At 36.0% G+C, this 144179-nt stretch overlaps 5 protein-coding genes across 5 annotated transcripts; all 5 read right to left on the bottom strand.

Moving 5' to 3' along the window:
* Positions 1-5324: 5324 nt before the first annotated feature.
* Positions 5325-6167, bottom strand: LOC117565292 (uncharacterized). Its single transcript, XM_034244325.2, has 3 exons — positions 6057-6167; positions 5802-5995; positions 5325-5731 (listed from the first exon to the last, which is right to left on the bottom strand). Exons 2-3 carry the CDS (start codon positions 5992-5994, stop codon positions 5433-5435), a joined length of 492 nt encoding a protein of 163 aa, XP_034100216.1. The 5' UTR covers position 5995; positions 6057-6167; the 3' UTR covers positions 5325-5432.
* A 48172-nt stretch (positions 6168-54339) lies between these two features.
* Positions 54340-56152, bottom strand: LOC117565288 (golgin subfamily A member 6-like protein 22). The gene is made up of 2 exons (XM_034244316.2): positions 55730-56152; positions 54340-55671 (listed from the first exon to the last, which is right to left on the bottom strand). Exons 1-2 carry the CDS (start codon positions 56043-56045, stop codon positions 54530-54532), a joined length of 1458 nt encoding a protein of 485 aa, XP_034100207.1. The 5' UTR covers positions 56046-56152; the 3' UTR covers positions 54340-54529.
* Positions 56153-64335: 8183 nt separating this feature from the next.
* LOC127565217 (ABC transporter B family member 3-like) lies at positions 64336-129821 on the bottom strand. Its single transcript, XM_052002745.1, has 3 exons — positions 129713-129821; positions 78440-78597; positions 64336-64436 (listed from the first exon to the last, which is right to left on the bottom strand). Exons 1-3 carry the CDS (start codon positions 129724-129726, stop codon positions 64336-64338), a joined length of 273 nt encoding a protein of 90 aa, XP_051858705.1. The 5' UTR covers positions 129727-129821.
* Positions 121855-125811, bottom strand: LOC117565005 (villin-like protein quail). The gene has a single exon (XM_034243950.2). It carries the CDS (start codon positions 124795-124797, stop codon positions 122146-122148), a length of 2652 nt encoding a protein of 883 aa, XP_034099841.2. The 5' UTR covers positions 124798-125811; the 3' UTR covers positions 121855-122145.
* A 13115-nt stretch (positions 129822-142936) lies between the features above and the next one.
* LOC117565294 (RING-box protein 1-like) lies at positions 142937-143891 on the bottom strand. The gene is made up of 3 exons (XM_034244328.2): positions 143784-143891; positions 143473-143717; positions 142937-143410 (listed from the first exon to the last, which is right to left on the bottom strand). Exons 2-3 carry the CDS (start codon positions 143663-143665, stop codon positions 143193-143195), a joined length of 411 nt encoding a protein of 136 aa, XP_034100219.2. The 5' UTR covers positions 143666-143717; positions 143784-143891; the 3' UTR covers positions 142937-143192.
* Positions 143892-144179: the final 288 nt, after the last annotated feature.

The following is a 144179-nucleotide window of genomic DNA, read 5'->3' as shown; positions in this document are numbered from 1 at the left end:
ACTTTTTCAGATGAGATATCTGCAAAAGCCAACTCTCTAACTCTTGATGCAAATTGGACTCTGCTGTGATGAGCTGTGATGCTTCCATGTCGGATGCGTGTCTGTCCTTTTGTCGTTTCGTTGCTTCGTTGTCGGGGCAGTTGTACTTCTTCTTCTTCTGCTTCTGCATCCCCCTTTCTATGTGGCAGTTGCATGTTTAATTGCAACTAAAAACAGACAAAAAAACAACAGCAACAACAACTACAGAAAAGGGCTCTAAAACAAAACACAAGCAAACACAAAAAATTGCGCTTCCAAGTTCTGTGAACTGTGTCAAAACATAAGGGACACAACGCATCAGCGGAGTGAGTAAAGCCAACGAGCTGCAGAGGAGGTTGACAAACTAATACCCTGTAAAATTTGTTCTAAATTGAGTTTAAAATGAGATGCAAATTCATCAAGTAAAATAGTCACATTTGTTTTCAAACAATTTTCGTTCAATATTCGTTATTTAACAAAGCGTCATATAGTTTGTTAAATATTAAATGCATTTCATATAATATATTGTATGTTACCAATATTGAATATCCACTTTATTAGGGTGAACAACTAATGAATGACATATAATATCTACTCTCTTAATAAAAAAGCACAATATTAATGAACTATTGATACTCATTTATTTCAAGTATTCTCTAATTTCAATGCATCAATTCAACTGTTAACTGACACTCTACTAAATTGCACAAACTCCACTTATTAAATCACTATTAATTGACAAACTCTCAATATTAAATTCTTTTAATAAATGCAATGAAAAACACACAAGAATTCAGCAGCATTTAATTAAATAATAGTAGCTGTATTTACATGATTGCCTGACTTTTGTGTTGTCATTCTTTTGTTATAGAGCTGTAAGCTTGAAGTTGAAAAAGTGTGCAAATGGAAAAAATTGCAATATACCAAACCAAATACATGAAAAATATATTTTTTTGAATATTTTATATAAGATTGATAAAAAATATAATATAACTGAAAATAATATATGTTTGCTAATTTGACTTGCTTTTACTATGTTAACATTGCGTATACGCAACGTTCAATTAAATATATTTGACTAAACTTGACTTAAAATTTGACTTTTGTTTGTTAATCACACTTTTCATACTACTTTCCACTTTAATATAAACTTTTCTTTGTTAATCATACCTTTCCTACACTATTTTCTATTTTAAAGATATTCTTCTTTGTTACTTATTCCTTTCCTATTCTACTTTCCACTTCTTCCTTTTCTATACACCTTTCTGAACTTTTAAAGGGTATGCCGAAACAGTGCGCATCGTTTGTTGCTTAGTTTGCTCGCTGCTGACTGTTTGTTTGCTCGTCTGTTTGCCGCTCGTCGCTCGTCATTTTCGCCAACGCTCAACGCTTCCTGCAATTTGGGCGCAGGCAACGCTTCCTCTTAAGCGCAGTAACAGCAACAGCAGCGGCAACAGCGACGCCGCAGGTGTTGCCGCAACGTCGAAGAGTCGACGTTGACTACTATCTGGCTGCCAACAGCGACAGCGATGGCGATGGCGATGTTGCTTTTCCCTTTTTGACACACCATTTTGCATGTTGCATGAGCGGAGAGTGAAGAGAGCGAAGAGAGAGAGGGAGAGTGTTGTGTAGTACTATGTTTATGTGTGTAGCGCATATGTCACTTGTCTAAATAGCAGCGACGTTCACCTGTACAACAAGCCAAAGGGTAGTGGCAAAGAGAGGGGAAGGGGAAGGGGAATGGGAAGGGGAATGGGGCTTAACAGCAGTCGAGGCCACTGGCAACGTCTGGCCATGCATGCAAATGCAACATTTGCAACTGTTTGTGCGGCCATGTTGTTGTCTTCCTACACATTCGCTGCTATTTTTTTGTTTCACCTTCTTTTTTTTTTGGTGCTCTTCCTATACAACAAGGTGGCAACACTGACACCAACAGCGACAACAACAACAACGACAACAACAACGACAGTAATTTGGGCAGCTTGTCGCCGTGTTTGTTTTGGAGGCGTCAAATGCAAAGCAAAGGACTTCGTCAGCCTTTCGAGAGTTTGGCTATCAAATGCAGCCAACTGAAATCAGCAAACAGTCACTCAGTTCAGTTCAGCTCAGTTGAGTTTAGTTTGTTTGCTGTTAGTGTTGAATTTAAAGCTGAAACTCCTTATAAGCCTCTCTCGAGTTGAGTTATGATTATATTTCATTTGTGGTAATTTTGGGAAAAGCTTTTAAGCCCAAAATCGAAATATATTTCCTGATTACGTACACCGAACATTTTGAGGACATTTTGAACAAAGTTTTGCATATCGATGTGCAAGTTTAATTCATTCATACTCGTATATATGAAAACAAACTGATATCAAAGTATTTTGGGCAACCCTTTCTCATTTCACATTTTACATTCAACATTTCCCATTCCCCCATTCGGATTCGATATGCTGTTAGTCTTTTGCTTGCCCACTCACATGAAATTCAAACAAATGGCAAAGTTAAATTTGAAAATAATAGAAAAACTTTTTTGCAGTCGCTCTCAGGCAAACAGCAACAACACGAACACACGAACAACAATAACAATAATGCAACTAAAATGAAACTATTTCGACTGAAATAAATCTGTTAGAATGTGCAAAACTCCGCCAGCGCATTGCGGCGGGCATTTTAAGGGTAGCTTCCAACACTTTTGTAACTGTAGATGGCGCCAGCCAGCACTGAAGGGTGGCACATCGAAGCAAAAGGGTGCAAGGGTAGAAGAAATCAGTTTTATTGCCAAACGTGTTTGTTGCTCAATTTAACTAAAAGTGCTGGCTGCCAGCGTTGTCTGTCGACGAAAAAATATTGAACAGCCAAAGGAAGTAACGAATGAGAGACGTTGAGATACCCTTGAAATAATATAAAAGATTTAAGAAATATTCGAATTAACCAAAACATTTCTTTAACATGTGTTGAATTTTGCTACAATTTTATTTTTTTTTTTAAATGAAAGTAAATTTATTTGTTTTCAAAGTTTATCAAGCACTTTTAATACTAAAAGTACGAAGTACCCAATGAGAGACACTGAGATACCCTCGAAAAAGTATTAGAAATATTTCTAAATATTTTAAAGATTATTTCAATATTTATAAAAAATGTTTGTGTGCATTTAAAGCTCTTAGAAAATTGAAAATATATTTCGAATTTCATGGAATTTTATGGCAATCAACTAACGTTTATCAAGCACTTTTAATAGCCATGTCACTCGTTAAACGATTGCGAGAACTAACCAAAAGTTGTTGGTTATTCGAACTGACCACTCGGTTTGGTTTAGTTGTCATTTGTCACATGAACTATCAATAAATGCGCCATTCATATTCCCCTTTATTTATAAACTATTGCATTAGTCATTTTTTTTTTTTTTTTTTTGGGTGATTTTTCAAATCGATGCATAAATAATAAATAGTATCATTGTCGCTTAGCTGGCGGCATTTTGTGTGTGTTGATTTCTATTTATATTTATACACATTTATATTCATGTATGATGATATTTCTATTTTGTCGGTTTTTGGTGTGTGGTTTGCAAAAATATTTGGATAATCAAGAACTTGCACACTTTTTGGTTGTGTTCAATTTTTGTTCAATGAATATGCATGCACGTTGACAACAAACAAAATGTCAACAATCAGCGAAAGATCGCCAACTTTTGTTGGCCTAGAAAACAAAGCGCAACAAAAGAGAAACAGAAGTAGAAACAGCAACAGAAGGGAAATTCTCCATGGCCAATTGCCTGGCAGGTGACGTGCCACTTGACAATTGCTACGTTTTCGATTTGCCGAAAAGTAGCAAGTGGCAAGTGGCAAGAGGCATCCACAAGGTGCCGCCACACCCATTTACAAGTTCCAAGCACTGTGTTGCAGACCGTGTGACGTCGTCGGTTCAACGCCCCCGCAGCGAGCGGCAAAGGCAACGACATTTACGTGACTTGTTTCATAAACAAACATCAGGGCAAAACTGCACGAAATTGCCAACCGTAGGTGCTAGATAACCAGGCACAAACAGACAGACAACCACAGTGCGAGGCAGCAGGCAGCAGGCAGCAGTAAGAGGACACACACGAGCAACCAGCAACAATCGACACAGGTGGCTCATTGGACTTTGTGTGTGTGTTGGTGTTGGTGTTTGTGACATTGCTGGCAATTTGCACTTTTGCATACAACTTGGTAATTGTTTCCGCCAAAATTCTGCAGCTGTGCTCAAGCTTGGCACACACATCGTATATATGCTTCATTTCGATGCGATGGCTGCTGCTGCTGCTGTTGCTGCAATTATGGCCGCGGTGCCATTTTAATCATTCAAAAGTCAGCCGACCATCAGCTGCGTCCATTTTGCTGCCGGAGACTGTCAGCATTTTGGCCTGGCAATCAGCGCCTTTTGCAATGCCATTTAAGCAACTTGTACAACAATTCCACCTACATTGCTTTCAGCTCTAAATGAGACATGAAAAGCACATGAAACTTTTCTCATTATGCCCCCAACACACACACACACACACACACGCACACACACATTGGAAGCTTAAGCCACTTATGGGCAGCCCAAAAACAAAAGCGCCCAAGCAGCAGCAGCAACCAAGAAATTGTCGTTGCAGCAACTTGCAGCAGACAGGTGAGAGAGAGAGAGAGAGAGAGAGAGAGCGGAAGGAGAGGGGGAGCAAGGAAGCAATTTTCGCACAAGGCACAACTTTCAATGCATATTCAACATCATTAGAAAGTCAGCACAAAGTAGCTGGCGGCGACTGCTGCTGCAACGCGTAGCGCTGAAAAGTAGGCTATAATTTATGTCAAACTATTGTGTAGCCCTGTGTCTTTTGCTCTTCTTAAACAGTCAGCGAGACAGCGCTTAAATAAGCAGAGTGAATACACACGAGAATATAGTATAAATAGAGGATATATGTAGGTAAATCATTTTTACAGCAGCGAAATAAGCGTTAACAAATAAAAAATTGACAATGAATATGTTGAGAAAATCCTTTTAAACATGGGCGAGTATTGTGTAATAGGAAAAAAACCTTGAATAAATAAATTGAAAACACAAAAATCATTTTTGAAATATAATCCAAAAAGAAACGGATTAACTACACAAAGATATAGAATCAAAATAGTATACTAATAATGTTATTTTTACATCAACGAAATATAGCTTCATTAAGCAGAGGAAAAATACTTTAAAAGTCGTTTAAGAATCGTCTGCAGAAAACCCATTCAATTTACTATAATAGAATACCTTTTTTCATCATAATTTAATAACTAAAAACTTCGTGCTAAATTAGTAGGTGCAAATACCATATTTACATCAACGCGACAAATCTTTAATAAGTTCACAATTGGCAAAAGCGAAAAGTCATAAAATACCTTTAAAAATATCATATATAGAAATTTCAGTTGACCCTACATCAGCGCACAGTTGTCACAGCAACGTCCGTTCACTGTTGTTGTTGCTGTCGATGTTGTCTCCAAATCGCTGGCTGCCTTCGACGATCTCTTGTCCATTGGCGACTGTTGCCCCCCGTCACCCACAAACTCTATGCGAGTCGGCGATTCAATGCCGCTGGCATTCAGTGCTTCAACTACTGCCTCTGCGTCCATCTCAGCTCGCAGACAATTCTCACGCCAGATGCTGTCGTAACGTGGTCCATATGTGTCCACTGTGTCGCTGGCGGCATTGCTCCAGCGTGGATAATCCGATACTGACAACATTGAGATTTTTAAAATACCCCAAGCAACTACTTGTACTCTCGCTCTCTCAATTAGACTTACATTCGTTCACTATTTTGATGGCCAGCAAACCGGCTCCGGCGCTTAAGCCGGGCACAAAGTCCGGTGCATCGGGATTGAGACGACTTCCACTTGGCAGAGTGGAGACTTCAGACTGACGCTCTAAATTGTCCAGCTCGAGGCTGGAATCATCTGTGGCCTCGGTGGCTGTGGCCACATCAATTCCCTTGAGCATGCTAGAGAATATGACAAATTTATAAACACCAAAAACTAATCGCAATCGCTCACACAACTTGCCTACTATCGTTATCGCTCGATTCCAGAGAATAAAATTCAATGTTTTGCTTGGCAGTTTTCCAAACTTATTTTGTTTGCCTGTTTTATTTGAGGCATTTATTCTATTTTGACAGTTTTCGGTTTGATACTATTTCCATTTCTCATTTTTCATATTAACGATAGATTGTTGCGATAGTAATCAATTAATATTTCGAAGAATTGATCAGAGATAAAGCTATATTTTTCTTAAGCTCTATAAATTTAAGAGTGACCGTTTTTATTAAACTATATAGATCTAAATTTTTCACGAAAATTAAAAAAAAAATTATTTCAAGTATAGCTCTGTTCTTAGATAAAAGGAATAATTGATCTGCAATAAAACTTTTATATTTCGGAAGTTCCACAAATTTTAGTGTGACCATTTCTGGCAAACTTTGTGTGCCTAAATTTGACACGGAAATTAGAAAAAAACAATTTCAAGTATAGCTCTGTTCTCAGATAAAAGGAATAATTGATCTGTGATGAAGCTTTTATATTTCGGAAGTTCCACAAATTTTGGTTGTGTGCCTAAATTTGACACAGAAATTGTAAAAACCAAAAATTTGCACTCACATTTCATATTTTCGATAGATTTTTCAGATAGAAATCGTACTTGTTTCCATTTTCCGATTAATTTCGTTGGATTCTTTACATTTTGTGGCACTGTGAATTGTGAAACTTCAGCAAATTATATTTTTGAAAATTGTGTGCATTGTGTGTGCTGCACTAAATAATATTCTTTTGTGCATAAACTCGTACATATTTTTACAGTTTTGTGGGGGAAAAAAATAGAAATAAGAAGAATGCACAATGCACAGCAAGTTTTAATGCTTTTGTGCCATTTTGAGCTGCTTTTCGTTGTTGCTGGCAGCTGCCACGCCTACCGCCCAATGCCCAACGCCCCGCCAGCTGTGGCACTAATGTAAACAGCAACTATGGTGTATATATTGCATGTAAAACCATTGCCCAAAACACAGCATGAAAATGCCGTGCGTCAGGACTTGCCAAATATTTTGCCAAACCAAATAAATCCATTTCAATACCCTCCCCAGTGCAAGCGAGATAGCAACAAGAGAGAGAGTGAGAGGGCAATAAGTAAAAAATGAAAGCAGTTCGAAATCGATATGAAACGCTGCGAATCTGAATCCGAGTCGACACAGTTTCGAGTATTAGTGGATTAGAGAGAAAAAAAAAACACAGTGAGGCGAGCTCACAAAAATGTTCCTCCCTCTTTTCCTCCTCTCTCGCTCTATATTGCGAAAAACCGCATAAACAACAACGTAAATAAATCAATGTAAACAATCGAAACAGTTGTCGGTAAATTGAAATTTGAAATGCAACGCTGCAGTTCCTTCTACAACTTGCAGTTGCTCTTTCTGAAAAGCAGCAGAAATAAAAGACAGCTCACATATGAAATTTGGCATCAACAAATGAGAACAAGAGAGAAGAGAACACACACAATAAGCGTTAATTGACAAATACTTTGTCTTAGTTGTCGAGTTGGCCAAGCTTTGCATTAGTTTGCACTGACAGCTGCCAATTATGCCAAGTCACAAAAGCCTTGCCATAAAAACTGAAGATGTGTGCAGTATTCACATTTGTTGGCCACGCTTTGCTCTACATGAGAGGAATGTCAGCACAGTGTGCAAGAGCCAGAGAATAATGTTAAAATATTAATTTACGAAAAATATATGAATATTAAAAAATATATAGAACAGTTGAACTAGAAACAAGACATAAAAGTAAATAAATTATAAACTACTAAAGAAGGAAACAATAAAACTCTAACAGATAGAAAGAAAAACTCTGAAATAAAACTCAAAAGAATTTTATAAAGAACAAAAACCATAAAAAGGGTAAAGGTTTAAGCTATTTATTAAATAACTGAGATTAATATTATATTAATTTGGAAACAATACACACTTAAAATAGAAAGGAAACCTCTGAAATTAAAATCAAAGAATTTCAGAAAGAAAAATATATTAAAACCATAAAAAAAGGTAAAGGTTTAAGCTATTTATTAAATAACTGATATTAATATTAATTAATAAAGAAAAATATATTAAAACCATAAAAAAGGTAAATGTTAAGCTATTTATTAAATAACTGATATTAATATTATATTAATTCTGTTCACGAATAAAAAGAAAGAAACGATCTTTATCACAGTTGTTTTACTTATTCTAGAATTTGAATAATTTAATTTCATTTCATTTCATCTTTTCTTTGATGCTTCAATTATTTTAATGACAAAACTCTTTAAAAAAAACTACATAATATAATTCGCAATGCTGTGTAGGGCAAGATATTTAAAATTAAATACATCTTCGACTTTAATAGCTTCAAAGTATATTTTAAGCATCAACAGAAGAGTTGCAAAAACTTTTCTTTAATAGTGTACAAATAAAATTAATACATAATCTTATATAAATAATATAATATAATAATAATTTGTAATTTGTAATATTGTCATTCTTAATAAACTTTAAATTCCAATTTCTTAAATAATTTATTTTTTAGTTGAAAGAATAAATAAATAAAATGCCATCTAAAATAACTATCATCTACGTCAATCTATGCCATAGTAAAGAATGCGCTTCAACCCCGTTGTTATCAAATTTGTCCTCTACATTTTGAGAGATTCCTTCGCAGCGAAAGGCGTGAGACAAAAGAAGTGTGCGGGGGGTGCGACACCATCGAGTGACACGTGTCATGTGGCATAGCAGCCATAGTCGACTGATATACTCGACTGAGACTGACTCCCAGAGTCACAGTCACAGTCACAGTCAGAGTCAGAGTCAGAGTCGCAGTTGGAGCTGCAGTCAGAAGAAGAAGAGAGCTTGGGAGTAGGAAAGAAATGCGGACGCATGTTTTGCTGCGAATGCTGTGAATGAAGCAGCGTAAAATGAACTGCGGCAAGTGGAACAAAACAAAGCTTTGGACAATGGACAACTCAAATTCACGTTGCTGCCAGAGCCGAGTTTCAAGGACAACAACAACTGGAGCAGGAGAAGGAGCAGGACAATGGCATGTTAACGTTCTATGTTGTTGTGCTGTCCGTTTCACACCGCACTGATTTTATGTACTGTGAAATCTTCAAGGCAAAAACTTGCGCAATAAAATAAAGTAATTAAAAACCGCAATTTCAAGTCCACCCCAAAATCTCCTCCAAAGGCAATTGGCTAATCTGTAGCGTTTTTATTGAGGAAATACAAGTAGGTAAATGTGAATGTAAATCTAAATGTAAATGTGGCATGTTCAAAGTGTGGGTGATGTCTGATCCTTAGCAGGTGCCGCTTCAGTTGCTCAGCAAAAAAAAAAAAACAAAAAACAAAAAAAATGAACGACCAACGAACGAAAACAAACACAACATTTTATGATGGAATTACAAATTTTAATGTTTTGCTTGTTTGTAATTAAATTTGCTTTTGGTCTTTGTGTTGTTGTTGTTTGCTGTTGTTGTTGTTGTGTTGTGTTTATAGTTACTTTGGTTGTTGTTTTATGTGTGACTTTTATGGGCGTGACACGTGAGCTATTTTTATGACATTGAAACGGAAGCAGTTGTTTGTTGTTGTTGGCCTTTAAACTTTTTAATCACGCAAATGCGCCTGGCGGCTGCTAGTGAAATTTTAATTAAAATAAATTGCCATCAAATTGGCCTCATTGTTGCTAACCCAAACTATTCGACGTGTGTCCTTCTCACACTGCGCGCTGCTTTAAAATGCGCCAGCAAATTGAATGTAATTGCCACTGATTGCGACTTCAATAGACAAGCCATCGATGAAAATAATAGACAATCGATAGCCAGTTGCAGTTGCAGTTGCACTTAAGTTTTGCCCAAGTCAAGTCAAAGCAAGTCAAGTCGGTTAGCCATGATTTGCTATAAGTTTTTTATCCGCCAACGTTATCCACTGAATCAACATTTACATTGGCGCAGAGAAAACTTGCTGCTGGACAACAAACTCAACAATGCCCAGCACACGGAACCCCCAACGAAAAACTGTCAGAAGTGACTGTAAACTTTTTTGCAACAATAAGTTAAACTCGTCGCCGCCTTTTTTAGTTGTCTTCCTCTCTTTCTCTCTGTGTTGATAAAACCACAAAACTCTGTGGCAGCTTGCGAATTGAGATATCCCGAAAAATCCCAAATTCTACAAAATGCTTACACACTTACACATTCATTCGCGTTTGCCATGTGTTTTGCAGAGGGCATCCACCGTTGAGCCGCTCGCTACAAGTCAATTTGTTGCGTATACGCCGCATGGTCGCTCTGGGATTCCCTCTGCGTACTCTGCTCTGGACGCCCAGCGGCCATATTAAAGCCAAAGCATTCGCAATTGCGTTTCAGCAGTCGCAGGTTGCTGTCAGTTTTGCACTAGGTTTTGCCCATTGCATTGCTGCAATGCTCGAGAGTGCAACTGCAATTTCCGGCCAAATCGAACGCAAAGCAGTTAGTTACTCGCATGTTTTGGCCTGGTCAGCGAGGAGCGAGGAGCAGGCTTGCTAATGGTTCGGACATTTAAAATATTTACTACAACTTTGGCAGCATTGTATCATCGTCAGTCGTTTGCCAGCAATGACACTGACAGTTTATTGACTGGCAAAATTACAAAAGTGCATTTAATGCGCTTTAAGAGATAGAATTGAATTGCGAGTAATATTTTGAGTAATATTGTGATTCAGCTTAGAATTAAGCACATAGAGAATGGTTGAAAGGATAATTTCGAATTTAGTTCATATAAAGGCTACTGAATTAAAAAATTAATAAATTTACTTTAAGCTTTGGATGACAATTCATGGTATTCAACAGACTTTATATACTATACTTTCATTTAATTAAATAAAATACTAAATTATGCATACTAAGTTTAGCACATTTGAGTGTTAAATTTATATAGAAAACTCACGCTAAGAGGCTTTCAAATTTATATTCAAGTTTTGAGATACATTCAATGCTGCATCAAACTGGTTTAGTTCCCAGAATCTGGACTTAAGTATACTGTAATATACTGTAATCTGTATTTAAATATACTAAAAACTACTAAAATATAATGTGATCAGTACTTAAATACACTGATAAATACTAATATATACTTAAAGCGATATTTAAATATGCTGATAACTTTTATAATATACTATTTATATATTTGTAGACTATTTAAATATACTGATAACTTTTATAATATACTATTTATATATTTGTAGACTATTTAAATATACTGATAACTTTTATAATACACTTAAGGCGATATTTTATTACAGTAAATAGTTGGCAACTTTAAGCGTTTTAAGTGCTTTCTAAACTACACTCGAAAAGAAAACTTTAATCAAAGCTACCGCAAATACTGTAATAATAAATAAATTTTATATTATACTATAAAGAATTGTAGTATACTGTAATCTATATTTAAGTATACTTCAAAATATTATATTAAACTTTAATCGGCATTTAAATATACTATGAACATTTATATTACCCGTAATCTGTCTTTAAATATACTACAAACTATTATATTATATTTTATATTGCAAACATTTCAATATGCTCTAATATCAGTTAGCAACTAAAAGCCTTTTTAACGCTTTCTAAAAAACACTTGAAAATAAAACTTTTATCCAATGAAATTTTGCATACGAAACAAATCGCTGCGTTAAATAGATAACTCAATAAATGTAGCATCAGCATTCTAACTGCATGCAGATAACTAAAACTAAATCAAATCTGGCCTAATCCCATCAGGCAGCGTGTATAAAACTGGCATTTAATGCCTCTGCTAACTCGACATCAATGACAAATTCGCTGGGACTGTCTCGATTCTCATTCGCGTCGCATTCGAGTTTGACGTGTCCCTTTGCTCGGTGACACATGTCAATTATTGGATATGCATTTTTTATGATGTTTAACATATTCACTCTGGTTCAACTTTTTTGACCTTCGTTTCGGTAATTTGTCACCGAGAGTAATTTTGTCCTTGGCAGCGTTAATAAATCATTTAAAATGAATTCATGTCGTTTCCGTTGTGTTTGCTCAGCAGCAAAAAGGAGCAAAAACAATAAGCAAAATGTAAATCAACAGAATGAAAAAGGCATTCAAATTGTCAGGCGCGACGGGCAATGGCAAGGAAAATCGGCCAGATTATTAAATCCCTACATGATAATCGACAGCAGCAACAGAAAGAAAGAAAGAGAAACGAGAAGTGAGAACCGAGAACAATAACAATGGCATCCTTCAGACTTCAGCCATGGCGACGACAGCATTGTCAGCAATGTCAGCCTCAGTTTCGCGCTCATCGCAGACCTTTCAATGGAATGGCCAAGAATGCAGAGAGCGCGATGCAAGGACACGGCAGTCAGTCAATAATGCCAAAGTGCCAACCAATGAAACTTGCCATCATCGATGCGTGGAACGTGGACGAACGATATGAGAATAAGTGTGTGTATTTTCCGAGCAATTATAATTTCTCCTTTTCTTTATTTCCTCTGGCCTTTAAATTAAAGGCAATTAACCTTATGCAAATTATGCCAGTCCTCCTCCATTCATTCATTCAGCCAGTCAGTCAGGTGGCAATTCCAAATTGCAATTGCAATTGCAACTGTTGCAAATGTCCATCAATTGCTTGAATGAAAGGCTGCGGCTCAAGAGTCCATCCGCCCTCCTTTTGATGCAACATACTGTTAATATTCTAATTGCTCTATGTGCGGACTTGTTGTCAGCATTGTCAGGGTAGTTATTTAATACAATTTGCTGGTTATTAGCATCAGTCTTTGCCAATAACATTATGCAATTGTCGCTGGCATTCCACAGAGACTGAGAATATCCACAGAGAGAGCAGCAGCAGTCGATTTAATTAAATCTATTATTTGCCAACCGTTGAACTGAACACAAAAATGTGAAAAAATTATAGATTTTTTTAATATAATAATTGCTTTTGAAACTCAGAGACCTAGTTTAAACATTGACAACTAAAAATATTAAAAAAAATAATTATAAAGCGATATTAATTTCATCATAAATTGTTCAATTTGTATTATTCTTTTATTCTTTATTCTATAGTATTATCCACAAGCTAACTGAACTGATATTTATTAATTTTTTAGCTTCTCAATTTCAAATATATTAAGAATTCATCTGAGAATTACGCAATTCTATAGCAACTACATTTTTTTCACTTTGAAACATTCTTAACTAAAAATTTTGAAATCTAATAAAAGTGGTATTCATATACTTAAAAGTTTCTCATCTTTTCTTTAAAGTTTAGCTGATTGCTTAATTCGTTGACCTCAGTTTTCATTCTTAAAAATATTCAAATACAAATGTTGAAAAGTAATATAAGTTATATTTTATTTTTTTATTTCAAATATTGTCAGAATTGTAAAGCTGTAATATTAGTTTCTTTTTCTTCTCTATTTTCATCTATCGGAATTCTAAAGCCAACTTCTCGAAACTCATCAAATGTATTCATTGCGAATTCTCTATCATTATTAACTTCAAATAATTTTTAGCAAATAATACAAATTTATATTTTATTTTATAATCTACAATTCAAACTTGTAAAGGTGTAAGTCTCAAATATTAAAAGACTTCTTAAGCTACCTCAGCTGAGTTTAATTTACGAAATTCTGAGACCACTGAAAATTCCTTTTTGCTGCATTCTTAATTCGCATCTGGCATAAAGTTGATGCAAGACATAATGAAGCTATTGGCAGGCAGCAGCTTGGTTAGTTTTCATTGCACTTTCACTCCTTCATTTCAGGAGAAAAGAGAGAAAATGTATTCAAAACTTTATTTCAATACGAGTGGCGAGCATAAAAGAATGCTTACTTAAAGGACTATGCTAATAACATTGCCTTGCCGCAAATTTGTATCTCTTTCGGCTCAAGTTTTCGTTTCTCTCTTTCTCTTTCTGTCTCTGTCTCTGAAATGAAAGTTGTGGCAAGTCCGTTTCATTGTAGCTTCTGGCTTGTGAAGAAGTTTTCTTTTTGCGATTGGAAAGCTCTATGCACGAAAGGGAAAATTTCAATGTGTTGAGTCAAGCGCCGCAATTTAATTTGCCTTGTCTATTAGCTGTTTTAGCTGCTTTTGCTGTTTGTGTTGCTGCTTCAGACAGATTTCAACCAAAAAGATGTTTTGGTCAAAAGTACGCAATAAGTTCTGAGGTTTTCACAATTTGCCGCAAGTTTGTTGGCCTGGCCACATTATTTTATGCTCCAAAAACTAAATACATTTCGTTTTGCTTTTAACACACAATAACAAAAATATGTGTTGTTGTGAACAACAAACACATATTTTCTTTAGTCTGTGATCTTTTTGGCAGATTGCTTTTGATTTTTGGCCACAAAACCGCATTATTTTGGTTTGTGCAAAACATGTTTTTGCCTGACTACCATCAGATGAACGATGCACATATGTCTTGTCCATTTGCTAGGCATACAAAATTCAATTCATTACACGTCTGAATGCATTCAACAACTGCCCTGAATACCGAACGAACAACAAAATTACAGGCTGAACAAAATTTTAGCCTACATTATTAACAATTGTTAATTGACGGATGTGCACATGAACAAAATTGCTCATTTCCGACTTTGTTTTTTGTCCTTCCTTCGACGCATATGAAATATGAAATATGCATAATTAAAATCTCACTAGATTAAGCTTGAAATGTCAATGGACACTCGACGCTCAATTACACCAGACTTGATTTGATTTGCTTTGCGAGATCTTTCTTCAAATACTCAACAATTGAAGCTGATGGCGGTAAGTGCAATTAACACTTGTTAGAGCATTAAGACGTCGACTTTGGGGCAATGCTTTGGGCATCTTTATCAGTCTGGCTTAAGGATATAACGTAGACGAGGCTGACTGGCGGTTTGCTTAATTAAAATGTCGGCAGAACAATTCAGTAGCTTGTCAAATGCACTGCAAACTGCAAGCTGCAGCTGCTGCTGCCTTTGCAACGCTCTCAAACCACATATCGATGGTTGGACTAAAATTTGTGATTGTATTTGAGTCAATCAAAGTTGCAAACACACACACGCACACACACAGACACACACTTCGATGTCTTTGTATCTGACGCTGTAATTAGCTCATTTATGTTGATTTGCTTTGACAACGCACCTTAAAACATAAATTGCTTCAATTAATTCGGCTTATTCATTAGTTTGCAAACGATGCAGTGAGAGCCGCATAAACCATAAAACCAAACCAAACCTATTCATAAATTTTGTGGCAAAATGTTATCGACCATATTCCAAATGTTGCGGTTTCTCTACAGATTTTCACAGAGAGTGTCTGTGTGTGTGTGTGTGAGTGGAAAATGGCATTTGATCATTATTAAAGACAGGTTTTCGCATCAAGTTACTTTCAATTTAAATTACAACTTTTAATCTGGAAGGTTTTTCCATATTTTTATACCCGTTACCCGTAGGGTAGAAGGGTATTATACCTTTGTGCCAGTCCGTCTGTCTGTTCGTCCGTTTGTATAAACAGCTAGATCTCAGAGACTATAAGAGATAGAGATGTATTTTTTTTTCGTTAGCACTTGTTATATTTGTAGGCAAATCAAATTTGTTTCAGATTTTTGCCAGGTCTACTGCCGCATCTGCATATCGATTAATATCTCATCACAAACGTAACTTTGTAGCGATTTTGGGACCATACAATAAATAATACAAAATGTTACATTACAAAATGTACATTAAAATTTCGTTGCGATCAGATAAAAATTGTAGAAGTTATGTAAGAAATACTTTTGAATGTATAAAAACGCTTACTTACTAAGGTTCTTAGTTGCTTTTGCTGACAATCTGGTATATTTTACGAGCTATGGTATATTTTGAATGTAGTACTATATCAACATACTAAATCTGGTATATTTTGCAGAGGTAGTAAATCAATATACCAAATATACCCATGGTATATTTTTAGTATTTTTGCGGTATTAATAATTTGGTATAATTTCAATTTAATACCGTACTATTATATTTAAGGTTCTTAGTTTCTTTTGCTGACAATCTAGTATTTTTTGCGCTCTTTGGTATATTTTAAATGTAGTACTATATCAATATACTAAATCTGGTATATTTCGCAGTCTATGGTATATTTTGCAGTGGTAGTAAATCAATATTCAAAATATACCTTTGGTATATTTTTAGTTTTTTTTGCGGTATATTAATTTGGAATAATTTCAATTTAATACCGTACTATTATATTTAAGGTACTTAGTTGCTTTTGCTGCAATCTGGTATATTTTGCGCTCTATAGTATATTTTGAATGTAGTACTATATCAATATACTAAATCTGGTATATTTCGCAGACCAATGTATATTTTGCAGTGTTAGTAAATCAATATACCAATGGTATATTTTTAGTATTTTTTGCGGTATAATTTTTACGGTATATACATATTTTGGTATAATTTGAATTTAATACCGTACTATTTTGCATTCATTCACAATGTTTAGCGGATATCTCACAGTCAAGCACCCTCAACTGTAGCTTTCTTACATGTTTTATCATATTTTTTGCAATTATTTCAATTAGATTACAACAGTTGAATTCAGAATCTCTCGAGTAGTATTCCTATCAAAATGCAATTTGTGTGTAGCTAAGAAAACCACAGCAAACTCTCTCTGTGTGTGCAGATGGAGTTAGAAATGAAGACTGGAAGCGTGCACAGTGCATTTAATAATCTCATAATTGCAACTATGAAACTTAAGCTGCGCAAATTGAGTCTTGAGTCTTGGATGGGATTGTTTGAAGCAGCTGCACATTCATGTAGTTTAGTTTTCTCTCTCTCGCTCTCTATGAGTTTTTGTGCAATAAATAGAAAATACTTAAATTGCAATTGCCAAAAGCTGTGCTACGTATGGGAGCCATGTGTGAGGCAGTGAGAGTCGCTACATCGTCGTCATTCGCTGGTTTTTGCCTGCTTAAAACAATTAGAAATGCAACATTGTTTTAATCTCTTGCGCATTTAACGCAAATTGCTTGGCATTAAGGCGTTGCGCTGCCAAACCGCACTTAGACAATACCAAAAATGCCAACGACTCTTACCACAAAACTCTCTCCCTCTCTCACTATCTCTCTCGCTCTCTCCCTTTCGCTGTTAGCAAGTCGCGAGCGCCTCAATTGCGAGTGCAATAATTCGAATTTAAGCATTTTCACACAGCTGCACAGCTTGACGTTGCTGCTTGTGGCTGCCTCTGCTCATAAATTCTTAATGTCCAACTGTCTGTCTATCTCTCTTTCAGAAATCCTCTTGGCTTATACATATGTATATATATATAATACTATATATCTTTGTACGCGACTTACCCGAAACTCACTCAATGTGTCTGTCGTGATGTGTTTTTGGTGTTTGTGGCTTCATCATTTTCGGCTGCTTGGCAAATGCAATATTGACGTCATGCATTTTGTGGCGCAAACTTTTCTGCAAAAGAAGCAAACGAAAAGTTCGGTTAAGCGGCGAAGAGACGAACACAAAAAAGCTTACAAAAGATAGTCGATCTATTAAGTTTGTTTCATTTAAAACTTTAACGATAACAGCTTAAATTAGTTAATTTGCCAAAGTGCCAAAAAAAAAATGAAAAGAAAAGAAAACGCGAAAAGCGCAATTCAAATGCAGATAGCTTTGCATGTTGTTTTCTTTACTTATTTTAGGTGTATGGAAGTTTTTTATGTGCCACACATGAAACTGGCAGCGTAAAAAAAAAAATAAGATGAGAGGAAACCAACAAAGGGGCGTTGGAGGTGGGCGTGGTCGCGACGTGCAGCATTGAGAAATAAAAACACACAAATATTTAAATGTATAATGAGCAGCTGAAAGCTTTTTAATGGCTTTTCAATTAGACGAGGTCAACGAGGCAGCTGCCCAACAGCGTGGGAGGACCGCGGGGGGGGAGGCAAGTGCGGTGAAGTGCAAGTGTGTGTGTGTGTGTGTGCCGCGAGTAAATTAGTTAGTTGGCCAGGTAGCAGCAGCGGCTGTGTAGCATGTTGGCTAATTATGCACAAAGTCGAGATTTATATTATAATGAACACGCGCACTTGTACACATCTTTGTGACCCCTGACCCCCTGACCCCAACCCTCGGGGCACAACTTAAGCTATCAGCTGTGTGAGTGTGTGTCTGTGTATGTGTGTGGCACAGCTGGCGACCTGCTGTTGCTGTTCTAACTGCAAATTGAGAGCCCTTCCAAGCTGCTGCCAACACTGCACTTAGTCAAAAAGTATGCTACACTTTTTATACATTCTTTTTGCTCTGCTTACTTGCTTTGAGCAGCTGTCATTAAATTATGCTCTTATTATTTATAACTTAACTTTATAAAAAATGCATAAAATGCAAGCAAGTGGTGTTGTTAAATATTTATAACCCTTTGCAAATTATCTATTGGTCAGATATTTTCTATGGTGTTCCATAAATTAAAACTACTGAATACAAAAGTTGAGCAGCTCTGCCCCTTTTGTTACTAACACAAAATGTTAAGAATTATAAAAACATACGTTAATCTCTAATTTGAGAAACCTTAAAATTTTTACCTTATTGTTGTAGTCACTAAAAATGCTCTTCAAGCACTTTCTCTTTTGAAGTTTGTGTCATTGAAATATTAAATACAAGATTGACTTTTGTTTTTGGCATTTTGCTGTTAAATTTGTGGCAACTCGTTAACATTCAGGTGTCAGAGCGGTGCGATTTATTTGGCTAAATCAAATTTGACAAAAATTTAATTAAATAATACACTTACAGCAATTTTAATAAGCCATATAAATAAATTAAAACAAATAGCACAACTGCTGGCATGCAAATGGCAAACTATGTCTGACACTTGGCATTCTCTTTGCCTGGCTTCCTCTTCCTTTTCCTGTCTCTCTCCTTCTCTTTCTAGTGGTGTATGCTTGTGTGTATGTGTGTATGCGTGTGACAAATTTAATTTTGTCAAAACCACAAATTGACAAATATTTTAATTTGCATAACAAACACAAACACAACACACACACACACACACACAGAGACTTACAAACTCTGACACGCACACACACACACGTACTTATCGTGTATTTTAATTGATTTGCGCTGAATTTATTGATTTCATTTTGTCAACAGTTGTTGCCACACAGCGCACCACAAAGTGCCACATAGAGAGTAGAGAGTAGAAAGAGAGTGTGAGAGAATTATCCAAGTTGAGAACGCAACTCAAACTCATTTTGCGGGACACTTTATGAACATTCGCAGCACTCTCGACCCTCGACAATATTTGCATTCATTTTAGCTAATTTGCATGTGAGAATCATAAATTACGAAAATAGTTCGCGAACACACAGTTCACAGTTCACAGTTTTGGGGTCTATTTTTTAAATTTATATTTTTGTTAATTGCACTAATTACTTCCCTGCTTATTTATTGACTATCAGCATTATTTGCGTTGGGTAAAAAAAATATTGGTCTATTGCTGTGGTTTAGTGCCCAATGAATAATATGCATTTAAATAGTTTTGAATCAATTAAATTGCGCGATAATTGCTGTATATGGTAATTATTTAATTGATAATCAAGCCAAAGTCTAATACAAATTTAAATGAAACAAGTAAGAGTGTGTTCGACTGTGAGTTACCTGCTATCCATTTTGAATAAACGCAAAACAATGCGGTATTATTCCTAAAATATACTATTATAATATACCGACAAAATACTGAAAATATTCCAAAGGTTGTATTTGGTATATTAAGTATACACAAAACATACCGAATTAATATACCGCAAAAATACTAAAAATATACCGACAAAAAAACAAAAAATATTCTAAAGGTTGTATTTGGTATATTGAGTATACGCAAAACATACCGAATTAATATGCCGCAAACACACTAAAATTATACCGACAAAATACTAAAAATATTCTAAAGGTTGTATTTGGTACATTGAGTATACGCAAAACATACCGCATTAACATACTATCCGCAAACATACTAAAAATATACCAAATGTTGCATTCGGCATATTCATTGGCAAAAATATTAAAAATATATATCGTATATTAATTTTATGTAAAATTATTATTTGTAAAATAAATATAATTAATATACCGCAAAATACTTAACATTTACTATATTTGGTATATTGATATAGTAATAATTTAAAATTTACCATAGAGAGCAAAATATACCAGCCACAGCAACTAAAATCGCGTTTTTGGGCATAGAAAACTATTTCTTAAATAACTTTTACTATTTATAAATTCATATATGTACATATTTGATGGTATCCCAATTTTCAGAAATCATAAAGACTTAAGTTATTATTATTATATTTACCAAAAATCTCACCTATATACATAATATACATATGTATACTACCCTTCTACCTTATTGGTAGCGGGTATAATTATTTTGTTTAAAGTTAAGCTTAAACTTAATGAACTGAGAACTGAATATGTTAGCTTAACTTTAAGCAATTAGACTGACCCATTCACAGAAGCACAAAAGACACTTGAGGATAAAAACTGCTTTTGTTTTCATCAATTCTGCTTTGCTGTCGGAGTCGCAGTCGAAGTCTGTCTCTTTGGCCCTTTGACTGTCTGCTGTGGGGCTTCTTAGTTGACTGCTGCTGTTGTTGTTGATTTTATATATTCAAATTAGTTCGTTTTGCACGAGTGCCACTCGAATAAAAGCTGCCACTACTCTACTCTGCTGCGATATTTTTCAACTACGGCTGACTGACCAACCAAGGCAACTGACTGACTGACTGACTGACTGAATGACTGCGAGACTGACTGACTCACTGACTGTCCTGTGAGTGGGCTCATTCAGCAGAGCTATCAAGTTGCCTGTGAAGTGCTTATCCTCAAATCAGTGACACTTGAATGTGCAGCACAAGTGACTGACCAAGTGGGTGACGGTGAGCTCAACTCTCGACTCTGGGATTCGACTCGACTCGAGGCACAACAGTTGTGTGACAAAAGTGCGAAGCTCGCCTTCATTTATTTACTTTGCCGTTGCCATTTGCCGTTTGCTATTTGCCAACTGGTCAACAGACCAAATGCCGGCATCTGAAGTGTTGTTTGCGGCCCTGATTGAGTAGCTAAATAAAGTTGGCTCCCCCTTTTGTGCCGCTTGCCTTTTGCCTCCAACGATTTATGGCAGAACGTGTAAGGTCTGACGATGACGATGATGATGATGATGCCCAGCTAATAGACTTAAGCGTATCAGTTTTATGGTATAGATGCTCAGCTCAAGTTTCTATTCGGTTAAAGTGCAACAAATCGCAGTTAATTATTAAAGTGCCCTGTGATTGATTTGTCCGCAGTATCAACAGCGAGTTAGCGTCCAAAATGCCTGTCGCATCATTTTTAAGCCGCTTACGAATGCATTCGAGTGTCGCACAGCGGTTGTCCGAAAAATCTGTGTCCCGCTGACCGAGGGGAGAATGCAGAGGGGAACTGCGACGGCGACTGTGACTGGAAGCCAAGCGCAACTTATTTATAGTTGAACGGACGGACGGACAAGCGAGGCGCGTCGCAATTTATCGTCATTAGCAGCGTGCCCGCAGCGAAAATTTCACTTGAAATTTTCACGAGGCTCAAATGAAATGCCTGCGGTCATTCGGTGCGGTCCTGTTGCCTTTGTTAATGATGCCCGGCTCTGACTGCGAGCTGCGATTGCGACGACAACAGCGACGATTCTAGACGACAACGACGACGACAACGGTAATGATGATTACTGACGGTTTTAAATCATGCGCTAATTATTGCAATTGTTGCCCCCGGGCCGCATACACACAATCCACAATCGTCGCTCTCTCCACAAATACCAGCTCGTTGATGACGCTTGAATAATTGATGATGGGCAAAAGCGACGAGGCTCGGTAATCAAATTCTGCAAAAGAGTTGACTCGCTTTTTGAGCAATTTCGCGTTTGCCCGCAAAACAAACTCCATTCTCTCTCTTCACTTTTCATTGTGCTCTTTGTCACGGAAAAGTATTAAAAAAAAAAAACCAGAATGAAAGAAAGCAAATTTTTGGTGGAGCAACAACAATTGTGGCAAAGGGAATGCGAATGCCTCACGGCAATCAACCTAATTTATTATTATGCTTCTGCTGCTAGCTTCCCTTCCTCTCTTTCTCTCTCTCTCTCTCTCTCTCTCTCTCTCTCTCTCTCTATCACGCCCTGCCAATGCCAACACATAATTCCAAAATTGCAATTGCAGCCCACCTGTGCTCTCAACTGAGAGCGAGCACCTGTGTTGTGTGTGTGTGTGTGTGTGTGCCTGCCACAAACTGTTGCGGTTAGGCATTCTATTGGACTCGATTGGGTTTGCCAGTTGCCACTTGAAGCCCTTAAGCAACGCCCCTAGTCGATCGTAATAACAATTAGCAATATTTTCATGTGTGTGGCATGCGGTGGCGTATGCGTGATATTTGCATATTTATTATTATTGCGTAATTATTGCAAGTAATGCAGCAGTAATGCACTTTAGAATGCCAGCTAGCATAAACATTATTCTGTATTTTGGTATTTACTTATTTTATGAAATATGTCTCTAAATTTATAAAATATAAAACGACATCCAAATTTAAAGAGAGATTTTTTTCTACATACATAAATTTCAATTATTTGACTCACTTATCTTTACTTAAGCGTAATAATTGAAAAGATGGATCTAATTTTAGTTTACGCATTGCTATTGCTTAATATCAAAGACATTATGTTATTTTCATTGGCTCACAAGAGTGATTTGTCTGACTGAAATTTATGGTTTCAAATCAAAATAGCTTAATAATAAGTTCCACATTTAATTATTTCATTGTCTTGTATTTGTTTATGACTTCTAATTTCATAAACTAAAAGCAAATCATCAAATAGTTTACGAAATTATTATGCTTTATATTTGGCCTTATCGAAATGTTATTTTTACTTCTTTAAATTAAGCTATCCATTTTTGGAGAATTTAATATTTGTTTGACATAATACCAATTGAATAATAAATTCCAAATACTTGTACATTTAATGACATATTCTAGACTTGAGCACACCTTTAAATTTATTATTTTTATTTATTTATCAAGTTTGCCAAGTTGAAGCAGAGAAATGAAAAATATTACGGAAATGTTTATGAAATTATTTTCTGCTGAAATGTTGTATTAGTGTTCTGGCCCTGCGAGATACATTACGACGGGGGCCAACAGAGCTCAACCTTTGCTTTGGCCCAGAGCTGCCTCGGGTCGTCAGGTAGCTCGACGCTTAATGCCCACACATTGACACAAATGTGTGCTCAAACACACACATACATAGAGATGCGGGGCTGCAGGTTAAGCCAGGGCAGGGCACATTTACAGTTGAGAGGGAGAGAGGGAATAAAGGCAGACAAACAACTCATTTCGCTCAGTGAACTCAACAATAAGCATAAAAACACATTCATCACTGATTCACTACGTGAGCTGGTTGGCCAATTATTAGAGCAAAAAAGGTGCATGCACAGCACACAGCGACTGATGACAATGATGATGACGATGATGAACATAATGATGATGATGATGACGGTGGAGTGTGAGAATGTTGGGTAGCTTGATGAATATGATGAGTGTCGCTGATTGAATATCAACGCCAACACACAAAGGCCAACACTAGCAAAACTCACACTTACAAGCACACACTATCACACACACACACACTATCATACACACATACACACACATAGACAGCCGCAGTTAACACTTTCGAGTCTCGTTTCCGCCTCTTTGGCTGCATGTAATACAATATTTGCCATGTGTCAGCTCAGCTCTCGAGTGTGTGTTGGTCTGTGTACGTGTCCGTCTTTCTCCCACTCTCCGTTACCCTCTCCCTCCCCCTCCCCCTCTCCTTTACCCTACATAGAGTGTAGCATATTTTGTGCGCTAGTCAACTGTCAGATTTTGCGTTGTGCCAGCATAAAATGTTAAAATAATGCCACAGTCATAGACAGGCCGTCTTTATTTGGGCAGCGCCCGCATCAACAGCAGCAGCAACAACAGCTATGCCTTGGGGCATGCCACATGCTCATCACTTGCCGCAACCCTCGGCAAATCCCATGTCCCTAGTCACAACTCTCAGCTCTCAGCTCTCTCTCGCCCAAGGTCCCAAGTTCCCTGACTACCAGCAACATTATCAGCCATTTGTCGCATACAATCTGCTTGCTTTCTTTTTCCGCCCGCTTTTCTCCATTTCCATTTCCATTTTCTTTTCATTTTCTTTTGCTGCCGCTGCTGCTGCTGTTGCTGCTGCTGTTGCTACTTCCGGTGACAGCGTAATATTGTAATATGCTTATGTCTCTGTCTGTTTTGCCTGTCTGCAGATACGGCTATCAAAATGGGAAGTGGGAAGAATGAGAGTTGAACTGATACATTCGCCTGCTTTCCGACTCGATATATCTATGGATAGTTCCATGAGGGAAAGCTGAGGTGTGGGGAGGGGAGGGGCTTTGGCATGTGCGCAAATTTGCTTTGTCAGCAGTTGAAAGTTTTCAGCATGTTATTTATTATTGCGTTGGGTTTTGTGTGTGTGTGTGTTTTACGCTTTTTGCATAGAAATCAATCAAATGCGGTGTCGTCTGTCCCCCATTCTTACACTATTCTCCCTCTCCTTCTTCTCCCTTTGATCAAATTAAAAGGCAGCCAAGAGTATCTTTATCCGCACATGTGTAGTACAATACAACAGAACAGAACACACTCCCTCGCTAGCTCCCAAGTGCGTAGACACATTGGCATTGCAATTTGAAGACAGTAGTTGCAGCAGTTGAAATGCATTTCATGTTGCCTGCCTGTTTCATGTGGCAGCCAACAGCAGCAACAACAACAACGACAACGAACGACAACAAGCACTTCATATCGTATGTATCTCCATTTCCATCACCATCTCGAGTGCCATCGCTCCCCTCCACTCCCCTCTCCTCTCTCCTCTCATGACCATTTCCATGCTACCATTCCACTCCATGCACACCCAGTTACGTGCTAAGAATTTTAATTAACAGATAAATCAATAAGAAATATGGACGACGGCTGTCAGTGTAAGTTCCTCCCCATGTCTCTCTTCCTCCATCTATCTATCTATCTCTTTGGGTGTGTGAGTGTATAAAGAAGTATTGCTCGCCCAACTAAATAAACTTCTGAGGCCCAAGCTGAAGCCGAAGCCGAAGCTGAGGCTGAGTCGTCGCCTGACTGGTAGTTAAAGAAAAGTGCAAGTGCTAAAAAAAAACCTTCAGTCCACTGAAAATGGCCAACAGCCAAGGCTGCAGAGAAATGCAGAGAAATTAGAGAAAAATGGCAGTTAAAATTGCAACTGCAACAACAACAACAACAAGTAAGAAAGCTACTGTCGAGTGTGCTCGACTTTGAGATACTCACCAACCATTTTGAATAAAGACAAAATAGTATTTTATTATTCTTAAAATATACCAAATAAATATACCGTAGAAATACTGGCATATACCAAAGAGTATATTTGTACTATAGTACTACATTTAAAATACACCATATCACAAAATATGCCGGATTGATATAGTAGACAATTAAAAATATACCATAGAGTACAAAATATACCAGTGTGTTGCAGTAGTACGCTCAAATATACCATTGACTAAAAAAATATACCAGATTGTCAGCCAAAGCTATTAAGACCTGCTGATCAAGAATATATTCATATACTTTATGAAGTCGGAGATTCCTGCTTCTGCCTGTTAAATACATTTCCTGCCGGCACAAAGTTCTAACACCCTTCTGTTCTATGGATAGCGGGTATAAAAAGACTAGCATATAGAAGCTGCATTCTGTTGTAATTGTTGCCAGCGGCTTCTCAGCCTTGGCCATGCCATTGGGCCCCGACTTGATGTCCCGGCAGACATGGCGAATGAGCTACAATTCAGCCAGCTGCTTTCAAGTAGCAATAAAGTTTAGAATGGATTAAACGACGGATAGCCTAACTCAATAGTCATGAAAGTGCATTGCAAAAATTATATCTTTGGCTTCAATACTTTACCAAACTCGTAAGTTTTCAAATAGTTTTTTTAATTTTAATTTGCAGAAGATAATTTTAAAAAATATATAAAATACAAATGTCTTCTTCTAATATGAAATCTATTAGTATAATATTGTTATTATTATTATTATTATTATTATTATTATTATTATTATTATTATTATTATTATTATTATTATTATTAACCCAATATTTGTAAAGCAAAGCACAATTGCAAAAAAAAAACAAAAGCACGCATTACATGGAAAATGCATTTGCATTTTGATATTTATTTTAATATTAATCTGAACTTTATTGACTCGCAATATCAAAAGAAAACCAAAGCTTTCTTTGTTTATTACACTTAACATTTATTATAATATATCAAAGCAATCTTGAATAATTCACAAGTAAGAAAGTAAAGAATAATAATATTTTAGAAAATAAATAAAAATACCAAATTAATATACCGAAAATATCCGTATATACCGAATTCTATAAGTGGTAGTTTAACTTACTATTACTTTATTAGCTTATTACTTATTCAAGCGTTCTAAAAAAATATACCAAATCAATATGAAGAAAAATACTGTAATATACCAAGTTCTATCATTGGTATATTAATACACTATCTTGAATAATTCACAAGTAAGAAAGTAGAGAAATAATAAAAAAATTTTAGAAAATAAATAAAAATACCAAAAATATGAAACAAAGTTTTCTTTACTCTTTGGTATAATAAAATAAAAGTAGAGAACTTAGTTCTCAGGAATTAATAAATTAAATATTCAACTGCAAGCATTAAAACAGTTGCCATTACCCTAAAGACTCGACTGTGCTTTGCCATAGTTGCAAGTTGCATTGGTGAGCCAAGCAGCAGCAGCATCGCATTTTGGCCAGTGAACGTAGCCAGCTTAATGGCAAATGCGGCAATAAATAGAATTACAGTCAAGTGCTTGATAACTGGCTAAATGCGCCGACTTTCCACTTTGCCGGACTCCCATTCGTATACGTATTTTTTTCCATTTCCTAGAGAGAGAGCGAGAGAGACGATGCCAATTTATTATTTTAAAGCGGCAAATGGAAATGGTAAAAAATAAATAGGAGAAGGAAAAGAAACGATCTATTAATGGCGCGCTGGAATCGTCGAGCGGCTGTTTGAATGATGAAACGTGCCACAGTTTCCGTCACACAATCTAATGTGGCACACACACACAGAAGTATTTGTTATATATGTGTTTGCCGGGAGCAACAATTTCTTCTTGATTCGCATCGACGAGGTGGGACACGAAAAGTTTAATTTGAATATAATAGAAAAACTTTGCACTGAAAATAGCCAAAAGCCAAATGGCAATAACAATGTGGTCGAGGATGGCCAAAAAGCAACAGCCAAAATATGCAGCGTTCGTTCAACCAAAAATAGTTTTGCAAAATAAAATACACACGCACACACACACACGCAGAGAGGGAGAGAGAGAGAGACAGAGATAGCAACGTGTATACGTGGGGATATATAAAATGTTTTATGGCATTTGTGATTGTTGTGTCATTAAGTTGAAATTGTGTAGGTGGTCAGACACATCACACACACACACACACACGCATACACTTGTATATTTATTTGTATGTGGGGGAAGGGGAGGAGGGAATGGGCGTGGCGCTTGCTGCCAATTTCATTTCTATTTCGAAGCGCACGAAAAGTTGTAATCGAAAAACTGACTGCAGCTCCTCTTTTTTATTATTATTATTTGGCTTTGCTTTTGTTTCGCACTTATTTTTTTGTTTTCTACTTTTTTTTTATAATTATTTTGTCGCAATTTTATTTATGTGTCGCGGCCCGTGCTGCAAACTTTGCTCATATATTTATTTGCGTTCAATAATTTGTGTACAAATTTTGTTGGCCAACGACGCGTCCCTTTACGGCCATGAAAAAGCCAGCCACAACACAGCACGCATTGCCAATGCACACACACACACAGTACACACACACACACACCAATACACGCGAATAAGCTCAGAGGGCGCCAAAGCCAGGACAATGGCACAGGACCACAAGTTTCACCTGCTTGGCTTTTGGGCCAAGCTGCGCGTTCATTCATATTTCCCCCAGGACAATTGCGTGTGTGCGAGTGTGTGTGTGTGTGTGACTGTGTGTGTGTGTGTGCTCTGGAGTTACAAGTTTTGCAGAACGCTTTGTTGTCGCTTTGCCCTTGCTAAATGGGGTGTTACTGCACTTCAAGCATGTCTGCAAACGTCACGATTATTTATCATGTTTTTCACACTTTAATATAACAATATTAAATTTGCAAGAAGTGCTAAAGAAAATATTTGAGACTTGGAGAAAGTTATTCGAAATATTTTTCATAATTTAATAATTTGGCACTTTACTATTTGTAAAAGTATTATAACATTAAGTAAGCATGAAATAAATTCCAAGTACACTTAGATATTTTTAGAAATATAGAACATTAAATTGGAGTGAAATAAATTTTAATATAGCAAAAAATATTATAGATATACTTAACATAATTGATTCTCCAATTAATAATAATAGCATGCTTTCATATAATTATTTTAAGATATCTTAAATATAAAATGAGCTTACAACAAATTGCAAATAAAGTATTTATTTTAGTAGCTTTTAAAAATGTATTTAGCATGAATTCAATTCAAAAAGATTGTTAGAAATCTTGAGGTATAAACATTGTAATTAAATTCAATTCAATTCTTATTAAAGAGGAGAGTACTATAAAAAAATAGAATCTACATTTTGCAAAATTTTCAAATTCAAATTTGATAGCAATATAAATTATCTAACACATTAAGTTGCATGTAAACATAAAATGATAATACTACTTTGAAAGTGAATTTTCAATTTAAACTTCTCGGGCTTAACATGTTGGGCTAGCTCTTTTTTTTCACTTGTCAGGAATGTTAATGACAAAATATATCTATTCGTCAACAAGCAATTGTAATTATTTGTAATAAATTTTAATTTATATTATTTGTACTTAATTTCATTAGGGTCGTTCATTTACTTTCCTTAAACATTTTATAAATTTACTTTGGCTATAATCACTCAATATTTCGCTACCAAATTGAATTCTAATTCCTATTATTATTATTATTAACCCTATTATTATTTTTCTACTCTTTGCAGTGTATTTGGTCATTCGCTTTTTTCCTACGTACGCTGTGAATTAAATCTGCTTGTATTTTCGGTGCCTTCGTTCTTTGTCAGTTTTCTCGCGTTTTTTGGCTTTCGTGGCTTATTAAATATTCAAAAGCAACTTCAGTTACCTGCCAACAACAACAACAACGACAACAACGAAAACAGGAGCCACAACTACACTCTCAACGAAAGCCACAACCGCAATGCAACAAGCAAAAAATTAGTTTAAGCTGAGATTTCAATAGGCAGCACTCGCTCAGCTCAGTTCAGCTGGGGCGGCAGTTGCTGTCGATTTGTTGGCCAATTGACGTCGGTGAGACTTCCTTCAATTTCATCTTGGCTTAGGGCAAAAGGACACCATGCTCTTACTTTTATTTTCTTTTCGAATTTCTTTTCAATTTTCGCCTAGCGCGAGGCGAGAAAGATTCCTTCTCTTTTTCTTTTTTTTTTTTTGTTATGTATGTTGTTTACGTGGCGTATGCGCGTTATATTTGCATACATTTGCGGTTGCTTTTGTTGAAATTGCGCATACGCCGCGTTTTGTTTTCAACTTTGCTGACACAGTTGCGTCTCTCTCTATCTCACTCTCTCTGCCGACCGAATCAATTTGCCCTGCATATTTGCATAATAAGCAGAGGCCCAGTTGCCGATTGTCGCTTTCCCAGCTTTGCCTCGCTTGCCAGTTGCCAGTTTGTTTGTCACTCAGAGCCTGTCACTTGATCAATATGTGCATAGCGTGCTCATAAAATGTCGCCCCCATCGCATTGTGTTCTTGTGCTGCGCTGTATTACTTTGTTTTCTTCAGCCAAATTTGTGTCACACAAATGTTGCGGCAAATCGCCGGGTGGCTCAATTTGTTTTCGGGTTTGGGTCAAGAGGCTGCTGCTTAAAGTGCTACCAAATTGCAAACAACAGAAACAGCTGAACAAAAAAAAAAAAAAAAAACACTGAGCCACGTCTTCGAACTTTCAACCTTTCAATTTCAACCCTTCACGCATAAACACAAGCTGACAGCAGCAACAGCAAGTGCGATAAATGTAGTGGAATAATGACTTTATTATATATATTACATGAGCACTCCGTATGTGAAGTGCTTGAATTGCTTTTCGATATTCGATATAAACGATAAGCAAATTTTTGTGTAAACAAATAGAGAGTTTAAAATTAAACGTAAAGTGTTGTTTATTTTAAGCTTTGCTTGATGGAGTATTTTTAAAGTAATAGTATATCGATATACCGAAAACTGCCTTCGACGTATTTTAGTATTTTTTCGGTATATTAATTTGGTATATTTTAAGAATAATGCCGCACTTTTTTGTTTGTATTAAAATTAGGGTCGGGTGTCTCATCTTTGGTACATTTTAGTATTTTTTCGGTATTTTAATTCGGTATATTTTGCTTTGCTTTTATTTCAAGTTTATTTTGTTATGTGGTAATGTATTTTAAAAGTAATATTAGTATAATATATCATCTTTGATATATTTTAGTATTACTTTGGTATATAAATTTGGTATGTTTTAAGAATAATACCGTACTCTTTTGTTTTTATTAAAAATGGATAGCAAACATTTTGCATTTGGTATATTTTAGTATTTTGTTGGTATATTAATTTGGTATATTTTAAGATTAATTTCGAACTAATATTCTTGAATTAATAATGTGTAACGTGTATTTCACTCCCCCTATATTTGAGTATTTTTTCGGCATATTAATGTGGTGTAAAAATGATTCCGCACTGTTCTGTTTTTATCTCAGAATTCAGCTCACTCGACTGTAGCTTTTTTGCTTGTTTAATTTTAAACAAAAGAGCAAAAATTGAAGAATGAAATTTCTATTTTTAGCTGAACATTTCTTTAAATCAATGCCGTATTCGTGCTTTGATTTAATTTGCCTTTTTTTCGGGCACAACTCGAATCGATTGAGCATGAAATCTAAAGGACCTTCAATTATTATGAGCACAAGTTTTTGAACGATGACGCTGCGAAAACTTACGGCTCAACAGTTTTCTGTTCCACAAGCACTTAAGCTTAAGTGATTTTTATTGGTCACTTAACGCACCAGCCAAAAAAAAAAAAAACAGAAAAAAATCCTAAACACTTCTTAACACAACAACCAAAATCGATAAACAAATTGCCAAATTAGCACATCGCCCTGCCCGAAAGAAAAGCAAAAAAAAAAGTAAAGCAGATAAAAGAGAAAAACAGATCTGTTTTTGGTTTCTTGGTTTTGGCGCGGCTGCGGGCCAAGGCAATTCATCTATTCAAACAAAGCCATCCATTCACGAAGCGTGTCATTCATAGGTCTGCTCAATCGTGCGAGGTTCCGTGGCCATTCATCTAATGCCAACAGAGTCGATGGCGATGTCGATGTCTGCGCCTCTCTCCCTGCGACTGAGACGCACAAGAAAGATAAATGGCTCACAGATTATGATCAATTTGTAGCAGCGTCCGCTGCTGCGGCCTTGATTGCCACGCCCACACAACTGGCAGGCGACGTCTGCTTATGACAAACTAAACGCACACAAAAAAAGGTCGCTTACTATTTTAGTGATAAATTATGGCAGCTTAGTTGCAGTGTGTGTGTGTGTGTGTGTGTGTGTGCTGATTAGCATATGTCCACAAAGAAATGGTTGAATAAGTTGTAAAATTCCATTCAGTTAATTACATAAGAATGCTCAACATTTTGTGTAAGTTAAAGTGTAGACAAACCTCTTGCAGAGAGCGCAAAGGGAGCAAATATTTATTTGCGCTTTTATTGCAGACCAAAGCTTAGCGCTCACATGGCGTATGCGTGATGTGGCATGCTGCTGTTGCACACAGCGCACGCAATGCGGGCGCGTGCGTGCGTTTAACTGCTGCAACGTACGATAAGGGAATCAGTGGTAAAAGTTGCTGCTGCTGTTTGTTGCCATTGCTGCTGCTGTTGCTGTTGCTGCTGCTGTTGTTTATGCGTGTTAATTCCCTTTGATAAAATAATGCCATGGATAACCTTTAAATGGTTTTGCCCGCATTTCGCTAACCATAAAGCAAGGCAGCTCGTTCTCTCTCTCTCTCGGTGTTGGCCCCATTTCCATGCCAACTTTTTGGGAGTTACGTTAGGCTTACACACAATTAAGCCTTATTTATTCTTGGCCTACTGCCGTCGTCTGCTGTTGCTGTTGTTCTCCCTTATTTCCCTCACTTTTCTCCATTTTGGTATCGATTGCCATGTGTATAAATAAATATTATTGAGTACGAAGAGAGATCAAAAAAATCCATCAACCGCTTAAAATCAAAGACCATGTTAAGCAATATCAAAATCTCTCGTTCCTCCTTCCTCCCTCACTAATTGCTGGCGCTTTGTACGGACGCACACACACTAAGCTAAGCGTTGTCCAGCGCTCGGAATGTCTTCGACGCGTTCAGAAAGCATTTAGCAAACATGACAAAGTGTTAATACCAAGGCTAAAGCCGTTGCCATCGTCGTTGCCATTGCGTCAGACGCTCGCAGCTAGTGGCCTCGGGCTGGCGGCAGGTGGCATGTGGCATGTGGCATGCGGCAGTTGGCAGGAGCTACCTGCTGCCTGTTTGGCAGCCCAGCTCAACTTGCTTAACGAGCTTGCGATTGCGATTGCGTGCAAACGCGCTGCAAAGAAATTAAAAGAGGCAAAACTAACGCATACATACGTTGAAGCTTAAACCAAAAGCTGAACTCTGTGTGAATTGTGAGCTGTTCGCTGTTCTCTGTTCGCTGTGTTGTGTTGTGCTGCGAGCTAAGCTCAGCTATGCGTGCACAGTAGTCAAAACAATGCTGCCCCCACGCTGGGTGTCAAATAGCTGCCATACGTTACGTATACTTGATGTGCTGTCTCCCCCCCAAAACAATTGTTGTCTTTAAAAACTATGCGGGGATCATAACTAAATGGAAAGCAATCGCTAGTGTATTTTAGCATCTTTAAAAGTGATGAAACTATATTTTATAGTTCATATTTTATTATGTTAAATCTCTTTTCTGTGTACTTTTTGCATAAATTGCAAAAACAATAATTTGTCGTATATAGAGAAATGAATTGTAATACTTTGAAAGGGCATATCATAAAGAATATGCATTAATAGTCAGCCGCAATAAAGTAAAAAAACTGCGCATTACGCCTCAAGACCGACTAATAGTATCTTCGTACTCACTCTTTTATTAAATATTAATAAAATATTCAAATTTAAATATTCAAAATATTTTGTATGTCATAGTTTATCGATATACCAAATATAGTATTTAGTATATTTCAGTATCTTACCCATTTTCCATAATTGCAAAACAGTGTTGTATACCAAATAAACCAAGTTTTTATGCTAAAACTTTTCAAAATATACCAAGATAATATACTGAAACTTGGTATATTTTTAAAATAATACTGCACTGTTTTTTTTTAAATAGGACAATTTGATATAGGTAAACTTGGCATATTATATGAATAATACTGCACTGTGTTTTTTTTAAATATACCAAGTTAATATACTGAAACTTGGTATATTTTTTAAAAAAATGCTGCATTGTTTTTTTTTTTTAATAGGACAATTTGATATAGGTAAACTTGGCATATTTTATGAATAATACGGCACTGAGTTTTATTTTCAATATACCAAGTTAATATACTGAAACTTGGTATAATTTAAGATTAATACCGCACTGTTTTGGTTTTATTGAAAATGCAGCTTTTTACTTGTGTAGCTTTTTTACTTGTGTTTACAGATTTTGCTATATTTTATTGAACTATAAAACAACTCAGTATTACATTTGGGCAACATTTAATAATATACTGAAATACAAAAAGTAATTCTATAGTAACTCGCTTTGCCAAGTTCACTTAAGTCTGTTTTTCCTCGGAAAAGTAGTTAAAGATGTGGAAACTACGTCAGAACTTATACAGCACGTGTAGCTGTTGCTGTAGCCACAAACAGCTAACCGCTAATGTCGTAAACGCCAGCCAGATTGCACAATTATGACGCATACACACACACATACACATTCATAGACACGGTCAGCGAGAAAGGCTTTAAGCACTTAACGAGATGAAAGCGGCATCAAGTATGCAACACAAATAGAACTGACTGAGTTGCGACTGTTTGTGTGAGTGGCAAAGCGGGGTCAGTAAACGAGCCGAAAAAGAGTGAGAGAGAGGGAGAAGGGAGAGTGGGGGAACAGGTCATGCTCGGGGTCGGAGTTGGCGAAACATCAAATATTAATAATTTTGTGCACAAAACTAGACCAAAACCAAAAATGGCTGGCCAGGTGTCGTGCTCGGCTTACACAATAAGGCAAACGCATTCGGCTGCGTGCTTGGGACTCAGGTAAGAGGAGAAGAAGGCGGAGAGAGTGAGAGACAGAGGGGCAGGGAAGGGGAGACAATGCCAGCGACTTTTGGCATCCTTTGGGAAATTAGTTTAAAAGGGCAACAGGCAACAGGAGGCGCAAAGAAATTAACTGCGTAACTTACTTGTAAACAGATTATTTATGATGCCAAGCCAGTCAGCGAAAGGGCTGTCGAAATATATACGTTCATCTAACTAGCTCACTTACACAAGCCCTTTCCCCTCTCTATCTCCCTCTCTTCTTTGACCAATTTCAAAACAATTTTATTACACTTGCCGAAAATAAATTGCACTAAAAATTAACAACTTCACAAACAATTCCACTTAAAATGTTTATTGCGCTCATTAATTTTTTGGTCTTGGACTTTTTGACTGTTGAATGCGAATGCGAATGCGCAGCCAATTGTTTTGTTTTTGCCAATTTTGCGCTTTCTCCTAGTTTTACAAAAGCTGGCAGAAATTTGCTAGAGTGCGGCTTAAATTGCATTAAAGTTTCAAGTGCTTTAATTTTCTCTCTCTCTCGATCTCTCGCCTGTTAACGTTCAATAAAAGTGCACAACAAAATATAAAAATATAATTTATGCCTTGTATATGGTTTATTGAGTGCGATTTATACGATAACAGACGCCGGCAGACCAAAGACCCACAGCTGGAGCCAATTGTCTGGCTCAGTCACATAATAACAACAGCAACGAAAACACACAATTTATTGTGAATGCATAAAAATATTAATATTAATATTAATGTCACTGGACGCTCATATAAATAAAGAGGACTTAAAGTTTTAATGAAGCGCATAAATAAAATGTGCAAATAAAGTTAATTTCATTTGTCAGTCAATGAGCAAAAAACAAAAGAGGAAAATCACAAAAATAAAAACATGCCACAAGAGAGTGTTGAATTACAATCGAAGGCCGAAGCGAGAACAGCTTAAAGGCGATCAGAGTGCAGCAGCAAAAAAGTACAGAGAGAGAGAGACAGAGAGAGAAAAAAACAAGGATAAAACGTGCGTTCAACCAGTTGGAAAGGAGTGACACCTGCTGAGTCCTGAAGACAACAAGCTGAAAGCTGAAGGAAAACCGAATGAAAGCAGCTTTAAAGAAGTTGCAAAAATCAAAACCATTTAAAGCGATTTACAAATTATGCACTCGAAATTCAATTCAATTGGTTAATTTCCGTACTTTTCTTTCCTTTTTTCACAACTTTTCGACTGAAATGCCATAATCAAAATTCATGGCAAATAAGTTTTGTTTTGGCCCTGACGCAGATCAAAATAAATATGCGAAAATCATTTTATTTGCTATAAAAACTCGGCAAATTGTTTAATTGGTTTTGGGGAACTTTTATTTTATTTCATTTCATTTTATTTATTTCCCAATTTTTTTCGTTTTTTTTTTGTATTTATTTGCATTTTGGCTTTGGGGAAAGCTTTTAAAATATCATTTGGAAAAGCGCCTTCAACTGCAAAACTTTTCCATTAAAATGCTTAATACAACAAAAGCAACAGGAGCTCGGAAAAGTGGAAAGGAGGGGAGTGAAGGGAGGCTGCTGCAGGCGTAGCCAGTGCCAAAGTTGCAGCCACGCCCACTTCTAAAACAAGGCGCACGTCGGCCACTACAAGAACAACAACAAGAAGAACAAGAGCTCTGCCACGGACGCCGCCAAATGCACTTCAAACTCATTTCATTTGGAAAATAAAACCTGAACCGAGTATAAAAGACACTAAGGCAAAGCAACAGCAACAACAACAACAATTTGAACTGGAACTGAAACTAACATTAGCAACAATAACAACATTGCTGACGACAAAACTTAGCGTGTGTTTTTTTTGTTGTGTTTTTTTTTGTTGGCCGTCAAGTGCGCGTGACTTTTGGAGACTCCAACAAATTTCGGTTGAATAATTTAATTGTTACAAAAGAGACGCGAACCCAAAAACCTTGACAGCAGCAAAAGCAAAAGCAGCGAGCGAACGCAATGGCATAAAACCAGAGCAAAACTTTTCCCAGCTTCCTCTTTTCCCCATCTCCCTTCCCTCTCTCTCTCGCTCTCTTTCGTTCGGTGTGCTTTTTTTTTGTTTTTCGAAAATGAGCGCAAATAAAATATGCAAAAAGGCGTAGCGAACTTTATGATGTTTGACTTTGTACAACGCAAAAATCTCCTTTTGCCCCCTGCCTTCTCCCCTCTCCCTTCTCGCTGCCTGCCTTGCCCAGAAAAAGGCAAAACTTTTATTTTAAGTTCAAGTTAACTTTCTGGTTAGCCCGCCGCCAGGCAAAAGGGCCTTCGCAAAGTGTGTAGGCAGCGCCGCTTAAGAGCGAAAGAGACAGAGCACGTTGCAAGGCAATGGGAGCTAAACTCCACACCCTATAGGCGCTCATCCTGCACCCCTCATGCACCTCCCTCCTTGCGCAATCAAAACAAGCAGCGATACTCAAAGTGGGAAGTGTTAGACTTGAAGGTACTCAGTATTCAATGATTACCAATTAAAATGTAGATCATGAAAATAGGAATGAAGTAGTGTAATATATTTTCAGCTAAACTAAATTGTTGTTAGTAATCACTGAGAGGATTATAATGATGATCTAACCTTTTAAATAAATAAGTACATAAGAAGAAATTTTTTTTTTTTTCACTGTTCGAGGGTTGCTATTTAAGTTTCTGGTCTAGGTCACTTCTAGCCATATTAGGACCAATTGGCTATTTCCTAAAAAAAGTTTGGACTTTTATCGATTAAAGCTCCATACAACTTTTTCATGTTCGATCACGTTTGATATCGATAAAGAATTAATCAAAAACTTACCTCGTAAAACAATTTAAAATATTCTACACATATTGCAAGCTGATTTTAGTTATTCAAAAACTTAGAGATGAACTTTAATAGTAATACCTAATGATCAACATTTCTGTTAATGCATAAATAAAATATTTTAGAACGGTTTCCATTCTGTTTTGTATATCACTATTTTATAAACTAGATATTAAAAGCATTTTACTCCAACAGTAGTAAGAAAGAGCAACAAACTAATCTGAGTTGCTCTCCAAATTCTAAATAAATCTTACAGTTTAAAATTATTTTTCTTTGGTAGTGTAGATTGAAAGTTAACTACTTAATTAAAAATCTATTTTAATGTATAATTAAATTTCATTGCAGGTACAAATTGTTGAGTTATATAAGTTTATAATATAATTTTGAACACTATTATTGAGTTAGCAGAGCTCTGTAAGTATGATAAGCTAACATATTGTGTTAATAATTGCATTCTATTCTGTAATCTTGAATAAATATCAACCAATTTTTATTTAAACTTGGTTTTAAAGTCTTAATGAATCACTTACAACACAAATTAAATTACAAAGTACGAAGAGCAATTTAGGCCGTCAAACTGTTTTAGTTTAAAATCTTTGCTAATTTTCAATTTAATACCTTTGTTAATAAAATTTTGTATGATGCTTGAGTTAACTTCTAGAAGGAGTTTAGCGAATTTTCTTCGTTCAACTGAAACATTTCTGTATAGTTCTTTTACAACTTATTATGCCTTTTATTCAGTCACTTCTTTTTTACAGGGTATGCCAAAGTATTGCAAATTTAGCACGCGTTGCCGTTGTGTTACCTTTTTTTTGAGAATGGCAGAATTGCCAGCAAAAGGCACAAAATAATTTATTCTCAAATCAAAGTTAGCAGCGCGTTGCGTATATTAGCAATCTGCACTCATTTCAATACACACGAAGATATTACAATGCGTATGTGTGTGTGTGTGTGTGTGTGTGTGTGTGTGTGTGTGTGTGTGTGTGTGTGAGAGTGTGGTGTGTGTGTGCCTAGTCGAAAATTTAATTTCCCTGCTCTCTGTTTTATTTATGATCCAGATATGCTTATTCGTACCTTTCTGCAAGTTTTCACAATTCGACTTGGAGTCATATTTCATATTTCACATATTTTTTTTTTTGCTTTTTGCTCTTTACGTTGAGCTCCAGCTCCAGCACAAAACTTGGCCCAGTTCCTGGTGAAGTCACCCCCTCGCAGCTCCCCCTCTCTCTATCTAAAGTTGTTTGGCAGTAAGCCTGCCTGCCTGCTGGTTTTGCTACCTGAGCTCTCTGCTTTTAACATATGACTTCCGTAATGTTTGCGTGCACAATGAATAACTTACTTCAATGTTATCCTTTTGTTGCCAGCGTGATGTATGCAACTGTGCGTACACCTACCCCTCTCTTCACCTCTTTCCCCCTTTTCCCAGTTGGCCCCAGCTGCGCTTTAAGTAATAATTTTGCATGCAGGCAGCGACAGCTGCTTAAAAATGTAAGTTAGATGAAGTCGTATAGAAGTGGATATGCCTAAGCCTCAGTTTTGAGAGAAACGCATTGAATTACCATAAAGGAAATCAAGATCTTTGATGCTCAAATTCCCTTAAAAGAAAACTTTTTATACCCGCTACCCATAGGGTAGAAGGGTATTATAACTTTGTGCCGGCAGGAAATATATGTAACAGGTAGAAGGAGGCATCTCCGACTCTACAAAGTATATATATTCTTATATATACGAGCCATGTCCGTCTGTCCATCTGTGTGTCTGTCTGTCTGTCCGTCTGTCCGTATGAACACCTAGATCTCAGAGACTATAAGAGATAGAGCTATAATTTTTTTTCGACAGCATTTTTTATGTTTGCATTTTTAGTATTTTGTAGTATATTTAGTATATTTGGTATATTTTGAGAATAATACCGCAAAATATATTGATTTTATTCAACATGGGTAGCGGGTATCTCACAGTCGAGTACACTGTAGCTTTCTTACTTGTTTTTTCGGTTTGATTGAATACGAATGTTTGCTGCTCTTGAACTCGTTAGACAATGTTTATTATAGAAGTTCAATGTCTCTAATCAGCAAGTTGAGGATAAATTACATTTATCAAAGACAAACACGCAATGGGAAACAGCAACGAACAACGCGTTAAACAAATTACGCTTCTTTTTACAACTAATCAAAAGTAATCACTTTGCAATTTTCGCCAAAGACAAACAAAAAGTGCGCCATGAAATTGCCTGACGACACAACACAAAAGAACAAAGCGAAAGAGCTATTTGTGGCCTTGGATGGGGTTCTTCGCCTTCGTCCTGTAGGGATGCCATCAACATCTGCCATTTGCTGCTGCTGGCATTCGGCATAACAATGACAACAACAAGACAAACATTTTGTCGCCTATCGCACACCCAAACACACTCACACACATGACAAGTTCGACAAACAAATCATGATAAATGAACCAACAACAAACAAGCAAAAGCGAAAAAAGAAAAAAAACTTATTCCACGAGCTTTTTAATTTGACAAAAGAGCGCACAGGAAATTAGCAAGAAAAACACAAGACGAGACTTGCGACTTGCGACTCGATGGCTGATTGAAAGGGTTTCTAAAAATTTCACTCTCTCTCTCTCTCTCTCTCTCTCTCTCTAAACTCGCTCGTCTCGTCTCTATGCAAATTTCTTTGGCTGCGGGTCGATAACAAGAGAGTGGCAAAGACACTTGAACTGAGGCGTTTCCTTTGCCTTAAATCGACACAATAATTACACGAACTAATGCAATGCTAATTACTAATTGCCACTGTCAATTGTTTGGCCCCCGAACCTCGTTTTATACACAAACTATATTAGATACAGGATATTTTACATACACGACAATTGCAACACATTTGCAGCTTGCATAAATTTCCTCCGTTCCCTTTTGTCTGTCTCTCTCTCTCTCTCTCTCTCTCTCTCTCTTTCACAAAATGTTTTGCAAATTAACGATCTTTCAGAGGTCATAAATAATTTGTGCTATTTACGTGCAGAAATAAACTTATTGAAATTAATTTATGCAATGCCAAACAGCAAATGGCAAATGCGAAAATGCAACAGCATCGCATTGAATCATAATGCACATTTCATACGAGTCGCTATCGATATCACGACCACTCAATTGCCATTTTCGTTTTCGCATTTTAAGCCTGCTAATTGTGTGAGGTTGAAGCTCAAAAATCATGTTAAATATTGAATAAATAAAGCACTCTCAACTACGCTTTCGATATGGCAATTTGTTTGATATATTTAACCAAACTTAGAACACAATAAAATTGTACAATAATTATAGCTAAGCTTCTATTTTTGATATCAATATTCAACAAATATATTGAGGAATTTTCAATTGATTTGTAATGTTTATAAATACAAAATAACATTCCAACATTCCAATAAATAAATGAGATTGTTGCCACAATAAAATTGTGAATGGGAATGAAGTTAGTATTTTTAATGTGTTATGTTATAATAAAGTTTTTTTTCTGAAATATATGTTTATTTATTATTTAGTATATTTAGTGCATTATGGCTTTATATTTATTTTTGATATTTTATTTATATTTTGCATTTCATTTCATTACTGAAAGTTATATTTATTTATTATAAATAACATAAATTTAGTATAATATTTATTTATTATTAATAATATAAATTTAGTATAAATACAAAATAACATTTCCAACATTCCAACAAATAAGATGAGATTGTTGCCACAATAAAATTGTGCAATAAAATCCAGCAAATATGGTTAAGGGGAATGAATTTAGTATTTTTAATGTGTTATGATATAGTAAAGTTTTTTTCTGAAATATATATTTATTTATTATTTAGTATATTCAGTGCGTTATGGTTTTATATTTATTTTTGGTATTTTATTTTTATTTTGCATTTAATTTTATTGCTGAAAGTTATATTTACTTATTATTAATAACATAAATTTATTATAAATACAGAATAACATTGCCAACATTTGTGCAATAAATATTTAACCGAATATTTGCCACAATAAAATTTAACAATAAATTCTGGCAAATAAGTTTCTTTTAATCTGAGATAGAACCAAATTTAGTATTTATAGTGGGTTATGGGTGGGTTAATGTGTATATTTGGTATTTTTATTATTCTTTTCTAATTTATTTTAGTTCTAAAATATGTATTTAGTTGTTAAATGTTATAAATGTTGTTATTTTTAGCAAATATTCAACTGATTTGTGATGTTCATAAAAGTTATAGACTACCACTGTTTATATGTATTTTAAGTATTTTTATGTATATTAAGTATATAATTATATTATTCATTTTAAATTCAGTTATTTTTAAAGTATTTTTAACTCATTCTTAAAGTTTTTATATGTAACATAAATATATATATAAAATATAAATATTATTTATAAATAAAACACGCGAATTCTAATTTAAAGTTTATTGATGATTATATTTAGTATTTAATATAAATTTATTTATTCCTAAGAAACGTATCAAAAATATCTCAAAAATTTGTGAATTTTTATTTAAATGTTTAAGCACATTAGATGTGAATGCCTGCAAGAAGTGCTGCTCATAAATATTTCTATTAATATTTGCTGGCTCAATTACTTTTATCCGCCTTAAATAAACCAAATCATTGGAATCATAATTTGTTGCTCACATTTTGAAATGTCTGTCGTTAGCAGCACTTCAGTTCAGCCTCCAAACACACACACAAGGATATCAAAAGAAGATGAAGGACACTGAGAAGGAGAAGGAGACTGAGATGAAGCAGAAGCTCGAACCCAACTCAAGTCAAATCAAATTGTGTCAGTCGCTGAGCCAAGTCGAGTCGGTCACTTGTGCTTTTGGGTGGGCTGCATAAATGATTGAAATGTATTCAATTGTTTGATTGACTGACTGAATGAGTCAGTAAGTTGGCCAACGTGTCCGTCTGTCTGTCTGTCCGTCCGTCTGTCCATCACAACAATGCATGATTAATGGAAGCTGCGAACTGCGACTCGACTGGAGGTTGTCTGTCAGTGCGGGAATTAAAAAATTATTTGCGCCTAATTTTCCAGTTGCAAATGTAAAAGCGAGACGGCTCTCTAATCGTTATCGTTATCGAGGCGAATTATGCGTCAATTACTTGAGGGGATTTGGCTGCTGCCCATTTAGCATTTGTCAGCCATCAATCAAACAATTTATGTTAATTGATTTGACGGCGATTTATGGTGATTTTTCAATCATAGTTGACGTTAGCATAGACATATGTATTTACGACTAGTTTATGCAGGCTCATAATGACGATGATGATGACGATAATGATGATGATAATGGGCATGTTGTAGATAGTTTGCTGTCCGCAGTGACACACTTTCAGTTAGCCATGTGGCCATGTCTGTCAGTCACTCTGTCGTCTAGTTTATAGCCGAGTTTAGCGCAGCAATTGACCCAGTTAACCAGACACACACACACACTTGCACACACACACAGAGCATTGATAATGTGCATTTGAAGGATAGGTGCTGCAGCTTATCCGCAAGCTGGCAAACTTTAAATTTACCAAACGTAACGAAAACTTGGCACATTGGCACTTACGACGGACACCCGACAACCCATATTTGCTTAGCTTGATTACAGCCCAAATGTGATTTAAGGCACGTTAAACACACTCACACACACAAGCGCAAACACAGAGTGGGACAAATCAAAGCATTGCCCGTAACAGCAACAACAACAACAACAAAGGGCACAAGAATAACAACTAAAGCAACCATTACAGCCCCAGAGACACGACTCTGTACACTCTGTGGTCAGCTGCCTAGTTCATACTTGCTCCCACTTCGACACACACACACACACTCATACACACATGTACACCTTTTGCTATCACTACTACTATTGCACTTCTAAGGCACATGTATAGCCGGAGACCTGTAGCCATAAAATATGCAAGTGCACGACACACAAGCTTGTTTGCAGTCGGCTAATGCATCAGGCTGCGTTTCCACTGAACAGCATCAGCATCTGTTTTCCCTGCAGCTGCAGCAGCAGCAGCTGAAGAGTATGCTCAACTCCAAGCATGCTGTATAGAAAAGCTTAGAGATCAGTAGAAAAATTTAGAATTATAAACTGAAAACTTCTTGTAACTATACACTGATTCATTTTCTAGACTGAGTTTTCTCATTTCTGTTTTTTAAATGCTCGACTTTAAATATTCTGTATAGATAAATTTAGAATTAAGCAGTATAATTTAGAATTATAAACTGAAAACTTCTACTGACTATTCACTGCTTAAATTTCCAGACAAAGTTCTTAACTATCAATCGCCACAGAGTTTCTCCATTTCTTTTTTTTTTAATCCACAATGGATTCAAATTTTTTGATTAGCAAATTATTCTCCAATAATAAAAGATAATTTTCAAGTTATTCAATGATTAATTTTATAAAAAAAAGTAGGTATGCTGTATAGAGAAGCTTAGAAGTCAGTACAAAAATGTAGAATTATAAACTGAAAACTTCTTCTGACTATTCACTGCTTAAATTTCCAGATAAAGTTCTATTTTTTAAATGCAAAATAAATTCAAATTTTAGTTAGGTTAGGTTAATACAATGATTAATTTTACAAAAAAAGCTCTTAACTGTAAAATCAATCGATACAGAGCAAAATAGATTTAGATGATTAATTTTACAAAAAAAAGCTCTTAACTGCAAAATCAATCGATACAGAGCAAAATAGATTTAAATTCTAGATATTTGACTTCACTAGTCTATTAGCAACGTATTCCCTAATAAAGTAAGATCATTTTCAAGTTATTCAATGATTAATTTTACAAAAAAAAGCTTTTAACTGTAAATTATCAAAGAGAATCCTCATTTTAAACGAAAGAATCTCCATAAACTCCAAATACTTTAGTCCAATAAACAAGCCTCCATTTACTATAAATATATATTTAATAAATCATCATGATGCTGTTATACATTACATCAGACGTTGGCCATTTTCAGCTATATATTCACAGATAACAAAAACTGACGCTAATCAAAGAGTTTCTATATTTTAAATGTTAGATGTTCAACAGCCACCTAATACTTCATTCCAATAAACTAGCCTCTATTTACTATAAATATATATTTAATAAATCATCGACTGTCTGCCAGGTATACATAAAATAATAATATAGCAATTTGTCATTAATTATTTGACTATTCAAATATTAGAACACTCTCAATTATTATCTAATGACATTTAATGTATCCACAAATAGACACTTCAGATTCTCGGTTAAAGAGATTAATGAATTGATATTCAACTTAATCATTTTGCATATTGTTTAGGAATAATTGTGAGTAGAAACATAATACATAATTGTGCAGACATTTCAACACTTTGCTTGTCTATTAGTAAAGTAATCTCCAGTGACATTTAAAATATGCAAAATTCACTCTTTCGATTGTTTGGTAAATCAATTAATTAATGAATTATTATTTTGGAAATTTCCTCTTATTAAATTCAATTGAATTATAAAGGTAATTTATGGTGGCACATAAATCTCAATTCGGTTTGGGAAAGAAATGAATTTACATTCTCTTTAATCATCTTGCAGACTATTTAGTATTAAATGCGAGCGTAAACCTCTGAAAGTTCATATTTTTTAAGTTTATATTTGATAATTATTTATTGGATTTTAAGTGTACAATATACCTGCAATATCCGTCGGAATATTTTTAGTATTTTTGCGGTATATTGATTAACTATATTTTAAGAGTATGGTATTTTGACAATGTAAAAGTATATCGATATACCAAATATAGCATTCGGTATATTTGAGTAAATTTATGGTATATAGATTTGGTATATTTAAAAATTAATAATGAACTATTTCGAGCACACTCGAATATATTTTCAGATATTTTACTTGCTAATTTTAAAGTTAGAATTTATAAATGTATCTAATTGGGTTTAAAGAAACTCGAACTAAATTTATTGTTATTAATTATTTATAAAACAATCTAGTACGTATACTGAGTATTGCTTTTAACAAATTTAAAGTCGCATTTCTATTCAAAAGTCCTCAACTTAGTAACTCTACAGGGTATACAACAACTTGTTCTACAGCTCGGCAGCTGCGAGCACTATTTCAGTGGAAACAGAGCATTTATCGATGCATCGAGTGATGCTGTCAATGTTGTTTGTGCTGCTGTAGTTGTTGTTGCTGTTGTTGTTGTGTTGATGACATCGTAGCTGCCACCGCAGCCAAAACAAACCAATGACACCCTCACACTGAGCCTCACACAGAGAGAGGGGAGAGGCAGCCCGTAGATTCTTGGGCACACATGTTGGTATTGGTGTTGGTAACGGTTTGAGCCGACAAATGCCGGACCTGGCCAATGGCATTTGCATTCGAATTTGGCCAAAAGCGAGTGTTGAGGTTTGGCATTGCCAGCGGCTGCCTCTCAGCCTTCTGACTGTCTGTCTGATTTGTCCTGCAGTTAACTTGTTACAGCTGCCGAATGACCAAAGTCAGAGCTTGTTGGCTTGACATTGTTGCTTATTTTCTGTGGTCTCGTTTCCTAATTAAGTGGAATTTTTTTTATTGTACTCTTACTGTGAGCTGGGCTTTCACTTTGTTTGTTAGACAGTCAGTTAACTGCAGTTCAACTGCTCTCTAAATAGGCCCATAAAAATGGACAAATCTTTTGATTTGTGTGCGTTGCGTTGCCAAATTGCTTAATCCTCCCACACACACACACACACATTTACACCCATACGCATATGCCACTTGACCCAATTTTTAATCACTTTCCATGTGCACACATGTTCACACACAACTTGGAATGCCTTTCTCTCTCTGTGTGTCGCATAAATTTGTTCCTTAAAACTTACAGGTAAAAGTTTGAGCTGCACGTTCTAAGCTATTCCACAGAGCCGCAAACAAGCTTAAAACCTCCCAAAACGTTAGAACACAGAAAACTGAATCGGGCTATGGAAATTGCACTGCGACACAAATGTAAGCAAATGTTGTAATTGTGAGATTCGAGATGGACAAAAACTCAACAAGATCGTGTCGCATGTTTCAGAAGTTATTGAGCGGGAAAGTGAATTCAATTTTGACAGTTGCTAGTTGAAAAAACTAATTAATAATAACTAACTAATATTTCAATAATTACAACATTGAAGAATCAATTAAATAGCATAACAGAAATGCTTCTCAAATTTAGAACATAATTTTAAAGAAAATTAAGCTCATTGCTCTATGACAACATTTTCCCCTATACCGTAATAAATTGAGACGAATAATTTTAAAATATATTCCACCAAATATTATTATAGCATACACTGTAAAATTTTTCAAATTTGAAGTCACATGACTAAACCAGAATCATACATTCATTCAGCTTCTAATTTTGCAAGTCTGCCCTCAAAAGTAGGCAATGAAAATGTTCAATTCGTTGCCTGACAAAAACTTCAACTTATTTTAGAACTACCCTCAAAAATAGGCAATGAAAATGTTCGTTAGCTTTGCTGCACTGAAAACCTCAGCTATCTTCTTCTTTTTATTTCTCAATTTCTTAAACGTTGTCACGTTGTCATCTCTAGCTTGCTGCAACTGCATGCGCTTAGGTAATTTCGTGCTTCACTATTTCGCAAAAATTCCTGAATATGCAGCGACCCAAAGAGGGCAACACGTGCTGTTGCTTTGCTGTTCTTCTTGTTGTTTTGTTTGCTGTGTGCTGTGCTGTGCTGTGTTGTGTCCTGCGTCCTGTTGTGGGCGCAAAAAGTTTAACAATAATAAGCAAATGCCCAAAAGCCAAAAACTTTCAGCCGCATGGCTACAATTGGCACTAAAACCAAGCTCGCACCCTGCCCAGCAGTCAGACTCCCGTTCATCCTCCTTCACTCTCTCCCACTCTCGGTAGTGTTGTTGGCGTTGCAAATACGATTAAATATGGCAAAAGTTGTGCGTACACACGTCGCCCATTTTATTTAGATTGCGCAACAAAGCCAAACGACAACAACAAAAGCAAGAGCAACAGCAGAAAGTATAACAAAAACATTAAGGTCGCTGAGAGGCCTCGCATTTTGTATACTCGCTCTAACAAGGCTAACACATGTTTCTGTGGCCAAAGCACAGCACAATTCTGTTAACAATTTTATTATTAAAATGCTGTCAGTGTGAGCGAGTGTGTGTGTGTGTGTTTGTTTTTGCTATCTCTCTATGTGTTGCAGAGCAATTTCCAGTTGGCCACAAAATGCATTAGTGGCTTACACTGTACGCTCTTCATTCCATCTCCCCTCGCATACGATAAATGGTGCTTTTAAAACTGTTGCCATAGATAAAGCTTAGAAAATGGTGAATACATGTTAGAATACTAATTATAATCCATCCATAGAATGGTCAGCCGCACTCGAAACAACAGAGCCAGAGCCATTGTTAATCGATGCGGCATTAAATAAAGTGCATGGATAATGTGGGCTTCAAATTGCATTTTAATTTTTTGAAATGACGTACGCTGAAAAAGAATGGTTGCTAGCTTAAAGATTAATGCTTAAATGCAACTTAAAATTAATTGAGAAGAAACACGAAACACTCTTTGTGTATGTGAGTGCATTCAATTCACTGTGAGTTTCGACTTCGGCAGCACTTGACATGTAATTATCGCTTATTAAGCTGCCGCTCTTCAAAAAAGAGAAGCAAAAAGGGATGCTGTGTGTGTAAATGCTACTTAAATATATTTAAATGTGGCTCTCCATTAAGCTTGACATGCAGCTATGCAGATATTGAGTCTATCTGCAAGTATTTATAATTATGCGACTGAAAATTGAGCCGACAGACAATAATGCAACAACAAAAAGTCCAAAATGAGCCGCACATAACAATGAATTTTAATTGCCAGCAGCAACAGCAGCAGCAACAGCAACAGCGGCAGCTACCGGCAATTGGTGTCGAAATTTATGCGTGAAAATTATATTCAATAATAATGCATTACAATTCAAGCAGTAAAGCAGCAACATTTTGTCATTAACTTGGCAACTCGATTGTCCGCAAAATAAAGTATTGTCTCACATAAATAACGCGCATTGTGAGACTCCATTTGATAAATTGCATTCACTGCATTAATGTTAATCGCAACGGGTTTAAAGTTCCCACTCGCTATCTTTATTTTTTTCGTTACTGATTCAAAGCGCCCACAGCAAGCGCCTGCATTAGACATGTGGTACACGTAAACACTTAGCTGACGCAAAATGCAGGTGTGCACCTCTCTCTCTCCTGGCCAAAAATACAGTTAGTAGTTGCTGATTTAGTTAATTTTGCAACGCGACACATTTGCCGTCTAATTTGAGTCAAAAATCATTTCGTGTCCATCACTTTTGGCTGCTTGCCAAACGGGTCATGAAGTGGCTCAGTGTCCAGCTGCCAGTTGCTGCTGTTTTCGGTTTCTATGCCCGCTACCCAGAGTATAAAAGGGTATACTAAGTTAGCCGTCTGTGAAATGTATGCAATAGGCAGAAGAAGGCATCTGTGAACCTATAAAGTATATATGTTATTGACCATGTCCATCTGTCCGTATGTCTGTTTGTCCGTCCGTATGAACACATATATTTCAGAGATTATAAGAGATACAATGGCTGACAATCTGGTATATTGTGCTCTCTTTGGTATATTTTAAATGTGGTGCATTATTAATAGACAAATGTATATGGATTTGGCATATTTTAACAATGGGTGTAACTCATAGTCGATATCAATATACATACCAAATATAGCGTATGATATATTTTTAGTATGTTTTCAGTATATGCATTTGGTATATACCGCACTGTTTTGCTTGGTTTCACAATGGGTAGTAATTATCAATATACCAATTATAGCCTTCGGTATTTTTTTGTTATGTTTGTGGTATATGAATTTAGTATATTTCAAAATTAATAGCACTCTAGCGGCATCTCACAGTCGATAACAATATACCAATTATTGCAAATGGTATATTTTAAGTATTTTTGCGGTATATTAATTTGATATATTATAAAATTAAAACCGCAATCATTTGCTTACAAAATGGGTACCGGGTATCGCGTAGTCGAGCACACTCGACTGTAGCTTTCTTAGTTGTTTTTTTCTGCTGCTGCTGCTGACGAAAGGGCTCATCATAATGTGCGCTAATGTGCATAATGTAAGCGACACGCACACCTGCACATCAACTCACACATAGACAGAGAGACAGGCAACAACATGCTACAGGCATTGGCAGTGGCCAGTGGCAAGCGTGGCACAAACGCGGAGACAGCAAACACGAAACAGGCAATTTAACAGGCCATCAACGTTGATGGTGCCGACAATGATGTTGTTGATGGCGGCAGCCAGTCAGCTTTCCTGCCTGCCTAACAATAACAACCAGGCCAATAACTAGAGCAGCCGCAACACGTTCAACAGCTGCCACTGTTACAACACAGTCGGCTAACAAGGCGTATACATAACATTTACAATATTAACCAAAAAATATTATTGCACTCATTACAATTTATACGCGAAAGCGCAACTATCAAGGTTACGCCAACGGGTCGTATGCGTGATGAATTGCTTTTGCATTTCGGGCATTCGCCGCTGTTGGTAATCGCTGTCAAACGGAAACGATAATGAAGCCCTATTCACCGCGTAGAGAGTGCACCTTGTGCCACAGGCAAAAGGCAAAGGCAAAGGCCAAGAGTCACGTCCACGTGCTGAATTCAAGTGCCAAGTGGCAACTTGTAATGCGCACGTAAAGGCCACGTTAAAAGGAATGCCTAATGTAAAACTTTGAAGCGAAGAGAGTGCTGAGAGCGAATTATCTTTTGGGCAATGCATTCATTCATTCATTATTGATAGCGCATACGACACGTTGCCACACAAACACATACACACACAATTATTAAGTGGCCTTAATTAGTGCGACAAAAGTGTTTGCCAATTGAGCTTCACTTTTGTGTTGAAAACTTTGTGGTCTTTAATCTTACACAGCTTACAGCAGCAGCACATTGTGTCATTTGAACCAGTCGAGCACCTGCTCTCTCTGCTTGCACTGCTTAAGCCGCTTTGTTTTGACCATTTGGCTGCTGTTCCCGCTGCTGCTGCTGCTGTGCCCTGTTCTTTGAGGCCAGCACTGCCACAAAGTGGCCCACATAGTTTTGCTTAACTCCATTTTTAAATTTCAATACCTCTTAAAAAGTTAGTTGAAGCAAGGTATATATTTTATAAATGTGTTCGACAGGGAAATTGAAAAGTATGAAATGATAAAAATGGTTACTTACATTGAAAGTCGATGACAACAAACTTGACAGCAGAAATATCTGAAAAAGAAAAACATATATGCTTTAGAAATATGTTCGACAGGGAAATTTAAAAGAATTAAATGATACAAATTTTTAAAGAAAAAATCATGAAGATGTCTAATATTGAATATAGAAGACATGACATTTTACAGCTCAAACTATTTAAAGAAATATCTGTAAAAGAAAAAGGCAATAGTTGAAATTACATTTGTGAATTTAAGAAATTCTAAAATTGTATTATCTTTATTATATATAAAAAGTTTGAAAATAAATTTGTCATTTTTGTAAACTAAAATGTTTAGAAATTTATATTGTTATCATTGATTACATTCGAAACAACAACAGAACTGTTGCTAACTACGAAAAAAAAATTCGCAGTTTTCTAAAGGGTATTTTTGAATGGTCATTTTTTAAAATTTTTTAAACTTGCTTTGGAAATATGACAAAAATGTTTGCAGTCTTTTATCCCAACAAAAAAAGCAATTCCCTTTTTGATAGCTTTTGACTAGTGAAATTTGGTGTAAGCTTGTTGGAGTTGACTGCAAGAATTCGAAAAGCATTTAAAAAGCAACTTAAACAGACAAAAGACAATCAAAAATGTGGGTCGAATGTGCGACAAATAAAATGAATAATTTAATATAAAGAAAAAAAGTAATAAAGGAAATGTTTAATTAGAAGGTATCGTAAAGTGAAGTAAAACTCTGCTCAAGCATCTCTCAAGCTGTTTTGCTTTGGCAGCCGCCTCAAACTCTTTCCTTACAGCGACGCGTCGACGGTGGCGGCTGCTTGTGGCACACACAAAAGCCAGGAAATTGAATAAAATTGCCATGTTATGATTATAGAAAGGAAGCGTGCAAGAGTCAGCAAAGGAGCAACGCTGGCAAATGGCAAAGGGATGCGAATTGCAACGTGCAACGATGGCAGCGCGAATAAAAAGTTTCCCGTTTGTGGCTGTAAAAGTAAAGCACTCTTATTCGGGAGAGAGAGAGAGAGAGAGAGAGAGAGAGAGAGAGAGAGAGAGGGGGAAGAGGGACCTTAACTAACTGTGCGGCTTAACAACCAACTGATAATGAGCCAGTTGACAGTTGCACTTTGGCCTTTATGGCAAAAACCATAATTTGCAGCGCCCAAAAGTCAGAGCAGACATTTTTGTCAATACGAGTATGCACAGCACAGCACAGCGCAGGCAATTATTATTATTATTATTGCTATTTTCTTTTTTTTTTTTCGTTTTCATTATTATTATTATTGCTATTGTTGTTGCTGTTGCTGTTGCTGTGCGTGTTAATAACGCGGGGAAATCAACGCAGCACAGCACGACGTAATATTAAATTTGTGTTTTAATTTTATTAAACAAGTGCACATCAATAACTCCACGCGACTCCAGAGCGACTTCAATTTCTGGCAAAGCGAGCAGCAAAAAAATATATGACTGCATCCCCAGAGAGTCCCTTGTGGCTGAGCGTTAAAATATTGACATCTGCTGCAGTTGCTCCCCCTTTCATCATCTCCTTCTCTCTCTACTCCTTTTTGGACGCCATGTCCAGCATCGTATCACATAACCAGCGACAGAGAGAGAGAGAGAAAGCATTTTTGTTGGCGACTTCGTCGCGCAAATAAAGCGTAAAATTCTGTTTTATTTTTCGCGCATTGTTTGTTGTGTGTCTTTTAAAAATGGAAAACACAAACAATCAAATGCATTTCACTGTGCGTAGTGTGTGTTCGCCACTCTTTCTGTGTGTGTGTTGTGGCTGCGTATATGCGAAAATGACCTTTAGCTTTCAGTGTCGACTGTGCAAAGTCACCACTGAAATACCCTGCGGAAAAATCAGCTAAGAGCTGTGTATAATTTAGTGTAAGTTAGTCCACTTTTTAAAATTATATGGGCAAAAGTAAAATTAGTGCCACTTTTATATTATTATAATAAAGAAGAAATTACTCTGTCATAAAAAATAATAAGAGCTTTAGACATTAGCGAAAATAATGTACAATTCCTATTATTATAATAAATAGCAAATTGTACTACTATAAAAAAATAATATGAACTTTAGACATTAGAGAAAACAAGTAAATTTTATAATATTATAATTAATAGAAAATTGCACTGATATTTAAATAATCATAAGAACTTTAACAAAAATTCTTAAAAAATATATTCATAGTAGATTAAACTTTATATTAAATTAATGTAAATTGTATAATAGTAGAGTTTAAGAGAAGTATTTTTTAAATCATTTGGCACTCCTGATATTTGGTTCAAATAATTATAATATTTGACATTTACTTATTACAAATTTTTATTCGATGGTCAGACTATAACTTTTATTCTGAAATTTCAAAAATCAAATTAAAAAAATTTTTTTTTCAATTTTAGTTATTTTTTTAAAATACCAATTATACTATTTCAGTATTCAGATGTATTAAATTTATATTTTGATGCAAAATTTCAAAAGCCAAGTCTAAACAAAATTTTTTTTTAATTTTGTTGTTGTTTTTTTTTTTTACTAATTATACTTATTCAATAGAGTATCTTATATTTAGACTATAACGCAGAATTTATGATATTTTTTTCCTCCCAAATTTCATTTAACTCAAAATCAAAAGAATATAGAGTATTTCGTGGCCAATCATGCAGCAGACACTTTTGACTTTGGTTTGTTTTTCAGCCTCAAGCTGTTGCGTTAATTGTATATTTAAATTTATGCTGTTAATTGTTGGCAACGCGTCAGGATGCATTGGCTGGCTCCTTTTAAGTTATGGCTTCAACATTGCGTCATCACTTCACGCTTCCTTCCCGCCATTCCCGCCGCAATGCATTTCAACCAGCTGGCGAGGCGACTGAGTGGCTCAGTGGCATCAAACTGCTCGACATTCATTTAATGAAACCTCATATAAAAATATAAAATACACACGAAAAAAATGGGAAACCAGAAAAAGCAAGGCAGCAGTCGGCAAAGTGCAAAAGATCCTGTTGGTTGGGACAAGTGAGTGGCATTGAGATGCCATCTTGATCCTTAGAGACTGTCGACTACAGATTGCACTTCCTTCCATCGCAGAGAGTCTGCGGCTGTGGCTTAATTAATTTCACTCCTGTTTCGATTTTAATTACATTTCTAACTCATTTCCCCAGGCTATCGAATGATTTACTACCTGTTCATTTTAAGTTGCGATATTAAACAAACAGTTGAGAAATAATATAATTTTTTAGTGACTGTTAAGTTATTATTCATTTTGTTCACATACCTCACAAATAAAGTATTTGGCTGAACAAAATTGAATAAAAATTCGACATTATTTGTAATTTTTATATGCTACACATTTTAATGAATTCTAAATGAATAAATATTATTTTCTCAGTAACCATTTAAAAAGAAATTACTAATTACTTTTTACCTTATCCAAAAAAATATACCAACAAAACAATTCTTAAACAAAGAAAGCAAGAAAAGAAAAACAGTGTGGTTTCATTCTTTAAATATACCAAATAATATACTATACATAAACTAAAATATACCGTAGCTCATATTTGGTATATCGAGGTACTACATTCGAAATATACCATAGAGAGCAGATTAATATTGTTTGATTTTATAATAATATGAAATGTTATAAATTCGAGTTTTACAAAGAAACTCTAAGCTGCTTTTTATTTTGCTGCAATTTGAATTTATTAATGAATAATATTAACGCAATTTCACAAAAGTTCGCAATGCAATAACAAACTAATCAAGAAATGCAATTGTTTGAACATCGAATAAGAGAAATGAGTAACAAACTACAACAAAACATTTTGAATGAAGGAATATACAATACACAACAATCAGGATTTCCAGACTCTGTAGCTAATCACAAAGGAATCCCAGCTGACGAATGTTGATGCGTATAAAGGGTATCTCGAGTTGCTCTGGCTGTGGCTCCAACTCCAGCAGTCGCTTGATATCATAACGCTTCACGCTGGACTTTGCAGCAATATACTCGATTTTGTCAGCCAAATCAGGAGCCAATGTTACGCCTGGAATTGAGGGCGTGGGCAACAGCCCGCAATTGGCAAAAGCACGCGAAATGTTGCGAGCGTGAGTGAGATTCCCGCGTCGCTTCTCGCCGCTGGCCACTTTGGGTGCTGGTGGCCAATAACGTGGAACAAACAATCCCTGATCTTTGCTGGCCTTTGGCGGCGTTTCTTTGATCTCTTTGCTGGGCTGCATTATGTTGCCCAAGGTCGAAGGCGCCATAGCACGTTGCATGGGAATATTCTCATCGCTTTTGCCCAAAGGTTTGCGCATCGTGTAGTTCTCCTTGTTGGCGCTGGCGGCTTGAGCCTTGCAGCGTTCATCCCACTGCTTAACAGTTGGTATATAACGACGAACTGGCTCCGATTTGTTCTCTGTCGATATCTCTAGCTGTTGTCCTGCCTTCAGCTCTATCGTTTGTCCCATCTGTAGTGTAGACTTAAGCTCTATTTTTGGTCCAGTCTTTAGTTCTACTGTCAGCTCTGGCTTTGCCTCTTCCGCTGGCTGCTTCACTGCTCTTTGAAGCGCCACATAGCGACCCGCAGTGCCACGCTGTTGTTGCGTCTTCGGCGGCTTTTCGACTGGCTTCTGATCAAGCTGCTGCTGCTGCAATTGTCGATCCAACTTCTGTTCCAGCTCTTGACGCATTTCGTTAAGTATACGCTCAATTTGTTCCTTTTTTATGGCACGCAATTTATCCACACGCACTCGCTCCTCGGCTGTAAAGTTGACAGCTTCGCGTGTGAGATGCACCAAGACCTCGGGCTTTTTCTCTTCCATCTGCTGCTGTTCACGCTGTCGTCGCTGTTCCACCAGCTTCAAGGCTTCCAAGGCCACTTTGCGCTCCTGCTCGCGACGCTTGACATCCGCTGGCGTCTCTTTAACTTCGATCTTCTCTCTCGGTGGTTTTTTGCCCACAATTTCGGCATTCAACGCGAGTGTTTCCTTTTCTATAGCTGGCAACGTTTGCTGAGCTGCAGACAGTTTGGCAAGTATAGCGTAAAGTTTGCAATTCCTTCATCCAATACTTACCTGGACGCTCGGCACGCGGCTGCTTGGGAAATCCCTTCCAGGGCAGCAGCAGCTTTGGCTGTATCGATTTGCGTTCAACTGGATGCAAATCGTTGTCTTCTTTCGTGCGTGGCACAAACTCCGAAGCATTCACATTGAGTAGACGACGATTTGTGGTGGCAGCTGTTGTTGTTTCTGTAGTTCTTGATGTTGTTGTTTGTAGAGCAGTCTCCTCGCTGTCGCTCTCGCTCTCACTATCACTCAATAGACACAGCAACTTGGGCATCGGTTTGCCCGTCTTTGCATACGCGGCACGACACTGGATTAAATGCTGCATGATTGTCCCAAGAAGTAAGCTCGTTGATACGTTTAATGAGTACGGGGTGAGAATTGAAAGCTACAGTTTGTCGACTGCTTCGATAATAAGCGAGCACAATAATAATAAATTTTCTCAGCAGCAGCAAACACACATGAACGTTTCCTTGTGGCCTGCTAAGCTGCTCGATATTTAAATTGGGCGGTGGGGGAGGTTGGGAGCAAATAGTTTAGCCAAGTTTTAAATTGCTAGCCAGATTGTTTGCACAATAAACGTGAAGTAGAAAGGCGAGGCAAACAACAAGTCGGTCAAGTGCAGTCAACTCGAAGACGACAACGGTAAGGACATTCAATAAAACGTTTGCTATTATTATGGGAACACACTCAGGCACACACACACACACACACACACACACAGAAGAAGAAGGAAAGCAAATGCAAGGCAATGCAATGAAATGAAATGAAAGAAACGCACAGAAATATGCAATTTCACCTCAATCACAGCTGTAAAAACAAACAAACAATGCAGGTAAATGCTGAGCTGCTTTACCTCACTCTCTTTGCCCCCTCCTTCTTCACCTTGCCACATGCTGTTTGCTCAGTGCAAACGCTGTGTGCGTTCCCCATATCAGTTTACTTGCTCCTGCTAGAGCCAGAGAAAAGTAATGCAATAAGTAAAATGTAATTACTGCAGCTTCTTGCAGCAGCTTGTTGGTTTGGCATTCGCAATATTAATCCTAACGCATAATATATGCATTTATATGTATTTGCCTGGTAACTAGATCGCATTAAACAAGTAAGAAAGCTACCGCTGAGTATGCTCGACTGTGAGATGCCCACTAAACATTTTTTTGTATAAAAGTAAAACAGTGCAGTATTATTCTTCAATAATACTGAAAGAACACAAAAATATACCGAAGGCATATCAATATACTACTACACTCAAAATATACCATAGAGCGGTCCTGTTAAAATATACATAATCAATATGCGGAGAAAATACTAAAATATACCGAAATATATCAATAGACTATTATATTTCACATATATAATAAAGTTTTATTCTTAAAACAGTCCTAATAAATATACCGCACTCTATAATTGGTAAATTAATATATTACATTCAAAATATACCATAAAGTAAAACTCTTAAACTACATACATATATCTAAGTAATATGCCGTAAAATAATCTAAAATATATCGAATGCTGTATTTGGTATATTCAATAAATATACTATTACATTTACAAATAAAACATAAAGGTATATTTGGTATATCAATAACATATACCATAAAGTATTATTCTTAAAAATAATCCTAATAAATACAGCGTAAAAATACTCAAAATATACCGCAATTTATAATTGGTAAATTTATATACTTTTACATTCAAAATATATCATAAAGTAAAACTCTTAAAATATATCTAATCAATATACCAAAAAAGAATCTAAAATAAATCGATAGCTGTATTTGGTATATTAATATACTGTTACTTTCAAAAATAACCTAATTCATATACCAACAAATACTTAAATATACCGAAGGAATTATTTGGTATATTTAATAAATAAACTATTACATTAAAAATAGAACATAAATTAAAACTCTTAAAATATATCTAATCCATATACCGAAAAGGAATCTAAAATATATCGAATGATGTATTTGGTATATCAACATTCTACTACTTTCAAAAATATACCAAATTAATATACCAACAAATATTTAAATATACCGAAGGATATATATTTGGTATATTCAATAAATATACTTTTACATTCAAATTATATCATAAAGGTATATTTGGTATATCAACATACTATTACATTCACTCAAAATATATTCCTCAATAACTTCTACAATAATTATCTCATCACAATCCAATAAAGCATCATAAAGACTTTAGTTCTTCACTAGGAGTAGCGGGTATAAAAACTATGCTTTAAATAATCATTTCGCTTTGCGGCTTATGTTTTTGCAACACAATAATCGGCGCATAAATGTGGCATCGGCTTAACGGTTCAGTTCTTTATATGCCATGTTATTGGAGCATCAAATTGAGGCTAACTGTCACACAACTTGTGCATTTTATAACTCATTAAATTGACTTTAAGCCAGTTTTTTTATATCTACTACCATTTTTTCGCGTTCGTATTAATCCGCTTGTTCAACTTTCATTACATTTGCGCTTATCTGCATAATTGAAATGAATGCTTAACGGTATTTGTAATTTAAAATACGAAATTAACAGAAGCTCAAAAGCGATTGAATATCACGACTGAATAATACCATATAAAAGAATATATTTAAAAGTAAATTAAATTAAATAATGTATTACTAGAACTTCCACAGTCTCATATTCAAGCCACACTAAACTGCCCTTTTTACAGGGTATTGCGACGTGAGCAAATGTGCAATGACACATGAAAAACACATCATTAATTCACAAATAACCAAATTAAACAATTAATTGCCAAAGACAAGTACTGTGACAAAAAAACGTAAATAGTAATAATGAAAAAAAAGTGTAATACAAAATTAAATATAATATATACATGTGGCGGAACAAACTTAATCATTGACAAGGGCAACAAATTTAATTTCGCATTTGAATGCACAATTTAAATGCATTCATTCATTCATTGGACTATTCAAACACTCGCATTGGCCTCATAAGTAATTAAAAATTAAATAACTATCACTCTTGAGCGTGCACAAAAGATACATGCACCCGCTGGCTAAATAAATAAATACAAAAAACAAAAAAAAAGAATACTCTATATATATATTACGTATACGCAACGAAGGCGAAAGTGGTTGGAGAACAAATGGAATAAAAAGCAAAAGCGTCGACAAATGAAATTCATTAACATGCTTCTAATTACACCAGACAATGGCAATGACAGTGAGTGGGCGCCAACGTTTTCTAGGGGGCGTGGCTGTTTTGTGTGTGCTGTGTGTGCATTTTGCATACAAATTGCCAAATTAATGAGCAAAACAGCAGAAGCAACAGCAGCCGCAGTAAATAAAAGCAAATAAATTTATAAATACAAACAAATACGACGAGTTCTTTCGTCCCTTAAAATGCGTGCCAAATTTTGAATCTCTCTCTGTCTCTCTCCCCCTTTCTCTGTCTCTCACTCGTGGCCGAAAATTTTTTGAACCGAATTCATAACTTTGCTGTGAGGGCTAATTGGAGGCTAAGCAAATATTTGCACTTCAATACTCAGTGCTAAATGGTTCGTAATGAGTACAATTTTTGAGCCCTCAGCTCGCTTACAGCGTATCATTTTAATAAAGAACATAATAACAATTTAATGAAGTTTCTTTTAATAAGAATTGCAAGCATAAAAAAAAGTCTAATAAAATTTGATTGACGATCAATGACAAGCGCAAATTTTATATTAAAATGGACGATTAAGAAAACCTCTGCAGTCAATGGTTTAGAAATAAGCTAGTGTTATTATCAACTCTTTCTTACATTTATTAAGCAAATAATATTTCCTTATGTATTAATGATAATAACTCACTAACTTATACAAACATTCTATAAAAATGAAAATCAAATCAACTCTATAGCTTAAGTCTTCTAAAAGATATATTGCGATTAGAAATATTATTGCGAAATGTAAGAAAAATCTTTTTTAAATGGAAAACTTAATTTCAGAATTGAAAATTTAAAACAAGAATTTATAAAAATTTGAAATATATTTAATAATGGAATACAAAACATTGAATATCGAATTTCAAAATAAGAATTTAAATATTTAATATTGGAATATTGAAATCGTTATTTAATTCTTAATGCAGCTTGAATCACGATATTTGCCTTTCATATACTAATATTTTTTCGTTTAGCAGTTTTTGTCAACCAGCTCTCGAAATAAACCACTTTTTGCTTGCTGTGTTTGCCTGCAACATTTTGCAGCTGAAATAAATTAAATTAGAGCGTTAATTGAATTGCGCAAATTGCACAAAATTTAAGCAATTTCTGCAGTTCTTTTAAGCGCATGCTTGTGCATTTGGAGTTGCCACTGCAACATGCTTCAGTTAATAAGCCTGTCTCCCCTGTCCAAAAATTGTTTGGTTGAAGGCGAGCTGCATTTTACGAGCTTAGCTTTTTGGCTTTGGCCAAACGATTTTGGGCACACCGCATCGCATGGAAGCAAGGTTAATCCCAGCACTCTCGGGGCGGCGCCATCGTCGGACACTCGACGGATCGTCAGGCATTCAGACATTCAGGCAGGCAGTTGCCCAGTCACCCAAATGCCACTTGCAAGTGCAAGGAAAGGGAAGGGGAAGGGAAGGAAAGCGTTTTTGAGGTATCTCTGATGGTCGAGTGTGGCGTATACGTAACCTGGGCAGGCAGCCGCAAACAGAAATCGAGACACATGGCCAACACACTAGAGTACACTCTAACATGTGTTGGCAGTTGCTGCTGTTGTTGTTGTTCTTGCTGTTGTTGTTCCTCTTGTTGTTGTTAATGGCGCTGGCAAACAAAGCCAGCAAACAGACCAAAAATCTAGTTCACTTAAAATTTCTCATTTCCTTCCGCCTGGACTTCAACCAGAAGCCCCTAGAACACACACATACACACATAAAATTGTAACAGGAAGCACACACACACACATACAGAGAAAGAGCCACAGCAAAGGAGCTGGCCAAAAAGTTGGCGGTGTGGCGGGTGTGTGTAAAACTTTATGTATGTGGCAAAAAAGCTTAAGTTAACAACTTATGCCCGTTGTAGAGAGAGAGAGAGAGAGAGGCTGAGGAGCAGGCTGATTGTCGCCAAACGCATTTAGGAAGGAAATTAGTACGTAAATGTCATAATTTGCAAAAGGACTTTGTGCACAGGATTATTAAGTCATTATACACACCCACACACACACATACATACACTAAGATGCACACTAACACATTGTGCGGTGGTCGTAAATGCAAATGGAAAGCGCACCTCAGAGTGCCTCTCACACATTTATTGGCCAGAGTCCTGAAACTGTAGCCGAAGCTAATCAAAATGCAAATTTCAATTTGCCAACTGCTGAACCAAAAGACAAAGAGCAAAAAACAACACGGAAAGAGAGAGAGAGAGAAAGAGAGAGATGGGAGAGAAAATGAGGTGAAATCGCAAAATTCAGTCAACTAAAAATCTTTGACTTTTTACCTGGAAAAAAAGAAACGAAGAAAATAATCATGAAAACGCAGTCAGCGTTGGACCCCAGGGCCACATTGAATGTCCCCGAACCAGGACACACTCAACACACACACACACATTTGCAGAGAGAGACAGTTTGTGTGGGGAGTGAAGGAAAGGGAGGAGGGGGACAGAGGTGAGCTGCCTCGCGGTAATCCTTTTCAATGTTAACTTCCGCTCCTGCCCACGTTGCCTCTAGCAAATTACTTGTATCCTTTTTCATGACTCGCTTGATTTCTTCTTTTTTTTTGGTTTTTTTTTGGTTGCTTTTCTTGACTTCTTTTCTTTGCTCTGTTACTGTTGCTTTGTTGTGTGTGTGTGGGTTGCCCACAACTTTTGATAACGTCAACAGCATTGAACACAGCCGCAAACCAACAAAAGCAACATCAACAGCAACGTTTGGCATATTTCTTTGCTTTGAATTTTTATTTGTTCTACATATTTTTATACATTTTGTTTTGTCTGAGTCTCTCTGAGTGGGCTCTGTGTGTGTGTGGCAAATCCCCAAGTTCCCTTTATGCCGCAGCGACGAGTTTGTCAATTTGTGGCAAATGCAGTAAACATCATCTAATTGACGTTGAAACTACTTTCCTCCTCTTTTCTCTTCTCTCTGTGCTTGACACATGTCCAATGAGTCTTTCTTTCTGATTCTGATTCTGACTCTTGTCTTGTTTTCTTATTTCTGCGCCCCACGGCTATTTTAATCTCTCTCTCCCTCTCTCTCTCTCTTTCGCTTACAGTTCGCTTGTCATTGCTGACAGCTGCCTGATTGGTCCAATGGGAAAGGGAAACTCGGCTGGCCACATTCAACATTCAACTGACTCTCAGCCAAATCGAAATCCCCTGACATGTCAGGCTTGGTTTATGTGCTTTGCATAATGCTTTTAATTGAGTGATGGATGTAATCAAATTGATATTGATACGACGACCATGTGCCATAAAACTCCAGTCAACTCACCAGTTAACAATTCCCATATATTTTTCTCTCCTTTGCCTTTTAATAGTTTGAGTTACGCTAAAAAAAATTACTTGGCTTTGGTTACTTTTACTGCAGCGTTGAAGCTGTCAACACATCCAACAAGTCTATCAGTCAAGTATCAAACGTCTTTGACACTTCCGCAAGGAAATACATACACATAAGCACACTCATACACACTAACACACTCTCATACACACAACAAGCGCGACAGCAACGCAGCGCACACTCAAGTGTAACTAAACCAAGGCTGTATTAACTTGAAGTTTTAGCGAACAACGAATTGCAAATACTCTGCAAATGCATGAATTATATCTAATGAATGAGCTTTAGAATTAAGTTAATGTTAATATAAATAAATACAATTTTATAGGCATAATTAGACATATTAAAAGAGCTTGAAAAATACCTGTTGAATAAGCCGAAAGCCTCAGCTTTAGAATTAAGTTAGTGCTATTATAAATATATACAATGTTATAGACAGAATGTTATTCATAATTAGACTTATTAAAAGAGCTTGAAGATTACCTGATGAATAAGCCGATGGCCTCACCTTAGCAAATTATTAGGAAATTTGTGGACAACATTTTATTCATTACTTAACCAATTGCAAGTGCTTGGAAAATGAGGGAAATATAACCGATAAACGATAGAAATTTAAACCGAATTTTGTGCATCGCATTCAATGATTATTCATATTCAAACTATACAAGTTTTCAGTAAGAATATTCAATAATTTAAAAGTATCTTTTATATTCTGATTACTTCAGCTATGCAATTCTTTATTGCAATGAATAATAATAATATTATTTAAATATGTAAAACATTTTATTATATAATACACTGCCATTATTTGTACTACAATTTTATTAGAGACTTGACTTTATATAATCAAGTTGAATTGCAGTGACTAAAAAACTTGAGAGCAATACTTTAATCATTGCTAATATGTATCTAATTATTTAATTGCAGAGCAACTAATTATATGAAATGCACAGTTAATATTCTAATGCATACAAAACTTCAGAGAGAAATATTCTTTTACTTAAACTGAAAGCTAGCAAACCTCCCTATCCATTTAATACAAAGATAAAACACAGCAAAGTAAATGTAGTTGAAAGTTTTAAAGCTCGCTTAGTTAGTCAAAGGTAGAAAAGAGAAACTTGTAAAACAAGCTTTGCACACTTTGCGCTAATAAGTAATTAAACAAAAATGTAATATCGCGATCAATTTGATGTTTGCTTTAAGATGTTTAATTAACAACTTTTTCGGGGCATAAATCTTGGCGGCACATAATCAGTTCTTAAGAGTATGCCATGGTTAACCAGCTTTTTATTATTATACATTGCATTTTTCATTTCGATGTCGTTTTAGTAAGTTTTTTTTTAACCTAGCTATTAGCGCTGTTGTTGCTTGATTTGTTGTTGTTTTAGTTGCTGTTGTTGTTGTTGCTTGTGCTTTTCGCGCTTTAGTTGGTTGCGGTTCAACGCGCACTTTGCCTCCGTCGCGTTTCTCGCGCGCATTTTCATCATCAACAATTTTTGGGTAGGAGAAAACTTTGGCCAAAAACTTTAGCACATGCGAAAAAGGGTTTCGCATGCGTGCAGCTGCAGCTAACTTCAGGTGTAGATATGTGTGTGTGTGTGCACGAGTTTAGCTTAAGTTTTAGCATATAGCAAGGCAAGCCAAGGCGCTGGTTGAAACTTCCACAAAAGACCAGCAGTCAGACAGGAGGCGTTCAACGCTCGGTTGCTGCTGCGTGCCACGCACACCTTGAGGAGTTTTGTGCGGCTGCCACAAGTAGACATTGGTTAAAAACTTTTCAACTACCCGCAACACACACACACACACAGCGATACACCGACACACACGCATACGTAGTTTGAAAAATTATTATAACGCGCCACGTTGGCAACCTTTTCATATGCCAAAAACTTAGACAACGATGCCAGCAGGAGGGAGGAAAGTCGGTCTGAAAGTCTTGTATAGATATAAAATTATGCGCGTTTATTCGTAAATTAAGTGCTGGCTGTTGCTTTCTGTGCAAAACTTGGCCAACAAGCAAACACCCCAGCAAAACCCACCAACCAAGGCAACCAACCAAGGAACTCTCAACTTGCCCTGCGGTTCCTTCCACTCAAAGGGATTTGCTTTTTCTCGTTCGAGTGCATCTTTCTTCTTCTTCTGCTTCTTCTTCTTTTACTTTCTCACTCCGAACAAGTTTTATGCGTGTGATGTCTTTAAGAGAGGGAGAGAGAAGTTCGTTATTCGAAATACATTTCAATCGCCGCATTATAAATGTATAAGGCCTAAGTGCTGTCTGCCTATCAATAGCCACAAAATTTATCAAGCGTCATTTATAAATAAAACTTTGTTACACTGCAAAATTCTGTAGGAATGTGTGTGTGTGTGTGATGGAAATAAACTTAAAGTCCATTCAACTCTGACTGGGACACGTGAGCATGCTATGGTAATAAAGCAATGATAAGAGCTAAATTGCATGACCAAATGCTTGGCATGCAAGTAAATGTAACAGCAGGAAAAGAGAGAGAGACTGAGTGAGTGAAAGGGAGACAGGTGGAAAAGAAAGCGAGATAGGCAATGTTATTCAATACATAAGCCAAAAGACCTTCACATGTGAGCTTAGCTCCAGAGCTAATAGCTTTAAGTTAACTTTAGCCAACTGAAGCTGAAGCAAAGTTAAAAGTTAGTGCGGTTAAGCATGTAAAATACCCTGGACTTCAATTTCAAAGCAGCAAGTGTAAGTGGCTCAGCTAAAGTGATGCTTACGATTTGAGTAACCAAAATGCTGATCAAAATGTTTTTAGAAGGATTTCAGTTTGAAAAGCCAATTTTATTGTAACGAAATTGGTGAAGGAAATGCAAGAGATTTTTATAGGATGATGAATATTTAAAGTTGTTTAGATATTTGAATTTTAAATGACATAATAAATCAAAGTTAAATTTCCTTTAAAATGTAATTAAAATGCGAAAAAGAATATTTATAATGCATGAAGTATATCTAAAAAAAATAAGTATTTATTTTAGTGAGTAACTTACAATTTTTTTGGGAAACCCAATTTTATTGTAACTAAATTTGTGAAGCAATTATAGGACGAGGAATATTTGAAGTTTTTAGGATATTTGAATTTTAAATAGTGAAATAAATAAAAAGGTAAGTTTTCTTTAAAGTATGATTGAAATACGAAAAAGAATATTTATATTTATTTTATATGTATTTTATTTTAGTTAGTAATTTGCAATTTTTACAATAAAAAGCCAATTTTATTATAACGAAATTTGTAAAGGAAATGTAAAAGATTTTTATAGGATGATGAATATTTAAAGTTGTTTAGATATTTGAATTTTAAGTTGCATAATAAATAAAAGTTAACTTTGTTTTTTAATATAATTGAAATGCGAAAAAGATTATTTATATTGCATGAAGTATAGGTAAAAAAAATATATTTTAGTTAATAACTTAACATTTTTATTTGGAAATTATGAATTTGTATTATTTTTTTTTATTTTATTCAAATTTTAGTAAATTTTATGTACAATTTGTGAGTGAAATTATTTTGTTGTCTTCTTTTTCAATTATTAATTTGAATTATTTTAGTTTGTTTATACACAACACATTTTAGTTTTGAATATTTTATTACTACAACCTTTGATTTTGGTATTAGTAATAAAACTCATTAATTTATTTTTAGTACTTGGTAAGAAAACTCATTAATTTACTTATTAAAATTTAATATTTTTTAGCAAAATATGTGCTTGTGGTACTTTTTATTTCTCTTCATTACAGAAAATTTAGTACATATTGTTTATATATATATATTTTAATTAAATAGTACTACAAAATAGTTCAATCAAATTTAGAGGTTTTCAAGTTAAATCGGTTTCTCCAGACTGAATAACCGTATAAATAAGATTTAGATCATTGTTACTTGTTATTATGAGCAAATTATTATTTATATTACAATTTTTTACTTCACTTATTTAAATGCTTGCTTTATTTCGTCGCCATGAATAATAATATTGTCGCTGTTGTCGATTTATTAGCTTTACTTTATCAACACGTTAATTTCGCTGACACGCTCTTATGATCTATATGCAGCCAATCGAGCAAGCAACAACCCAATGGAGATGCCAAGCAAGGACAACGTAGACAACGTTTTTACCTGTGTTGATGTGGCGACATACATAGATGTTGCCACACATCAAGTCATTGCCACCGACTCTAGCTGCTGCAGCATTATTGGCAGCCAACAGCAACAGCAGCATCAGAAATCGAGTTTGTAGATGATGGAGGAGGGGGAGGAGTAGAAAGAGACGGCATATAACGAACACAACGCTTTGAAGCGCGCTAAAAATTTCAGATTTTCAGGACATAACATTTTACGGTTTCACGGTTCATTGCCGCATGCAGGAAAGTGAAAGATACATCGACACACAGCAACAGCCACACATCACACACACAGTTGCAGCACTGTATGTATGTGTTGTTGGCATATGAAAGCGATACTCTCGTTTGCTCGTTTCAGTTTTTCTTTTTTTTTAAAATCGTTTGAAGCGCCGAGGAGATGGAGTAGAAGAGTCGGGTTAACTTTTAGGTTTTCATTGGTTTTGTTACTGCTGAGCTTCAACAAAATATTTTAAGCAGTTTAGAGAGTGCCAGGCGTGTGTGAGTATGTGAAAGTATCTTCCATATCAGTTACGCGCGTAAAAAAAATGTAAAAGTCTAGAGCATTTGCCATGCGTGTTTGTGTGTGTGTGTGTGTGTGTCTGTGTGATATTGATGCAACTTTTACCACAGTCGCTGCTGCTGCTTGGCAGCCAAGTTAAACCTTTTGATTCACGCTGTAAGCATATCCGATTCTCGCAATTTTAATTCGTTTAAAATGTATGAGCACAACAAATTGTGCCAAGGACACCCTCTCGAAAGCAGCTTTAATCCGTATTTTGAAAAGTGTTTGTACTAAATGACAGGCTGATTGACAAAACTATCGCTTCCCAACTTGAAATGTAAGAGCTAGAGGGCTGCACGTTTATTTTGACACAACAGTTTGAATATACGATGTAAGTATCTAGCTATCTATTTATGTATCTATATGTATATATCTGTATCTGTATCTGATCTAAATATACAACACTGTTTGTTCTGATTGTCTGGCTGAACTATCAACTCTTACCTCAAATGGTAAGCGCCGGGAGGCTGCAACTTTTAAACAAGATAATTGAAACAAGACAAGTAGACAACGGTTCCTCCTGACTGACTGACTGAACTTTTAACGCGCAGTCCAAAGCGTAAGACCAAGAAGGCTGCAATTTCTACACAACATAATTTGACTATTTAATGTGCATTAAGGATAGGTTTTTCAAGAAGTACCTATATACAGGTACAGAGAAGTTTTTTCTGAATGACTGCCTGAAATTTTAAGGCACAGTCTAAGCGGTAAGATCTAGAAGGCTGAACGTTTTTTTTTTAACACAACAGTTTGAATATACAATGTAAGTATCTATCTATGTTATATGTTAAATGTATCTATATATTCATATATATATCTGTATCTGTATCTTTATTTAAATATACAGCAACTATCAACTCTCACCTCAAATGGTAAGAGCCAGGAGGCTGCAACTTTTAAACAAAATAGTTAAAACAAGACAAGTATACAACGGTTTCTACTGACTGACTGACTGAACTTTTAAAGCACTATCCAAAGTATAGAAATGTGTTTCCTGAATGACTGCCTGAAATTTTAAAGCACAGTCTAAGCGGTAAGAGCTAGAAGGCTGAATTTTTTGTATACACAACAATTTAAATGCGTTATAAAAAATATTTATATTAAAATTCGGGTTTTTAAGACTATCTATCAACTCGTACCCAAAATAGTAAGAGCTATAATATAGCTAAAGCAATTTTATAGTGCAATTAGACAGGGTTTTTCAAAAGTTATTATTTTAGACTGACTGACAGACTCAAATATGAATGCACAGTCTAAAGCGTAAGACCTAGAAGATTGCAATTTGACCAATTTAATGATGCTGGATTTTTCAAAATTTCATAATTTTGACTGCTTTAAATCATATATTAAAGTTGGAATACAATTTCTTTGCTTTTTAAATAAAGCAGTTTCATTGTACACAATTAAACAGAAAGGAAATGGTTTGTTTGTTGAACAATAAATAAATAAATTGCCTAAATTTTGGTTGTATTGCTATTTTCGATAACGCTTTAAACAGAAAAGCGAAACATTGTTGCTGTGTCATTGTGAAGGCAACCCTGCCGCTCAGAGTGGGCGACTGTGAAGTGCACTTATGTGTGGAGTCGAAGTCGCAGCCGAAAAAATAAAGAACCAAAGAGGAGAGAGTTGAGCAGAGAAAGAGAGAGAGGGAGAGGGAGAGCGAGTGAAGGAGGCCACTTGACAGCCACAAAGCGCCTGGCTTGTCACCCGGCTCTTGGTCAAAGCGTTGCACGCCAAGTGCTCTCCAAGCAGTTAAGCAGCGTTGCCGATGCCATAAATGTTGCAAGTTGGCGACGCAACGCGTCGCGACATTGCTGCACTTGCTTGCCGCAAAGTGTTTAAGCATGGGAAGCAAGTGGCAAACGTTTGCCATTTTCATCTCGTTCTTTTTTAGGTTGTGTATGTGTGTGTGTGTGGAATGCATCTTCGAGCTGAGTGAGTAACGATGGCAAAGAAGCAAAGACGATGACGATGAGAAAAGGGATGAGGGGAATGCATACAGACAATTTCACAGCAATTTAAGTTTTGCTTTTGTTTAAGCAACACTTCAATTAGAGCGTCTTAAAAACTATGTCAACTGCCGCCGCCAGGATGTGCATCTCAATTTGTCGACGATGTTTCTCGGCACTTTCGCAAGGTGATTAAACTCATTTGCCGCACCAAAAGTGTTGTCGCCCTCTCTCTCTCATTCTCCCTTCCATTCACTCGCTCCATTGTTTGTTCTTTCTCTCTTTTCTCTCTGTTGAACTATTCATGTAGCCCCATGTAAAAATGCTTCTTGTTCCGTATCTTTTGCCTGTGTGCGCGCAGTTGTAATAAATTTGGCAGCAAAATAGTTTACAGCAACGCATTCAGCACGTAGCAAATTGTTGCCATGTGCTCTTCACATCACTTTGTCAGTGTGTGTATGTATTGGGTTTGTGTATGTGTGTGTTCGCTCGCCACACATGAACAGGTGCGCTTTATGGTTGACTTCAACTTTTGCCATCGCCATCGTTGTTGTTGCTGTTGCTTTTGCTGTTGCCTCGACCGCTGTTCTCATGAAATTGGTTTTTGCTACACACACACACACACAACACACACATACACACCCGACAGCAACAAGGACAACAATTTCTTATGATTTATTATTTTTCAATGTGCTTTGCTGGATAGCTTAAGCCTTTGCTCTACTTAGCTGCCACCGCAATTTTGTCACATTTATTAACTGATGGATTGGGTGTAACCTTAACAAAACTTTCGACTTTGGGGCCAACACAATTTTGCTCGACTGACCTTTTCACTTATTTCGCTTTGACCATGTGTGTGTTTGCTATGTACTCTATACTTTTGCTGCTTGCAAGAGAATTCCATCAGATTTGTTGATTTGTGCTGCATACTTTTGAGCGCAGTCGCTTTAAGGGATAAAAATTATTTGTTAAAAAGTGTTGCCTGCTTTTGAGCATGGGTTTTTGCTCATTGCCTGTTCAACTATTAATTTTGAAGCAAATAAATTCATTTTAATAATAGTAAATTAAGTTTTATTTATCATCTTTCCTTTATCTATCTTTTACTCACTTTCAACACTCATTCATTTAATGAATACAATATCTTCACCTTGCTCTTTCACTATTGTTTTATAGAAAAGTATTATTTTTGAAGCAAATAAAATTATTTTATGTCATGTTTTAATAATAGTAAATTAATTTTTATTTATCATCTTTACTTTATCTATCTTTTACTCACATTCAACACTCATTCATTCATTGAATAGAGTAGCTTCACCTTGCTCTATCTTTTTTTTTAGAATTTGTTTGCATGTCTTAACAAACTATGAGTTGCTCATTGCCTGATTAACTACTAATTGTAAAACAAATAAATTCATTTTAATCATAGTAAATGCTGCTTTATTTATCAGCAATGTTTGAGGTATCTTTTACTCACATTCAACACTCATTCATTCATTCAAAAAAGTATCTTTAGCTTACTCTTTGCCTCTCGCTTTCATAGAGCTTAAATAAACTTATTAAACTATGGGTTGCTTAAACAAATCAAATTGTTTTAATAATAGTACATTAATGTTCATTTATCAGTTAACTTTTCTTTATATTTTACCCACATTCAACAATCATTCATTCATTCATTCAATAGAGCATCTTTAGCTTGCTTATTTTAATTCTGTCGCTTTCATAGAATAATATTCACTTGCGAGTTTAAATAAACTTATTAAACTATGAGTTGCTTAAACAAATAAATGTAGTTTAATAAAAGTACATTCTGTTTTATTTAACAGTTAAGTTGCCTTTATCTTTTACTAGTATTCAACACTCATTCATTCATTCAATAGAGCATCTTTAGTTCGCTTACTTTTAGCCTATCGCTTTCATAGAGTTGTATTCACTTGTCAGTTTAAATAAACATATACAACTATGAGTTGCTTAAACAAATAAATGTAGTTTAAGAACATTAAATTCTGTTTTATTTAACAGTTAAGTGCCTTTTATCTTCAATTCAATAGAACATCTTTAGTTCGCTTACTTTTAGCCTGTAGCTTTTATATAAAAATATTTGCTTGCGTGTTTAAATAAACTTATTAAACTATGAGTTGCTTAAACAAATAAATGTAAAAGTAAATTCTGTTTTATTTAACAGTAAAGTTCCCTTTATCTTTTACTCACATTCAACACTCATTCATTCATTCATTCAATAGAGCATCTTTAGTTCGCTTAGTTTTAGACTATCGCTTTCATATAGAAAAGTATTTGTTTGTGTATCTTTCGCTCGCTCGCTCGCTGAATTCGACTACTTTTGCTGTTGTTCAGGTAGTTGGTCAGCGACGCCGCCCATTAAACATTTAATGTGCCAGCCAATAAGAAAGTTTTGCGCTTAGCCTCGGCTTATGGCACAGCAGTTGGGCGCTTTTGCTTTGCTTCGCTTCGCTTTGTTGCTCTCTCTATGTGTGTGTTGGCATGTGTGTTATATCGTACAGACATATATATATATATATATATATATATAATTAATTACTGTTTGAAAACTTTGACACATTTAATTATTATTTTATTAGTTTGGCTATTAACTGGCGGCAGAGCGAAGGCGAGAGCTTCACTTCTAATGCCTCGATGCTGTCGACTATAAATATTTAAGAGTGGAAAACTACACACGGTGATGTGGTCAATAGTCAACGTTGCTTTAGAGAGTGCAATTTCTAATTGCTTGAAGTTACTTTTGCTTTGGTTTGGTTTGGCAAATCTGGCTTAGTGCTGAACGTCGTATTAGTCTTTGGCTTTATCGAATGCATTTAATTGTTGCCACAAAGTTCCAACAACACACACACACACTTTCTTGCATTTGCTTACTTTGCTGCTCTGCGCTGGCTTTGGGGGATTTTCATTTCATTTTCTTTCATAAAAGTTCTTGTGTACTTTTCACAAATCGAAATCGACTCTTTCTCGACTCTCTTGTAAATCCTTTTTGGCTGCCCAGCACATCGAATCAAAAGCGCTTTTGCAGTTTCGCCAACTATTTAAAACTTTTGCAGCAATCAACTTCGAACGTGGGTTAAAGTATTGAGTATTGAAAAAACTAATTAAGAAATATTTAGAGACTTGAAATGTTTATTTATTTATATTAATAAATACATATTTGTATCAATTACTTCTTTAAATATTTAATGCCTAAAATGTGAGACAAAAACTTTGCTTTGTTGCGTTTTCAATTTTGCTTGCCACATGCAACGGCAGCAGCTGTGGCATCGACTGTGGCAGCAACTGTGGCAACTGTGGCTTATGCAAGCGCATTAACAAACAGGCGTCGCCGGGGATCTGCATTTTTAACAGCATATTTTAATGGCTGATTTTTAACGTCAGCTCAACTGCGCACTTATTGACAGCTGCGACAGCAGGCATGTGACACGCCCACCGCCCCTCTGACCTGGCCACCGCTTTGATGCATATGTCATGCGATACACGCAACGATACAAAATTTATTTGCAACGCTCCTCTGTCAAAACCTTCTCTCTCTCCCTCCCTTTCTCACCCTCTCTCTCTCGCCCTTTCTGCTTGGCATACATCGGAGCAGACATAAAAAATGTTTAATTTAATTTTTCGCGTTGCGAAAAAAATTCTGTGCTGTGCCCCTTGACTTGTATTTGTTCTCTTTTTTTTTGTGATGTGCGCTCGCTTGGCAACTGCTGTGCAAACATAAAATGCTTAAACAATTTTTATAGGTAAATATTGACAAGGATAGGGATTGACTGGGGAAAAAGTGAGAGAGAGAGTGAGGGAAGTTAAACTGATGCTGTGCTAATCGACGCACGTCAACTTTGACGGTATTTTAACACACGCGAAAATATTGTGGAATTGATAAAGTCGCCGCTCACTCAGCTTGACAATTGACTGTCGCTGACTCTATATACGAGTATATCCATATATGACACTTACACACAAAGAAAAAACGTGATAAAAACAAGAATTAAGTGTAGAAATCTTGAATCGAAACTAGAAGATATCAAAGTTGAATGAAAAACGTTTATTCTTAAATCAAAATTAAAGTTCTACAAAAATTCTATATTACCCATTTTGAAATTCAAATTATATTCAAATATGAAATCAAAATCAAACAATCTTAAATTTAGACAGTCGCTCACATGCTTTCCACAGAGAAATAATGAAAAGTAGATTGCAAATCTTGAAACAAAAGAAATTTTCGATTAACCAAAAAAACTTGCATCAAGAATTTTATGCCAAAATGTAAATTTTTCGTTTTAAAACATCTTATTTTAAGATTGAAATCTTGATTAAAGAATGTTTTATTCTAGATTCAAAAGAACATTGTAAATCTTTATTTAAGAACTTTTCGGTCTTTAAAAATAGAAATAATTTTCTTCTTGTTTCTTAAAATGTTGGAATTCCGTTCAATTTTCAATTTTGCGATTTTTCCATTCTTGTAACAAGATAATAATTTTTAATTTCAAAATTACGCAAAACTAGAATTTGTATCTTGTTAAACCTTTTTGATTAAAGATTCTATTCTTGATATATCTATATCTGACAATTAGAGTTATTCATAGTGCATTAACTAGATAGCTAAGCAGGCTTTTGTTATTGTAATTGAATCAAAATTGTAGCATCTTGTCTGCCAAATTTGCATTTTATGCATCGTAATTAAGTGACAAAGAACTGAAACTGTGCCGCACAACTGTATTCAATTGCAGCACGTTCGATGACTGCTATGTGTGTGTGTGCGAGGGTGTGTGTGTGTGAGTATTAGAGCCACTAAACAAACAAATATGCTCGCAATGGGCTTTAATTTATACAATAAACACACACTTATTGGGGCGTCTAATGGGCGCTGTGAGACAGACACCACATTATTGACTCGTACCCCACATAAACACACTCACACACACACACACACCCGCACACATACAACACACCCACACTCTGATAGCAGCACGTGACCCGTTGGCATTGAGTGCTTTTGTTTGCGCTGCGGCCAAATCAATTAAAAATTACGCATACGCACTGTAAATATTTGGCACGCGCAGCGCCATTTGCACAACGTACGCAAAATATTTGCTAATTTTTGAAGCATTTCGATAATTAAAGCGATGAGGCGCACACACACACACATCGAAGCGAATCGATACATCGCATCGGCTGCAGCATATAAATCAACACACACATGGAAAAACAATGGAAATTGACGCATAAATTTTCGTTGTTGAAATCAAAGATTGATTTAATGTTAATTAAAGGGAAATTGTTTGCTCTCAAGCATGTGCATGTGTGTGCATACACACAAAATACTTCTTTTCACTCTCGCACTCCTTTTTTACCCATTTCTCGACTCCTTTTTTCCATCTGTGACAAGTGAAATGAATCTCTCTGCTCAATGGCACAAAAGTTTCCCTAGCCTGCAAAGTAAACACACACAAAGCACACTCAACTTTGGCTGGCAAGTAGCAAAACTTTGACTGTGATGCAACGCAACAGCAACAACAACAACTTTAGGTGTTGGTATGTGTTGGTGTGTGTGTGAAAGTGCGTTTGTTTGTGGGGAACGTCACAACTTTTGCATGTCTGTTTGTCTGACTGCGAGTCACTCTGTGTTATACGCTGTGTCTCCCTCTCTTTCTCTCTCTCTCTCTCTTGGAATATCTCTACACCCGTCTGTCTGCCACTATCTAGTACTCCATCTGTCTGTCTCGGCGGCAGCGTGTATGCTTGCTGCTGTTGCTGCTGCTGCTGTTGGTGCCGCAAAAGTTTAGGGCAAATATGCAAGACTCTCGCAAAGCTCGTGGCATGCGGCAAACATCAACAACATTCTTTTTACTCTGTTTTTGGCTACTCACGAAATACCAATAGGGAATTCAAGCACATCAAAACTCAACGAATGAACAATACACTGCTAGAGAACGATATTCCAAAACAAATGCAAATAAATTTGCATAAAAATGAAGTAATTAAAAGTAAGATTAAGCAACAAACATACTGATTCCTTGGCATTGCAAAAACTAATGAAAATTCAAAATCAAATTTTAAATAGTCCTAAAGAAAAATAAAACCATGAGTTAGTGGGAAATATTTCAAAAGTTTTAGCAGAAGAAGAAAACTTAAATAATATATAAAGAATAAAATAATATATAAGATTTGCTTCTAAATATGAAAAGTACAGTATAAGAGATCTATATACTATATCCTATACTATCTATAATTAGTGTAAAAATGAACTAAATAAAAGGTTAGATTAAAAAATGTACAAACTGATTTTTTTGCAAAAACTGTTGAAAATTGAAAACCAATTTTATATGTTCTTGGAATTGCTTAAAGAATTATTAACGACAAAATTAGTATGACATATTTCAGACATTTTACCTCTATCCAACTAAAAAATATGTAAAGAAGTTTATTAAAATCTTAAGTTACTAAACTGGTGCTAAAATAAAGAAAAAGTTCATAAAGATGTCTAAAACTATGAATAGAAAATTCCAATTCGTGAATTTTCGAAAATAATTTTTTAAGTAATAGTTGCTAAAGTTGCTAGTTAAAGCACAGAATTATGTGCGCCTAAGTAAACATTATATTTTAGAAAAGTATTTATACATCGAAAAGTTCAAGATTTCTTTTCAAAATGTTTACAAAATTAAAAACCAAACTTCAAATAGTACAAAATACAATCTAAATATAAAGCATAGTTCAGTTTTAAACAACTAACTTATTTTAATATATATTTTCATTTATTCATAAAGTGCACAATAATTCAAAAGTATTTAAAAATTAATACAGAATTTAAAACCTCCCTCTGGCCATAAACTAAAATTGTGCTAAATAAAAACTTTGAAACTTTTGAAATAAATATTTTGTTAAACGCATTAACTAAATACTCTTTATGTTTGAAGTAAGTATTTTATTAAACACACCAACCGAATACTCTTGATGTTCGTGTTGGCTGCGATGATGAATGCCAAGCTGTTTGGCATCTCGGGAGATCCACAACTCGATTAGATTAGCTAAGTAGCACAATTTGGCAGTTCTCTTATGGCTGCATAGAGCATATTGTGCAACCGAAAATGAACTTGTGCATTTATCTTGACGCAGACGCAGCCAAGTTTGGCTGATTGCAGCCATGAAGAAAGCGAAAGAGATGCGCAACGCAACGAGCGTCGAGTGTCGAGTGTCGTGCAATATTTTTTGTGACATTTATATCTGAGCTGAGCTGAGCTTCCTGTGCGACGCCTTCTCTGTTCTCACTCGCTGCAGACATTTAAAAATTTATGCAATAAAGTTAGCTGCCAGAGAGCCAAAAACTCTTGAGCAGATGGCTGAGCTCGGTAAGTGCACACATAAGTTTTTGCGCCCAGGCTTTTTGAAGGTCAAGGCAGTCGAAAGCGCCTTGAGTTTTAATTCTATGAAAGAGAGAGAGGGGATATAAAGAGGGAGAGAGGAAGCTGCTGCTTCTGCCCACTAGCAAATAAATCAGCAACACTTGACAGACGCACTGAAGTTACTAATTTAATTTACATTTTTAATTTATTTTTTATTTTTTTGTGTTGTGCACCCGTCAAGTGAATAAGTAATGAATTTACAACTTCTCAAGAATTTCAAATTAAAAACAATAACACACAAGAGCAAGTCTATGTCCAAGTCCAAGTTTAGTTGTGGACCCAGGAGTAAAAGCAAGCGCAGCCTGTGCAAATTAGAGAGAAAACGAACAGCGAACAAAACATGAAACAGGTGCGTTTGCATATTCATCTCGCTCGCCAGTTTCTTTCAACGCAAATGACTAATTAAAAACTGTAGTGGGCGTGGCAGTTAGTCAGCAACAGCAACAGCAATAGCAACGATAATATTACATAACGAATCAGCTTCATTTCCCATTTGCCCCTCGAGGCGCTTTAAAAACTTGACTTTTTAAAGTTGCGCTGAAAAGTATGCTACACTTTTTTGCCCTCCCATTTTTGCTGTGCTGCTGTTTGCGTGTCGCAATCATTGCGCGCTCCCTGGTTACTGTCATTTGCACCTCTTACATCTGCAAAAATGTCGGCCACAGTCTCATGCATATGCAAATTGCATTTGCACTGCAACACAGTTCTTCCTCCTCTCTCTCACTCTTCAGGTGAGATCAAGGCAGAAACACGAATGCCACTGATGCTTGACCATTGCAAGGGCAAGGCGTTGCTTGCACTTCTCTCCCTCTCCCTCTCCCTCTCGCTCCCTCTCTCTCTTTCTCGTTCTCTGTGTGCGTGGCAAAAGTCACGCCGAATGACAAATCACAACCTGTGTGTGAGATTGTTTGTGGGGGAGACTCATAACACAGATTAACGTATGGGAATAAGAACAAGCAAGCGACGTGTTTGTCATTTCGTCTTCGGGGACTCAGCATCTCAACTACACGTGTCTCTTGTTATTGTTTCTTTTTGTTTGACATCTGACATTTTATGCCGTATTGCTGGCTAAATGAATTAGTGCCAAAAACAAAAGTGACTCGCAACTAAATCGAATTAAGAAGAGACTTAACTTTAAAGCATAAATTATGATGAATCTTAAGAGTCTCAGTCAATGTTAAGTGTCAATAATTACGTATACGCTACGTTGCCTGCATCGCTTATATTATACAACAATTAGGTTGATCGATTAGTGCGATCGGATAACAATTGCAGAAGTTCTCTAGGAAACACTTTTGTATGTTTTGGTATATTTTGACTTTTCTGGTATATTAGAATGTAGTCCTTCATCGATACACCAAATGTGGCTTTCGGTATATTTTAGTTATTTCTAATAGTGTGTTTCTTGTTATTGTTTCTTTTTATTTGACATCTGACATTTTATGCCGTATTGCTGGCTAAATGAATTAGTGCCAAAAAAAAAGTGGCTCAAGGCAACTCGCAACTAAATCGAATTAAGAGGAGACTTAAGCGCAGCGCAATTTTAAAGCATAAATTATGATGAATCTTAGGAGTCTCAGTCAATGTTAAGTGTCAATAATTACGTATACGCTACGTTGCCTGCATCGCTTACATTCTACAACAATTAGTTTGAAGCGGCCGCGAGTCAAACGCGGGTCGTTCACTTGACCTTCTCGAGTATAATTAAAGAGGTTTTTTTTTTCTTGCCATTTGCCAGCCTAAAAAAACACACCCCTTTTGTTCCGTCTTGTTCAACAATTTTTATAATACATATATATTTTTATTTTTCTTTTTTTTTTCTAGACTGCAATTCCATAGAAGCGAAGGAGGAGAAGAAGAAGAAGCAGCAGAAAGCGAAGCGTAAAAATTAACTTTGTTAAAAAGTACGCACTTTTGTGAGATTTTTCTGCTCAAATGTCCATTGAGCAAAAAAAGCAGCGGCAAAAGCGAAAAAGTTACACACAAAAAAAAACATGGAAAAAAATAACAAAAACAAAAACGACGAAGCGAAAGAAAAAAAAAATTTGTAACGCAAAATGAAAATTAAACGATGCTTAAAATTACTTTTTCGTCAAACTCTTTACGCGCTTGCCAGCACTCACCGTGATATTGTGGCATGCCCTTCATGTTGTTCTTGTGGTTCTTGTTGTTGTTCTTGCTCCGCCGTTGGGTCAGTGAAAAATTTGTTTGAGCTGCTGCCACTGGGTTTGTTTTTTTTATGCTGCTGCCATTGTTGTCATCGTTGTTTTCGTTTCGCCTTCTGGAATAGATAAAAACATTGCTTTAAACTTGAATAAATTGAAGTGGCAAAGCAAAACAGAAATGTGAATTAGCTAAACTCGTTGCTTAGCTCAGAAGTAATTTCTATAGAACATTTATTTATTTTACCATTTGAAGTGATTTAAAATATAAGTAATTTAATAAGATTGAACATTTGTCTATTATAATTATTGTATGAATAAGATTAAGATTCGAAGCTGGTAAAACAAAATAAAGTTATTATTTTTAATCCATAATATCAAGGTAATCTCGTTAAGCTTATAATAAATCACAAATATTATATATGCAGGTCAATCACTTTCCAACTTTTTAAACACCTAGATCGCAGTGACTATAAGAAAGATATAGTTTTTGTGTGTTTTACTTTCGCCACTGCAAATTGAATAACAGGCATAATTTTGAAGCTAGAGTTCCGAATTTTGTTACAGACAATAAAAACTATGGTATATTTTATTCCTGGTTGCGATCGGATAACAATTGCAGAAGTTCTCTAGAAAACCCTTTTGTATATTTTGGTATATTTTGAATTTTTTGGTATATTAGAATGTAGTACTTTATCGATATACCAAATGTGTCTTTCGGTATATTTTAGTATTTTACAATATATTATGTGGTATATTTTAATATAGTACACACAAATATACCAAATACAACATTTAGTATATTTTCAGTATTATTTCGGTATATTTTAAGATAAATACCGCATTATTCTGCATTTATTCAAAATGGGTGACGGATATCTCAAAGTCGAGCACACTCGACTGTATCTTTTGTATTTGTTAAGCTTATAATAAATTTAGCACACGTAAAGTTGCATTATTAAATCTTAAATTTATTTCCCACTTTTTTATGCTGTCTATAAAAAGTCAAAGCTGCCTTCGAATTGCACTAGAAAATTATATTATTTGCTTTGAATATTTAAAGCTTTATTCTCCTTTATTTAATTGCAATTTTTAATTAAATGAAAGTAGGAGTTGGAGGCAGGAAGAGAAGAGAATATACAATTGAGGTGGTGTAGCTACAATTGGGGCTGGGGGACATTAAAATGTTAATGAAGCTACATTAACATATGACGCTCATAAAAAGGTATTAGCTGACACACACATACACACACACACGCAGTTCGCTTGCATTTAGTTGAACGCGTGGTTAAGCCAAACACACACACACAGGAAGACAGGTAGGACTCAACAGGACTTATTTGGTATGGTACCTGCTGACCACATAGCTTTGTTGCCGCTTTTGCCTTTTGTCGCATAATCCCCCCATGGACACAGAGTGTGTTGGGGAAGGGGGAGGGGAGAGGGAGATACTCGTGAGGGGGACAAACACACATGCTGACAGACTTACTTATGTCTGAGGCCAAATGCCATAAGGTTTAAATAAAAGTTGGTTGCTGCTACCACAGGATATCAACTTTCGCCGCACACACACACACACTAAAGCGAGGGCTAGGTGCCTACAAGTTGTGCAGATCAGAGTGGATCACATTGGAACAAAGTTTGTGTGTGGAATTAAGCTAGTTTCAAAATAATTTATCACATCAAATTAGTTACGAGAATGTTGGTTGCATAGTTAAAAAATTTGCGAGAGAGAAGAGTTATTTTTTAAGCATGTTTGAGACTGTAATAAAATTTGCTTTGATTCCAAAAGGTCATGCTGAAAGAGTAATTTAATAAGCTATGTGAAAATTAAATTGAAAATAGCATGAATTATTTTATAATATCTACACTTCTATAAAAAATAAAAAGGAAAGAAAAAAAACTTAAATGAAACGTATGTATATATTTTTTTAACACTTTAATCTTTGAAAAAGTAACTTAATATTCTATAAAGCTTCTGACAAAAAATAAAATTTCTATAAAGCGTGAATTATATTACACACTAAAGTCTAATTGAATCAATTGAATATTAGCAGTATTCATCGAAGAGTGAAAAAGAAAAGAACAAAAAAACATCAATAAAATTTATGTAGATACTTTTTTTTAGCATTTTGAAGGAGTAACTTTATATGTTATACACATTTGTATTATTTATGTGCTTTATCATATTAGATGTAATACTTAATTTAAGTATAATATAAAAAAAAATACTTGTCAATGTGCTTTGTATGATATTTTCTATGAAAGCTAAAACCTTTGAAATTGTAGCTAAAAACTAATCTTCAACAAAAATGCGATGCACTTAATAAGCATCACTTTTTCTGTAGTCAAGCTTTAAGCAATTTCAATGTAACTTTATCCACATTAAAAACATAAACTTTAACAAAATATAAGCTGTATTGAAATGCTGTTTAAAATTCATATGTTGTGGAATATTTATCAAGCACACCTCGGACTCGTATTTAACTATTGAATTAGTTAGCATTTCTCGTTTCCATATTAATTCAGTTGCTTTGTGGCTTCTTGCTGGGCTCCAAGTTAATTTGGTGTTTTCGCTAAGCCAAATAGGAGCAGACCACCACGCATGTTGGATGTAGATGGATGGATGACCTGCCTGCCACATACTTTCATATAAGGCAAAGCCCGGCAAGTGAGCGAGCACTAAAAACTGGCTTTAGTTCTGCCTGGCTGGCTGCATGTATATTTATGCGAGAACGCACATAAATTGAGAGAGAAAGGAAGAGAGAGACAGAGAAAGGGAGAGAGAGAGGGGGAAAGAGAGCCCAACTCGGCTGGAAGCGTTTACATTTTTATGCATAGAAAATGCGCTGAGCCAAGCGCCGCTAATAAGTTGGCTCGAACGTAACAAAAGGCGCCTGCCTTGGCCCCAACCTCACTCCCTCCCCCTTCGTCCCCCTCTCCACTCACTTAGTACACATTTCACGCATTTTGATATGCAAACAAATGCACTGAATAAACCAGGCAGCGAGCCAGCTGCAAGCCACAAAAGGTGCCCAACAAAAAGCAGTACGAAGAAAATGAAAATTCCAAAATTTGCACGTTAAAACAAAGGAACAATTTAACAAAAAAGCAAATGGCTAACAGCAAACAGCAAAGAGAGAGAGAGAGAGCGAGGGGAAGGAAGGCAAAGGTAAATGCAAACAGGTGCAGGCAACAACAACGAAATGCAGCTCTGAATATGTGAATCAAAATGCATATGCATATGTATATGTATGTAGTTGGAGAGGGAGTACAAGGGGGTAAAAATAAAGGTACATACATCTCCATATACATAATTCAGTCGGCTTGTTTATTAAAAGCACAAACAAAGGCTAAAACAAGCCAGCGAGTTGGCGGCCCAGGAAAAGCACAAGCCGGGGAAAAGACGTGAACAAAGACGTGAAAGCAGCTGCAACTTTTTAGTGCAAATTTCATAATTTATACTCGCAAATGTGCAGAGCGTATAAGGAATGCATGCATACCTGATGGATATAAGCAGAACGTGACATGAAGACACCCGAATCGTGCAAACAAATAAAGAATAGTATCCGCCAAAAAGCAGATATAAATACCTAAAACTGAGTGTCTTGGAAAATGCTTTGGATTGTAAGAGGAACTGGTAAACTTTAGCTAACATTTATAAAATTTATATGAAATCGTACTTGGATAACGTAAATTACTTTAAGAGAGCAGAGTCTTTAGCTTCATTGAACATTTATAATAATAAATAGACCGCATAAATACTGAAGTATACCAAAGGCTATGTTTTTGGTATATGGTAAATAGTCTTTATCATTCTTGAATATTTGGTTGCAATCAGTTATCAAAGAAATTGTTTTATATGACGCTTATCGACATGGGATTTTAGTTGCTTTGTCTGACAATCTTGTATATTTTGAATGTGTCAAAATAATAAAAGTAGTCGTTGGTATATTTTTAGTACTTTTGTGGTATATTAATTTGGAATATTTTTCACTCTATGGAATATTTTGAATGTAGTACTTTATCAGTTTAGCAAATATAGTCTTTGGTATATTTTTAGTATTTTTGTAGTATACAAATATAGTATATTTTAAATATTTGAATATTGGAATATTTTGAATGTAGTACTCTATAAATTTATCAAATATAGCCGTTGGTATATTTTTAGTATTTTTGCAGTATAAAAATATGGTATATTTTAAAGCTAATACCGCACATGAGCACTGTAGCTTTCTTACATGATTTTATATGATATCGTAGTTTTATAAATTCGTTTGAAACTAACTTTGAATGTTATTCAAAGCAAATTTGTTTAAGCAGACTTAAACTTTTTTAACCATTCATAATTTGCATCTAAATACAACTAAAATCCAAAGTGGCCTTTGTTTATGTTTTCCAAATTTAAATAATTTTCACAAATTTAGTAAAATTAGACTAGCATTAAAGTGTAAATCATATTCAGTGCAGCTCAAGGCAATGCAGCCTAAAGCTCACAAGTTAAAAGCTGATGAATGTTCAGCTCTCTTATTTAAAATATCTGAAATCTTTACTGATAATAAAACAAACTCCGCTTATGTTTTCATAAAAAATGTAGGTATATTTTCAAAGAACTAAAAAAGAAATGAAAGACTTGAGCCTTAGGGTAATTGTTTCGTTTGTGCTGAGCAACTTGCTCAAAAGAAGTTGACAAAGTTTATGGATTATGCGACAGGAAGTGCGCCATAAACGGAAACTGGCAACAGGAATTGAAATGCAGCATAATAAATTTATTGACATTTGAAAAGAATTTTAATCTTTTAGTGCATGTTGCAGCAGACAAAAAAGAAAATAGAGATAGACAATGAGTTAGAGAGAGAGAGAGAGGGAAAGCTTACACAAGTGATAACAAAGTAAATGCTCAGCTAAGCTGAGCTTATGTAAGACACGTGCAGCTGCTTGTGGCACAAACTACATACATATATGTATGAATGTATATATAGTTTTATATTGTGAGTGTGTCATGCTGTTATGCAATCGTTGAAACGCCTTAGAAAATCAATTTGTGGCACAAGACTGCAAATCTGAAGACAACACGAACACGCAGACCTCAAAAAGAAAGTAAAAGCAAAACAATAACAAACAATTTCGTACAATAAATCCATAAACAAGAGTAAAATCAATTTGATGTGTGTCAGTGGAGCGACAACAATCTGAACAAGTAGGACAGCTACAGTTGAGTGTGCTGGACTGTGAGATACCCGGTACTCAGTGCGAATAAAAGCAACACAGGGCGGTATTAATTTGAAAATATACTAAATTAATATACCACAAATAATACTACAGATATACCAAGGACTATTTTTAGTATGTTGATACATTCAAAATATACTAGTGAGTGTAAAATATACCGCAAAAATACAAAAAAACAAACCATGACTACATTAATTACATTGATACATTTAAAATATTATATACCATAGAGTACAATATATATCAAATTAGTATACCACGAACATACTATAAATATGCTAAATGCTATATTTGTTATATTGATATATTCAAAGTATAACAGAATGCAAAATATACCAAATTAATATACCTCAAAAATTTGAAAAATATACCGAAGGCTATATTGGGTATTTCGATATAGTCAAAATATACCATAGATTGCATAAAAAATACCAGATTATCAGACAAAGTCTCTCTACTGACAGACAGACAGACATCTCAGCAGCTGTTAACGCTGATCAAGAATATATAGACTTCATATAGGGTCGGATATGCTTCCTTATGTCCATTATATACGTTTCCTTCCCTTCTACCCTATGGATGGCGGGCATAACAACAACTTCAACTCGATACTCTAACTCGAACTCAGTGCGAGTGATTCGAGTGATTTGCCATCCATTTTTGGCTGCTGTTTGTGCACCTGTTGGTTGCTCTGTTCTCTGTTGTCAGGCTGCTCACGTGCCACAGCTGGTGGCTGGTGGCTGTGTCTGTGCCACTGCCAATGGCAATCTCATTAGCCCAGCTGAGTGTCGTCGAATTCATTAGAAAAACAAAAAATGACAGCAGGCATTCAAATAAAAAAGGAACAACAAACAGCCAAGCCAAGCCAAGACGTGCGACATGCGACCTATGACCCCAGCTTTTGCTGCCAACAAATTAAAAGCCATAAAAGGCATCAAATTATGTGAGGCACTTGGGTGTTGCGCTTAAATGGTTCCTCCACCTTCCTCCTCCTCCTCCCACCTACCACAAAAACAGATATATGTGGCACATGCAGCCAAGCCAAGGCAGCGAGTCAGTCAGTCAGCGAAGCAGGCTCTGCCTATTTGTTAACCCCAGCGCGCCGGCAAACAAAGTTTTTCAATTTCTGTCGCATAATAAGCGGCACAAAGTCGTCGCCCCCGCCCCCCTCCTTCTGCTCGTCCTGTGCCACCTTTCGTGGCGCCGCGGGAAAATGAAATTATGAATGTGCGTTGGCACAACCGCACCCCAGACACCATCAGGACAGCAGCGTTCCACTCGCTGTTCACCTGGCACCGCTTGGTGTTTTTCCGTTTTCTTTCTTTCTTGCGTTTTTTTTCCTTTTTTTTTGTACTCTTGGTGTGTGCTCATTTTTCTGTCAAGGTGTCATAAATGACGCGGCAGCAACGCTGAGCAGGAGACGCCTCCCACACATGCGTGTAAGTAAAATAAATGAGGCTCGGCACAATGGCAACGACTGTCAGGCCAACAAAAGCCAAATGAATGACACAAGCCACAGCCACAGAGCAACAGCTCCAAAAAAAAAAAAACCAAAAAACAACCAAAAACAAAAAAACACATGCAAAAACAACAAACAAATTAAAATGAGAACTATGAAATACGCTCAAATACCCTGTAGATTAGCTAACACTAAAAAGGAATCGCTTTGAATATAAGAATGTTTAAAAAAGAAAAGAAATTTATACATAGATTGGCATATAGCATTTGAAAATAAATAACTACAAAAACATCCAGAAAATAATTGAAACATGACTTTAAGAAATTGTAAAAATAATGTTTTATACTTTTCCAGAATCAGTATAAAATACTTCTTAATTTAAAGTGTAATAATTATGAATGTTATTTTCATTAAGAGCAAAACGCAAAGAATAGTTGAAAACTTACCTCTTTAAATATTGCTAAATTAAAAATAATTGTTTCTTTCATAACTTTCGATAACGTAATTAGGAAAATGTATTATCTATGTATAATATATAATAATATATATGGATTATCAATCAATGAAAATAGTTCAAATATTTCTTAAAGTAAATTAACTTTTTTAAGGAATATCATGGTTGTAATTTGTTAAAATATTTATAAAAGTAATTTTCGAACTTTTCTCCGTAATTAGAAAAACGTATTTGTAAAGTTTTTTTTATCAACAAACTCTTGTTGAAAAGTCGTAAATAAAATTTGTTACATAAAAATAAATACTCCAACTAATTTATGTCTTCCGTGCACTCTACGAAAAAAGTTCGATTTATGCGTCAACATTTCATAGGGTATCAAAAAGCAAAAAGGTCACACACTCATTTTGTTTATGACATTATTTGCATATACACAAAAGCAGGGCCAACATTATTCATGTGGCCAACAACAACAACAAGAACAACAACAGAAAGTAGCGAGAGAGTAAATTTAATTAAAGAGATTTACTCAGCAAATTCAAGTGTCTACAAAACACAGAGAGTTGAACGCGTGACTTGATCAACCATTTTACCATTTACCATTTACCATTCAACATTTGTGTTTTTGTTGTTGTGTGTTAAAAGTATGCACAACCCAATCACGTTTCACAAAATTGTATTGTATCTGCTTGAGGTGTGCTTTCACAGGCTGTGTTCTCAAATTATCGTAGCGATTAAGTTGATGGCCAGTCGTATACGCAATTTAAAGTCTTCAGAGCACGTGCTCATCACTGGTCTAGAAGGAAGGGGAGGAGGAGGAAAGTCTTTGTCTTTGTCTTTGCCTTGACTATTTTAACTGACAATTTCAACTAATTTGCTCAACGCTGACGCCCAATAAATCTCTGTGCGCAAATCAACTGTGCCAAGTGCCACACCCACAATCAAGCAGAGTCCAAACTCTGGCCACAGGAGCCATCTTCATTCAGACACACACACACACAGACAACTACAAACTACAATGGCGTCGCTCTCGTTCGGTACTGCAAAGAAATGTAATTTGATGTAATTGAAACCATTTTCGTGTTAATTAAACTCTTCTCTTCTCCCCTTCTGTTGTCTCTTTCGTTCGTCCTTCTTCTTTTTTTTTTGCACTGTGTTCTTTGTATTTCAGCTCTCTCTCTGAATGCTTCTTACAGCATTTACTCTTCTTCCACGTTGCTGTTGCGGGCTTAAAGCATTTTACACTTGCCATTAACGTTCCGTGCGCCCAAAGTGACAGCCGCAATGAAAACAAAGACGCGGGGCCAAGCACAAGTCATCGCCCACAGGCAAAACGGTGTGAGACGCAAAGTGCGAGGGGAGGGGAAAATGAGGTTTGAGTTGGGTCCGAGAACTTACTTCATCGCCATTGCAGTCATTAAATTGGATTTCTTTGCACTCTCTCCTTCGCTTTGCCTCTGATGAAGGGTTCTTTGAAGGAGCAGCACAACGATGAAGACCACGCACTTGAACGCACTGTGATTCCCGGCTACTAAATGAGTATTTTGAATAACAAGCTTGGGTCCTAACTTGACTTTATGTGTGTGTGTGTCTCTGCTAATTGAAGTTGCAGAGCAAATAAGACTTGCAATTGGAACCAGTTTAATGCTCAAATAATATTTATGTTCATTTTCATTTGCCATATGCAATATTAATTTCCATTAATTGTTAATTTCATTTATTATGAGCAGTTGTGTTTTTTTCTAGGCTTAAAAAATTAATGATGTGCGTTTTAAATGTGAATACGTTTGAAGCTAAAAATATACATTTTAATTAATGGCATTCACTAAGAAATACTTACAATTGAAACAAGTTCATACCAAATATGTTATACATTATTACATACATGTATCTCCGATGGGGTGAATCTGGTATATTCTCTTGTATATTTTGAGAGTAGTACTATACCAAATATACCAAATGAAACTTTTAGTAGGATTTATTTGGTATATCGCTATAGTATTTTTATATAGAAGTAGTTTATCGAAATACCAAATATAACATTCAGTATATTTTAGTATTTTTGGTATAATTTGGTATATTCATAGAATGTGTTTTTATTACCATATATACCAAAAGTATACATATACCAAATTAATATATCATATATATAAAATATACCAGACATACATATATACACCATATAAACCAAAAAACATAAAAATACAGCAATGGCCATATTTGGTATATCGTCATAGTATTTCTTTATAGTAGTAGTTTATCGAAATACCAACCATAACATTCAGTATATTTCAGTATTTTTGGTATATTAATTTGGTATATTCATAGAATGTTACTATATATACCAAAAGTATGCACATACCAAATAAATATAATATAAAATATACCAGACAAGCAAACAAATAATCACCAAATATACCAAACAACATAAAAATATACTAATTTGGTATATCGATTCTAGAGTTAGTAACTATAACTTTCGGTATATTTTGTCGATATATTAATTCGGTATATTTTTAGAAGTTTTAGTTTAATTGAAAATGGGTAGCGAGTATCTTACAGTCGAGCACAGTCAACTGTAACTTTCTTATTTGTACTATATTGATTTTTAGTTTCCCTATTCCATATTAATATCCATTAATTGTTAATTTCATTTATTAGCTCCCGCTATATTTTTTCAATGTTTACAAAATTAACAAACTACGCTTTAAATGCGAATATTTTAAATCACAGAATATACATATTAATTGATGGCATAAATTCAAGCAAAATATGCTCTAAGCTTTCTTATCCGTGCAATTCCCTAAAGCGGCAATACACTTTGAGAGGATTTTTATTGTGTTTGAGCTCGGTCGACGGTCGTCGGTCTCTGGTCGCGGGTCGTTGCCATTATTGACACATTAATCAAACAATGGACAAGTACTTTCAATTTATTTTACCGCGACACACACAGTTCCATTCAATTTTTAAGCGTCGCATTTATAAAACAGACAAAACGCAGACAGAGCGAGAGAAAGAGAAAGAGAAAGAGAGGGAGAACAAAAGATGACCACTTCAGGAATGCAGTAGCGAAAAAAATAAAGCAAACAAGAGACAGAAAAAGTGAGGTAGGTAGAGATAGAGAGAGAGAGAGAGTGGGAAACAAATAGATAGACAGACAGTGACTGCAGTTTGACCCAGGACTCGGCTGTTTGGGCCAAGTTTTTGTGCGCTGTGTGTCGCTCATTAGCTTTCATTATAAATATTGACTGGCTGACTGGACAAAAGTGTTTGACTGACAGCCAGGAAGCGAGACACTGAGAGAGGGAGAGAGAGTGGAAGAGTGAGAGATAGACAGACAGGTGAGCCGGGTGCATATGACAAATTAGGTTGATTGCTTTGGGAGCATCGCGTTGGCAATTGAAATCGAGCAGCGAGGAACGAATAACGAACAACGAGACACTGACATGAGATAGAGGCGGGCGGACAGCGGACAACGGACTCTTGTCAGCAGAGTCGACGGTGACGGCTTTCAATTAAGCGGCTCTTAATGTACTTTTCATTTAATTTGATTCATCTATGTTGATAACAACAGCTTGCCAGGTCATTTGCATTCCAGCTGCACACAGAACACAACATAGCACAACTCGAAAGAAAGAAAAGTCAAGCAGAGCATAAAATTACGATTGCTTTGCATATTTTTAGCGCTTTCGCATAACTTGAAATGCTGACGGCGAAAATAGCAACAACAACAACAACAAGAACAACAACAACAAAAGGCAGCCACATACTTTCAGCTTAATAGTCATAAATTTTGCTTTATGCCCAGTTCCAGTTTCAGTTTCAGTTCCAGTTCCACAATCTCCATTTCTCTCTTGCCCTTTTTTTTGTGTTTGTTGCCGTCTCTTTTTTAAGCCCGACCTCATTTCCCAGAAATTGTTTCGCTCGACTTTAGCTCTTTGCATTGCTTTAGCTTTGTGTGTTTGTGTGTATATATATTTATTATTCGTCGTGTTTTATTTTTATTCGCACTGAAATTTAACGCCACATATTTTGCATTTGCACATTCATCACATCGTATTGCATTTCAATTTGCATTTGGCTTTGGCTTTGACGCCCAGCGCCACAAAACATGCATAAAACATTTATTGAGCCCAGCCCACAGACCCCAAAATGTATGCTATACTTTTTCTCTTCGTCCATTCTAATCATCTATTAAACCACAATTATTTACTCTGTGTGTAAATTGTTGTTTTCTCTCTCACTCTCTCTTTCTCTGTGTGCGATGGCTTTAAATCATTGAACCATGTCCTGGGGGCGTTTATAATTGTTATCGCTTTGCCACGCCTTCGATTTTCAGGGGTTCAACAACAAGTTAAGCGCTTTGTGCGCCAAATTCAATATATAATATATTCAATTATCAATTTAAATGTGTGCTAATTTGATTTATCTTCAAGTTAATAAACAATTACTCCACTTGATTTAATTCATTGCGTATTTTAGTGGTTCAATTAATTTTATTTCTAAAAACTCCGTATGAAAAATGTTTGTTTAATTAACTGCTTTGGATTCTAATAAAATGCTGTGATAGAATTAGCTAAGCTTCGTCGTTTGAATGTGTAAAATATTTGGCGTTGCTTTGAATCGCAATGAGAGCGACACATTCATATAATTCACACCCCAGCGGGAACTGACCCAACGCTTTTTTTCGCTCCCGTGAGGAATTTCTTGGCTCTTTGTCTCCACGCATTCTCGAGGGCATTTAAATTTTTGAACAACCCATAAATTATGCGCTTTATCAGCGATAAAAAGTAAATACAGTTGTTGCTACAAACGCCTACTAGGCGTGGCCCATTAACCTCCCTCCGACCTCCTCCCCCCTCATCAGCAGTCCAACACATTCCCCAGCTGTCCCACGGCTCACCAAAAAAAAAAAAAAAAAAGACGTGTAAATGAATAATTCAAAGTGTCCTGCAACATTGTCCTGTGCTCTGAGTGTGTTTATGTGTGTGTGTGTGTGTGTGTGTTTGGGTAATGCGTAAAGCACGCAAAAGATTACACATACCAATGCAGGCACGCATGTTTCTCTTTGACTCTCTCTCTCTCTCTCTGTGTTTGAGACTGTAGTTAACGCTTTATCTGAGGGGTGCCAAACCAACGACAACGCCTGGCAAATATTTAACATTGGCATATTTTTCACACACACTCTCAAACACACACGTACAGTGAGTGGCTGCTCTGTCTGCCACGCCCCTTGACCATTTTCCACCTGGCTTATGCATGTTTTATCTTGCCCACGTGGAATTTGCGTGCGTTTAAACGTTTTCGATAAGGTTTCGCTTTTAACCCGCAGACGCTTCCCCTTCCTCCTACCACCTGCCACCCATCCACAACCTATGTATGTGTGTGTGTGTGTGGCATATTTGTGTGTGCGTGCTAAGACCTTTGGCTGATAAAAAGCATACCTCTGCCTGAACAATGCACAAGAGCGTTAACTTCCATTGCCAGCTTCGAGAATTTAAACCAAAATTTTGCGCAAAAGTGTTGCCCAAAGTGCCGAAGCCCATAAAATGCTTAAAGCAATTGGAAAAATTGCCCCAAACTCTCCAGTTTCCCCTCCCAGCAATATATTGACTGAGTGCGGTTGTCTGGCCTCCGTCTCCTGCTTTTCCTATACATTTCTTCTTCTGCTCGTTCGTTTCGTGTTATTAAACACGGATTAAGTGGCAGACTCCGCGTGGCTTGCATGCGCATAAATTATAATGCAACGCTTACTGCCAGCCACGCCCCCGAATCCTTGTGCATATATATTTTCGGTTCGCCTTTGCCGTCGCCCATTTTTCATCCTTGTTTGGCACACAATTTTATGCTTAATATGTCGGCAGTCACATGTGTGTTTGTGTGTGCCCCGAAACGATATCAGACTAACTCCAGAAGCAGGACTCGACCTGCAGCTGGACTTCGACCTCTACCTGCACCTGCACCTGTAACTGTAACCAAAGCAGCGGCTCCTTTAACTCTATCCGTATCCATGTCCACACACAAACGGCTATCGCAGCACATGCAATATTTAAATTGCACCTGCCCCGCTTTCCCATCCATTGACAACAGCCAACGGGCAACAGCAACGGGCAACAGCAACGGGCAACAGCAACGGGCAACAGCAACGGCCATGGCATTGATCAGAGGACAGAGCCAGGACAGCATGTAAGGAGTGCATAAATTCAGGAAAGATTCACAAAAACAAAAAAAGAGACTGCACGTCAAGTAAAACAAAGCACAACGAACGTCAGCTGCATTTTGGTAACTGTCACAACAATCGATAACAACAACTAAGGCTGCTTAGGGGTTAACTTCAGCTGCACTTTTGAATACAAAGTATATAGAGCAGAACAAAGCAGAAGATTTGCTCTTTAATGTGAGGATTACATGCTTTGATGTTCAACATACTTTAAAATTCTATTTAAAGGAAAGATAATTCGTTAAATATTTTAGAGTTTTACGGTCTGCTTTAGAGATTCCCATTTCAATGACATTAAATAAAAATAAATACTAAAATAACATACTAAAAAAATCCTAATATTATATTAAGTAAAAATAAATACTAAAATAACATACTGAAAAATACTAATATTATTAATATCTAAAAGAGAACAGCTTTTCAGAGATTTCGATTTCCATGAAATTTTATAAAAATAAATACCAAATTAATATACTAAAAAATACTACAATATACAAATACTATAACTACAAGAGAACAGCTTTCTGCTTTTCAGAAAATTTAATAAAAATAAATACTAAAATACCATACTACAAAATACTGATATTATTAATATCTAAAAGAGAACAGCTTTATACTTCAAAGATTTTGATGTTAATGAAATTTAATCGAAAAAAATACTAAAATAAAATGCTAAAACTATCAGAGATTTCCATTTCCACGAAATTGCCAAAACTGAATACTAAAATAATATACTAAGTAAAATACTAATAACTTTCTGATTCAGATATTTCGATTTCCATTAAATATACCAACAAATATAAATACTGAGAAAATACTACAATAATAAATACTGAAATATACTAAATAAATATCATTAATATCTACAAAAGTACAGATTTCTGCTTTACAGATTTCCATTTTCATAAAATTTAATTTAAGAAATACTAAAATAAAATACTAAGAAAGAAAATAAATATATACTACAATATACTTAATAAATACAGAAAATGTCAGAGAGCTTCTATATTTAATTATCATTAATAATAAAATTGATTCAATGTTTATATAAATTTAAGAAATATCTATTCAGTATACACTACATTTTAGTAGAACTTTAGTAGAACAATAAAAACATTTAACTACATCAAACTAATATTAAAATACATATTTTAATGTTGACTTTCTTAAAGCTCAAAAACAAATTCCTTCGCTTTAAAATCTTTTAGATAACTGACCCAGTTTCACTGATCTCTCATTTCTAAGAAATCCAACTAAAGCAAATATTTGAATAAAATGCACTTTCCCAATTGCATCACAAATAATTTTTATGTGAATCAAATTGCTGTCTAGAGAGACCAAACACTTGACTTCAAACTATGTCTTTCTCGAAGTTAGCCAGGATTGTTGTGGTAAAATGTTTCCCTTTGGTCAAATTACAGAATACTTCGGAAATGTAATGGTATAAAGCTAATTTTGTAATGAATAAATAAATATTTGCAGATATGTAGATTTGGCAAAAAACAATTTTGTCTTTTTGCAATTTGGGCCCGAGAAGTCCTTTTCGATATGCGGCACTTTAACATTTGCAGCACTCAAACACATTTCAAGAGAGACAGCTTTCACTCACACACAGTTTACACATGTCGCCAGGCTCTAAACACACACACAGACATAGAGAGAGAGCACTGGGAGGCTAAAAACAATAGATTATTGGCATTGCTGTTGCATAAATTTGAGCATTTTGTTGGCCAGCAGAGCAGCTTCGACTCTCATTGTTAGCAGTTGCATGCCACAAACGCTGAAACAACATGCACTTAAAAAACCCGTCTACCCTCGGTCCCCGTCGATGTTCCCCCCTTCGTTTTCGAGCACTCGTTGCCAACAACAATCTAATGGCTCTTTGTATTTGGTAGTTGTCGACGCTAAGCAAATAAACAAAATGCTTGTTGATATTTTGTGGCAGCCAATGAAGCAAACAGCTGTCCGCCTCAGTCCGTCCTGTCTGGACTGTTTGTCAGGATTGTCTGTCCGTCTGTCTGTTTCTCTGCTTGCTTGTCCTGTTCGTCCTGTTGGCCTGCAGCAAAATCGACAAAATCAACAAGACCAGAACTCACAATGAAGGACGTTCCTTTCCCTCTACTCTCTCTCACTCTCTCTTTATCTATCCATCTCTCTCGCTTTGGCAAAACAAAGCAGCTTTCAACTGCGGCATAATTGCAAACAAAAACGGCAAATACTCTTATGCAGCCAGTGGCCAATGTGAATGCGAATCCGTATCCGAATGCAAAAGTTTCTACTCGCTTTCCATATGCCCCAATTGATCCTCTGGAACGCTATCGCATTTCACTTATAGCTGTCACGACTTTCTCCCCGTGCTAAGCGCATCAAACTTTAAACGCGTTCAACTGTCTCGCGTTCTTTCTGATTCTCTGTCTTGCTCACTCTCATTCTATCTCTCTTCCTCTCTGCTGTCTCCGTCCAGCGCGCCAGCGAAGTTGCTAAGTTAGTTTCAGCTAAAAACTCTGTCATGCATCGACTTTAAAAACTTGATACCCAATAACGCACCATGGGCAGCAACTTGATAATGAAAATCATTTTCAAATAGTATCAGATTGGATAAAAGATTTCAATTTCGTATTTTGTATAGATCAGTCACTTTGTAACTAAGAAAAATCACTCAAAATTTTGTAAAGTTATGTGAATTATTATTTCATTTATTTATATTTAGACACCATTCGAAAATTATTCTATTTCAATTTAAAAAATAATATATTTATAAATTATAAATTGTATTCGGTTTAAATAAAAGTTTGGTAAAAAAAATCATTTTCAAATAATCTTAGATTGGATTAAAGTAAATCTTATAAATATTGAACTAATTTCAATATATTTGAAATACCATAATGTTAAGTTATATTAACATTCGATTCATTTATATACTATGTAAAAATGATTTTATTTCATATTAAAAATAAAATATTTAGATTTGTTTAATTTATTGGTATTCTTTAAAGGTTTTGGATTTATATTTTGAAAGATTAAGATTTTGCCAATATATTTCCTTTAAATAGGAATTGGAAACTGTTCCAATTTAAAAAATTTCCTCTTTAATAGATCAATCCTCAATCCATTTCATACTTAAAGCGAATATATTGGCAAAGAAATTCGCAGAAATTTTAGAAAAATAAATGACAATAAAAACAATTTGAATATTAAAATTGCTTACCATTTCTATAAATTTCATTCTTTATTTTACAACCATTGCAAAATTAAATATATTTTAAAATTGAATTTCAATTTGGAAAAATTTAAAATATTTTATATTATGGCGAACATTTAGTTGATTTGGAGAGCTTGTTATTTATTTTCAGACTGTTGAAAAAGAATTTATATAAAAAAAAAATGAAAATTTATGATCTTATCAGGCTATTCCAAGCCACTTTTATTTGGAAAAATTATCTTTTCATCATTTTATACCATTTAAATTTAAATTATTTCCTACTCCGTAAAAGTGCTATTCGTATTCTTTTTTATACAACTTTTATATTCTTATCAGACTATTCCCAAGGCATATATTGTATAATAATTATTTTGCTATTCAAAAAATGTTTTTTTTTTTTTACTGATTTTTATTCATTTTTTATTCAATCTGTAGCGTTTTCAATCGTGAACTTGTAATAAAGCAAGTTCCATTTTACAATATGGTTTTATGTGCATAGTTTTTGCCGCAAGTTGGCGTGCCGCAAATTGAAACATTTGTTGCCACTGTGTTCGGTGAGTGAGTCAGTTGTGTTCGCTGCTGTTGCTGCTGCTGTGTTTGTAAGTGACACATTTCAGCCGCTTGTTAGTGGCTGTTCCGTGCTCTAAAGCAAATCCAGCTACGCAGCCCCAGCTTACCGCTCACTCCTTCATAAATCCAGTGGGTGAAGGAGTGGAGGGGGAGAGGGGATACCGAGGGGGAGCTGTCACATGCTGCGCTATTCGGTTTTCGATACTTTGAGCGATTTTTTGCAGACTCGTCTGTGTTTTCTGCGCAACAAAGCAACGTTTACGGCATAATGCATGGCAGTCGAAGAGAAGAGAAGAGGGGGGAGAGGTGGAGGTAGTGTGTGTATAGAGGGCAGAGGGCATGGCGACCGCAGAAAGGTATACACACACACACAGGCCATATAAATAAACAAGCTAGTGTAGCTGAGCGCCATGTTCCGAGTTGCCAGTTGCCGGTTTTGTTTGGTAGCTGATAGCTGGCTGGTTGGTTGGTTGCTTGTCCTGGGCCAGGAATCAGCCCTCACGCACTTTGTCGTAGAGTAAAACGAGAACCAAACTGTCGAAACTGTCAGAATGTCAAATAAGCGACAGAGCTGGGAGTCAGATCGAGCAACAGCAACAACAACAAAGTTGGCTAGGCCACCCTAGGCATATTTATTGGAAATCTGAAACAGCTCGAATGTCCCTGTATATCCCCAGTATCCGTATCTATATAAGCATGTCCATGTGTGTCTGTGTGTGTGTGTGTGCGTGTGTCGCATGTCCAGCACAAAGAATTTGTTACATGAAATTGTTAACGGGCTACAGCAGAAGCTTCGCCTGCGTTTGATGCCTTCCTGATATATGGCCAACCTTTGACATCCTTTAAACGAGCAACATGATGCTCTAGATTATGCTTTCACGACTTGCCTTCTTTCTACTTTCTTTTCTCTCGCTCAAGCGATACGTCAATGTGACAGTTTGATAATTTATTTTGTTCAAATTTGTTGCTCTACTCTGCATCGTCGTCGTCGTCGTCTGCGATGTGGCGTCGCTTAAATAAGTTATCAACGGAATATCGCAAATGGCAAATGGCAGCACGTAAATGAATGAAATTATTTTGCAACAAATTAAGGCAAATTTATGCGTCAAGACAAAATGGAATAGCTATGTGTGTGTGTGTGTGTTATACAGGAAACACAATCCGCAGACAAACAGAAGCGAAACAAAATGAAATGAAACGAGGAGCAAACCGACAAGCAAACAAAGTGAATCCCGAACCGAAATCTGAGCAAAAGCTTTGGCAACCAGATCGGAACTCAACTCTGCGAGTCACAAAGGGAGTTGGCTCCAGCTCCTCCCCCTCCCCTCCGCCTCACCCACCCTCTCCACCTCTTCGTGGGCGCATTTGTTTTCCCTTTCTTCATTTTGTTTTTGGTTTACCATTTTTTTGAATCAAATGTCAATAGAGAGTACATTTCATTCAGTTGCTGCTACTGCCTTCGTCTGTCTCATCCTTTGCAACCAAACACTCATCCTCTATCCCCTTTCCATTGCCTGTGCCCCCCTTTTGCCGCCCATCGCCTTGTCACGCCCCGCATTGTTGCTGTCACAGTGTTTGTTTGCGGATTTGACGCTTTTTTCCGCTTTTCCAACGCATTTTGTTGTCGCTTGGATTTTTTCTTTTTTGTACTCCTCTTTTTCATTTATTTCATCTCTTTTTAAAGGGGGCATAGCACATTTGTGCAGCTGAATGTTACACAGAAATGCCAGATTTCCAGATAAGGCATTAGATGACCCCATGTTTGACCAGCAAACAGAAAAAATTAATTCCCCAAGGAGATCAAGATTGCTAACGTTGTACTAATAATATTGACTTCGCTACAAATTTATTGCTACAGGTTTTTGTAAACGTAGCAGAGTTGATTTTGATGAAACCTTGCGCTTTAATCCTTTTTTTTATCAGATGAACTTAGCTTCAAATTCTTCGTAATGTAAGTAAAACTTTTCTTATAATAAAAATTGTTTGTATTTATCATTAACAAGTTTCTAAAGTATTCAATGTCTAAAAGAAATATATTTTACAAAGATATATTCATTACTTAATAATTGTTTCAATAAAAATTACTGGTTGATTACTTTCATCTACGTTAATCTCATTAAGCAGAAGTTATTTGTGCCATAAACAAATTTTGTTAAGTATTCAATGTTCAAGCTACAATATGAATTAAGATTATTTGTATTAAAGCCTTCAACTTTATTCTTTTTATTTAATGAGAATTTCTTGTTCATAAGCTTCAATTTTTTCTATATTAATCTCATCAAGCAAAAGTTCTTTGCATTATAAATAAAGATCTGAAATTGCTAAAGTCTAAACTTCACTTTAAAATATAATCATTTTCAATAATATTTTCTACTCTATTACAGATTTCTATCTAAGTTAAGTACTCAACTCTTTCATTAGCTTAAACTTTTTATACTTTAATCTCATTACGCGAAATTTATATGTATCATAGACAAAGTGCTTAAGAAGTTCATGTCGAAGCTTCAACTTAAAAAGAAAATCAAAAAGAATATTCTTTTCTGATCTATTACAAATCTATGCTCAACTCTTTCTTTCTCTTCTTAAAGTATCTTAAGAAAATACTTTGGCCATCTTTAAGATACCTCTTATATTTCGCTCTCTTAGTCTCACCTTATGCTGCTTTTGCATCCCGCCTTACCGCAAATGTACTTGACTTAGTGCATTTCATATTCGTCAATAATTTACAAGCAGGAGTTTTCTTCTTAGCTGATTTTACTCTGCTCTCCCTCTTTCTCAGAAGCAACACAAGCAAGCGTTGGCACTCTTCTCGTGCTCTCGATTTTCTTGTTGTTGCTTTGGTTTTTTATTTGCACGGAAATGTATAATTTTTTCCGAGTCAAATGTAAATACTTTTAGCGTATTTTTGTGGGTTTCATTGGTTGTTGTTCCCATTGCTGTCATTTGGTTTCTGGCATGCAGGCGAAATGTGAGGCGGCGAGGGGGCGTGGCGCATGCAAATGACACGCCTGATGCTGCGTAAATAATTTTAGCGCTTGCCATGCGCCAAAATAAAATGCAAAATAAACATTTTATTTCTATGTTGGCTGACGGCTGCCGACTACCGACTACCGACAACAGACTGTCTGAATGTGCCGGAGGAGAATGGAGCTTGAGCTGTGGAGAGTGGGGAGATGGGGGAAGTGGAGTGAACGTATTTGGGTCAAGTGGTAGTATGCGAATCTTACGCAATCCGCAGCGGAGACGGAAGCTGCAAAACACTGAATTTAATTATGCATAAGACGAGAGTTGCAAGTCGCCAAGTTCTCTCTCTCACTCTTTCTTTGTCTCTCTCTCGTCTTAGCCGCAAAACCGTCAAAATGCAACCAAAACCAGCTGCGCTTTTTGTGTGTGACACGAGTGCGAATGTGAATGTGAATACGAATGTGAGAGAGTGTGAGTGAGTGCGGTTGCCAAATGTCACGTTTCAACGGCTCAATTTGGCTTAGAGTGGCTGCCAAAAACTTGCCACTGCAAAACCAATTAAATTCACAAAATACAACAACGCAACAAAAAAAGAAACCTGACAATTTATTCGCATGTTATTTGCATTTGAACTTCAAACATATATCGATAGCTAGACAATGGCTGAAAGCATAAATAACGCCGTGTGACAGAAATTAAATGAGGGTCGTGTGCTGGCCCACATAAATATGCAACACATTTTTTTCTTCTCTCTGTGTGTGTGTGTGTGTTTGCCTTGAATAGCCCAAAGAAAGAAGAAGGACGACGAAACGGTAAACGTAACGAAATCTGAGCCAGCATCGCAAAACATTCTGCTGACAACTTGGCAAACAAATTTCGTATCGAAAGAAATGCGATAAGCAAGAGAAGAAAAGTGAAGAGAAATGGAGAGGAAGAGAGAAAGGAAGGTGAGGGATTGGGTCGTGGTTTCGTTTTGTTGACAAGCGGCACAAGGTCAAGCATTTAACCCAGAAGGGTTTAGGCCCCACAAAAAACGAAATTGAGCATCAAATTATGGAATTGAATGATGGTGGCGAATGATATAAAATATGTACGCAAAAAGACATTGCCTGGCCTGCATTATACTGACGACGCTTAAATATTTAATAACTGGCACAAGGAAGCAATTTTACAACTTGTTTGTCCCCCAAAAAGCGCAGAAACAAAAAGCAAGAGCAAAACACAAGAAGACAAAAAGAAGTACAGCAGACGCTCACAAATTGTAAATCTTTGATTTAAATGTAATTCTAATTTAAGAAAATTTCTAATTTGGGTTTAAGTGAAAAATGAAGTAAACCTATTTTAAGAAAGACAATCATTTTATTTTTACAATCGATTTTATTTAAAGAAAATTTGGAGGAGGCAACGAAAATTTAAGTAAAATGAAATTAAACACAGTGCGATATCATTCTTAAAATATATCACATTATATACCGCAAAATACTAAAACGTACCAAATAATATGCCATAAAATACTATATTATACCCAATAATATACCACAAAAATACTAGAATATGCCAAGTGATATACCGCAAATTAATAAAACATACCGAATGCCGTATTTGGTATATCGATGAAGTTCTACATTTGGTATATTCTTAAAATATATGAAATAATATACCGAAAATATCAAATAATATACCGAAAATAACTAGAACATGTCAAATGATAAACCGTAAAATAATAGAGCATACCGAATGCCATATTTGGTATATCGATGAAGTTCTACATTTGGTATATTCTTAAAATATATCAAATATTATACCGTACAAATAATAAAACATAGCGAAGGCCATATTTGGTATATGAATGAAGTACTACATTTGAAATATACCATAGAGATCAAAATATACCAGATTATCAGCCAAACCGTACAGAAGTATTTCTTTAATATGCCAAATAACATACTGTAAATTAATAGGGCATACCGAATGCCATATTTAGTATATCGATGAAGTTTGGTATATTCTTAAAATATACCAAATAATATACCGTACAAATAATAGAACATAGCAAAGCCCATATTTCGTATATGAACTACATTTAAAATATGCCATAGAGGTCAAAATATACCAGATTATCAGTACTTCTTCAATAACTTTTACAATTTTTATTCAATCGCAATCAAATTTACAGAAATTTATTAAAATTGTAGCTTTGAAATTAACAAAATTGACTTCACCATTAATGCACTTAATATGTTTTGTATTTTTATACAAAACACTTGACTTCACTTCAATTACTTTAAGAACTTCAATTCGAATACCTGGAAGTTTGCAATTTGTGAGCTTTTACTGTACTTTGACTTGTCGCAGCTTTGTCCTAATAAAGTTCTCTCAGTTCAGCTCGCCCCAGAGCAGAGAGATGGCAACGTACTCCTTCAATATTTGTCTGTCTGGGATCCCCAACATTTTCCTTAGTTTGCTCTTGAGTCTGTCTAGTCCGCCATCAATCCATTATACGCACTTATTGTGTGTGATGTTCCTCTTGTTGTCGTGTGTGTGCGAGTGTGTGTGTTTGCCAGGGCGCATTTCTTGTGCCTTTATTGCCAGAGCTTGCCGATGGCCACTGTTGACATTTCCGCTACCAGACTCCTCATTCCCCCTTTTGGCTTTCGCATAGCGAGTTGTCGTGTCATGCTTACAACATACGAATGCACATCATGCTGATGAACTCACGCACACACTTCAAGCAATAGAAGAGGAATAGAGACAGCAATACAAAGAGAGAGAGGGAGAGAGAAGGAACGAACACATATGTGTAGTTATGCATGAGTTGTCGTAGAGAAACACGCACACACAAAGCCCAAAAGATTCTCCTACTCATTGAAGATGACGCAAAAGGCGATAATGTTAAGCGTCAGCTTTTTGAAACAATTTCAACACACACACAAGCAGAAACACACACACACAGCTGAAAGATGTCGAGTGGCAGAGAGCCATAATAGCCAACCCGTTATGTGTGTAGACGTTGCCATTATCGTTGTTCCATACTTAGTTATCCTTTTGAATGTCACACGCAACACATTCACACACATATTATCTGTGTGTGTGTGTACATACTCTTCTTCTGTGTGTGCGTGTGTGTGTTTGTTGTGTTTATAGTGGCAACAATTGCTGCCCAATGATTGTGCGGTCGAAGACAGCAGCCAGCAACCAGGAATCAGCAACCAGCAGCCAAACAGCCAGTTTCTTTGATTGTTGTTGATTTTCAGGGTTGCCAAGCACACTTTAATCACATTTTCAGTGTGTTGTGGCAACAATCTTCCTAAAATTGAAGCTGATGTTCGTTAACACTCAAATTTAAATTCAAAATGTTAACCACAATTTGTGTTTATCTCATTTTAATGAGAATTTGCCAGCTAATAATTATTCTAAATCAGAATTGCCAAAAATTTAACCATCGCAAATATTTTAAGTTTAATGCTATCAAATATTGTTAGTTCAATATTGTTATTAATAATAGTCAAAAACATTGAAAGCACAGAAGAAAATGTGTCCATTTAATATTATGTTCAACAACAATAAAATAATAAATGAAAACATTTAAATTCAAATACGATAAAATCCTAATAGAAACTATGAAAATATGCGAAGCATTTTCATTCGACAACAATAAAACATGGATATTTTAAATTTATTTTTATAATAGTCACAATAATTAAAGAATGCCATAGGCTGTCATAAATAAATATTATGTTCAATAACAATAAAAATTAAGATTTCTAGAGGGAAATTTATAACACAATTGGTCAAACAAATATTTCATTTAAAACCAATCAAATATATAAACTAAAGAAGAATATTTTGAAATGTTTATGAATCAAATGCCATTAAATGTTTATAGCTAGCACGTAAATATCAGTAACATATTTTGCACAAAATATTCTTCTCAATAAAAGTTCTATTGTTGTTCAACAAATCTATTATTTTGAAGTTTAATTATTTCTAAAAGTTGTGATAAATAAATGTTATTTTCAATAAGAATCAAAAATTAAGATTTTAGGTGTAAAAAGTCTTAAACATTTTCATTCTAAGTACAAGTACAACAAGTAAATGTTGCCTAATAAATATTTCATTTAATAAACCCGAATCGCAATCAACAATTTTGAAAACATTGCAATTCAAAAACAATAAAAATTTCCATAGTTAAAATGTAAGTATTAATATCTTATGTACAACAAAATATTCTTCTCTATACAAGTTCTGTGGTTGATCAAAATTGTTGACCTATTAATCTACTATCTTGAAGTTTAATTATTTCTAGAAGTTATGATAAATTAATGTTATGTTCACTAATAATCAAAATTGAGATTTTAGGTGTAAAGTTAATAACTATAAAACGTTTAAAGTGAACACGAAAAATTTTAAATCATAACAATTCAAATACAATAAAATAATCATAGCTGAAAGGTAAGTATTAATAACATACATATGTACAACAAAATATTCTTCTCACTACAAGTTCTATTGTTGTTCATAATTGCAGAACAAATCTATTCAAAGATTTCCTTAATTGTAAACCGACATATCTTTATTAATTCCACACTTCGCATTCCTTGCTGTCCTATAGGAATCTGGAATCTCAGACAAGTTCTGTGCTGGCATCTTACGCCTTTGGCTGAGAGTATAAAAATCATAGCATACTTTTGCGCGCCTCGTCGCACAATTAATACAAGCACACACACACAAAGATGTGGTGTGTAATAAAAGGAAGGTTAGAACAAGTGCTAGTCTGTTTTTGCTGCTGTTATTGCGCCATCATGATGTTGTGTGTGTGTGTTTTTTTTTCTGCTTGCTCAGCAGCTGACCTTCAACTACTTCTACGACTAATACCAAATAGTACAACACGGATAGACGCCCACACACACAGACACACATACAGTCACACACTTGGTTGCCATTATTTCGGTTGACTATTTACGGAATTGCGCACAAATTGATGAATAAGTTGTTTTGCGTTGTTGTTTGCTCGACGGCTTGCTTCTTGATTCTTGACTCGCAACTTAATCTTGATCACAATCGCAATCACAAAGCGTTGCCTTTGTCTGCTCAACCGTGTTACTGTCGCCCATGTCAGAGTCCTAGTTCAAGTCGAAGTCCATTCGTCCTGCTGTGTCTTAATCAACTGTATTGTCTGCCTTTTAGCAGCAGCAGCAGCAGCAGCTGTGTGTGTGTGTGTGTATTTTGCTCATTGCAGCAATTTGGCCGTGTTTTTCTCACACTAAGCAAACAGTTGAAATGACAACAACATCAACAAGCACAACAACTGGCGCAATTGCCAGACGTATGTGTGTGTATCTTGGAGTAGGCAAAGCAACTATATTAATAACAATCAACTTGTAGGCCATGCAGATGTGGATTTTGGCCAACAACAACAACAACTACAGCAATAGCTAAAGTCCATTCAAGTGAAAACAACAAGCAAGCAAGCAAAAGCAAGTAGCACACACATTAACACACACATAAATACAAGACTCTATTCAACCAAAATACACACACACACACATACTTAGACACACACTCATGTGTGTGAAATTGTTTCTTTATGCGTTTTTGCGCCCATTTGCAGCTGTTGAATACGAATTTTGATAGTTTGTGCCGTCAACTTATCTATTAAACATTGTCTTCACATTGTTAGGGACTTGCTTTTGCTTGTTTAATGGCTTGAGAAATTATAAATACAAGCTCCCATTGTCTGGCTTCTGATGGCCCGATTGATAGCAAAGCAAATACTTGTCCAAACAAACTGGACATTGCAAACAGCAAGTCACTGCTTAAGGGCGAAAAGTGTTACGGAAAATTCCACATATTTAAAGCAAAAGAGAAGGTTAACCATACAGGAAAGAAATCTGAGTTTAATAGCTTTAAAAAGTTATGTAGTTTTGTTGTTTCATCTAACTGACTTAACTATCAATGCACAGCTTTAACTGGTACTACATAGAAGGCTCTCTAAAGTGACCTTAATTTTGTATCTTTTAACAGCTTTAATCTAAATTTATATACATATATTAATAGTATATCCTGATTGTCTATCTGACTTATCTATCAAACGAACTCACAACCTGTGAGTAAAAACAAGTAAGAAAGTTACAGTCAAGTGTGCTCGACTGTGAGATACCCGATACCCATTTTTAATAAAGGCAAAATGTTGCGGTATTTTTTTTAAATATATTAAATATACTAAAAATACTAAAAATATACCAAGTGGTATATTCGGAATATCAATATAGTACCGCAATCAAAATAAACCATAGACGGCACAATATACCAGATTGTCAGCTAAAGCAGCTAAGACCCCTAGTAAGTAGGCGATTTTGCCCATACAAAAGTATTTCTTTAATAACTTCCACATTCCATTTGTATCTGATCGCAACCAAATTTTCAGGAATCATAACTACTATAGTAATTATAGTATATACCAAAATTCGCAACTCTAGCTTTAAAATTACGCTTGTGATTCGATTTTTTTGATTTGCGGGGGCGGAAGTGGGCGTGGCAAAAATTTGAAACAAACTTGATCTGCATGTCAAATGATGTCAAAAAAAATTATAGCTCTATCTCTTATAGTCTCTGAGATCCAGTGTTTCAAACGGACGGACGGCTATATCGTCTCGGCTGATCAAGAATATATATACTTTATAGGGTCGGAGATGCTTCGTTCTACCCTATGGGTAGCGGGTATAAAAAGCTCAAAGGCTGTAATTTCTATGTATCATAGTAAACAACTTTTAATAGTACAATAAGGCAGGGTTTTTCTTTTAAGAGTTCAAATATAAACGAAATGATGAATGCTGCGACTTACAAAAAGGTTAAGTCTTATTGAAAATAACCATCAATTTTTATCTTTTAATTTTTTTTGAGTAATTTTAGAAGCTTTATAAATTCCCTTACAATATTGTAACCTGTTAGTCAGTGCTAGATACATGATCCATTGACAAAACTGGCGAAACAATACACAAATTTATAGCGCATCCTTTCAAGTGGCCAAAATGGATCAAAGCTTTATGATCAGCGATAGCCACGAGTGCTTCATAAGTTCAACTGTCAATTGGCCTCGTCGAATACTCATTGTTCTCGTCTTGCCATTGACCATAAAGAGAGAGAGAGAGTGAGTAAGAGCGAGAGACAAACACAATGGTCGGACTTCAGCTGAAAGCTCAAGCAAACTATTCATAACGAAATAAGAGCATTACTGCCATATCATCAATTAGGATTAACGAATTATGCTGCTGCTGTTGTTGCCCAAAGTTTGCTTAGTGCAGTGGCCACGCAGTTGAGTTGAGTTGAGTCCTTGTGGCAATGTCGCTGCATTCTGGCGGCAACAAACAAGGACACACTTAATCAGTTCGACATTATCAGCGTGACTTGCATAGCACTTGGAAGCCACTCGACGATTAGGAAGCATGACTCGGCCCCTTTTCGAGTAGCTTCTCTTATGCGCAAAGCAAAGCAGTTAACCATCGAGTTCGAGTTGAAGTTAAGAGTTGAGAGTTCGAGTTCGAAGTGAGGGCAAACGCAGTGAACATTAATTACCTGCCATGTGATATACAATGGCTTTAAGTGGCCACCTTTCAAATTTTATGCGTTCAACGCAGACATTTTCGCTAGCGAGTTTCGAGTTTCAGTTTTTTTTTTGTTTATTTGTTTTTGGGGGCGCAGTTTGTGCAGTTTTTTGTGGCTATCAAAATGGGTTCGTGCAACCCACAATGTCTAGACAATTCGCTTTGCTTTGCTTTACTGATCATATAACTGATTTATTTTTATATGACACATGGCGAATTAGCCGAGGCATGAATGGAAATTAAGCTCATGCTGTCTGACCTTTGAGTGTTGAGTGTTGACAGGTAGCTGAAGGAGTTCTTTTCGCTGCCATTTAAGCGCCTTTCCATGCTGCCACCAAATTAATTGCAATTGCAATTTGCAATCGCATTCGCAATCAATGTTGCCTCAGCCAAAACGCGGCAAGAGGCAAGCGGAGAATGCAACATAAAGTCGACCCAATTAAATTTTTTCTGCCGGGCACTCAATGGAAAATTATACGGCAAGTGCAGCCAGCGGCTTTTCACTTGCACGCAAATAAATAAATCAATAAAAAAGAAATCCAAAATGAAAGCGAAACCAAAAGAAAAGAGTGAGAGGGAAAAGTGCAGGAATAACACACACAATAAAAGAGAGAAAGTAAAAGAAAATAAATTCGTTTGTCGCTTGTCACACACACACATCACTTGGCCGTATGAAAATGATTGAAAAATATTATCTTACACATTTTGCATAATTTCTGCAGCTGTGGGTGTCACACTAAGCTTCACTGTAAGTCTTTATTTTACTTCGAAAGTGTTCTCAAAAAATTGAATAAAATATTTATTTTCCCTGAGTTGGATTATTCAATGTGTATTGGAAATTGAATTAAATTATTACAGTTTAACTTCACACAATTGAATTCATCTAAAGTAAAATGTGTCTAGTTTAAGATCAATTTTTTAATATCCATCTGCTTAGACTTTTATTGAAATTATTGTTATTTATAATGCTTTCTATTCACTGAGGCAATGTATATTATAAATTAAATGCAATTAAAATAAGTTCGCTAACAGTTTAACTTCACAAAATTAAGTTCTTTTATAGTAAAATGTCCCACATCTGAGGGACAATCTTTTACTAATCATCTACTTACATTTCAATTGAAATAAATACATATTGTAAGCATTTTCTACTCTCAGACTTTTAATAAACTGCATATCATTATTCAAAGAAAATACAAATATATCTGCTGACAATTCAGCTCTTAATAATTGAGTTCTGTTTACATTTTAATGCAATTATATGTTATTAGTAGTAATGAAATTTTCCAATCCAATGCAATTCACAAATTAAAAGAAATTAAAATTTACTCATAATTTACTTTGTTCACTTGAATTGTGAAATATTCATTCACCTGAATCGTTTAAAATTCATTAGCTTATAATTTAATGAAATTAAAATTTGTCCTATAACTGTTTAACTTCACAAAACTGAGTTCTTCTGTAGAAAAATGATCCGAATCTTAGTCATAATCTTTTACTAATCATCAATTGAATTAAATACTTATTTCAAGCGTTTTCTATTCTCAGACTTCACAGAAAATGAAAATATATTTGTTGACATTTAAGCTGAGATTAATTGAATTTCGTTTACATTTTAATGCAATCAAATACAATTTATACTAATGCAATTATCCAGTGCAATTTACAAATTATAAAGAAGTTAAAATTTACACATAATTTACTTTGCTCACTTGAATTGTGAAATATTCATTCACCTGAATCGTTTAACAATCATTAGCTTATAATTTAATGAAATTAAATTCGACTTGTCTATTCTCCGAATAAATTGAAAGAAATTGAAATATCTGACCTGACTTTTGCTTACATTTTAATAAAATTTACAAGCCGCTGCATAACATAAATTAAACTCAATGCAAATCTAGCTGATGTCTATTTTTCTGGCATTAAAGTTGATTAGCCGCATGTTTGTGTTTAAGTTTGTTGCTAAATCCAATTGTTGCTACTTAGGCAAGAGGCCATAAATAATAGATTAAATTGCAACTGACAGTTGTGTCTTCTCTTCGACTTAAATGTGTGTGGTTGTGTGTGTGTGTGTCTCTTTGGATTGTCAAGATGACAGAATATTGGCGAGCTTTGTGCACAGAATTGTGACAAATAGCTGAGCATTGTGTAGCTCTGAATTTGTGTATTGTATCTATTTGCACACTGGCTTGCACAATAATTATTGTGCTAGGCTTAATTTAAATAATTAATAAATTACACAGCAGACTGGAGAGAGAGAGAAAGGAAGAGAGAGAGAGAAAGGGAGAGACGGATGCAGGCAACAGCAGCTAAAAGTTTCTCATTAAACAAATATTTTCACAGCAGTTAAAATTTATGTTGCCAACACCCACCGCACACACACACACACACACACACACTCTTGCCAAAATATAAAATTTATGCATGAAAACTGCTTGGCCAAAAGAGGGGACAGGGGCGGGGTCATGCAGCAAGTAGTATAGTGTAAACAAGCGAAGGCAGAAACAGAAGCCAGTCAGGCAGAGAGAGGGAGCTCAGCTCAGCAAGGACAAGCCAAAGGACACATAATGCAAACATGTGACTTCCGCATGCGGTGCAAACACTTGCAGTACACACACACATACACACACATATATATACGCATGCTTACACACGCACACTTGCTCGCAGGGCATTCATAAAGTTTGTGCCATAGTCTCATAGTTGTTAACAACTCGAGCGGCAGGCAGAGTCAGCTTGTCCGTCCGTCTGTCCAACCGCTTGTAGCTTGGCTTGTACGCACACAACCCACTCCCCTTTCCCCTCTCTCCTTCCCCTGCCTACTCTCAGATAGCAGAGCCACAAAGACATAATGTGAAATAACTTATTGCCCTTAAAATGTCATTTATGTCAACGGTAAGATAAGTTACGCATACGCACCGTATACTCAGTGCAATGTGCAACGCGCGCGTCTTCACCTCGCCCCTCCCCCTCTCCAGTCTGACTCTCCTTCCGCTGCAGGTTGCAAGTTGTTTGCCTGCCAGGCTTGACAACAATTAAAGTCAACAGGAAATGTGACACATTTAACTTGGTAAATAATATTTTCAATTATTTAGCATAAATAATATGCATCACACACACACTCTAACACACACACACTCGAATGCGCATGTAATTTAACACATGTTTTGCGTTTCCACATTGAAGTATCCTGCGGCATTTCCAAAAACTAATTAGCTACTCACAGTGCCTTCTGCTGCTGTTTGTTTTAACATTTTGCACTTTGCGGGTTTCAATTTCAGTCAAAAGCAGCAGCAACAAAAACAACATCAGCCTGAACTCTATTGTAGTCTTTTGCTAAATTCAAGGGTTGAGTCCATTTGTAACACGATTCGAGTGTCCATGTCCGTGCTCGCTATTGTGAATGACCCTTGTCAAAAGAATTTATAAAATTGTATGCGATTTACACGCATTTTAAATAACTGCTTAATTAATTAAATCTATTTCAATCGCATAAATTAACAGCAGCAAAAAAATAAATGCCAAATGAAATGAAATAGTTTTGTCACATGCTAATTGTTATGTTGATTAATTTGTCGATAAATTTAAATCTAAAAATTTTAACTAATGAGTCAAATAAGATATGAACATATGAGAAGCTTTTAGCAAACAAAATATTCGTTAAAAGGCGAGAGAACATTAAAATTAGAGAAATTGGTAAAATTAATAAATTCAAATTTAAGATAGTTGCTCACTGAAAATTACTAAAATATACCGAAATTAATGTTTGATATATTTATATACTATTACATTTTAAATATACCATAGAGTACAGCTACTTACTGTGAAAATACTAAAATATACCATAGTCAATGTTTGATGTATTCATATACTATTACATTTTAAATATCATAAAGTACATTTGCTCACTGAAAAAAATACTAAAATATACCAAAATTAATATTTGGTATATCGATATAGTTTTACATTTTAAATATACCATAGAGTATATCTACTTACTTAAAAAATACGTAAATATACCAAAGTCAATATTTGGTATATCGATATACTATTACATTTTAGACATACATTTGCATATATTACATACTAAAATACCAAAGTCAATATTTTGCAATAACATTTAAAATATACCATAATATACCGATTGTCAAACACATAAAAACTTAAAAAGTAACATAAAATATATTTCCTGAATTCATAAGATTAATTCAATATAGAGTATTCTAGAAAGTGAATAAAGTAAATAATATTACAAAAGAAAGATATTTATAATATATATAATATAATATTGACATGTATGTCAACACATTCTAAAAAGTATCTTTTAAAATTAATCAATTGAAAAACCCGGTTTAAAAACATATTTGATTACCATTCTCATAGTGCTGAATGATAATAATCATCATCACTTATAAATATTGCATTCACTGTGCTTTGAAATTAAGAAATATCTTTCCCTAACTTCTAACTCATAGAAGTATTGCTTGAGCTGAGATCAATCGATGCAGTTATTCAAATTATATATTCACTATAATTTAAAATTAAGAAATATCCTTTCCTTTCATCACATAGAAATATTGCTTGAGCTGAGATCAATCGATGCAGTTATTCAAAATGCATTGCACTGTGCTGTGGCTTTCAATTAGACCGCCAACGAGCGAATATTTCCATTTTGGTTTTTGGGGTTTTGGGTCAAAAAACGTAGGAAGCATTTAACCAGCCAGCTCACAGCAGTTGTCCCTCTGTCTGTCTCTTTCTTTCAGTCTCTCTTTCACACACACACACACACACACAGACATACAATTACCAAAGATTTATCGCTTGTGCACTTGGAATTGATGACCAGGGCCTAATTGTCATCCGATATGAGTCCACCGCATGACTCGCATTGTCGGTTGCTCTGCGACGTTGCTGCTGTTGCTGTCTCTGCAGTTGCGTCTACCTCTCGCCAGGGGCCGCCACCAGCACATTTATACACTTCAAGCGGCACGTGCATAGTTTTGCATGCTGCGCATAACTTGCAACTCACACACACAGTGAAACACACACATGTTGGGTCGTAATTTTTACACACACACACACATACCAAGAGAGAGAGACAACAACTGTGGGAGCGATTTATGTTTGACTTTCGCATGTGGCTGGCGGTTTGGGGTGGATTTAAAAGTCTCCCAAAGCGCGGGGGCAGCAAAGAGCGAAACGAAGAGAAGGAGAAGAGAAGGCGAAGCAAAGGCCGGAGGCAGCCTAAGTCTCAACTGGAGAATTCCTGTTTGATGCTGTCGCCTGCTGCTTGCTATTGCCATAGACTCAGACTCACGAGTCAGAGTCAGAGTCAGAGTTAGAATTGTAGCTATTGCTTTTACTATTGTTGTTGGTGGAAAGTAAGTTAAGACTGTAGAGACTTTGCAGAGTTGTTGTTCCTGTTGTTGGCCGCAGTGGCTGATAAATCGCCAGCAATTTATTATTGATAACACATTGGTACATTGATTGTGTATTAACTGAAACTGTTTGCCAAAGTAAAGTGACATTGATATATGGCATGTACATGAAATATCGCTTGTTCCGACTACAGCCAGCAAGTGTTTGTATTTCTCTCACTCTCTCTCTCGCTCTTTATTGCCCACTCCCTCTCTCATTGTGGCAATCAACACCAGAAGTTGACGCAAGTTATGTGACCATTCTGTCCTTCCGTCAATTCGCCAGTTCATCCGCCTGTTAAAAACTTAATGCCCAAACATTTGACATGGCCTTAAAAATTATGACAGCATTTTGTTTTCATTTCGCATGCTGCCAAACGTAATTATTTATACTTGCATCAAATATACATACATATATATACATTTTTATTAATTTACGCACAGCTCGGAAAAAAAAATTTATACACGGCGCAATTAATGACACTGTTTGGCTTCAATCCTTTAGATCAGCCACAGACAAATGCATCAATTAATAAAACACATCAATGAAAATTAATTATACTTATCAAATATTCCGCATTAATTGCCAGTCAATTTCATGTTTCTGCCGTAAGCTCAACGCTAATTAAAATGCCTGTTTTATTTTAATTAAATCAAACCAGTTTTCTAATGCAATCATTTGACAGATTTTTATGTGTTGTCAGATTATAATGCAACTTACTTATATATTTTAATTAAATACATTTCAAATGGGAGCAACTATAAAATGAGTGAATTTGCTAATTAAAAACAATTTTCTATTGCTTGCAAATATTTTACAGAGTTTTTGTAGAAAACAATGTTGAATAAAAGCAAAACAGTGCCGTATTATTCCTCAAAATATACCAAAATATACCGTAAGATACTAAATCATACCATAAGCTGTATTTGGAATATTCAAATACTATTGTTATTTATATTGCTAGCAAATATTTTCAGATTTTAGTTGAATTGAAAACAATTTTCTATGGATTGTCAATATTTTACAGAATTTTGGTATAAAACAACAATTGAATGAAATTCCTAAAAATATACCAAAATATACAGTAAAATACTAAAATATACCAAATGCTGTATTTGGTATATTTAAAAGCACAACTTTTGAAATATACCATAAAGAGTAAAATATACTATTACGATATATATATTGTTTTACTACTAAATTGAAAATATAGCACAGTGCAAAATATACCACATACTATATTTAATATAATGATATAGTACTATATTCAAAAAATACCATAGAGTGCAAATATACCGTATTTGGTATTTTGATATACTACTAAATTCAAAATATACCACAGTGAAAAATGTACCAGATGACAAAATGTTGAATAAATATATTATTTTACCTTTAATTTTATGTGTTGAAAAAATATATAAATTAAGTTTTTTTCTTATTAAATGTGTAAGCTTGTTAAATATATATTTCACTTAACAATAATTTATTGTATTTTATGAAATACAAATTTATAATATTTGTTGTTGACATATTTCTCTTTTTTTGTATAAAATTCTTTTATGTATTCATTTTGCAAATAATTTTGTAAGTCAACTTAAGTTGCACGCTTTAAAAAATACTGTCGACACACATATTTTGGTTTAATTTGAAAAAAGTGCATAAAATATTATTTATGTCTTTTTGATACATGCGAAAGGAAGCTGCATATTTAATAAAAACTCGCCTGCCACAAATAGTGGAACGTGTGTGTGTGAAGCTTATAAGCAAACAGGCAGCTGCTCCATATTAACAATAGCAGTCAGAACAGCAACTAAAACAACAACTGCAACAACAAGAGCAACAGCAACTACAACTACAGCAGATAGTGACAAGCAGGAGCAAACACGAAAGTGTAATCAACGCTTAAACACTCGCAACACAACGAGACAAACATGTCGCTCTTCTTGCCCAGCCGCAGACAATGGCTGACTGGATGACTGGCTGAATGGATGTGCCAGGCAGAAAGGATGAGGATGAGGATGAGAATGGCTGGTTGTAAGTCTGTCTGTCTGTCTGTCTGTCTGCTGTCTGGCTGACAAAAAAGCATGGACAAACATTGCGACACATTACTGTCAAAACTCATGAAAATATTTCACAACAGCGACAAGCGAACTGCCGCTGCAGAAAGAATGCCGCAAGAGGCAACCAAGAGAGAGAGAGAGAGAGAGCGTGAGAGAAGAGAAGAGTAGAGAAGACAGAAGCGAAGCGAGCAGCACATAAAACATACAGCAGGCAGTAAGAAACAAAAAAGTCACTAACAAGCATCATATGCCAGCAGAAATGTCAACAACAATGCAGCCACACACACACACATACAGCTCATTAGAGCTGTGACAAGGGGGCGTGGCAGAAAGAGAAAAAAAAGGGATTTAGCATGCCGGCTTAGCGGCAGCCGGAAATGCAGCAGGATAACATTCATTTGTTGTCCTTGTTGTTGTCTTTTTCTCCATGCATCTTGTGCCCATTTTCATCGTTGTTGTTGTTGTTGTTGCAGCATTTTATGACAGCTACAAAAAGTTGCTGATGATGTAATGTTTATGTGTCGCTGACACTGTCAGTCTGTCCCCCTCTCCCTCTCTCTCTCTGGCAGCGTCATAATTGCACCTGCAAGGCTAACAGATGCAGGAGAACAACTACGGTGGCAGCTGCACAAAAAGACAACGCACAATGACAGCCGAGAAAAATATGCCAAGTAGCTGACTTCACGTTGCACTGTGTGACATCGAAGTGAAGTGTGGGAGATGCCAAGAGGAGGAGGAAGATATGATGCATATCGCAAATGTCGTTTGCCGTCAGTTTCCGGTTGTTGCAGCAGGCATTTTGTTTATGCATGAACACGAATGCAACAGCAACAGCGAGCAGACAGCAGCCATCAGACAGCGCAGCAATGTCGCCTCGGTTTCGCGCAAAAGCGCATCAGCTGGAAGTGTCTCCTTCGCTGCCACGCCTCTCAACATTTTTTGGGGGGCACTTTGCGCGACATTGAGTTATGATTGCAACGGCACGTGACATCTTCGGACCACGTGCCACAATCAGTTGCGTGTCTGCTTGAATTAAATGCTAAGCATACGGATTAAGATCAACTCGATAGGAGAAAAAAACAAATCAGAAAGCTGAGACTGAGAGACACCCGCTAGCAATACTAATGCGGTATTATTCTTAAAATATACCAAATTGATATACTGAAAAAATACTAAAGTTCACCAAAGCGTATATTTAGTATATAGATATACTAATACATTTAAATAATACCTTGCATAATACGCATTGTCAAAAAACATACTAAAATAATTCACTAAAAATATTTGGTATATCGATATACTAAAACATTTAAATAATACATTTTTTACTCCTCAAATATACCAAATAAATATACTAAAAAATACTAAATAATACCGAAGTATATATTTGGTATATTGATATACTAAAACATTTAAATAATAAATGTATTATTCTTAAAATATACCAAATTGATATACTGGAAATATACTAAAGAACACCGAGGCGTATATTTAGTATATAAATATACTAATACATTTAAATAATACCTGTAATAATACACATTGTCAAAAACATACTAAAATAATATACTGAAAAATACTAAATTATACCAGAGTCTATATTTGGTATATCGGTATAATAAAACATTTAAATAATAGATTTACTATTCTTAAAATATACCAAATTAATATACTGAAAAAATACTAAACAATACCGAAGGCTATATTTTGTATTTCGATATACTACTACATTTAAAAAACATTTTTATTATTCTTATAATATAACAAACTAATATACTGAAAAATACTAAAATATTCTATAATCTATATATGGTATATCAATATACTATTAAAATATACTGTTTAAAATATACTATAGAGTACAGAATATATCAGATAGTCAACCAAGCCCAGACTGCATCTCTATCTATGTTATATTCTTAAGTATACCGATATACTATTACATTTGAAATATACCAAAGAGTACAGAATATATCAGATAGTCCACCAAAGTCACTAAGCCCTGACTGAACCGCCATCTCTAATACTAAAGTACATATTTGGTATATCGATATACTATTTCATTTAGAATCATGAAAATACCAGAAAGTCAACCAAAGCATCTTTATCTCTATCTCGAACTTTTTATAGTCCCTATGATCAAGGTGTTTATGGCTATATAGTCTCAGCTGTTAACGAAGATCAAGAATATTCATACTTTATGACCCGGAGATGCCTTCTTCTGTGTATTACATCTGCATATTTGCAGCAGACACAAAGTTGTAATACCCTTCTAAACTATGAGTAGCAGGTATAAACATAATTTGACTTGATTGCAATGTTTATTTCTGTCCCACTGTCATTTGTTATGCCAACAAGGCTATTTAAACAGACCAACTAGCAATAACAAATGTAAACTTTGCTGCTGTGTCGATTGTATATCTAACCAATTATAACCCCTTTCTAAAAACAACACGAAAATTGTATATTAATTTCGACGTGGGCAGCGCTCACAACGAACTATTACACACAATTAGGCAACGAGGCAACGAAAGTAAAGCAGCAGCAACAGCAGCAGCAACAATGGGCATCGAGATATCTATAAACACATGTAAAGCGAACAGGAAGCCGCATTGATAGAGGCAATTAACAGCTCGACACGCCATATTTCCCACATGCGTCGTATACGCAATATTTCGTATGCAGTGCTCGATGGCTGTGCGTGTAAAAGTATGGGCAAAAACAAAAATTAGACACATAATTAAAAATACAAAGCATAAAGCGTAATACAAAGACTAATGGCCGTCTGGCCAGTCGAATCGAGTCGAGTCGAGCGGGAGCGACGATTAATTTATTGTTATTGCTTAGGTAAACAAAGGAGCCGCCACCCAAGAATCGAATCGAAGTGTATCCCTTGTCCAGCAGCTCGAGCATTATTATTAGTAAACCAAAATGCGTAGCCATAAATTACACACAGCAGAAGAAGACGAAGAAAAAAAACTGCTCGAGCGCATCTTAAGAATGGAATCGGAGTCATCGAAATGAAATGAAAACGCGCACGCTTGACAGCTAGTTTCAGCTCCCTTTCGTAAGTGGGTCAGAGAGGAGGCCGCTCGATTCGTCCCTTCGGATATATATGTATATATAGTATTCGATACGTGCGTGCTGCGGAAATGCTCGCAAATTTGCGCTTTGAATTTTTCGCCGGCGTGGCGATCGTGGACTCGCATATTTTATTTGCTCTTTCAATCAGCCAAAAAATACGAAAATACGAAAACGTAAACGTAAAAGCGGAAAACCTTTTGCCAGCAATAAAATTATTGAAAGATTGATGAAAGCCGCCGCCGTCGACGTCGCCGCAGTCCGCAAATAAAAACCGAAACTCGCCCTAAAATTGGGTGCACAACAAATTGCTGTTTGGTGTAAGTAAGTTTAGATGTAGCTTCAAGTCGCAGGTCGCAGTCAAAGAACTTAAGAGACACCCCAGGAATGTCGAGTCGTTGACATTGACATGGGACCAGCAGCAGGACAACAGCAAAAGCAATAGCAACAGCAACAAAAACTACAGTCAGTGCAAAAGATTTATGGTCAAATAATTAGCAATGCCGACGGCAACCACGCCCTGTTTTAATACTCTACAAAGTGGCGAGCGTTATCAATGGCTTTGAATCATTTAATTGATTTGTTCGCAAACATATTAATATAGTAAAATTGGAAATTTAAATTTATAAAAATTTAAAAATTGGATTAGGTAAATAATAATCATTAAGAAAAATGTTATTTTATTTATTTATTATGTTAAAATAGTATGAAATATTAAATTTATTTTACAGAAAAGAGAATACTGTCTGCTGTGGTAATCAAAGATAAAATTAAAAATATTCTTCAATTATTTCTGAGTTTATTCGTATTTATTTACATAGTATATTTATTATTTTGTATTTTGATTATATATTTTAAATACTTCATTGATTTCTCAAACGATATGAAATCAATTGCATTAATATTATCGATTTTAATAATTACGTATTTATTATTTTGTGATTTATTTGCACATTTCACAAATTTTATTGCTTTTTTAATCGATATAAAATCAATTGCATTAAACTTGTCGATTATCATAATTGGAGTTATAAATGTAAAGCATGGAAACAAGTTGTTTTTGTTTACGCAAGAACATAAAAATTAGTATAATGTCAAGTTGATTTAATAACATTTTTTTATCATTCAATCCGTAGATTCAGTTTAATCATTTCAACTTATAATTTTTAAAAATTGTATTCTTCTTTTAACTCATTGAATAGTTGGAAATTGGTTTTAAAAATCTAAAAAAAAAATAAATTTTTTTTGCCAGGTATAAAATAGTTTTCGTTATTATTAAAATTCCCAAACATTTTTCGATTTTCAATGAATAGAAACAAAAATAATACTTTCTGGCTACTTCTTATCTCGTTTCTAACTACTGTAGTGTATCTTTGAGTCGTTGTGCCCCTCCTTGGCAATAGCATAGAACAATATACAGCTATAGACACACACAGTTCCATATAGAGTGGTGGACGAGAGAGGGAACGCTGCTGGCAAAGCGAGGTGTTTTAATTAATTAGCTTTTTGTTTTAATGCTGAACTTTTGTCCTGTGCTTTGTGTCCGGCGTTTCGATTGCGTTTTTACGACTACGCGCGACTAATTTGTGTAAATTAAATTTATCGACCAGAAAATGCCACACAGCAGAGCGACAGAAGAAGCAGCTGAAGCAGCGGAGGCAACGTGTAACACCTTCGGCCCTTCTGCTGCTTAAATTAATCATACGCAGTGTGCGCCAAAAACATTGCTATAGCCCAACAGCATAATAGCCTAACTGAGTGCCCAATGCAACTGCAGCTGTCTGTGAATTTGGGTCAGCAGCAGCAACGAGATGTGCTTCGATTTCAGTTTCGTGGCTGTTTTGCATTTCGATTTTGTTTGTTAAGCATACGCAGTGTGGGCCGCATTGAGTGCGAGGGTGTTGCGCTCATCATCAATGGGGCTTTGATGGCCACTGCGCCTTAATGGCCAACTCACTCACTCGCCAAGGACGAAAAGTGTTTCGCCGAGTGCTGAGTAAATTTTTTTTTCTTCCCTTTCCCCTCGCCTCATTTTTGGCCCTCAGCCAACTCTCGCAACATAGGCCATGCACTTTCATTAAGTTTAATTAAATTCTCACTTTGTAAATGTCAATGCACACACACACACACACACAGCGACTATCTATCCGCTGCTGCTGTGTTTGGGACGCAAAAAATGCGCCAACCTGAGCGAATTTATGGCCCTTGGCGCAAGGCGACAAAAATCTCTGGGATACTCGCTGAATGTGAATGTGAATGTGCCGCTTTCGCTCTCTCACAAATAACAGCACGTCGTTGTCGTCGTTGTAGTTTTGCTTCATTTGCTGCCCGGTTTTTCGGGGCGGGCAGACATTGTTGGCTTTTAATTTGGCCGGCACGCAAACGTCGAGAGTTGAGTGTCGAAAGTCGAGTTGCGAGACACAATGAACGCCTACTCTAACTGTGCTTATTATGCAACAGCGTTTTTATTAATTTTTGCGTATTTTTCATGACAGCAGCAAAGTAAATGCGAATGCCACCAAAATTTCTAAGCAGCGCGCAAAAAAAAAAATAGAAGTGAGAAAGCGACTGTGAAAGCGACTGCAAAATACCCATATTCAATAAAGCATATTCCAAAAAATACCACAAATAATATACCGAAAAAATACTAAAATATACCGAAAGCTATATTTGGTATATCGATATAGTTTAACATTCAACATATACAAGATATACCATGGAATATAAAATATACCAAAAAGTAGAAAATATACCAGGTTATCAACCAAAGCAGCTAAACATCGATTGCACAAAAAATAATATACCGAAAAATACTAAAATATACCGAATGCTATATTTCGATTTAGTTATACATTCAAAATATACAGAAAACAAAATATACCACAAAGTATAAAAAATATACCACAAAATACTATATTATATCGAAGGCTATATGTGGTATATCGATATAGTTCAACATTCATCATATACAAAATATGGTATACAAAATATACCAAAGACTAGAATATACCAGGTTAAAAATCGATTACACCAAAAATAATATACCACAAAAATATACCGAATGCTCTATTAGGTATATCGATATAAAATATACCAAAAACACAAAATATACCACAAAGTATAAATAAAATACCAAAAAATACTATACTATATCGAATGTTATATGTGGTATTTCGATATAGTTCTACATTCAAAATGTACCATAGAGTACAAAATATATAACAGAGTACAAAATATACCATATATTATAAAATATACCACATTGTTAACCAAAGCAGCAAAGAACCGATTACAGTAGGCACAAGTTTATAATACCCTACCAACTCTTTGGGCAACGGGTATAAAAATGTATAAATTCAAGTCAAAAATTTTACCATAAACTTAACCATAAATAATTCAAAAAATGCCTGCCACGCCCCCAGCCCCCAGCGCTCAGTTCGTCAGCATTGTCTTGCGCCTCTTGAGTTTATTTCGGTATTTGGATATTTCTAAGGATATTTTCGTGCAAGGATATTAACCCCAATTGCGCGCGAGGCACAACTTGAGTTTTTGCTTTATTTTCGCTGTTGTTTTTTTGTTTTTGCAGTTGCCGTCGTTGTTATTGTTATGACTGTTCCTCATGTTGTTGTTTTAGTTGTTGTTGTTGCTGGTTTTGTTGTTGTTATTGTATCTGGTTGGCTTTTTAAGTGTTTCTTTAAGCGCCATAATCAGGCGCACCAAGAGCGCAAATATTTTAAGCGACACGCAAATATGCAAATACTTCTCCAAGACATATGTGTGACTATGTGTCTACGTGTGTGTGTGTGTGTGTGTGTGTGTTAGCCATGTCTATGAGCATGTGTGTATGTGTGTGCTGCTACTTAAGCTGCTTAGCAGCTAAGCAAACAAGGCTGCCAGCAATACCCTAAGGTCACAACAGCCGCCTGCCAATCGATCCGTTCATAAATGCGGCTGGGTAAACACAATGAGGCGGCTTAAAATAGCGAAGCGTCTGCTTTTATTATATTAATTTCAGTTGCTAATAAAACTTCGAAGAGTATATTCAATCTCAAACACTTCTCTTCTTATACGTATAAATAAAAATTATTTAAATAAAATACAATTAGCAAGGAAATGGCTATAAATTCATAAGCGAACACAAACTAAATTTAGCAAAGCAAAAACTTCAAATGCTTTTCCAAAACTTTTGTTTTAAATTTCAGAATTATTTTGAAAGAATTTGAAAATAATTTTAAAATAAACCTTTGAACCTTTCTTTTCAAATAAGTTTAAAATATATATCAGTTGGTAATAAAACTTAGACGAGTATTTTCAATCTCAATTAGAAAATAAATGGCTTTAAAATCATAAGCAAACACAAACTAAATTTATCAAAGCAACAACTTTAAATACTTTTCCAAAACTTTTGTTTTAAATTTCAGAATTATTTTGAAAGAATTTGAAAATAGCTTTTTAATGAATCTTTGAACCTTTCAAATAAGTTTAAAATACATTTAAATGTATATAATTTTTAAATGCAACAATTTGAAGTAATTTAAGATTATTTTGTTGTCGTATTTTTATTTAATAAATATTTGGTCTAATATAACTTAGTAATGCAATCATTTAGAATACTTTCCGAACTTCTGTTTGAATTCATTATAGATTTAATAAGCATGTATGGAAACATATCAATTCAATTTTCTAGAAGCAAAAGATAATTGTTTCAAAAAGAAGTTGGTAACACTAAAAGTGTTTTGCTCTTCTCTTTGGAATCTTCCTTCCACTTTCTTTGGTTTATCGATGCAGATCGGAAAAGTTGTTTTATATACATAGGTGAATATTAAATGTCATATCTTCATTAAATGTCATATCTTCATTTAATATTCACCTATGTATATAAAACAACTTTTCCGATACCAGCAAAAATTTCGATATACAAAAGCATAAAATTACTTGCTCTTTTAGTTTCCTTCAGATTCATTTATTTAATATTAAAAAAAATCAATATGTTTGGCAATTTAATGGCTTTAAAATCTTGGCCAAAATATTTTAAATTAATTATGTTGAGCTACTAAGCTTTTTTAGTAGCTTTTATTCGCACGTCTATTGTTTATAAATAAAACACGCGAATTCAAATTAAATGTTTATTAAATGGCACATATGTTCGTATATGTAACCACCACTTTGGATTATTTGGCTGTGACTTGAACACTTTCAAGCTTCGCCACCGACACGATACAAGCAATTTACAATTCAATAGTCAAACCAAGAGAAAAGCAATTAGCCGATCGAACAGCAAGCGATTGCTAACAGAGAGCATACAGCGCTGCCAGCAGATGCAGCGCTGCTGGCAGACGCTGTCACAGCATTGCATTAACATGCGCTGTCTGCTGCTCCCGACATACTCCCGCCGTTGAAAGCCTATCTTTCAACATCATCCTTTAGGGGCAGTGGACAGAGTTTGTTTATGGCTCTCCGGGTGCTGCCACACGACGTCTTTAAGTCGGCAACTCGACACTCGCCGTCCTTGCCAGGGATAAGCGCCATGACACGGGCTAGCGGCCACCGAAGAGGAGGCAAGTTTTCGTCCTTCACCAAGACCAAGTCGTTGACTTGGAGACGACGATCAGGAGTGCGCCACTTGGATCTTTTCTGGAGAAGAGTCAGATACTCCTCCCGCCATCTAGTCCAAAAGACCTGCTGCAGCTGAGTGACACGCTGCCAACCATCCAACCGATTGTAGTCCAGCATAGTTAGGTCGGGCTCTAGAATCACGGTTGGAGGACCACCAAACAATAGATGAGCGGGAGTCAGCACATCCAAATCGTCAGGACTCTCTGAAATGGATAGGAATGGACGACTATTAATATTATAGCAATCCTTGGAGCTGATCGCTGACAATGGATGCTCTTCGACAGCCTTGGAGTTGTAGCTGGCATCGCCATAGATCTTCAGCAAAAAGGTCTCCAGCATAATATTGGTCTTGAAGTCCCAATTGTGATTGTTATTGGAGCGCAGCAGCTCGCTGCGTTGACCTCGCATTATGATCAGTTTGCCCTCGAAGAGCTGCAAGAAATGTGGCGTCTCATTGAACTCGTAGAGCTGCACAAACATCGCCTCCGCACCTTGCATCGACTCGAAAATAGCCATGGCAAAGTTATCTGCCTTGGCAATTGTCTCCGCAGATGCCTCCGAACCGTTACGCTGGTAGATGATACTCTTGACGCCCACACTGGCCAGATCAGCGGCCACAACGGTGGCACACTGAACGGTGTACTTGACCACATAGGAGGAGTTGGTGGTGAAGAACGTCACTTTGGTGGCCGGCAGCTCGACCAGTTGATCGCCAAAGATGCGATACAAAACACGCTCGCCACGTCCATCGTCCACCAACTGTGTGTCCGCTGCCATCTTGGGGAGTTCGCACAGCAGAACCGCATCCAATTTGCCAAACTTGATGGAAACAGGCTTGTGGCCTCGTGTGCTATCCTGCCACACCGTCAGCCAGTTGCCAAACAAACGCTTAAACTCCACGGGTTCCTGTCCCTCGAGCACACGCACCACGAGCGTGCTGTTTGCATACTTCTTTTTCTTCACAAATGCACGCCCATTGCCCATGGCCGTGAGAGCATCCGCTTGAGTGGCTTGGGCGCCAACCCACAGCCAAATGCTTTGACCATAGTTGTCGAGCAGATAGACGCCATGCGCATCGCTTAGATCATCCTTGCTGGGCATGCCCACGTGCAGTTGATCGAGATGCAATCGCCCACGTTGATTGCACTTGTAAATGCGAAACTTGTTGCTGCTGCCATTGATATCGTCATTAATCTTGGAGTCATAGCTGTTGCTGTCCAGCTGCTGATTGGATTGAAAGACACGACGTTGCTGCAGTGGCAACACCATATTCCATGCCTGCTTGTGCTCCGCACTCATCGACTGCTCGTAGCCATCGCCAACGATACAAATAGTGCCAGAATCCTTGCCACGCTGTCGCTGCACCCAGGCGACCGCACTTCGACGCTCAATCGAGGCACTCGAGCGTCCAATCCACACAAAGGTGATGGCCTCCATCTGCAGCACCATGATGTAATCCGAATTGAAGTGTGACCACTCAATCTCAGCCAGCTCAATAGCATGCAGCCACTTGCGACCGTACAGCTGAAAGAGGCGCACCTTTTGAACCGAGTTGATCAAGGCGCCAGAGAGTACATCGTAGCCCTTCTTGAAGTAGGAGAGAAAGCGTGCGCTTTCGTGATTCTGCGTCTCGCGATAAATGGACGCCACATTGCCTAGATACGAGTCCAGCTCCTGAATCTTGTGCACAACATTCGAGCGATTCTGTTCGCTGATATTGCTGCCCAGCCAATAATGTATGTAACGCTCCAACGGCACATTCGGCTTTTGCTCGCGTGTGATGGTCTCGTGATTCGCATAGTGTCCCACTAAACTCGATGCATAAATGATGTACGCACAGTTGTCGTAGAATGTTCCATATTGTGCTCGAGCAACGGCTTCTAGGCGAACCTCGTCGATCTTCCACAGCTCAAAGGTTAACGCATGCTTCGGCACCTGGCGGAATGTGGCATCCACCTTCAAGTCGGGTATTGTGTTTGGACGCACCTCCTTATAATCTCCACCGAACGTGGGAAGTTTGAGCTCGGGTAGACGACGTCTATTAGCGCGGGCACCGAGGCCATTAGCCGAAGGATCGATGGTCTCATCACGCCGCGATGTGGGCGACCCAATCAATTGACGCTCACGACTGTCAAAATGCGTCCGAACACGCGATTTCACTTCAAGAAAACGCTCATCGAAATTGTCCCGCGTTTCACTACCGATCTCATTATAGTCAATCTCCTCCAGCGCATTCTGAGCTAAGTCAAATGAAGCTTGAGCACGTTCTAATAGCTCCAACCATACTGCTAATTCAGATGAATTACATGTAGCTAGCTTAACTTCAGAAAGCGACGCATCGAGTCTCACAAGGCTATCATAGAGCGATAGAACCTTCCGCTTGAAAAACCGCGCGCGACTTTCGACAGTAGTCGCTTGCTCGTTTATCGAGTTTTCCATTGCTAGCAGGTAACCGCACTTTTGCTAACTGGCAATTGCTCACTTTGTATGGCAAACTTACTGTGCAGCGCAGCAAGAAAAACGCGTCAAACCGCGATTACAAACGCGCGCGGTTTGCTTAAGCACAGCGGCAGTTCAAAGCAAGACAAAACGCGTCAAACTCGCGATCACAGACGCGCGCTAGTTGCTTAAGCACAGCAGCAGCTTAAAGTGAAGCGCACCACGGAAAACGCGTCAAAACCGCGATCACAAACGCGCGCGAGTTGCTTACGCACAGCAGCTGTTCAAAGTTAATCAGTTGATTAGCTGATTTAGATCACACAAACCGAGAGCATAAGAGAGAGCAGCAAGGGCAATGTACGCAGCTGCGACAGCGGAATAGCGGAGAGCATAGACAAGCGACGGAGAGCGGAGAAGGTTCGCAAGCAACGGAGCAACGGCGAACATGCGCAAACAACGGAGAATGCAAGAACAGAAATGCACCGCTTGTTAAATATATATGCATATGTACATATATGTATATATTTCTTCGCACTCTCGAGCACTTTGCACTTTAAATGTTTCACTAATTGTTATTGCTATTTTTATTTATGCTTAGTTATTTTCAATAATTATTTATGCAAATCAATTGCATTCACAACACTTAGCGAGAGTATATATCTCGCCGGGGCCTCCAAATGTTGAGCTACTAAGCTTTTTTAGTAGCTTTTATTCGCACGTCTATTGTTTATAAATAAAACACGCGAATTCAAATTAAATGTTTATTAAATGGCACATATGTTCGTATATGTAACCACCACTTTGGATTATTTGGCTGTGACTTGAACACTTTCAAGCTTCGCCACCGACACGATACAAGCAATTTACAATTCAATAGTCAAACCAAGAGAAAAGCAATTAGCCGATCGAACAGCAAGCGATTGCTAACAGAGAGCATACAGCGCTGCCAGCAGATGCAGCGCTGCTGGCAGACGCTGTCACAGCATTGCATTAACATGCGCTGTCTGCTGCTCCCGACAAATTACTTAAAAAATACACTTGTTAGCAAATTTGTTTTCTATTTCTTCTTCTCCAATTTGTTTGAACTCCATAGCTTAAGCTCTAATAAACTTATTAGTATAAATAGTCATTAGATTATTTTTGAATATAATACTCTTTATCCTTGACTGTTAGTGCATTCGCTATTCGTCCAGTTACTTCTGTGATTTTCTTTATGCTGCTTGTACTTTATGTGTTTGTATTGTATTCTGTGTTGTATATTTGGCCTATGCATGTTTAAATTTTATGTTTGCCAATGTGTCGGTTCTTGGCCATAAATGCACACCCAAAAGACCTCTTCCACTCCCTCTTCCCTCTCGTATCTCCTCTTCCCCTCTCTCTCTCTCCTTGCTGAGTGCGAGTTGCTTGTCGAGTCAAATGTTTGGCAACATGTGCCACGCGGTGGCAACATGCGGCCTGCATATAAATTTGCCAAGTGACTCGCAGTTTTGCTTGGATTTCTTCTTCAGCTCAACCCAAATTTTTTGCTGCTGTTCTTGTTGAACATTTGGCAGAGAGTTGCCACATTGATTTCAGCTGCAAATTCGTAACATGGCGCTTAATTAAATTTGCTTAATTAATGTGAGCATGTGAGAGAACGTTCTCTGAAGCCTTTTTGACCTTTTTCCTCCATGGAGTGAGGCGATGGGGTCAATCCTGTGGTCAGAAGCTGCCTTCAGCTGTCAGCGTCGTCCTGACAGCAATAGCAGCATTATGATGTCAACTGTGAAGTCAACTGTAAGCGAGTGTTTTCCCCACACACACACACACACACACATTCATTAATCATTACACAAAAGGCGGCAAAATGCTTTTTGGACGCTGCTTTTGCTCGCATAATTGTCCTCGACGAAGCGTTCGACCCGAAAGTACATAAAAAAAAGAGGAATAACTATAATTTCACTTTGTGTGTTTAATTGCGCATAAGTGCATCTAATAGTTGCCAACGACCTTTGACTACCATCGAAATAGATCAAGGCTCGCTAATGAGAGCGCCATAATTAGTTTTAGTACTAAAATAAGTACATCGAGATAAATATAGAAAATGGAAGTTTTAGTACTTAAGTAACTAAACACAAAGTAAATATAGAAAATGGAAAGTTTCTCACGAAGTTAACTACATATTAATTGAACTTCGACTCGCATTAATTGACACTGCAATTGATATAGATGAACTTCCGAAGTAATTCTCAAATATAGACCAAAACAAAAGTCAAGCTAAGTTTGATGCCAATCACAAAGTTACTAGTTAAAAGAAATGACATTTCATTAAAGAAATGCAGGCTGTTGAATCGGGAATTAAGTGAATTTTATCTAAGATAGACACAAAATAATATATGTGTATAATATGGATATTAAATGATATATGTACATATTAATTTAAAAGCTATTTTGAATTTCATTATATTTTTGTCTTAACACTCCTATTTTAATGAAAATTATGGTGCATGTTAGTTGCTAAAATATTGAAAAAATTGTTGATTTCTTTAAACATAATATATTAAGCTGATATAGCTAAATTTGGTTGAGAAGTTGTATTTATAATATTATTTTTAAATTTAAAACGCGTGGGTCGTCAACACTGATATTTTAATGATCACATCTCTATACATATACAAAGATAAAAAATTAAAATATAAGAAAGATATTTCAATTTATTTTAGAGACATAATGTGTATTGAAGTATTTCGATGCGAAGATTAATGCTCAAGCATGGATCACTTTTCATTTATGAATTCAATTTATTTTAGTATTTTCAAAATAGTAAACAATATTTAACAAATTATAAATATCGTCAAGTTAAGGTAAAATGTGTTTTTAAAGCATTAAGATTCAAATAAATTAATTTTAAATATCTGAAGAATAATGAAAGTTTCTGTAGAATAAAGAAAGTTTATTTATACTTAGAAAATAAATATTCCGTTGAACAACTTGATGTTTTAATAGTTATCTAAACTATTATAAATATTTTCATAATACGACTTCAATGTATAGTACTTAAATTGTCCAGAAAATATGTAAGTAAATAAAACTTCGAAAATTTCAAAGAATATAAAAATTAATATGGGTAATTCTCTGACTAATTTACTATCTAAAGGAAACCCCACATCCCAAAACTTATTTTTATGTTCAGTAAAGATGAATCTTATAACTATTGATTAGCACTTTAATTTGAGCTAAGAATAATTTTGGAAATACTTTTGAAAAGTATTTCTTAGGTTGTGAAAATAAAATTGTAATTAATAATTTGTGATATATTTCCTAATGAGAAACATTAAACTATGTCTGCATTTCAAATAATCTAAAAATGCAGTTTATGCTCTTGCACACAAAAAGAAAAGCTGAAAGGATAAAGTGACATTTGTGAAGCTGAGACGATTTGCAGACTTGGCCAACACGTTGAAGTGAAGTGTGCATCAAATCAGCAGAAATTTGCCACTAAAAGCGGCAAGAAGTCAACGCGGCCTAAAGCTGAAGTCAAGGTGGAATGCAGAGAGACATTGAGAGACTTAGTCCAGTTAAGAAATGCGCCTCTCTCACACTTTATCTCGCTCTCTCTCTCTCGCTCTGTGCTCTCGAGTACTCTACTCTCATTTTTCTCTCTCACTCTCTCGTTTTGTGGTCGCAAAGCTTTTTGGCAATGAAACGACGGCAGTGAAACAAAACACCAAAGCAATGCCAAAAAAAGAGCCAAGAAACAAAAACAACAACAACAACAACTACGAATATTTGTTGGCCAACTGCAATGTTCACCTTTTATATGTCGGTTTTGGGCCAGGAATTGTATATATAGAGTATATATATTCACTTAATGCGCTCCCGTGTCCGTTTTGCTTGATGCGCCACGTTCTCAGTTGCCTGCATTTCATCCACCCCCTTCCACTCCCCCTCTCTTGCCACCGCCCCCCTTTCGGCCTCTCTTGGCCCACAACATGCAGCATTTTTTGGCCCGTTAACGCGTGACTTCGAGTGCCCTTAATGCTGTAAATGAATATTTAATGTTAAAAGCACTTGTCGAAAATGCAGCAGCAAAGGGAGGAGGGGTAAAGTGAAGGGGAAGGGGGGCGGAAGGAATTGCAGCCAATGTCCTGGGCTGCTGCCGCTTCACTTAACGAGCGAGTTGATTTTAAATTGTTTTTGCAATTGGAGCATGCGATTAAAAATAAATAGTTGCAGTTTCTGAGGCCCCAACAACAACAACAACAAAAAAAGCAACAACAACAAAAACAACTTGAAGGGCGGCCACGCAAATTAGCGTTAACGTTAAAGTTGGCCTGCTGTTTGTGCCGAGCAAACATAGTTAACTTGGCCAACAGCAGCTGGCATAAATAATGCGTAGCCTCAACTCGAACTCGAGCTCTAAGCTGATATTGTAGCTGCTCCTGAGAAACTCTGTTTGCCCAGCCGTCTTCTTCCTGGCTGGCTGAGACAAATGTTTATAAACCGCTTAATTATTCACTTGGCCCACTTTTCAGTCAGCTGCTTTGCATTTTTCTTGGCCTCCCTCCCTCCCTTCCCCACAACGTTACACGCTAAACAAATTGACACAACAGCCCAGCGAAAGCAGAGCTCAGATTTTTGCGGTGCTAAGTTGAGGCCACATAAATCACAGCCAAACAAAAGAAGCAAGAAGAAAACCTCGAGCACCTTTTCAAGGAAATTGTTTTGCCGCAGCTGTTTGCCAGCATTTTTCATAATTGTTACAACCATTTTTACACCTTCTCTTCTTAGGAAGATCAGCTCTAAATCCAATTGCACTTGAGTTCAAAAAGTTCCAGCTAATTTAAAGTTTACTCAAGAAAGCAATAATAATAAATTTTAAGAAACTACTAATATTTTTATAACATAATTTCGTTAAGATTTTCTTTGCACTTACTTTGTTTGCCACATCGAGAAGCTGTCACCAAATCCATCACATAGATGTATTGTCTTTGCTTCACCAAAGACAAAACCAAATACAAACACAAATCACAAACACAATTGCCACATTCTTATTCATTTGCACAAAAAAAAAAAAATCAAAGCAAAAAAACAACAATTATTGCACGTATTGTCTTTGCTTTAACAAAGACAAAAGAAACACAAACACAAATGGCGCATTCTTATTCATTTACACAAAAAGGAAATAGAAAAAAAACAAAGCAAAGGAAACACATCAAATGCATATTGCCATTTCACTCTCACTGCACTTTTACTTTACTAGCCGCAACTGAACAACCACGCACTATTTCACTCACACTTAGACTTCACGCACTTCATGACTCACTTTTCATTTTTTCAATTGCCTCAAAAATTTGAGACTTCCAGAGACATGAAAATTAAAAACTTTACACACTTTTCCCTTTAATTCGTTGTTGCACACACTGCAGATTAAAAAAATATAAAAAAAATTTACTTGCATTTGTTAACCGAACACGTAATTCAATATTTTCACTTTGCCGCGTCATAGAAAAAAAGCGACGCGAGTTTCATTTGCATTGCCAATATTACCGATATTGCAATATTATTAATTACACGTTATATGTAAATACTTTAACACAATCGAGCTTCACTTTTCGACAATTCAAAAGAGAAATAAACGGTTAAACCGCGTACGCACAAATTTTAACTGCCTTTTTTCTGCAACGATCTTCAATATTGACACTACATTTCTCCAGTGTGACCGTCCAATACTTAAAAATTTGAACGAAATATACTAGCTAATTGGCATTTTGGCGCTCTATTCCTTCCATTAGTTCCAATAAGCGAGAAGCTGGAAAGTGAAAGGAAGACGAAAAAAAGAAACGACGCAAAGCGTCGCGCGTCGTGATTACAAATGCATATTAAAATTGTTGCTTAATTCTTTGTGGTAATTAATCGGTTTTCGTCGCAAGTTGTTTTTGATAATAATGGAAGTGATTGCAACAAGTTTGCAAAACCAATAATTCAATATCCGCGTATAAGCCGTAAAAGTGCAAAGTGTATTAAGTGATTCGGTTACCGCGTATAATAGAGTGATAAAAAGTGTAAATATTTAAACAGAAGGAAAAGTTTTAATGCTGCTTGCATAGTGTATATAACAAACAAAGTGAGTAGATAATTATTATCATTACAATTACTGAACTTGCTAGTCGCCTAAACCTTGTTTAAAAGTTCATTGCTCTATATTCGTTGTTGTTGCTATTTTTTCATTAGTGCGATGCCCTTGAAACTACGCGGTACAGCTGAGGCCTTTGCTCACACAGAAAATGCATACAAACACACGTATATAGTATATTCATACATATGTATGTATGTATGTACATAGATAATTCGCGTGTTCTTTGTTGTCTCTTTCTATCCTTCAATTGCTATTGTGTGCATTTTGCTTTTCACTCTCAAGCTTGCAGCTATGAATGGAATGAGACAATGACAAACTGCGTTTTGCTTATTTGTATTGACTTCTTTTCATTTCTTGTATTGCAAGCTGCAGGCATTGTGACGTCAAGCATGTAATAACAAATATGACATTGGCTTTATGATGACGTCACATAGTATATCACTTGTATTGCTTGCTGCTAATATTGAACTATCATATTAATATAAAATAATTTGTATTAGTAATTATTATTGCAATTATTTTATTTATTTGTATTGCCCGCAGGCTATTCATTAATACATATGTACATATAAACACGTTTATTTGTGTCTGTTTACTTTATTTTCTTGTTGCCATTTTGTGTTTACCTTGAAATTTTGTTGGACAGCTGACAAATTCATAGAAGAGGCTGTCGTTTTTTCTTCTTCTTTAATTCGTTTTGTTTGTGGTTTTCAGTGCTTCGTTCTGTAAACTTTTACAGTAATGTTAAGCTGGTAACGGAATTGCCTTATGCTTGTGATATGTTTTGCAAGCCGCGACAATTGTGACGTCACATTGTGTTAATTACAGAATGTTAAATACAGATGCAAACAGGAATGTAAATCAGTTTACGCAGCGATAATTCGAAGTTTTGAAAGTGAAAATTATATTTTTTTTGGCAAAAATTTAAGTTATTTAATTTCCTTTCTTATACAATTACGAATGTGCACTCCCCTTTTTTTGGTTAGCGTGTGAAATGTTTTAAACTATGCACATTTTAAAGAAATGTTAAAACTGGAAATGCAGTAGTAAACTTTAAACTCGTATCCATTCAAATATCATTAGTTGTATTCTTATGTTGAGCAAGTTTTCTGTGCTGCAGCCTCAGGTTTTGTCAGCAGCAAGTGGCAGCACTTGCCCAGTTCTTGTGTTGAGAATGGGTCGAAGAAGAAGAAGAAGGTAAAGAAGGGTTAAGAGGGGGGCAAGCACTCAGTGCTCGCTCTCAAATTGACCCTGTTTACAATGGCAATGCAATGCGAGACAGGCGCGGACCCAATTGGCAGCATGTCAAGTCAGCTCAAGTGAAATTTATTTGTAACAGCCAGCAACAGCCAGAGGCGAGGCAAGCTCAGCTTCAGTCCAGCTGCACAGTTGTACTTTAAGGCACGATGTGACATTAAATGGAAGGAATATTTGTAGGAAATGTCCGCCAAAGTGTCAAAGCTTAAATGGAAAATTTATAATTTTAGTATTTGACAACAAAATTTTGAGTAACATTCTTTAAAGAATTTTGAATTTTTGTTTAGGAGAATATATCTGATATATTACTATGAGAGACGTTTAAAAGAAGAATTTGTGATATTAAAAAAAGTTAAAAAAAAGAATTTGTGATATTTAATACATATTTACACTTTATTCTGACATTCATTAAACATTTTTAAATTTTAGTTTAGTTTAGGAGAATATTACTGATGAATTACTACGAGAAAAGTTTAAAAAGAGAATTTATAATATTAGGTTGTTATAATATTAATATTTCCAACCGAAAGTTTTAGTGAATCGCAGACAAAATATTTTTATTATAACATTAACTTTGAGCGTACTAAAAATTTTTAAAGTTTAGTATATTATTTAAATTATATAATTTGTATTTAAACTTCACCTTTCAAATAACTGCTTTAATATTTGTGTTAAAAATTTCCATTCACATTATTCTGTGCAATTGCGATCCATTTCCGCTGCCAATCATCTATGTTTTCCGCACATAAAATGCGGTTGGGCAAGTCAACGAAGTACTGTTGGAGGGTGGGAAGAGGGAGGGGGTGAGGAGTCAGTTATTCAGGCAGTCATTGTGGCAGCATCTAAATATAAACTGCTCTTCAGAGTCTGGGCACACTGCGAGTGTGTTCTATTTTGCTTTCGCCTCTTCTTCGCCTGTCAACGCAATTGCTGTCATTGCTGTTATTGCACTTAACGCACTTGCGCCCACGCACACACACATATGAAAGAGTGAGAGAGAGGGAAGAGGGGGTGGAAAGAGAGAGGGAGAAGGAGATGACACACAGACAACTGGCAACTGGCTGCAATTATGGCGTCTCAATGCGTTTTGTGCGTGGCTTTGGCAGTTAACCCACAAGCCTGCCATTGCATATTTGCAACAGCAGTGAAGAGTGGAGAGTATAGAATGGAGAGGGGAGAGTGGAGAACGGAGGCAGCTGTGGCACTGGCAGCAACTGGGGACAAAAGCATTTGTGCTAGACAAAAGCATTGAATGCCCACGGGGCAGCCATTAGCCTAATAACGCCACGCAACGAAACACACACACACATACGTCATACACACACACACACACACATACGCTTACCACTAGACCAACTGTTGTCTCGTCTGAGTTGCGTTTTTGAGCTGCGTCGCGCCACAACAACAACAACAACAGCAACAATGACAAACAGTCAACATGATGAACGTCGCCTCAGTCTCAGGCTCAGCTTGAACAATTAACATAAATAATAGCCAAGTGGTTCTTGCTTACAAAGGTAACAAGTACACTGAGAGAAAAAATGGATTTTGAAGGAACAACATTTTTTAAGAAAGAATAATTTTAAGAATACTTAAAAGAGTTGTTAAAATTTGAGAAATATCAAGTGGTTTTATTTTGTAAATTAAGGAATTTTTCAACTATGAAAGTTAGTTTTTTTAGAATTTAATTTAGTTATAGATTTCCAGTATTTCCAGATTTCTATTATCTTTCAAATTTATGCATTTTTATTTAGAATCCTTTTTTTTAAGATTTAAACACTTGGATTAGAAATTAATATTCTTAGAAGATAGATAACTTGGGTTCTTAAAGAAGAAAGTTTTTAAGGAAATGAAAATTTTAAGATTATTATGTTTCTTGAAAAAGTAGTTGAAATTTTACAAATATCAAATAATTTAAGAAAATTTCAACTGTGAATTTTATATTTAAAGTTCTTAGTTTAATTTTGAAACATTTGTATGCTTGATTTAGAAATATATATTATTGTATTGAGAATTAATATCAGCTAAAAATAAACAAGTTTTAAGAAATATCAATTTAGTCTGTTTTCTTAGAATTTAGCTTGTTTGAAGCTTTCCACCCAATTTTATATTATTTGATGTGTGAGAAATATAATATATTCTGAATTTCATTCAAAATAAATGTGTATATAAGCCGAATTTATTTGAATTTTATTGAACTGTTCAACTGTTCAATTAAGACCTTTATAAATTTTAATTTTTACTCCTACTTCTAATTTTTAGTCTTGCTTTCAAACCTTTTTTTCTCGCTGTGTATTAACTGTCGTTTGTGTTTGCTACTTTGTGGCAAGTGGAAATATATTTTTCACTTTTCATTTCGACTCGTTATTTTGTCCCCAGCGAGATGCTCCAAATAACAAAGACAATTGTTGCACTGGGACTGCAAAATTCACCTATTCGTTGCTATTTATAAAGGTGCGACAAATTGCTGACTCTAAACAGCCTTTTATTGTGTATTTTAAGCTGAAGCTATGCAAATATATGAAAGCGAAATTGCGCATTTTTTTTGGTGGGTAAATCCACAGGATAAGCGAAGGATATTTATATGAAAGTCTGAAATGATTTCAACAGTTTGACAAAATTCAAATAAATTCAGCTTATAAATATTATTTGGAATGAAATTCCAAATACATTTCTCACACGTTTTTTTTTGTGAATAGAATAAAGTAATAGAAAATTGGGTCACACATTTAATTTAATTCCATATCAATAAATAAATTGTTGACGTTCTTTAATGTTCGAGGAATTTAAAGCTTGTGTAATATATGTTATATATTTTAGATGCTTCCCTTTAATAAATTGCACAAAAAGTTTATTTCTGTTTTTGGATATCAAAGTCGCTTTTAAAACAAAAAAAAAATGCTTTATTTTTTCTATAAGATAAATAGAAGTGAATCGTTTACATATTGAACCGAACCCAACAATACTTTTAGCTGAATAACTGAAATTGTTGGCAAAAAGTTTGCATGGAATTTGAGGCGAATGTCGCCAAAGCCAAGGCGGAGTTGATGTTGTTGTTGCCGTTCTATGTTGCATGTGACCGAACTTAAAGTCAAAATTGCTTGGCCAAATTGTTACTCAAAGTCAAATCAGAGGAAGCTTCAGCTTCGGCTTTGCTGCCCCTTCAGGCCACAATGCATGGCAGCTGTAGCATTTTGTGGCAGCAACAGCAGTAGCAGCAGCTTGGCTTACGTTACGTATACGCAATGTCTGAGGTTTCGCAATAAAATTGCGCATTGTTGTCGTTGCTTTCGTTGCTGTTGCTGTAAAATACCAACCATTGCAAGATTTATATGTTTAGCTCGCTTAAGTGGCAGTCAGACATTGGTTTTAGGGGCCGCATAAGACAACTTTATAAGCTAAGCGCAAGCCTTGCAGTCTAGACACACAGTCGAGTCGAGTTGAGACGAGTTGAGTTGAAATGGTGACATTCAAATGCTGCTAGCAGAGATTTATGCCAACTGGCCCAAAATCAGCTTTAGTTTCATCTTGCAGCAGGGTCAAGCTTGTCGCATAGTTTTTCCTTCTTTTTTTTTTTCTCTGCACAAAACTTTTGCACATTTCCTACAGCACAAATATTTTTCGACTTTGGGACATCGCTTTGCTTTATTATTTTGTTGCTTTACATTATCGGTGGGGAAGGGGGAACTTTTCTGCTATTTTGGGCACAACTTATGGTGCAAAAAGTGAATTGGGCGGCCAACTCGAAGTCGAGAGTTGTTCGTGCCAACTTCCTACTACGAAACAGCCAAAAAGGAAGTCGCAGACCGTGCGAAAAGTTTCTGTTGCTGTTGCTGCTGTTCGGAGAGGCACATTACAGCAACTTCCTTTCACGCAAAATTTGTTTAATTAAAATTTTTGTTAAAATCAGTAAATTGTTTTGTTGTCCCCCCGTCTTTTTCTACTCCCGCATAGTTTGCCACAAGGCAAAATATTGCCACAAAACTATGAAATTAAATAATTGAACTGTAAAAATGTGCACAGCTTTTGACTTTATCTGCTACCGAACGGATATATAAAACTTTTTAGGAGGAAATAAGTAATTTATAAGCGACTTCACCTTTGATTCCCCATTTTGTAATTCCCTTTGCGAACTATCTTTCAAGTGTCTCTCACCTAGCTATCAATTATTAAGTAATGCGCAGATAATAGAGTTATATAATTTAATCGTTGACAGCAAATACATCAATTCATCAAAAAGAAAAAAGGGAAACTATGCGTTTGCGTTGCGACCCCAAAACGACAACGCACAAAATTATTCAAGTCAATGAACAATTTAATTTATCATTAATATAAAATCCGACAGTTTGTATGTAGAGAGAGAGAGAGAGAGAGAGAAGTGTCGCCTTGGCGTGCTGCCATCGCAAGCAAAGCAAAACGCAAACCTCCAGAGCCACTTGAGCTAATCTCATATATCATCGTTGATCTGGCAGCCAAGCAGAAGACGAGACGAACAAGGGGGAGAGGGGAGAGAAGGTTGTTCTGCCAAGAACGTGGAACGTCTGTTATTTTTTTTTCCCTTAGCTTTCTTTCTAATATGTATGATTTTACTTTCAAATATGGCCAGGACTTGTATGTGTGTGTGGTTGTCTGTCCTGTCGGTGTCCTGCCATAATTCTAAGCAGGAAACTTGCTGGCATCAGCAGCCGGCAGTCTGACCATTAATACTCAATTGGCTGTGCTTCCCGTGCGGATTGTGGTCGAAGCTAGTTTCCTCCTCTCTCTTCTTTTGCCATCTGCGTCTTGTCGTCTTGTGCGCCTGACACTTGAATTGAATCGAAATTGGTTATTAGCAATTCTTACGAGACGAAGGAGTCGCACTTGAAAGCGTATATCTTTGCAGAGAATAAAATTGGAAAATGCCCCAGTACATTGCGTATACGCCCCCGTCATCGTCCAACCTTAAAGCGCTACAAGTTGCAAGCGGATTCGTGTCAATGCAAACAATGACAAGCAGTCAGACAGACAGGGGCTGAAAGAAGCCGCTGGCAAGTGCATATAACATATATCAAAAGTTATTCGGCGCAAATGAAATCGTTTTGTGCAACTTCCGTTTCCGTTGCTGTTGCTTTTGCTGTGTGCTGTGTGAGACTCACATATTCACACACCATTTTGATTTTGATTTGTTTGCGAAACTCACTCGTTGAGCTGCTCTCTGCACATTGCGTGCGGAGAGTGCATTCGCTTGGAATATCTAAGTTTTCTAGCCCAGCTAAAGTTCTGCACACACAACAACACAACATGGAACGCAAAAAAGTGGAATAAAAGAAGGAGAATCAAAATGGTTGTATTTCCTCTTCCCTCTTCGCTTTTACCCTCTTCACTCTTGCTTATCAGAGAACTCAGCAGTCGACAGTCGGCATTCTGCTGATGTTCGCATAAAGCGCAAAAATTGCATGCTTTATGCATAAATAAACAAATCAGTGAAATCAAAAACATTCAAAATGACTTGAAAACTCAGCTCAATGCCCATTGTCATGTCTGTCTTCTTTACCCCCTCCCCCTTTTACCATTGCAATGTGTATTGTGCATTGAGTTGTTGTCGTATTTATTTTTAGGTTTTGCATTTGGTCGATTCTCGCATGATTTTTCGGTCGAGAGATGCTTGCAGCTGGATTGAGGACATGTTTATTTGCTTCAACGCTTTAAAACTACACACAATGCAAGGCAAATAAGCACCAAATAAAGTATAAAGTGAATAGGAATTCAATGAGATGCATTTCTAACCATACTTAAAATATCTTATGTATGTCCTGTTCTTCTTTGCTTTATTTCCGGTTAAATAATTTGTTATTCACACCTTCCAAGATCTTTTTCCTATAAGAAAGCTACAGCAGGACGGTATTATTCTAAAAATATGCCTAATTAATAAACCGAAAAAATACAAAAATATGCCAAAGGCTATAATTGGTATATTCATATACTACTACATTCAAAATATAGTAGATTATCAACGAAAACTAATAAAATACAATAAAGAAAGCTGCAGCTAGTGCGGTATTATTCTAAAAATATATTAAAATGAAATATACTGAAGCGTGTTATTTGTATATACCGCTAAATTCAAGACAGTTCGGTATTATTCTCAATATATACCAAATTAAGATATACCCAAAGGTATTATTAGTATATCGGTATACCATTACATTGGAAATATACCAATATGCAATATACTGAAGTGTATTATTGGTATATCAATATATCACTACATTAAAAATATACCACATTGTACAAAAAATACGAGATTGTTAACCAAACCATCTAGGACTCGAAAAAACATGTGAGAAAGTGTTTTGCAAATAAATAATGTATAATAAATTTAAAGTAAGTTGTTAGCTCGATTGCAATGCACTTTAAAGTGAATAGAAATTTAGAAATGTTTCATCATTTGCATAACTTTGAAATAAATAATTTGTAAATAAAATATTGAAAATATAATAGATTTCAAGTAAATAGAAATTCATTTAAACTCATTCATACATTAAACACAACATAGAAAAGAGAGAACAAAATCATTTAAATGAATTCTTACATAACTTAAATTATATATACTATATGACATTTAGTAGACCTCGGTGCTCTCATTTGCATAATGCTGAGCTGTGTTCTTGGTTAAACAACTCGTCATCTAAGTCGCTCAAGGTGCAGCACTTGAGTCTCTGTGTCTAAAGACAGCCGCACACTTGGTTCGTGTTATCACCATAAGCTAGGTCAGACATCTGTCTGTCTGTCTGTCTGTCTGTCTGGAGTGGCGATAAAATTGAAGCTGTGCCAGAAACTCGGATGCTGAGATACAACTAGAGCAGAGATGAAGATACAAACATGACATATTAGTTCATTTCGGTGGTCTCTGTAATTACAAACTTATGTTAATGACTTTCACTCTCTGCACTCTCTCAACACACTCGACTCTTGACTTGTCCTAAATGAAGGTTACGGTTTGGCCTTCTCTCATGCATATGCATGCACATAGAGAGAGAGAGAGAGCGAGAAAGAGAGATACTCATACGGGTTTCGGGCCTAAATGAAGTTGCTCAAATCATCATCCAATTAGAGCTGTAAAATTATACTAATTACAACTTTGGAATTAGAAATATGCAAATGCGTTGGCGTCGAAGCGACGAGACAGGCATTGAGACTCTGATTCAGAGTTTTGACTACGACAAACTTTTGTGATTAAAAATTGCCAAAGTTAAATGAGTCACACACACATACCACTATACTATATAGAGAGTAGATATATTTTGTATATAAAGTTGCATAAATTTGCCTAAATTATATTGACATCTGAGAGAGAGCAACACGCTGCAAGTCGCCTGCAATGCTGCTGATAAGTGCGCTAAGCTTTGACAACAGCTCAACGGAAAGACGAGAGAGAGAGAGAGAGCGATGGAGAATGACACATATGAAAGGCGAGCAGAGTCATGCATAAATTATAACAAAAGCCAAGTGAGAGACGCAAAAAAAAAAACAATTTAGAAAGTTTGCGCGACTGTGATATACCCGGTACCCCATGTCAATAGTAGCGGTATGATTCTAAAAATATAAAAAAATAATATACCAAAAAATACTGATATACCAAATACAGAACTTGGTATATTAATATACTATTATATTCAAAATATACCAGAAGCAAAACAAACAAATTATCTTCTGTCTGTCACATACCTTAAATATCAAATCAATATACCGACAAATACTAAAAGCTTGTCGAATACTATATTTGGTATATTAATATACTATTATGTTTAAAATATACCAGCAACTAAAAAACAACCGAAGGTTCTGCATGCTACCTACAATATATACCAAAATATTATACCGAACAATACTAAAATTATACCGAATACTATGTTTGGTATATCTATGTACTATTACTTTCAAAATATACCAGATTGTTAACTAAAGCAACAGCAGGCGTGTTTTAACTTCTATCTGTCGCATAGCAATCAATATACCGAAAAATACTAAAAATATACCAAATACTGCATCAAAGCAACTTAAACAGCAGCAGCCATGTGTTATCTTCTGTCTGTCACATAAATTTGCACTTAACAATAATACCCCTTTACTTTATGGTTCATGGGTATAAAAAACTGGCTCGTAATAATTAAAACAAAATATGCTTGAAGCGAAACTTTAAATGCCGGCTCGTTTGCACTTCAAAAAAAGGCAACTAAAAAGTATGTTTGAGATTTAAAGTGTGGCAAAGTAATGAACTAATTTTGGGCAAGTGCTAAATGCTTGGGTGACCGTGCGTATACGTAATATGGCATACAATGCACGTCGCGTTGGTCGCAAGTCACGCGCCCTGAAAGTAAATTCAATCAAGTCGCCCTGACAATTGTTGCAACTGGACACGGATAATTTGCGCTAATTGTAATGCATTTAGTGGCCCAGCCAGCGCATTGCAGGTCACCTTGAAAGAGCTTAAAGAAGTGTCAAGTACAAGAGAGAGAGAAAAAAATGTGAAACTAACAAGCTTAGCACTCGTTGAGAGAGAGAGGAAAGGGAGCAGAAAGAGAGGTAGCATCACATCCCTTGGGGTTGTCAACGCCATTTACAGTTATCTGTTTCACTTCCTATGCCAATTTCCATTTTCATTACGAGCATTCGAGAGTTGCGAAAGCGAACGCGAACGCGAGCGTCACTTTATCATTTTCCAATTGACAACGCACACAGCTGTTGTCAGATCTTTCCCCCATCTCAGCAGCTTCTCTACTCTCTTCCCCCTTCCTCCTTGCCAGCCTGTTTTCCAATTGTCAAATTAAAACGGAAAAATGTTGAATTTGATTAGCGAAGCGTTAAAGAAAAGAAACGGCGCAGCGCACAGACAACTGCCAACAAATAAAAAAAATAAAAATAAACGTAAATGAAAATAAGAAAACCGAATGAAAAGATAATGAGCCTTAGTTCGGGCCAAAAGCAGCGTTTAAGCAAAACTTTTGTCAGAACCAACAGGCGTGCAAAAACCAGGGCTGCAAAGCAAACAAGTGGGCAAGAAATAAAAGAAAAACTAATATTAATTAAAAAAAAAAAACAATTTAAAAATGAACTACTTTTATATTATTTTGTCATTGAATTCAACGATGTAACAATAATAATTTTTAATTTTTATGATTCCGCAAATTGAGATCAAATAAATTTTGTTGATTTTTTTTTAAGAAATTATTTTGTTTGGGAACTATTGGTCTTAGTTACTTAGGCTGACAATACGGTATATTTTGTACTCTGTGGTATATTTCAAGTATAGCACTGAATAAATATACCAATATTTTATTGTTTTTGCGATACATTAATATATGTATATTATTATGATTCCGGAAATTGAGATCAAATAAATTTTGTTGATATTTTTTTAGGAAAATATTTTGTTTGGGAACTGTTGGTCTTAGTTGCTTAGGCTGACAATATGGTATATTTTGTACTCTGTGGTATATTTCGAGTATAGCACTGAATAAATACATAAATATTTTATTGTTTTTGCGATACATAAATATATATTATATTATTTATATTATGTCAGTATATCAATTAAAGCCATTGGTAGATTTTTAGTATTTTTACGGCATTTTAATATGGTGTACTATATCAATATACCAAATATAGTTTATGGTATATTTTTAATATCTTTGAGGTGTATTTTAAGAATAATAACGCACAGTCTTGCCTTTGATCAAAAATCATTTTATAATAGATAATATATAGATATAATAGACATTGTTTATTGGAACGATCCCAGAAGCTGTAGGTTATTTAGTTAATTTGTGGAACAATGCATATGTTGTGAAATACTTTTAAGATTTAAATAAATTCTAAAAGTAAGAAAAATTTAAATTTATTTCGGTAATTTTAAAATCACTTTTGAATCAAAGTTGCGCTTAATCATAGATATAAATCTTCTCTGTAGTTAGTTCTTACTCCTTTAGCATTTCTTTAGCCCTGGTCTGATAGTAAGTCAGTCAAGCAGGCGGCTATCATTGTCAGTTACACGGAAAACTGCAGCTGCTGCTGCTCAGCGCAGCTCAACGCAACTCAATTCGCTCCGGCAGGGTGCTAAATGTCGTCTCACCAGAGTTGCCACTCTACCCAAAAAATAAACACGCACTGAAACACACACACACATTCAGCACACACACAGCGAAAGCCTTTGAGTGCTGGATAATTTTGTAATTATTTAACTTAATGGAAAACAAACTTAATTTTCGTGCAAAAATTAAAAGAAACTTACCAAGGGAGAAGAGGATGGAGAAGACTGCGAACAGTTTTAGACAAGTTGAATGGAAGGCTGCCAATTTGTTGTGCGCAAAATAATTTAGTGTGTTTTTCAGTGTGTCTGGCGAAGCGTCTGACAGACAGGCAAACAATCAAGGCGATACTACAGCTGAGAGAGAGAAGCCCTGGCGTGTTAATGTGATTCGGGCAACAATTAAACAGTAATTCTATTTAATTATGTGCCGTTGAGCGGAGGACTACAACGGTTAATTGACAGCTGAGAGAGAGAGAGAGAGAGAGAGAGAGAGCTGAAACCGGCGAAAAGCGCACTTCATAAAATCGATGAGCTAATTGTTAAAACTGAGCACAGCTCAAGATGCAGTTGCCTGGCTCAGACCCAAGTTATTGCGCCAAGTTCAAAGGTTGCCATCGTGAAAGGCGAGCTGCAAAATTGATAATCCGCCCCGTTGTCGGTGCCGGTGCCGTTGCCACTCAAAACTACGGATAAAGTTTCGAGTTTTGCACATCGTCCTTCTTCTCCAGCTCGTTTATTAAGTGCCGCAAAAGTTGCGAGCACACAAATGATAATTGGGCATTGAGCCGCACACCGCACACCGCCTCACCGCACTTCAGAGACTTGCCGTCAGCCGGCGAAAGATGCATAATTAACACAAAATAATGATAAAGTTCAGAACGCCGAGTCAGCACAACGATTTCTTATTACTTGAGCCCTCCCACCACCCTTCCCACCCATAAACCACACAAACTAACGACCAAGCTTTTGAAACTCCCACTCGCGATTGTCCAGCGGGCAGACGGAGCGAGATTTGAGCCAACGCGAGATGCAATGGAAGTGATAGGCGTGATTGCAAACGCCCCAGGCCACGGTGCATTCCTCGGTGTTTTGATTCGGATCCGCCTGACATTCGATGCACAGATCCATAATGGAATTGCGGCAAATGGCGCAAGTGTCCACGGTGATATCTAAGTGACGGAAATAAGCTGATTTGTGACACACTTAATCCTTTTTTTCCTTGATTGCTCACCCCACGCCCACATTGCCACCGCATTCCATTTCTTCACTGTAAAATATTTCTTGGGTTTTTCCCGATTGCTTGCACTACACATTGGTTGCTCATCGACATTCTCATCGATGTCCATTTCTTCATCCACCTGTTGCTCGCTTTCCGTCTCTTCGACCTGCATTGCTGAGCAGCTGGAATCACTTGCCGGTTCCATTGTATAATAATTTTGTAATTTACTTTTAGTTTGAATTGCGTTGTAAATGTAACTGTTGTTCAAAGGGTCGCCTACTTAGTTAAAATTGAAGAGGCAACATTGTTCGCTTTTTACTCACCTCTTCAATTAGCTCTAAGCGTATTGTTCTTTATTGTTTCTTTAATTCTAGTTTTAGAACAGAATTTTTATACTGATTGTATTATTCTCCTTACAGTTTTGAAATGTTTATAAGCTCTCAAGCTAGTCATAATTTACTTTTGACTTCTTTTGCAAAGGCTACTATTGTTCTACCCGTTACTCTTTTTAAGCCTTGCTCGTTACTTTAAATTTAGATATTGTTTGCCCTATTTCTATATTTTACTCTCTCTGTCTCTCTTATGTTTTTTCTACCACTATTAATATTGCATCTGTTTAATTCCTCACCACATTGCTGACTCTCTTTTTCTTTCATCTGACTTGAGTCATGCATTCAACTCGCTACATTTTCTCCACTCGTTACTCGTCGCTTAGAATG

The sequence above is a fragment of the Drosophila albomicans genome, chromosome 2L, assembly GCF_009650485.2.
Source record: "Drosophila albomicans strain 15112-1751.03 chromosome 2L, ASM965048v2, whole genome shotgun sequence".
Lineage (NCBI taxonomy): Eukaryota > Metazoa > Arthropoda > Insecta > Diptera > Drosophilidae > Drosophila > Drosophila albomicans.
This window is presented reverse-complemented; position numbering and strand designations above follow the sequence as displayed.

Coding starts and splice junctions, on each gene's coding strand:
- LOC117565292 (XM_034244325.2), bottom strand. CDS start 5,994: ATGCTCAAGGGAATTGATGTGGCCACAGCCACCGAGGCCACAGATGAT. Junction 5,732..5,801: donor CATCAAAATAGTGAACGAAT/GTAAGTCTAATT, acceptor CAATGTTGTCAG/TATCGGATTATCCACGCTGG.
- LOC117565288 (XM_034244316.2), bottom strand. CDS start 56,045: ATGCAGCATTTAATCCAGTGTCGTGCCGCGTATGCAAAGACGGGCAAA. Junction 55,672..55,729: donor GCCGCGTGCCGAGCGTCCAG/GTAAGTATTGGA, acceptor AACTGTCTGCAG/CTCAGCAAACGTTGCCAGCT.
- LOC117565005 (XM_034243950.2), bottom strand. CDS start 124,797: ATGGAAAACTCGATAAACGAGCAAGCGACTACTGTCGAAAGTCGCGCG.
- LOC127565217 (XM_052002745.1), bottom strand. Junction 64,437..78,439: donor GGGCATGCCACAATATCACG/GTGAGTGCTGGC, acceptor CCTCTCTTAAAG/ACATCACACGCATAAAACTT.
- LOC117565294 (XM_034244328.2), bottom strand. CDS start 143,665: ATGGAACCGGCAAGTGATTCCAGCTGCTCAGCAATGCAGGTCGAAGAG. Junction 143,411..143,472: donor GGTGGCAATGTGGGCGTGGG/GTGAGCAATCAA, acceptor TCCGTCACTTAG/ATATCACCGTGGACACTTGC.